General features: G+C 44.3%; 3 protein-coding genes and 2 non-coding genes across 5 annotated transcripts in view; 3 read left to right on the top strand and 2 right to left on the bottom strand.

Moving 5' to 3' along the window:
• Positions 1-4,764: 4,764 nt before the first annotated feature.
• ACBD3 (acyl-CoA binding domain containing 3) lies at positions 4,765-74,538 on the bottom strand. Its single transcript, XM_049777556.1, is given in 12 exon segments — positions 4,765-6,719; positions 11,023-11,307; positions 15,739-15,925; positions 21,992-22,166; positions 25,087-25,245; positions 41,434-41,574; positions 43,087-43,228; positions 66,969-67,086; positions 67,089-67,145; positions 67,148-67,237; positions 67,239-67,417; positions 74,511-74,538. Coding segments are annotated over 12 exon segments (1,773 nt in total). The 3' UTR covers positions 4,765-6,507.
• On the top strand, positions 33,347-33,454 carry LOC126015172 (U6 spliceosomal RNA). Its single transcript, XR_007498063.1, has one exon. It is a non-coding gene; the product is annotated as a U6 spliceosomal RNA (small nuclear RNA).
• Positions 44,346-44,452, top strand: LOC126015103 (U6 spliceosomal RNA). Its single transcript, XR_007497998.1, has one exon. It is a non-coding gene; the product is annotated as a U6 spliceosomal RNA (small nuclear RNA).
• A 30,785-nt stretch (positions 74,539-105,323) lies between the features above and the next one.
• Positions 105,324-108,875, top strand: MIXL1 (Mix paired-like homeobox). Its single transcript, XM_049777557.1, has 2 exons — positions 105,324-105,701; positions 108,567-108,875. The coding sequence occupies exons 1-2, from the start codon at positions 105,324-105,326 to the stop codon at positions 108,873-108,875; spliced, it is 687 nt and encodes a 228-aa protein (XP_049633514.1).
• Positions 108,876-118,640: 9,765 nt separating this feature from the next.
• Positions 118,641-144,179, bottom strand: part of LIN9 (lin-9 DREAM MuvB core complex component) — a 75,559-nt gene continuing 50,020 nt past the window's right edge. Inside the window, exons 6-13 of the mRNA XM_049776505.1 lie at positions 140,890-141,023; positions 135,537-135,656; positions 134,524-134,625; positions 130,007-130,087; positions 124,602-124,727; positions 120,306-120,485; positions 120,035-120,132; positions 118,641-119,381 (exon numbers count right to left, since the gene is read on the bottom strand). Coding sequence (XP_049632462.1) covers positions 119,276-119,381; positions 120,035-120,132; positions 120,306-120,485; positions 124,602-124,727; positions 130,007-130,087; positions 134,524-134,625; positions 135,537-135,656; positions 140,890-141,023 — 947 coding nt within the window. The 3' untranslated portion in view covers positions 118,641-119,275. The remainder of the gene's footprint in view (positions 119,382-120,034; positions 120,133-120,305; positions 120,486-124,601; positions 124,728-130,006; positions 130,088-134,523; positions 134,626-135,536; positions 135,657-140,889; positions 141,024-144,179) is intronic.

The following is a 144,179-nucleotide window of genomic DNA, read 5'->3' on the forward strand; positions in this document are numbered from 1 at the left end:
ATCAAAATAGATGTTGAAGCAACAGTAGGTTCAGACTAGGGTGGCACATGCATCACATACAGGAATCCTGGATTCATCTGGCCCACAGGGTCCTTGAGCACTCAAGGCCCTTCCTAAGTAAATCTCCCCAAACTAGTACATTAGCATATAAACAGGAAAAGATTCAGGAACAAGAATCCTATGTTTAGAAGTAAGATAAAGGAAAAACAGAGATAAAACAGGGGGGGGGGGGATTGGAGAAAAAAAAAAAAGAGTGGTAAGGTCATATCAGGCAGTGCTGAGGAATCACTCCAGTGATGCTCGGGGACCATATGGGGCACCATCGATCAAAGTGAGGGGAGTCACCTTAACCCCTGTACTATGTCTCTGGCTGCCTTAACAAAAATATTTTTTTTTGTCTTGTTTGGGGCCACATCAGGAATCACTCCTGAGACATAGGCACTCAAGGGACAAAGGCAGTGCCAGGAACTGATCTTGGTTGGCCCCATACAAAGCAAACACCCTATCTGATTACTACTGCTCCAGCCCCAATTTCTTTCTTTTTTTTTTCCAGTCCCAATTTAAAATGCCAATAAATCAATATAAAAATTACCTAGCTGAAAATGGGTAAATGGCATACTTTTATAGCAGAGGAAAACAACTGGCTGATAAAATGAGTGCTTAGGCCCAAAAAGATGACAAATAAGAAAAGCAGGCTTTGCAGAGAGGAGCCCTGGGTTCAATCCCAGACATTGCAAGGTCTCCTAAGCACCAGGGGGTGTAGTTCCTGCAACGAAAAGATGATATTCCTGGGGCTGGAGAGATAGCATGGAGGGAGGGTGTTTGCCTTGCATGCAGAAGGAAGGTGGTTCGAATCCCGGCATCCATATCGTCCCCCGAGCCTGCTAGGAGCAATTTCTGCGCTTAGAGCCAGGAGTCATCCTGAGCACTGCCAGATGTGACCCAAAAACAAAAAACAAACAAAAAAAGAGATATTCCTAGTTGTGAGGATTTTCTGCCATTCCATTAGACTGATAAAAAAACCTGAAATTTGGGGGCAGGAGCATAGCATAGTGGTAGGTCATTTGCCTTGCACACATGACCGACCTGGGACGACCCAGGTTTGATCCCACATGGTCTCCTGGGCCTGCCAGGAGTGATTTCTGAGTGCAGAGCTATGAGTTATCCCCAGCGCTGTTGGATGTGATCCTAAAACCAAAATCAAATTAAAAAAAAAAAAAGGGGGCCAGCGAGGTGGCGCTAGAGGTAAGGTGTCTGCCTTGCAAGCGCTAGCCAAGGAAAGGACCGCGGTTCGATCCCCGGCGTCCCATATGGTCCCCCCAAGCCAGGGGCAATTTCTGAGCTCATAGCCAGGAGTAACCCCTGAGCATCTAACGGGTGTGGCCCGAAAAACCAAAAAAAATAAAAATAAAAAAAAAAATAAAAAAAAAGGAGAAAATTAAAATTTGGTAATATTGCATTGTTAGGGGAAAAACAGTATTCTCCTTACCACTGGCACAAGAGGAAATTAGTTCAGGCACTCTGGAAACCAATTTGTTGCAGGGTCTCTTAAGATGTGCAGAGAAAAACCTGAAAATTCCATTTTTTGATATCTGCTCTTAAAATCATGAAACTTTGCAAAAAGATACACTGGACAACAATTATACGTATTAAGTATTCAAACATTTCAAAGACAGGAAAAAGGCCAATGATTCATTCTACATAAGAATACACAGCAGGGCCGGAGAGATAGCATGGAGTAAGGAGTTTGCCTTTCATGCAGAAGGTCATTGGTTCGAATCCCGACGACCCATATGGTCCCCTGAGCATGCCAGGAGCGATTTCTGAGCGTGGAGCTGGGAGTAACCCCTGAGCACTGCCAGGTGTGACCCAAAAACCAAAAACCAAAAAAAAAAACCAAAACAAAAAAAAAACCCCACAGCACAGGGGCCCTAATCAAACTACTCTGTGCAAATGCAAACTCAACAAATACAAATGAAACTAGTGCTTGCTTCTTTATCATGACACAATTCAAGGAGTCAGAAAGCTGAGCATGCATTATGCATGTGTGGGGCCTGAGTTTGTTCTCTAGCATACCACCCGGTCCCAAACACTGCAGGGAAAGAGACTGAACACAGGGTACTAGGTATGGCTCCCAACCACCCCTCCAATCAAGTCGAATGAGCACTTGAAATAATGATGGCAGGCCCAGAGAGATAGCACAGTGGCGTTTGCCTTGCAAGCAGCCGATCCAGGACCAAAGGTGGTTGGTTCGAATCCCGGTGTCCCATATGGTCCCCCGTGCCTGCCAGGAGCAATTTCTGAGCATGGAGCCAGGAGTAACCCCTGAGTACTGCCGGGTGTGACCCAAAAACCACACACACAAAAAAATATTCTAAAAAGAAAATAAATTGAAGTCACTTTGCCCATGAAGAACACGAGCACATTTCCGGGTGGCAGACAAGTGCTGAACTGAGAAAGGCCACAATGAGGTCTTTGGTTACAGACAATTGCACTCAATGATCCAAGGAATCAATCTCTTTCTCTTTCCTCCCCCTTTCCCTTCTATACCCAGCAATGCTCAGGGGTTACTCCAGGCTCTATGATCAGAAATTACTCTGGCAGGGGCCCGGAGAGATAGCACAGCGATGTTTGCCTTGCAAGCAGCTGATCTAGGACCTAAGGTGGTTGGTTCGAATCCCGGTGTCCCATATGGTCCCCCATGCCTGCCAGGAGCTATTTCTGAGCAGACAGCCAGGAGTAACCCCTGAGCACCGCCGGGTGTGGCCCAAAAACCAAGAAAAAAAAGGAGAAAGAAATTACTCTGGCAGGCTTGGAGGTCCATATAAGATGCCAGGGATGGATCCCAGGCCGGCCATGTGCAAGACAAACGCCCTAACCGTTGTGCCAGTCCCAGAATCACTATTATTTATTATTCTGAACTTCAGCACATTTATTTTTATTTATTCACTTTTTCGTTTTTGGGCCATACCTGTCGGTGCTCAGGGGTTACTCCTGGCTCTGCACTCAGAAATTGTTCTTGGCAGGCACAGGGGAACCATATGGGATGCTGAAATTTAAACCACTGTCAGTCCTGGATTGGCTGTGCGCAAAGCAAACGTCCTACCACTGTGCTACCTCTCCGGCCTACTTCAGCACATTTATAAGATATGCTTGGGTTAAATTGATAGTACAGCAGGTAAGGCTTGCCTTGAGGCAGCTGAACCAAGTTTGATCCCTGGCATCCTATGTGGCCCCCCTCCCCCAAGCACTGCCAGGTGATTGCTGAGTGCAGAGCCAGGAGTAATCTGAGCACGACCAGGTGTGGCCCCCCCAAAATGCACATGCACGCACGCGCACGCGCGCACACACACACACACACACACAAACATCTCAGTTCTTAACTCTCCATAGTACTCTAATGCAATAATAAACAAAAGAACAAAATTAATTCAAGATCACCTACTTCTAGCTCTCCAAATTTAAACGAGAGAATATAGCAGGTAAGGGCATTTGCCTTGCACATGGACACTGACCTTAGTTCAATCCCTGGCACCACATATGGTTTCCCTGAGCACAGCCAGGAGTAAGCCCTAAGAATAACTGGTGTAGCCCAAAACTCATAAAGAATTTAAACAAATAAACAAAGGGCCAAATCACTTCATGGTCATTTTTAGAAATTTTTGGAACTATGGAGTACCCAATGGGGACATGTTCATATTGAAACTCTGCATGTGATGTCTTAGGAACTATTTTACCTCATGTATTTCAAAGAACATGCCATTCACAGGGTTGAGTCAAGAAAATAAGTTTGTAGGGTGGAACAATATGCTGATAAGGCACTTTCCTTGCATGTGGCTAACCCAGGTTCAATTCCCAGCATCCCAGATGGTCCCCCAAGTCCACTAGCGGTAATTCCTGAGCACAACCCAGGAGTAATCCCCAAGTAATGTCAGATGTGGCCCCAAAATAAAACAAAAAGAAAACAATTTTATAATTCACTTTCTAGTAAGAAAAGTCAGCTTGGGAGATGGCTTAAGAGACTGCAGTGCATGTTCTTTGATCCCAGCAATGATAGCACTGTTGGGTGGCTCTTAAAGGCCCCGCAAGCACTCCTGGTTGGTTCCAAAGAAAGTCAGTCCTACAAAGCAAGAAGTCTGAAATTGGGCGAGAGCAACAGAACAATGGGTAGGTACTTGCCTTACATGTTCAATCCCTGACACCCCATATGATTCCCTGGGCACCACCAGATATGATTCCTGAGTAACTCCAGACCAGGAGTAACTGCTGAGCACAGATGAACACAAAAAAAAAAAAAAAAAGACTGAATCTTTTTTGGGGGGCTTAGTATACTTAAAGGTGCTCAGAGCTTACTCCTGATGGGCTTGAGGGACCATACGGGGTACTGAAGACCAAATCTGGGTTGGCTGCATGCAAGGCAAGTGCTTTTACCCACTGTATATTGCTCCAGTCCCCCAAAATAAGATTTTAACTCTTTTTTTTTTTTTTTTTTTGGTTTTTGGTTTTTGGTTTTTGGGCCACACCCGGTGACGCTCAGGAGTTACTCCTGGCTATGCGCTCAGAAGTTGCTCCTGGCTTCTTGGGGGACCATATGGGACGCCGGGGGATCGAACCTCGGTCTGTCCTAGGCTAGTGCAGGCAAGGCAGGCACCTTACCTCCAGCGCCACCGCCCGGCCCCAGATTTTAACTCTTTTGCCCTACTACCCAAATGATAAAATGCAGGCTACTTCAGAATATAATTATGTTAATAAAACATCAACGAGTTACAGATAAACATTTTAATTGATTAAATATATTATTTTCAAGATCTTTTTTGAAATCGCACTATTACTGTACTTACTTAATCAACAGCCAAAGGCAATAAAAAAGTTTAAAAACCAAAAATGTTCTGATATGACATGACAGGAATTGCTGCTGTGTAAAGTAACATACTCTGCTCCCAAGAGCAATAATTTTAGAAGATAATTCATCTTAATATATGCAAGGACAAGTCTGTAATCAAAGGCTAGAAGAAATATATATATATATATATATATTAGTGGCTGCTTTTAAAAGTTTATTTTACACTTTAAATACAGTATTTTCTCATTAAAAAAAAAAAAGCCAAGAAGTGCCTAACCCCGTGGTTTCTGTACCATATATATATACAGGAGTCGATGGATGACTTGACAAATATTTTGTATGTAACAATGTGGACACCCATGAGCTGGGACTACTAAAATCAAATAAAACAAACAAACAAACAAACAAAAACAAATAAAGCACAGTGTAAGAGAAAAACAATCCAGTTTCCGAGTAACCTAATGAGGGTTAGGTCTTAAAAAACAGAAATGTAGCACAAACACAAAATCCCTCATGTAGTGACCTTTATAAACTGCAGCTAATCAATGGAAGGCCTACTAGAAGTGACTTATGATTTGAACATTTAAAATATCTATGTATTTTAGTAATATAGATTAATCATGTATATTGCCACTTCTGTCATTTTCTACCTATATCACCCTCCCTCCTGAAAACAATTTCTTGTTAATCACTTAATTTGAGGCAATTAATCCATATGTTTTCAAGTAAGGAAAACAAAGATGTTCCTTGCCCATCAATAAAGATGTAATATAAATTAAAGCTATAGAAAATATAAGTATGGGCATATGCATCACATAAGATTTGTACCTTAGTAACAAACTAAAGGAAAACGAGCAACGAACTGCAGTATCTCTGGCAGTGCTTTTCCTATTAGTGCAATGTTATCCCCATATTTTTATTCAATAGGTGCCAATTTGGGATAACAAAATTGTAACTAGATGTGTGTGTCAAAACGTTTCCCACTTGATATGTTCTTTATAAACCCAAATTAAGATAACAGATTGCTTCTGCTTTGCTAACTAGAGATATGAACACACGAAGAGTCAATTTATGGAAACATACTAAGAATGGTCGAAGTGTTCTTTTATTGGGACTTAAAAAAAAAGTGTTCCCTGTAATATAGTTCTCAGCTAAACAGCTACATCCAAGGCAAAAAATGATCTGGGCCACTCAGAACAAGATCAATCTGAGACGATTTCCTGGCCCATTATAATTTGTGAGATCTTAGTTTTTAGTTTAAAAAGTGGTGACCTTTCAAGTGGGAGAGCACTCTGACTAGAGGTCTCGGCAAACACATACAGCAGGCAGCAATGGACTAACCATCAGCCAGGAGGGGTCAATGTTGGGATATTTTATTTTGGAGACTTTCAAGATTTAACACAGAGCTCACGCAACTTCAGTGTCCACTAATGATTCTGCAGGTCAGTACCCACAGGCTGGATGAGTCTGAGGACTCCTTTTCAGCCCGAAGTATGAATGCTCAAGAGTCTTAAGGAAATCTTGATTCCCAATGGGTTCACAAACCATGAGACCGAAATCAATAGGGTAAACACAGACTGCAATGTTCCACAAAAGTCAAAGAAACTTGCAAATTAAATGCTCTCTCCTGCCCACCCCTAGACTCCTAGCTCTGTAACACAATTTTATCTAGTATAATAGACTCTGTAGTAGACGGATTTTGATCTCCACAAAGAGTAGGAGTTGTCAAACTTGAGGAGATAGACTCCTCTCCCTGGATACTGGTGGCTGCCGGCATAGACTTCTTCGTGACAGTCCCGTCGGTACACGGGCACAATCTCATCCAGCAGAGGCTTGTTGGCATTCTTTTTGGCTTTATCTTCACAAGTGATGTTTTCTGTGAGAAAGCAGGGAGGAAAGAGTGAGCAAATCCCCAGTAAAAAAATCCCCAGTTTAAAAATTTAGGTTTGGGGCTGGAGTAATAAATAGTGCAGCAGGTGGAGTTTTTGCTTTTCAAGCAGCTGATCTGAGGTTGGTCCCTGGCATCTCACAAGGTCCCCTGAGCACCACCAGGAGTGATCCCTGAGTGCGAAGCAAGAAATAAACCTGTGAGCACTGCTCGGTGTGGCCCCAAAACAAAAACAACAAAATCAGGTTAAAACCCCAAGCATTGAAACTTTAATTCTTTGAGAATTTGTTTACTGTGAATTCTCTTGATCTTCTCTACAATTTACATGCACAGAGAATTTATCTGGTCATTTTTTTCACTCACTCATACATGGAAGCAACTGCTGCCATGTGAGCTCAAGGAGCTTGGTGTGAACCACGAGTGGTAGATTCATGCATGCTTTGAATGTATGAGACTTGGGGTTCAATGCATAGTACTTCAACAAAACTTCCCATGAAAACTATGAAGAATAAAAAATGTACTGAAGAGTACACTGCATAGGGTAGTGATGGCTAACCTTTTTGAGCCTGAGTGCCCAAACTGCTGCACAAAACCAAAGAATTACCTCAAAAGTGCCAGCACGTCAATTAGACCTTAATAACAAGATTTTAATATCTAAAAACTATGCGGCATGTGCTGCATATCTTTGTGTGTGTGTGTGTGTGTGTGTGTGTGTGTGTGTGTGTGTGTGTGTGTGTGTGTGTGTGTGTGTGGTTTTTGGGTCACACCTGGCAGTGCTCAGGGGTTACTCCTGACTCCGCTCAGAAATCGCCCCTGGCAGGCACAGGGGACCATATGGGATGCCAGGATTCGAACCATCGTCCTTCTGCATGAAAGGCAAACGCCTTACCTCCATGCTATCTCTCCGGCTCCGCACCGCATATCTTAATTGCGGACCTTCCTGAGTGCCAGCTGCAAAGCCTTCCCATGCCATAGGTTCGCCATCGCGCATAGGATATTTATCTTGCACAAGCCAACCTAGTATTCTCAGTATCCCATATGGTCCCCTGAATACTAAGAGGAATGATCCCTGAGCACAGAGCCAAGAGTAAGCCCTGAGCACCACTAGGTGTGCCTCCCTAATTTATTTATTTAATTTTCAAGTAAAATTAAATAAACAACAACAACAACCACCTCAAGGAAAACAGGCCAAGGTCAGCATAGAAGACAAAAGACTGTTCAGACTTATAACGTGGCAGAATGGATTTGGGGGACAGTTGTAACTGTGATGACTATAAGTGCCCACGCATAGGACTTTCCAAGCTAAGTTTGAGAAACTGTCTAGAAGAGTAAGAATATTGGAAAATGGTAAAATAGGAAGAAACAAAATTTGGGAAACTTGATTTTGGGTGGGGAGCGAGTTCGGCCATACCCAGTGTTCAGGGATCACTCTTGGCAGTGCTTGTGGGGAGACTATACTATCTTTTCAGTCCCTAAACTGTTAATAAATGAATCAATATTAGCTATTTATAATGTACCAGTACAATACTAACAGTCGGGCAAAAATTACTGGCCATGGAATATAGAAGAACTGCAACATTTTTCTAAATCTAAAACCAGTCTAATACAAAGTATCACTTATTTTAATTTTTAGGCAGTACTTAGGAGACCATATGGGATGCTGGGGATTGAACCTGGGTTAGCCACATGCAAAGCAAGCACCTTATTTTCTTTTGTACTATCTTTCCAGCCTCAGAACAGTTTGATTTTAATGAGCCTATGTTGCACTAGAAATGCTAATATTGGTTAGGGTGCTTGTTTTGCACCAGGACTGCCAGGTATAGCCCCAAACCAAAATAAACAAAAACTTTCAATGTAGGGTCCAGTCCCTGGTCTTGGTACTGCTGAGGGGCATGAAGTGCCCTCTGACCTACAATCTGCCTCCAAATAATGCTCTTGGATTTCACATTCCTGCATTTCATCTCTCTGGTTAAGTCAGCAGTACTTGTGGGCAATGTTTTTCCCTTGGTAGGGTGCTCAGAAATTAAGATCAGTGAGAATAAAATGCCATACAAGACAAGGCAGCTCCTAAGTGGTGCTGACCTTTAATGCGTGTGTCTGCAGACATTACACCAGAGGGCCCAAAGCAGGGACAGCCAGGAAGAATGGAACTGTACATACACCTCAAAAACTAACCGAACTTTCAGCCTCTTATCAATGTACCTGCTTTACACGAGATTGATGCCAACACAATTAAAAGCGTAAACACATGAACCCTCTTCAAGAATAAACAGTCTATCACACGACACTTGAAAGGTTGGTGCGGTTCAAGGACTGAGAAGGTCCTTCCAAACTGATCGGTCAACAAATATGAGGAGCTGGCTCCTGGTCGTGTTCTGGGTGTTATGACACAAAATACATTCCAGTCAAATAGTGATTTTCAGAGGGAATCATGATTGGAAAATGTTAAAGCTAGATTTTTTTTTTTTAATTTCTGGGTTATAACCGGCAGTGCTCAGGGGTTCCTTCTGGCTCTATGCTCAGAAATCGCTCCTGGCAGTCTCAGGGGACAATAAGGAATGCCGGGATTTGAACCACTGATCTTCTTTCTGCATGCAAGGCAAACGCTTTACCTCCATGCTATCTCTCTGGCCCCAAGCTAGATGTTCTGATAAATTTTTGTATCTGGACCCGGAGAGAGCACAGCGATCCAGGACCAAAGGTGGTTGGTTGGAATCCAGGTGTCCATATGGTCCCCCGTGCCTGCCAGGAGCTATTTCTGAGCAGACAGCCAGGAGTAACCCGAGCACTGCCGGGTGTGACCCAAAAACCAAAAAAAAAAGTTTTTGTATCTCTATCTCAAATTAAAAGTATCTTTCCCCTGGTTCGGAGTGATACCATAGCGGTAGGGTGTTTGCCTTGCACACAGCTGATCCAGGACAGACTTCAGTTGGAAACTCTGATCCCCTGGCATCTCATATGGTCCCTCAAGCCAGGAGCGATTTCTGAGCGCATAGCCAGAAGTAACCACTGAGCGTCACTGGATGTGGCCCAAAAGCCAAAAAAAAAAAAAAAAAAAAAAAAAGCATCTTTGCCATTAACACCCTAAAAAGCTAATCTCAGAAATACATGCCCTCTGCTGAAGAGGACTGAATATCAATGTCTACCAAAAAGTTCTTTGCCTAGAGTTTATCTGACTAAAAGTAAGGTGTACTGGCAAGTGAGGAGCCCCCTTACCATTAGAGTTGACACAGACAAATTTGCATAAACAGACTCCATTAAATAACCCCTACCTTCCACTAGTTCTCCCATAGAGTTCCTAGTCATTTCCCTATAATGTGTCATCCAAATTGCATCCAAATTCCCTTTCTTTTATTAAAATGGTATATAACCCTTGGAGTCTAGTCACTTTAAAATGTTACTTTCTGGGGCCCGAAGAGATAGCACAGCGCCCGATCCCAGGACCAAAGGTGGTTGGTTGGAATCCCAGTGTCCCATATGGTTCCCCGTGCCTGCCAGGAGCTATTTCTGAGCAGATAGCCAGGAGTAACCCCTGAGCACCGCCGGGTGTGGCCCAAAAACCAAAAAAAAAAAAAAAAAGTTACTTTCTGTGAACTCCTGTTAAAATAAAAATAAAATTTTAAGTGAAGAAGAAATACATGGTCTCCCTGCGTATTAAGATTTTCAACACCCGGGGCCGGAGAGATAGCATGGAGGTAAGGCGTTTGCCTTTCATGCAGGAGGTCATCGGTTCGAATCCCGGCGTCCCATATGGTCCCCCGTGCCTGCCGGGAGCAATTTCTGAGCATGGAGCCAGAAGTGGCCCCTGAGCACTGCCGGGTGTGACCCAAAAAAAACCACAAAAAAAAAAAAAAAAAAAAAAAAAAGATTTTCAACACCCAAGGAAGGCAGAGATCAGTAAAATCAACTGGTGGGCAGGTCATCCCTGCAATCAGGAAAATTCCCGATTTGGGCCCAACCCTGAGAGCAGCGGTTCTCAACCTTACCCCTTCCTGTGACTCCTTCCAAACTGGTTTCTTTCCTCTTAGCCCCCGTTCTACCAACTGGCCCCCCAAGTCTCATGCTGTGGCTCCCATTTATGTGGCTCCCTTCACGTGGTCCCCATGCACCATCCTGGGAGCCTACAGAGAACAATGCTCTGGAAGATGCTGGCCCCTCTCACAGTGGCTTAGTCTTGATTTTACCAATGGGATCCATTCTAATCTATAAAGCCTGACTGACTGATATTCGGACCTGTCATTTCTGCCAACACAAAACCCAGCATCTACTGCACACGATCCAAGCTCTCTACCTTCTTCCTCCTCGTCGTCATCACTGGACTCACTGACGTGCACGCTGACTGCAGTGTTTGGAGAGTCTGTCCATTCAAAATACACCCCAAACCCAATGTCATAATGGTCTGTAGCAAATTCCCAAAAGAGGTATGATCCTTCTTCATGGGTGGGTACTCGAACAGTGACCACTTCTCCTCGGCCCACGGTGATCACAGAATCTGCATCCTGCCGAATCTTTTCCTTAAAGTCCTTGATCTGCGGTCGTGTCCACATAGATGGAGCTGCTATTGCTGGAAGAGAGTCTGAAGACAAGAAGAATTATGAACGCTAGAGACTCTAAGTGTGCAAAAGGCCAAGGCTGCAGACAGCCACCTACCCAGGCACTACCCAGTGTAACATGGCCCTTATCTCACACTACACAGGAGCCTAAGTCTCCCCACAAACCCATCCCCCAAATCATACACTGACAATGTCATGGGTATTCAGAGGTCATCATACTTCTTCAAGTAACAAAGCAATCCACCATCTTAAAATTACTTTTACCAATACTCTTTTCTTTTTCTTTTTTTGAGTCACACCCAGCAGCGCTCAGGGGTTACTCCTAGCTCTATGCTCAGAAATCGCTCCTGGCAGGCTCAGGGACCATATGGGATGCCGGGATTCCAACCACCACCTTCTGCGTGCATGGCAAACGCCTTACCTCCATGCTATCTCTCTGGCCCCGATTTTTACAAATACTCTTTTTTTTTTGTGTGTGTTTTTTGGGTCACACCCGGCAGTGCTCAGGGATTATTCCTGGCTCCAGGCTCAGAAATTGTTCCTGGTAGGCACGGGGAACCATATGGGACGCCGGGATTCGAACCGATGACCTCCTGCATGAAAGGCAAATGCCGGGGCCGGGCGGTGGCACTAAAGGTAAGGTGTCTGCCTTGCCAGCGTTAGCCTAGGACGGACCGCGATTCGATCCCCCGGTGTCCCATATGGTCCCCCAAGCCAGGAGCGACTTCTGAGCGCATAGCCAGGAGTAACCCCTGAGCGTTACCGGGTGTGGCCCAAAAACCAAAAAAAAAAAAAAAAAAAAAAAGAAAGGCAAATGCCTTACCTCCATGCTATCTCTCCGGCCCCTTACCAATACTCTTAACTAAATCTAGGAGTTTAAAAACCACGTTAGAGATTTCCTTATTGGAGCTGGGGAAACTTTCTAAAAAGGAGAGGGATGGGGGCCGGAGAGATAGCATGGAGGTAAGGCGTTTGCCTTTCATGCAGGAGGTCATCGGTTCGAATCCCGGCGCCCCATATGGTCCCCTGTGCCTGCCAGGAGCAATTTCTGAGCCTGGAGCCAGCAATAACCCCTGAGCACTGCCAGGTGTGACCCAAAAACCAAAAAAAAAAAAAAAAAAAAAAAAAAAGGAGAGGGATGAACTTAACGATAAATTCATTTTTGATGTAGACAGAAAAAGCTAAGCTTTGATTTTAGTCTCTATGCTGAAACAAAACTCTTGGCCTCTGATTATCCCAAAGTTCTGGGAGTTTTCTAAAGGAGCACAAAGAAACAGAAACACTGGGGCTAAATTGAAACCATGTGGAGCTGAGTGAAAAGTCTTTGCTAATAAGCAGTCTAGCAACACTAAATTACTCAGTAAGTTTTCTAGAATTAATCACAGAGCTCTTGCCTTGCTCTGGGTTTGATCCCAACACTACCAAAACAAAATAAAACCACTAGTTTGAAACAATAGTGAACTTTTTTTTTTTTTTTTTTTGGTTTCTGGGTCACACCAGGCGGTCCTCAGGGTTTACTCCTGGCTATCTGCTCAGAAATCTCTCCTGGCAGGCTCGGGACCATATGGGACGCCATATTCGAACCCACCACCTTAGGTCCTGGATCGGCTGCTTGCAAGGCAAACACCGCTGTGCTATCTCACCGGCCCCGATAGTGAACTTTTAATTGTGGGACACAAGAGGTGAAGATGCAGTGAAATTTCAGGGGTCATCCCTGGTGGAGCTCAAAAAAACGTGTTGTTGGCAACCTAACCTGGGCCTCCTGTATCAAAACGTGCTCAATTCACTGAGCTTAGTTCTTCAAGTCTCTTTGGACCTGAAGTAATTTTCTATTACTTGCTTGAAAAAGACAAGGAAGATCTCTAAAGCCAATATTTTTCTTTTAAAAGAGAGGCCATGAATACCCAGCAGTGCTGTGGTGGTATGATGGGGCTATATTTGGTGGATGGGGAACCAAACTTAGGGATGCTTGGGGATAGCGGATGCAGTTCTGGTTATGGACTGCAAGGCCTCCTCTATTGAGATAATTCCCCTGCTTTGAAACCCCCCACTACCATTTCTGACCAGTCACTGACATGCTCTTCTCCTTATATCCTTCTCTTCATCTCTAGCATAGTAATAATCACAGCTACAATTCACACTGTATGTGCTATTTTGCCTCACCACTGTACGCCCTAGTACTGAAAAATATCTCAACCAACCACTGAATGGAAGATTTGGAGGCTAGAGCGATAGCACAGTGGGTAGGGCATTTGCCTTGCACGTTGCCGACCTGGGTTTGATCTCCAGCATTCCATATGGTCTCCCAAGTCTGCCAGGAGTGGATTCTGAGTGCAGAGCCAAGTAAATCGAGAGCTCCTGGGTGTGGCTCCAAAACAGGAAGGTAGGAAGGGAGGAAGGAAGGGAGGGAGGGAGGGAGGGAGAGAGGGAGGAAGGGAGATACTTATTTAAAAATACCAGTAGAGGGGCCGGAGAGATAGCATGGAGGTAAGGCATTTGCCTTTCATGCAGGAGGTCATCAGTTCGAATCCCGGTGCCCCATATGGTCCCCTGTGCCTGCCAGGAGCAATTTCTGAGCCTGGAGCCAGGAATAACCCCTGAGCACTGCTGGGTGTGACCCAAAAACCAAACAAACAACCAAACAAACAAACAAACAAATAAATAAATAAAAATACCAGTAGAGGGGCCGGCGAGGTGGCACTAGAGGTAAGGTGTCTGTCTGCCTTGCAAGCGCTAGCCAAGGAAGGACCATGGTTCGATCCCCCAGTGTCCCGTATGGTCCAGGGGCGATTTCTGAGCCCTTAGCCAGGAGTAACCCCTGAGCATCAAACGGGTGTGGCCCGAAAAACTAAAAAAATATAAAACAGGGTCCGGAGAGATAGCACAGTGGCGTTTGCCTTGCAAGCAGCTGATCCAGGACCTAAGGTGGTTGGTTCGAATCCCGGTGTCCCATATGGTCCCCCGTGCCTGCCAGGAACTATTTCTATTTCTGAGCAGACAGCCAGGAGTAAACCCCTGAGCACCGCTGGGTGTGGCCCAAAAACCAAAAAAAAAAAAAAAAAAAAAAAAAAAAAAATATATATATATATATATATATATATATATATATATAAAATAAAAAATAAAAATACCAGTAGAGGGGCCGAGCAGTGGCACAAGTGGTAAGGTGTCTGCCTTGCCTGCGCTAGCCTAGGACGGATCACGGTTTGATTCCCCGGTCCCCGAAGCCAAAAAGCGATTTCTGAGTGCTTAGCCAGGAGTTACCCCTAAGCATCACCAGGTGTGGCCCAAAAACCAAAAAAAAAAAAAGAATAAAAAACCAGTAGAGCCTGAAAGATAGCATGGAGGTAGGGCATTTGTCTTGCATTCAGAAAGACGGTGGCTCGAATCCCAACATCCCATATGGTTCCCGAGCCTGTCAGGAGCAATTTCTGAGCGTAGAGCCAGGAGTAACCTCAGCGCTGCAGGGTGTGACCAAAAAAACAAAACAAAAATACCAAAAAAACAAAAAGCAGTAGAGCTTTGAGGTTAAGGAACCCTCCTCCTTTCCTTTCCTTCCTTTTGCTCTTGGGCTGCATCCAGTGTACTTACACTTGGCTCTGCACTCAGGAATTACTTCTGATGGGCTCAGGATCCATATAGGGTGCCAGGATTGGCACATATAAGGCAAAACACTACCTGCTTCAGCCCCAACCTCTGGATATTTTTACATCACACACATTATATGAGTTGATATATGTGATCAATAAAATACAGCGGCTGGAGTGATGGCACTAGCTGTAAGGTGTCTGCCTTGCAAGCGCTAACCTAGGACAGACAGCAGTTCGATCCCCGGGGTCCCATATGGTCCCCAAGCCAGGAGCGATTTCTGAGCATAAATAATATATAAAATAAAATAAAAAATCCATGTGTCTGAGACATCTTCCTTAGGTGAATGGAAGCAACCATTTCAAACTAAAAAGGCTGACCAAGTATTCAACTCTCATAAATATGTAATTGCTCTCAAAAGATAGTGAACCTGGGACTGGAGTGACATACAACGGTGGGATGTTTGCCCTGCACGTGGCTGACTTTAACTGATTACCCAGCATCTCATTTGGTTCCCCAAGCACCACCAGGCCAGGAGAAAACTCTGAGCATCACTGGATGTGACCAAAAGAAAACAAATTAAAAAAAAAAGGATATGGGGCCAGAGAGATAGCATGGAGGTAGGACATTTGCCTTGCATGCAGGACAGTGGTTCAAATCCTGGCATCCCATATGGTCCCCCATGCCTGCCAGGAATGATTTCTGAACATAGAGCCAGAAGTAACCCCTGAGCGCTGCCGGGTGTGACCCCAAAACAAAACAAAACAAAAACAAAAAAGGGGGGGGGGGATATCGACCTCTGGAGTTCTGCTTTTAATAGTCTGAATTATATGACACCTGGTTATAAAACACCTGTCAAATCATACCTTTTGGTCCATTCTCCAGGACTTCTTCTGCAGTTTCTGGTTCAATTTCTTTTTCAGAATTGTCGGTGTTCGTCTTGGCCTGTCCATTAACCGACATTACATCATTTGCTACTGTTGCATTCACTTTTGATGATGCAGGCAAAGATGCCCCAGCAACTGCTACTTCCTGTTGTTTCTGTAAGGCTGCCTAAAAGAATGAAGAAAAACTGAAGACACTGAACAAGAATTACAACAAACGAACATTTGCCCTGGAAAGCACACTGGCCTATATTTTTGCCCAACCAACCAATGCACTCTGCTTCAAGAAATTACTAATGAACCTTATCAGATTTTATTCTATCTATAGTGTAGAACATCAAAGCTAAAAATCACTGCGAAAGTAACATGGACTGGGCCGGACAGAGCGATAGTGCAGTGGGCAGGGATTTGCCCTGAAGTGTGGCCCAAAACAAAAAAACAAAAACAACACTGACAACAAAACAAACTAACTGAAAATTATTATTTTTGTAACTTGAGGATGACTAGAAAAATTGAAGTGCGTAGAAAAACCTAAAACAAAGATTAAGGGCAAAATTGAACACAGTGACATTTGTTCTAAAAATTGATAGAAATTGCTGGAGTGCTAGTACACAGTAGGGTGTTTGCTTTGCATGTGCTGACTAAGGTTCAATTCACCACAGCCCATACATATATGGTCCGTTGAGTATCACCAGGAGTGAATCTTGAGTGCAGTTAGGAATAAACCCAGAGCAAAAATTAGACATTAAAACAAAAACGGGCCAGGGCCAGAGAGATAGCATGGAGGTGGGGCGTTTGCCTTGCATGCAGAAGGACAGTGGTTCGAATCCCCACATCCCATATGGTCCCCCGAGCCTGCCAGGAGCATTTCTGAACGTAGAGCCAGGAGTAACCCCTGAGCGCTGCCGGCTGTGACCCCCCCCAAAAAAAAACAACCCAAGAACAAAACAAAAAACAGGGACCAGAGAGATATAGCACAGTGGTAGGGCGTTTGCCTTGCAAGCAGCCGATCTAGGATGGATGGTGGTTCGAATCCCGACATCCCATATGGTCCCCTGTGCCTGCAGCAGCGATTTCTAAGCACAGAGCCAGGAGTAACCCCTGAGCGCAGCTGGGTGTAAAGCCACAAACAAAATACCTCAGGGGCTGAAAGAACAGAACAGCGGTAGGGCATTTGCCTTGCATGCTGCCGACCTGGGTTCGATCCCTGGAATCCCATAGGAACCCCTGAGCCTGCCAGGAACAATTTCTGAGCATAGAGCCAGGAGTAACCCTGAGCACTGCTGCGTATGACCTCCCAAACTAAACTAAACAAAAGAACCCTCAAAAAATCAAAAGAAACTGGGCCGGAGATATACCCGGGAGGTAGGGCATTTGCCTTGCATGCAGGACGGCAACCCATATGGTCCTCGAGTCTGCCAGGAGCGATTTCTGAGCGTAGAGCCAGGAGTAACCCCTGAGCCTGAGTGCTGCTGGGTGTGACCCCAAAACCAAAAAATATAAAAATGAAAGATAAAAATTGAAAAGAAACACCATGCACACACAAATACACAGAAAATTGGATATAATTCAAAATATATGAAACTGAAATCAGAAAATTTTAAACTTGGTGAAAATAAATGGGTCACAGAAAAATTTTATGAAAGAATGGATAGTGGTTCGAATCCTAGCATCCTATATAGTCCCCCAAGCTTGCCAGGAGCGATTTCTGAGCACAAAGCCAGAAGTAACCCCCTGAGTGCCACTGGGTGTGACCCCAAAACAAACAAACAAAAAACTAATAAAAGCAGAGGCAACAAACTGTAAAACCTGATATGGGTGGACATTTAGAATAACCAACTAGGGGCCGGGCGGTGGCGCTAAAGGTAAGGTGCCTGCCTTGCCTGCGCTAGCCTTGGACGGACCACGGTTCGATCCCCGGTGTCCCATATGGTCCCCTAAGCCAGGAGCAACTTCTGAGCACATAGCCAGGAGTAACCTGAGCGTTACCGGGTGTGGCCCAAAAACCAAAAAAAAAAAAAAAAAAAAAAAGAATAACCAACTAGTCACTTAGGAAAAATTCTAATACAAACCAAAAAAATAGTCACTATAAAATACTTAACTTCAAATAATAATTAAATCGAACAACCTCTAATATATTGTAAAAAACGTTGACCTATGTATTAAATATGCTTATGAAATAGTGTGTGGTCAAAATACTCTTTCAGAGATAGTCACTGCTTACATAATTATGATTAAAGTGTATATATTCATAAGGGCCGGAGTGATTGCACAGCGGCGTTTGCCTTTCACGCAGCCAACCCAGGATGGACCAGGGTATGACTCTCGGTATCCCAGATGGTCCCCGAGCCTGCCAAGAGCGATTTCTGAGCGCAAAGCCAGGAGTAACCCCTGAGCGCCACGGAGTATGACCCAAAAAACTAAATTGTGTATATTCATAAATGTGGAATCAAAATGTCCTCTGAAACAAAGAGAGTGAAAACATCTCAAATACAAGGAAAACTAATCTTAGAAAGTCTCTCATGTCACAGTTGGATATATTTCTTTACTACCTAAGTATTATTAATTCAGTAACTTTTGGGGGAATACTTTGAATTATAGTACCCATACATAGGAAAGTATACAGTCATAAATGAACATCTAGATCCATTTTCATAAATTAGATATACACATGTAACCAATATATTATATACATATACAATATACAACTGTATTTATATACAATAAATACAATATATGTATTATACAATACGTAACCAATATATTCAAATTAAACATTCCAGAATACTCTCAGTTGCCCCTTTTTATACAATTCCCACCCCCAAGTATAACAACTATATTGACAACACTGTAGATTTGCCTTGCTTGTCTATAATAAATATTTATTTCTTTTCGTGTATGGTTCTTTTAACATTTTTTTGATGTCCATCTATAGATCATAACAAACTATAATTTGTTAAAGTATAAAATTTGTTGATCACTTGGTATGTGTTTATAAAATAGATAGGAAAAAAGACTACATAATCTCATGGATTAGAATAACAATGTATTTTGGCATAAATACAGTATGTTTAACATGATTATGCATAACCAAATTACTCAAACAGCAGCCCCCTTCTTTGCTGCAAGCACAGATCTAGTAACACAGTTGAGATTTTATAATACCTTCTTTCAAGGCCTAGATTGTCAGTAATTTCCAGTTTTACAGAAAGAGTACCAGCTTCCAGAAGTTCAAACAACCAAAACAAGTCAGCACACTTAGAACATTCACTGCATGACAGGAAAGCAGAAAAAAAAAAAAGAGAAGAATTTCTGTTGATGATAAATAGGTCCAACCAAACTGTCCCTTTCCAGTTAGCTCTTTCTGCAAACTAGCCGAATAAACATTTTTGGATCCTACTATCCACAATATATAATAGACCACATTATTTACTGATTACTCTTTGAGAAGTCAAAAAAAGCACAGAAAGGTACAAGAGCAATGGAACAAATACTCAAATAACTATACCCCAAGTTAACAAATGCTCCTCTTTCCACATTTTTCTTAGTATCTATGTAAAAATTAATACTTGAATGGACTAAAGTTCCCTTTATTCATTCCCTAGTTTCTTTCCTCTTCCCAGAGACAACCTATTTTTGATACACCACGTTTGACCATTGTAATCTAGTTTGAACTAACTCTCTCTCTTTCTTTCTCTCCTTCCTTCCTCCCTTCCTCTTTCTCTCTCTCCTTTCTTTCCTTCCTTTTCTTTCTCTCTTTCCTTCCTTCCTTCCTCTTTTTCTCTCTTTCTTTCTCCTTCCTTCCTTCCTTCCTTCCTTCCTTCCTTCCTTCCTTCCTTCCTTCCTTCCTTCCTTCTTTCCTTCCTTCCTTCCTTCCTTCCTTCCTTCCTTCCTTCCTTCCTTCCTTCCTTCCTTCCTTCCTTCCTTCCTTCCTTCCTCCCTCCCTCCCTCCCTCCCTCCCTCCCTCCCTTCCTCCCTCTCTCTCTTTCTTTTTCTTTCTTTCTTCTCCTCTCTTCCCAATTCTGTTTTGGTTTTGTTCTAGTTAAGAGCAACCTAAAAGGAAGGACAGTGTTTAACCTATTAGTATCTAATAATCTCAATCTCAAAGAAACAGGAAAGGGAAAGTGGTGGACTAAATCAGAAACAAACTTTAGGGAAAAAAAACACTTCAAAAAGACTACTATTTATCTTGAGCAACAGTTGGGCTGACGTCCTTTTTCTCTACTTACTGCAAAATATGCAGTGTTTTTGAACATTTTACCAATGTTGAAGGTACAAATACTAATTTTCAAGGAATTTAAAGGGCTTGACAAAACAACAAAAATTATACTTGGGCCTGGAGAGATAGCACAGCAGTAGGGCATTTGCCTTGTGCATGGCCAACCCAGGAGATGGTAGTTCCCCAGTGCCTGCCAGGGGCAATTTCTGAGTGCAGAGCCAGGAATAATCCCTGAGCGCCACCAGGTGTGACCCAAAAACCAAAAGAACAAAAAAAAAATTATAGTTAAATAAGAAATGATGAGCAATAATATTTTAATATTTTCCTCATTTGGGTCTGATAAATTAAATACTTTATAAGTAAAAATTAGTAAGTAAAACTTAGGTAGGCTTGGGGCCGGAGAGATAGCACAGCAGTAGGGCGTTTGCCTTGCAAACAGCTAAACCAGGACTGACAGTGGTTCGAATCCCAGCATCCCATATGGTTTCCTAAGCATGCCAGGAGCGATTTCTGAGTGTAGAGCCAGGAGTAACCCCTGAGCACAGTCAGGTGTGACCCCCTCCCCCCAAAAAATAAACCAAAACCAAAACAAAACGAAAAACAAAAAAACTCAGGTAGGCTTGGCTTAAAGAGACAGTTTATGTCTTCCTAAGAGGTGAAAAAAATGAATGCAAAATTACAGAGTCCTCCCGTCCTCCCTCCCTCCCTCTCTTTGTTTTTTTGGACCATACCAGGCGGCACTCAGAGGAGTTACTCCTGGGTCTTCACCCAGAAATTGCTCCTAGCAGGCTCAGGGGGACCATATGGGATGTCAGGGGTTGAATCTGGGTCCTTCCTGTGTCGGCTGCATGCAAGACAATTGCCCTATCACTGTGCTTTCATTCTGACCCCTACAAAATAATTTCAAGGAAAAACTAGTTTTTTATTTCCCTAATAGTACCATGAGATTAATAGGACAGTGTCAGGATTTTATCTCCGATTCCTGACTTAAGAGATAAAACGGGCCCAGAGAGATAGCACAGCGGCATTTGCCTTGCAAGCAGCTGATCCAGGACCAAAGGTGGTTGGTTCGAATCCCGGTGTCCCATATGGTCCCCCGTGCCTGCCAGGAGCTATTTCTGAGCAGACAGCTAGGAGTAACCCCTGAGCACTACCGGGTATGGCCCAAAAACCAAAAAAAAAAAAAGAGAAAAAACAGGGGCCGAAGCAGTAGCACAGTGATAGGGTATTTGCTTTGCATGCGGCTGACCAGGACAGACCTGGGCTCGATCCCCGGTGTCCCATATGGTCCCACTAGCCAGGAGCGATTTCTGAGTGCATAGCCGGGAATAACCTCTGAGCATCACTGAGTGTGGCCTAAACCCTCCCCCCAAAATAAGAGAGAAAAATCAGAGCAGTATCTAAATAATATGAAACCAAACACGGTATACCCACACTAAGTAGAATTTCAATTATTAGTTGACACTTTCTGCCTCTAGTGCCATGTTATCTCCCATAACCTCCTATATGGAAGTGAAATATATGAGGGCAGAGTTGAGGAGTCCTACCAACGTGTTGTAGGTGAGCAATATCTAACTGTGGTACTTAACACAAAAGTCAAGGTGGTGTCACACATAGCCCAGCAAAACCAGCCAATAGTCTGACGGAGTGGGGCCTCCTCCTGGAAGCTGTCTGAGCCTATGACAGTCTGACAAATGTCCTTGGCTAATACTGGTCACCCAGTCCTCATGACTCCAAGACCACTATTAGAGTCTATGCCAGTGTACTAGTTCAAACAATTTTTAAATACCCTAAAGAGAATATAATAGTGGCTACATCATTTATTATTTTAATATCATATATTCTTTTTCATAACTGCCAATAAAATGCTAAGATCTCCATTTAGTATCACCTAGAAGTTACTTTATACTTTAGAGACTAATGCAAAATTCAGTAGTGACTCTTAAAAAGGAACCTGCTGCCACTGTAACTAAAAACCCTCGTCAGGCTGAATTCTATGGTTGTCCTCTAGCATACCTGTTGCTGTGCAAGCTGGACTTGATATAACTGCTGCATATATTGCTGATAGTGCTGCTCCTGCAACTGGCGGATGAGAATTTGCTGCTGCTCGTAGTTCCCTGGATACTGCTGGGCCGCATACTGCTGGAACTGCACGGCAGTCTGGGAGTTTAAAGCTGCCATTATCTGCTGCCTAAAAACATTAAAAATATATACTAGACTGACTTTAGGATACTGTTCATGACAAAATAAAATATCCTTGTTTATTTTTAGAATGTCTAACTTCTAAAAATGAATAGCTAATAATGCATACCAAACAGCTTGTGTTCCAGGCCCACAAGACAGATGTAAGGAAATTAACTTGGAATCTACTCTTTTATTAGGGTTTCTATGGATCATCTGGGCTACAGAGGAAGATCAAGGATGTCATTTATACCACCGCTATCATAATTGCCAGCTTTTATAGTGCTGTTCAGTGGCCCCAACACTCCCATGGGCTGGGGAGAACTCAATGGACTGATGTCCACGCTTCACATATGGAAGCCTGGTTCAATCTCCAGCTCTACCTGGTTCCCTTAGGCACTGCTATAACACCTTGGCACCAAACTAACAGTGGTTCCAAGCATCATAAGGTGTGGTTGAAAAGCTAAAATAAGAAAGGAACCAACTGACCAAAAAACACTAAAGCACTTATACGTACTAACCTCTCATTTCTTAGGATTACGTGCAGTAAACACTCAGCAGGGGCTTCACAAAGGAGAAAGAAATGGCACTCAGCAACTTGCCCAAAATCGTAATGCTAATACGCCAGGACTAGGCATCATGTCAAGCCTGGTGGCTCTAGCCCAGACGCTTTAAGCAGGGTGCTTTAAAAGGAAGAGATGGCAGCTAAGAGAAAAAGGAGATATTCAACTGGTGGCCACAGCTTCTCTACATGCATTAAAAAGTAGGAGTGTAGGCAGAGATAGGACAGTGGGTAGGGTCCTCACTCGATTGCCAATACCCCACACAGTCCCTGAACCCAGCCAGAAGTGAGCTCTGAGCTCAGATTCAGGAGAAAGTTCTAACTACAGATGAGTCTGGTTCAAAGAAAAAGAACAAAACAAAACAAAACAAAACAAAAATGCTGTGTTACCATGAATTATAAATAAAGTCAACAAAAAAGCCTATCATAATAGGCTGGAGTGATAGCATGGAGATAGAGCATTTGCCTTGCATGCAGAAGGATGGTGGTTCGAATTCTGGCATTCCATATGGTCCTCTGAGCCTGCCAGGAGCGATCTCTGAGCGTAGAGCCAGGAGGAACCCCTGAGCGCTGGCGGATGTGACCCCTCTCCCCGCAAAAAAGCCTATCATAAATAGCAACAGTATAAGGCAGGAGAGTCAGTACAGCCTTGCATGAGGCTGACCTGGGTGTGATCCCAAGTCCACCAGGAGTGATCCCTGAGCATAGAGTCAGAAGTAAATCTTGAGCACTGTCAGGTATGCCCACAAAACAAAACAAATCTGGGCACACTTGGTCTAAAACTTTACTTTTCATTATCTACTGTAATTCTTCTTTAATTTTCCTTCTTAAAGGAACCACAATATACTCAGTTATTTAACTTATTTAATTATTATTTTTTATTATTTTTGGGCCACACCCGGCAGCACTCATGGGTTACTCCTGGCTCTCTGCTCAAAAATCACTCCTGGCAGGCACGAGGGGTTGGGAGACCACATGGGATGCCGGGATTTGAACCACCATTGGTCGTGGGTCGGCTGCTTAAAAGGCAAATGCCCTATAGCTGTGCTATCTCTCCGGCACTATTTAACTTATTTTAAAGATCTCAAACCACCCCAAAACGAATATATTTCAAAGCAAAACCTTACAAACTCCTGAATAGCATATGGTGCTGGATCCATTTATGATACTCCCCTGCCCCCAAAGAGTAACAGTCAAAGATTTATTCCAAAGTACAATGAGTACAATGAGGCTCTGGGTTAGTTAGAGACTAGTACTAGTTTGAGCTTTATTGAAAAAAGGACTCAGGGGCAGGAGACATTGCATGGAGGTAGGGTGTTTGCCTTGCATGCAGAAGGGAGATGGTTCAAATCTCAACATCCCATATGGTCCCTGAGCTTGCTGGGGGCAATTTCTGAGCATAGAGCTAGGAGTAGCTCCTGAGCACTGCCGGTGTGAACCAAAAACAAAACAAAATAAAAAAAAAAAAGAAAAAGAAAATAGAAAAAAGGACTCAGAAATAAAGAGGGAAGGGGAATAGGCAGAATTTCATATCCTCATATATTATCTTCTAAGTTCCACCACCCTGACAATTGTAGACTTCCTCCCTACTGTGTACTGTGGGTTTTAATCTTGCTTTTCTTTGATTGTGTTTGTTTTGTTTTATCACTCCCAGCCATGCTCAGGACTTACTTCTGGCTCTGCATTCAGGAATCACTCCTGGCAGACTTGGGAGACCATATGGGATACTGAGGACTGAACTTAGACCTACTCTATCTCTCTGGTTCCCAATCCTGTTTCTTTTGTACTCCCAAATCTCTCAAGAACCAGTTCCTTCTGAGAGCTATTCTTATACTCCGTCCTGAATAAAAAAGGTTCTTAGCTCCCAAATCCTGCACTAGGAGTAGACACTGGGTTACAGGCAGACTGTACCAACTAGATTTTCTGTCCTGGGAATGTGTAACTAACTTTCAGATTTATCAATTTCTGTCAGATGCTTGAAAACAAAGACTATCAGAATCCAGGCTGGAATAGCCTATGTATGCTACAGGAAACCAACAATGTATAGAGACTATAGGAAGAATGAAACAGGTCTAAATTGAGAGAAGCAACGACAAGAGATCATGTGGTCCCAGAAAGAGAAGGCAAGACAGCTCACTCAGCTCCTGCCCCAATCCCAAATCCTTTCCAATACACTCCACTTTTTGCAACCAACCTATGCTTACTATACTGACACTCTACAGACCTTTGGAACAATTGGCAAACAACTAATACTGGTCTAAGTTTCCAGTTATACCAACAAAACATCATTCTAAGATTACAATGATTAAAAAAACTAACAAGACATGCCAGTATACTTCTTGCTCTTAAGCATCAGCCAACAGCTTACTTTTGCTGTTCCAGTCGAAGCCTCTCCTCTTCTATTCGTCGTCTCTCTTCCTCCTCCCGTCTCAGTCTTTCTTCCTCTTCTTTCTTCCGTTTCTCTTCCTCCTTCTGCAGTCTCTCTCTCTCTTCTTCTTCACGCTGCCTTCTCTCCTCCTCTTCCTTCCTACAAGGGAAAGGACAGAGAATGAACCCAATCCAGAGAAGTCTGTTTAAAATAACTTGACATATTGGGGCCAGAGAGATAACATGAAGGTAGGGCATTTGCCTTGCATGCAGAAGGATGGTGGTTCCAATCCCGACATCCCATGTGGTTCCCCAAGCCTGCCAGGAGCAATTTCTGAGCATAGATCTAGGAGTAACCCCTGAGCGATGCCGGGTATGACCCCCCCAAAACACAAACAAACAAACAAACAAAAAACCTTGACTTATCTCTCAGTAACAACAGTCACTTTGGGGAGAACAATGTGGCATCACCAAAATCCAAAATATAGGGGCCAGAGAAAGCATGGCGGTAAGGCATTTTGCCTTGCATGCAGAAGGATGGTGGTTTGAAACCTGGCATCCCATATGGTCCCCCGAGCCTGCCATGAGCAATTTCTGAGCGTAGAGCCAGGAGTAACCCAAGCTCTGCCAGGTGTGACCCAAAAACCAAAAACAAGCAAACAAAAATGGGCCACACCCAGCAGTACTCAGGGCTTACTTCTGGCTCTGTGCTCAGAAATTGCTCCTGTCAGGTCCCACCTGGGTTGGCCACGTGCAAGGCAAACAAATGCTCTACTGCTATGCTATTTCTCCAGCCTCTACATATAATCTTTTTTTTTTTTTTTTTTTTTTTTTTTGGTTTTTGGGTCACACCCTGCGGTGCTCAGGGGTTACTCCTGGCTGTCTGCTCAGAAATAGCTCCTGGCAGGCATGGGGGGTGGGGTGGGGTGGGACCATATGGGACACCGGGATTCGAACCAACCACCTTTGGTCCTGGATCGGCTGCTTGCAAGGCAAACACCGCTGTGCTATCTCTCCGGGCCCCTTACATATAATCTTTTTTTTTTTTTTTTTTTTTTTTGGTTTTTGGGCCACACCCGGTAACGCTCAGGGGTTACTCCTGGCTATGCGCTCAGAAGTCGCTCCTGGCTTGGGGGACCATATGGGACGCCGGGGGATCGAACCGCGGTCCGTCTCCTAGGCTAGCGCAGGTAAGGCAGGCACCTTACCTCCAGCGCCACCGCCCGGCCCCACATATAATCTTAATAGAAGTGTATTCTGGGGTCGGAGGGTGGCGCTAGAGGTTAGGTGCCTGCCTTGCCTGCGCTAGCCTAGGACGGACTGCGGTTCGATCCCCCGGCGTCCCATATGGTCCCCCAAGCCAGGAGCGACTTCTGAGCGCATAGCCAGGAGTAACCCCTGAGCGTTGCCGGGTGTGGCCCAAAAACCAAAAAAAGAAAAAAATAAAGTGTATTCTATGGAGACTATTTCACAGTATGCAAGTGTAAAGGAAAAGTTTCCCCTGGATTTGCTAACTGCCCTGGTCACCTACCCCCCTTCACAATTCTGGGAACTTAAGTTTCCCCTGAGTTTCCTGACCGCCTTAAATCATTCCCCTCCCTTCACAATTGTGGGAACGTGTAGACCCAGTTATAGTTTAACTTTCTTTCTGTTCCTACATGGTTTTAACCTGGTCATGTTAACCCTGTAAGCTTGCACCTGTACCTTGCAAAAATGTGATTGAGCAAATGCCAGATGTCATGTACTTCCTAAAGCCAATCAATCTACTGTACCTTTCTATTGTTTGAAATACTATATACAGCTTGTATGCTCATGGCTCAGGGCTGGCAGATTCTGGCTTATGCTGGATTCTAAACAGCCCCTGCATGCTTGTAAGAAAATAAACCCCCTGCTATTGCATGAGTCTGTGGTCTTGGTGTCTTTGAACGGCGCATCATTCTCCTGGACTTAACATTGGAGGTTCCACCGAGATATTCACGCCTGTTCAGGGACATCAACGCTTCACCTCGGGGTTTTGAGAACACCGGCGCCTAGGAGGTAAAATGTGCACTTGGTGTGGGCAGTGTGACTGCTGTACGAGCCCGTGAGGGTTCTCGGTGGCAGCTGACAGACGTGTCTAGAGGGCCGCAGGTCACAGATCTGAGGGACGCCTCAGTGAGGTTTGGGGATCCTGAGGACGCTCGGGAGCCCTTCTGTATGTATGACCCTTAGTGGGGTATACATTTGTAAACTGCCCAAGTATCGGGACCTAGGTCAGATTCTGTTTGTCTGTCTACTGTTTTGTGTGAGTTGTTTCTCCATGTCTTGTGTGACTTGTTTTATTAAGGAGCCCTAGGGAGAAGTGGCCAGAGGGGCCCTTCTCATCAGGGAGGAGGTCGGGCGAGGCCTCCTCGGCAGGAAACAGAAATCTTGGCTCCAAACGTAGGAGACTCCACGGAGCTCCAAGGATCAGTGCAAGTCCCGGCCGGGCTTTCCAAATTGGGCATGAGCCCTTCGCAGAGCCTTTCAGGTTGGTTTGATTTCATTTTGATCTCATTTTTTAGTTTTGGTTTAATTTTTTTGGCTTTCCACTTCTCTGGTTCATTTTCTCCTATCTCTCTCTTCAAAACTGGAAGTTACTCAGTGAGGGAAAAATCCCTCCCAGTCCTGGAGAGGTGTGGAGTTCATTGGGCATGGCCCGGAGAGCAAAAGAAATTTGTAAATTTTAAAGTGAGAGTGAAGACCGGTCAGTGTGAGTGGTGAAGTGCTTGGCAGAATGTGTGGGGAATTTGTGTGATAATTGATTTCTTGATTGTTATTATCTATTGCCTTTTCTCAGTCAACCATGGAGCAGGCTCAAACTGCTCAGTCCAAGGTCTCTTGCTGGCGAACTTCCCAGAGGTGCAAAAATTGGTGTTAAGTGGCAATTTCTATACTTCCTTGTTATTTTCTGTTTCGTTGTGTTTTTGTATTTCAAGACAGGCTCTGTTAGGGACAGGGCAAGGTGGTGGTCGCAAACTCTGACTCTTTGCTGGCCAGCAGGACTTAAATTTGTACTGAGGGGCTGGACTTTGTGACTAAACACCTCAGCCAAAAAGGTAAAAATCAGAAAAATCTTGAGAGCTGCCGTCTTGTTGCTTCTGACTGGGAAGCTAAGAAATTAGTCAGTTAAAAAAATTCTTTACTGGAGCTTATCCAAGAAAGGAAAACTTACCAAACTCCCTTCCCCCCCCCCCTGGTTTACATATCAAAGAAGAAATTGGAAGTGGCTGGGAGTCCAGAAGGAAAAATTGGGTCTTTAAATCTCTTTGAAAAATTCCTCTGACTTAAAGGTTTCTTAGAATAAATAATTTGGTGGAAAATGTTGCAAATTATTGTAATTAACTTTTCTGATGAAACTGAGTTCTAATACAGACTGGAAAATGCCACCTGCCATAAGGAATTTCACCAACTCTAAGAAATTATCAATCAGTTCAGAAACAGGTTCCAACAGCATTGTAATGTGGGAATAATACAAATTTTTGTATTTCTATGTCTGTTAAAAATAATATTAATTTTAAAAGGCCAAAACTGTGTGGAAAATGTTGTGGTTAGCATTTTGATAATATTGTTAATCTTGTGAACGCTTAATATTGTTGAAATGCCTAAATCTAGATAACAATATAAAATTTAATGTAGTTTTAAGGTCTTAATGTAAAAATGCCTAGACTGTCTTTACTAAGTGTAATAGAGAAAAACTTGGTCCTGTCAGATAAAAGTAATTCTAGCAATTTGTTTTCAAATTGGGAAAAATAAAAAAAAAAAGTAATAAAAGTTTTAGGTATTTGTATAAAGTGCAGACCTTTTAAAATTAAAGTAAAATTAGTCATATTTAATATCCTAAAGGTTTTTATAACTTAAGTTATACTGTAGTGCTTGAATGGTTTCAATACCTACCTCTCATTTGCTGAAGTTGCATCTTGTAAAGCTTAAGTAACTTGGTAACTGGAATTTAAAATATAATATGTTCTGGACACTGTCATAAATTTGGCATTTTAATCAATAAACAGGGTATATTTGTAGTAAACTCATTTGGACCTATGATAAGTTATAGAGTAGTAAGAAATTGTAAAATAAATTTTTAGAAACTGCAAAATGCTATGTTTGAAATAGTTAAAAGACAAAAAACCATTTTGGATAATGTACTAAGTTGTTCAGAAAAGTAAAGTAATTAAAATTGAGTAAAAAAAAAATCAAACTTTAAGAACTATAACTCCTCTAAATTGTAAATTTAAAATACTTTTAAGAAAATTTATGTTTTGCTTTGGTCTAAAGCATAGCTTTTAAAAATTTGTTTAATGTTTTAATTAAAAGTCTTATCAAATATTATTTATGTAGGAGAATATGTGGTTATGCAAAATAAAAAGATATAAATTTAATACTGAAAAAAAAATAATAAAACTCTGAAAAAGAGTAGCCAGTTGGTAAAACTAAAGGAAATTTGTAAAGTGAATTTAGAAAGAAAAAATTTAAGAATGTGTAAAAGGAACTAAGGAGGTGTACTAAAAAAAAGAAACTATCAGATTAAGTCGGATTATTATTGTTATTATTATGCCTCTAACTCAGGAATTAGCCAATTTTTTGTGCAAAAGAATTTTGAATGTTTTAAACCATGTTATAGTATTCATATGTTGTTGGGTAAAAATAAAATAATAATAAGGTATTATAAACATCTAAAAAATATATATAAAGGTTTTAAAAGGAAATAATCAAGAATTTAAAATATTGAGGTTCAGTTTAAAGGTTAAAGAAATATAGTAATTGTTAATTGTAAAATTTTTTAAAGGTCTAAAGTCTGCCAGAAAATTCTGTAAAATATAAATTGCTGGTGTCTAATATGTTTTCTGCTTTAAACTGGGTCCAGAAGAATAAGCAAACTTCTACTCTCTGTATGTAAATTTATTTGCTGCCAAGAATATTAATAAGTGTATCACAAGGAACTTTATGAATATAGTCATGGTTTAAAGAATTAATAATAATATAAAAAATCGTATTGTAAAAGCCTCCAGACAATAATCAGGTTTAAAATTTTCTGTGCAAAATTAAGTAACATTTGCTTTTTCTCTCTTCCTAGCACCTTTTAATATCATTTTTATGTCATGGCATCAGTTTGCTTTGCATGAAATACAAACAGGTAGATTTCCTCTCTGCATGAAGAGTAATCCCCGTGCAAACAGGAAATCTTAAAATTAGTAAGGGGACCCCAAAGCCCTCTTTTGGGAAAATAATCAGGCTTGAGGTGGTGTGATGAGCAGGCACTTTTAGGCATCTGGCTAACAAAATCAGGAAGACATCAAGATGAATGGCCTGAAAAAGGAAATGGGAAATTTCCTAGAAGTTTCTGGACCTGCACTAACTGGCCACGGCCACTCTCACCTTCCACCCTCAGTCTCAAGAAAAAAGAACTTGAGGTCAGAGTCTCTTCCAAGCCTGAAGAGGAGTGGAACAGGCTACCTCTAGGAAAATCCTGCAGTGGGTGAGAAGACAACAGCCATCCTCGAACCAACTCGTTCCTACATCAGCCTAGCCTAAGTGACTGTAACGTGACAAACCTGCTGTGTCCCCACCCTATCCTCAAAAATTCTCTGTGAGTATTGGGGGTGCCCCAAATGGAGATTTCTCCAGTAGTATTGTGTTTATGCAAAGAAAAGAGCCAAAATTTTTTCAAATATCTGGTAAGGTGCAGGGTGGAGGTGGAGAGAAAAATAATTTTTATAATTAAAGTAAAGTAACCTATGTGTAAAAGCATTCTCATTAATTGTACTGGAACAGATCATAAATTATACATGCAAGCATAAGTCTAACTAAAAATAATTTAGAGCTGTTTGTTAATAATGCTATGATGCCTTTGATTTCTGTTGTTTAACTTGTGTTACCATTAATTGTTACACACTAGGTGTAAAAGATCTTAGATACAGAACAAGTAAGAAACCCCCCGAGAACCTCTTCATAAGTATTTTTCAGATACTTCTCAGAAGCCCACAGCCCGGGTGGTCAGTGGCCTGGACGGACTATCTGAGACCTCAAAGGACCCCGCTGCATATCCATCTGACTCAACTTCCTGGACCGGGCAAAATGAAGATCACCTACTGTACCAGATGACAGCATGGGACTGTAAAACCACCGGTCAGGCATACTGGAAGCTCCCTTCCAGTTGGGACTGGATCGTGATAACCAGATTTGTAGTGAATCACACTTTTTGAAGAGCAGCTGGGGAAGGGGGCATAAAAAGAAATGCCTTGCATTGCCCTTGAAGTTTCTAATCTGGCTTCCCATTATTGTGTGCTAATTCAGAAACTGCCCAAAGTGCTATATTATAATTCTGATTTCTTTAAGGCAAGGTTTAGTAGCTGCTCTACCCTCGAGAACTGGTTTCCCTCACCCTGGCAGTCATCCTAGGGATGGAGTTAGCTGCTGAAATTAAAACAGTTACAACTGTGCTCTTAAGGGGGGCCGATCAAATTAGTCAGCTTGAAACAGCCGTCAGGCAGGACCTAAGAGAAATAGAAACCTCAGTTCGAGCTCTCAAGGACTCGCTAACTTCCCTGTCAGAAGTTGTGCTCCAGAATAGAAGGGGGTTAAATCTCCTCTTTGAACAAGAAAGTGGGCTATGCGTGGCCCTAAAAGAAGAATGTTGTTATTATACAGATTACACTGGGGTCGTACAGGCATCTATGGACAGACTTAAAAAGAGGCTAGACGAAAGGGAACAAAAATCCCGAGTTCAAGACAACTGGTTTCAGTCCTGGTTCAAGCAGTCCCCCTGGCTAACAACTCTAATATCTGCCATTACAGGCCCACTTGTGCTCCTACTGCTATTACTAACTATTGGGCCTTGCATTATTAATCGTCTAGTTACTTTCATTCAAGAACGAGTGGGGGCAGTAAAATTAATGATTATTAGGCAGCAGTATGAGGCACTTAATCAAACAACCCAAGATCTCTAGGATTAGAGATCAAACAAAAAGAAAAGGGGGGGATGTAAAGGAAAAGTTTCCCCTGGATTTGCTAACTGCCCTGGTCACCTACCCCCCTTCACAATTCTGGGAACTTAAGTTTCCCCTGAGTTTCCTGACCGCCTTAAATCATTCCCCTCCCTTCACAATTGTGGGAACGTGTAGACCCAGTTATAGTTTAACTTTCTTTCTGTTCCTACATGGTTTTAACCTGGTCATGTTAACCCTGTAAGCTTGCACCTGTACCTTGCAAAAATGTGATTGAGCAAATGCCAGATGTCATGTACTTCCTAAAGCCAATCAATCTACTGTACCTTTCTATTGTTTGAAATACTATATACAGCTTGTATGCTCATGGCTCAGGGCTGGCAGATTCTGGCTTATGCTGGATTCTAAACAGCCCCTGCATGCTTGTAAGAAAATAAACCCCCTGCTATTGCATGAGTCTGTGGTCTTGGTGTCTTTGAACGGCGCATCATTCTCCTGGACTTAACACAAGAACACAGCAAGGACAATTACTGCTACACAGCTATAGAAAAGCAAGGTCTACAAGCAAGGTACCATTGACATTATTCTGCCAAACCCACATGCTACGGCTCCCTTCTGGTAGGTATCACAGCATAACAAGCTTTTCCTTCATAATTCTTTTTTTTTTTGTTTTTTGCGATGCTCAGGGGTTACTCCTGGCTGTCTGCTCAGAAATAGCTCCTGGCAGGCACGAGGGACCATATGGGACACCGGGATTCGAACCAACCACCTTAGGTCCTGGGTCAGCTGCTTGCAAGGCAAACGCCGCTGTGCTAGCTCTCTGGGCCCCCTTCATAATTCTTGCTGCAGCTGCAATTAAATCTGTGCAATAAATTTAGCAGCATATCTGCCTGATCCATTATTAACCATGCTACTTAAGACAGAAGTGCTGAGTTCAAACCACTATATCTTCAGAATTTAGCATCATGCTGAGAAGAAGAAAAACTCAACAACTGGGGCCGGGGAGGTGGCGCTAGAGGTAAGGTATCTGCCTTGAACGCGCTAGTATAGGAAGGACTGGGTTCGATCCCCTGGCATCCCATATGGTCCCCCCAAGCCAGGAGCGGTTTCTGAGCCCATAGCCAGGAGTAACCCGAGTGTCAAACGGGTGTGGCCTCCCACCCCACCCCACGTGCCTGCCAGGGGCAATTTCTGAGTGTAGAGCCAGGAGTAACCCCTGAGCGCTGCCAGGCATAACCCAAAAACCAAAAAAAAAACACGAAAAAAACAACTCAACAACTGCATTAAAAAAATGATCACGTACTCGCTTCGGCAGCACATATACTAAAAATTGGAACAATACAGAGAAGATTAGCATGGCCCCTGCGCAAGGATGACACACAAATTCGTGAAGCGTCCCATATTTAAAAAAAAAAAAAGGGCTCGGAGAGATAGCACAGCGGTGTTTGCCTTGCAAGCAGCCGATCCAGGAACAAAGGTGGTTGGTTCAAATCCCGATGTCCTATATGGTCCCCCATGCCTGCCAGGAGCTATTTCTGAGCAGACAGCCAGGAGTAACCCCTGAGCACTGCCGGATGTGGCCCAAAAACCAAAAAAACAAAAACCAAAAAAAAAAAACATCACACTGAAAAGCCATGTAACCATTAAAAAAAAAAAAAAAAGAAAGAAAAACACCAAACAATCTACAATATAACCTGAAGGGGTCAACTATTATCTATGGGGAAGAACATGACTCAGAATGAGGTGGGGAGGTCAGGGACCTGGCTCAAAGGGCTGGAGCATAAACTTTATGTGTAGGAGCCCAGGCACTACTTGGTCCCCTGAGCACTGCCAGGAATGACCCCTGAGAACCAATGAAGAAGTAGCTCCCCAGCAACCTTAGGTGTGGCCTCCCAAAAACTGTAATCAACCTCAAAGAGTGAAGTAGTAGCTAAAACAATCAAGCAGTAGCTAAGAGTACTGCCTGGCAAATGAGGGGCTGAGGTCTGTTTGTTTGCTTAGTGGCAGAGTGCCACTCAGCGATTACTCCTGGCTCTGCATTCAGAAATTATTCCTGCAGGCTCAGAACCTTATAGGTCCCCAGACCTATAAGAATGTGGATTGGCGGGGCTGGAGAGATAGCATAGCAGTGTTTGCCTTGCAAGCAGCCGATCCAGGCCCTAAGGTAGTTAGTTAGTTTTTTTTTTTGTTTTTTTTTTGGGGGGGGGCCACACCCGGCATTGCTCAGGGGTTACTCCTGGCTGTCTGCTCAGAAATAGCTCCTGGCAGACACGGGGGACCATATGGGACACCCGGATTCGAACCAACCACCTTTGGTCCTGGATCGGCTGCTTGCAAGGCAAACAGCGCTGTGCTATCTCTTAAGGTAGTTAGTTTGAATCTCATCACCCCATATGGTCCCCTGTGCCTGCCAGGAGCTATTTCTGAGCAGATAGCCAGGAGTAACCCCTGAGCACTGGCTGGGTGTGGCCCCAAAACAAAACAAAAGAATGCAGATTGGCTATGTGCAAGGTAAATGCCCTACCCACTATGCTATCAACCCAGTCCTGGGGGGTAGGTAGGTGTCCATGAATTTGATGCCTGGTGCTGGCGGCCCTGCTTTCTGGGACCCCTGGTGAGCACTCTAACCAAAATGTGCACAAGCATCGCAACCAATGAGTGTGGGACCTGGCAGGAACATGTGAAAACATCACAACTAAAAGTGTAAGCCCTCGATGATCACTATGGCCAGATTTATCTGAGTTTGGTGGCAAAGTTCCCATGTAGTGCCCAGGGCCACCCTGGTGATACTCAGACCTGATGGTGCCAGAGGCCATTAGGGTTCCCTAAACTATTCAGGGGATGCAGAAACTGTACCAGAGGCCTCCCTACGCAGGACCTTTGTACTGTCCCCCAGGCCCACAATCAAGTTTTTTTGTTTTGTTTTTTTAATTTTTTAGGTCACACCGGAGGTGCTCAGGGATTACTCCTGGCCCTGCACTCAGAAGTTGCTCCTGGCAGGCATGGGGGGACTATATGGAATGCTGGGATTTGAACCACTGTCAGTCCTGGATGGGCCTTGTGCAAGAAAAACACTGTGGTATCTCTCTGGCCCCAAACAACCAAGTTGGGTTTTTTTTTTTTTGGGGGGGGGGCACACCCGGTGACACACAGCGGTTATTGCGGAGTGTCCTAGGCTAACCGCTTGCAAGGTAAATGCCCTAACAACCAAGTTTTTGACCTCCATAGCCATTTTGTAATGACAATAGCAATAAAGGGAAATAAAGGAGGAAAAATTAAATAAATTACCTTCAGTAAAAATCAAAGTTTTGATCCTGATTTAAAAAGGCAAAAAAAAAAAAAAAATGTTGGGAGTCTCTTACAGCTGTCAATGTACCCTCCCCTCCCCAGCTCACCCCAGAGAGGGATTCTGCTACACTAGGATGGACGCTATTCTGAACTAAGAGCTGCAGAGGATTGGACACACTTAAAGAGAAGGTGCCTGGGGATTCTCAGACCTGACTATTTCTTAGACATGAAACCATTAGATGAAATCATTTTCTCAGACATGAAACCATTAGATCTGTTTGAGTTATCTCACTTTTCTTCTCAATGTCCTAGAAATGATTAGCAACACAACTGAGCCATAGCTAGGGCAGAGAATAACTGACTATAATGTATCACAGTTGGCATAAAGCAAGGTGTTTCACAAGTCAGAGATCAATCTTTAGGATAGAGAAGGCCTAGTTTTTTTGTTTTTGTTTTTGTTTTTTTTTAGGCCACACCCATTTGATGCTCTGGGGTTACTTCTGGCTAAGCACTCAGAAATTGTCCCTGACATGGGGGGACCATATGGGATGCCTGGGGATCGAACCGCGGTCCTTCCTTGGTTAGCGCTTGCAAGGCAGACACCTTACCTCTAGCGCCACCTCGCCAGCCCCTAAATCAGTGCTTTCCACCCTTTCACACTTGTAGACCAGCTCAGCAGTTGAAAACCACTTATTTAAATGAACTGAAAGTATCGAAAAACTTCTATACAGATTTCAGCTCATGAAAAATAGGTTTCATTTTGGGGCTGAAGTGATGTAACAGTGGCTAGAGCATATGCCTTGCATGTAGCCAACACAGGTGCAATCCCTAGCATTCCATAAGAACCCCCAAGTGCGCCAGAAGTGATTCAGGATGCAGAGCCAGGTGTGGACCCCCCAAATAGCTTTCACTTTAATAAAGCTCTGCAATTTACAATGTTTTTCATACTTGAATTTTAGTCAATGTTCTGATCCCACCACTGATCCCACAACCAGTGTTGATTTCCCTCTACTAACGTTTTCAGGTTCCCTTCCACATTCTGAAAATTATTTTTGTTTCTGGGCCACACCCAGTGGCACTCAGGAGTTAGTATTCCTAGCTCTGCTCAAAAATTATTCCTGGCAGGCTTGGGGGGGGGGGCAGTGCTAGATGGGATGGTGGCGATTAAACCTGGGCTGGTCATGTGTAAGGCAAACACCTACTGTGCTTACATGTAAGGCAAATTACCTACTTCGGGTAATACTGTAACACCGACCAGTATGCTCTGGCTCCTGAAAATTATATTTTTAAAAGGAATAGTAAGGTTGGAGCAACAGTACAACAGGTTGGCTGTACTCTCTGGTGCTCAGAACCTACCCCTGGCTCATCACTCCGGAATCACTCCTGGAGGGGCTCAGGGGACTGACTGTATGTGATGCTGGGAGTTGAACCTGGGTCAGCCATGATCAAGGTAAGTACCCTACCCTGCTGTAATATTACTTCAATAACCATCTTAAAAGCATAATATGAAAAAAATGAGTTTATAGCATCATTTACTTTTTCATTATTTTGTTTTGGGGCTACACCCAGCAGTGTTCGGGGCTTATTTCTGGCTGAGTTCAGGGATCACCCCTGGTAAGGCTTTGAGACCATAAGGGATGTGGGGAATCGAACTTGAGCCAACTGCATGCAAGGCAAGCTCCCTACTCACTGTACTGTACTATCATACTATCATTAAAACATAATTTTCATTATCTAAAATTTTAAATAATAAAAATCTCTGAAAATATTACATTAGATAAAAAGATATTATCTATAATTCTGCTGAATTTACTTTATGTAAAGATTATTTCATAAGCATGAATACATTCAGCAGCTTCCTTCTGAACCCCTGGAAATGTTGATAACCATGATATGGAGCATTATTGATTTAAGTTCTGCTTATCTTAAGCCAGTGCTTCTCAAATAGTGTGGCGTACCTGCCGGGGCGGGGGGGGGGGGGGCCGTGAGGCTCCGTAAAGGGGGGCGCATTTGACCTTGGCAAACACTGTCATAACAAGCTAAGCCTCATGTTAATGTCTCTGTATGTCTCTGGAGCTGAGAGTTGCTGTGTCCTGCTTCAAAAAGCTATGTATTGCAAAACGTGCTCATTGTAGCCATTAATCCAGCCATCACTTCTGATTAAAAAATCAGCTCAAATTATTTTATATATTTTTGTGTTGTAGGTTAAAGTTTTTTTAAATAGGGGCCGGGCGGTGGCGCTAAAGGTAAGGTGCCTGCCTTGCCTGCGCTAGCCTTGGACGGACCACGGTTCGATCCCCCGGTGTCCCATATGGTCCCCCAAGCCAGGAGCAACTTCTGAGCACATAGCCAGGAGTAACCCCTGAGCGTTACCGGGTGTGGCCCAAAAACCAAAAAAAAAAAAAAAAAAAGTTTTTTTAAATAAAGATACTATTTACAGTCATGAGGGGGGGCGCAAAAAATGTTTTCTTCTTGCTAGGGGGGCATGACAGAAAATAATTGAGAAGCACTGTCTTGGGTCCATAATTGGATAAGTAAGTTTTTTCCACAATAGTTAGTCATAAAAACTCTAGACCAGGGCCGAAGATATAGCACAGCAGTAGGGCATTTGCCTTGCATGTGGCCAAACTGTGAGGGATCCGGTTCGGTTCCCAGCATACCATAGGTCCCCCAGCCTGCCAGGGAGATTTCTGAGTGCAGAGCCAGGAGTAATCCCTGAGAACAGCTGGGTGTGGCCCAACAATCAATCAATCAATCAATTAATCAATAACTAAATAAAGTTTTAAAAATAAACAACCTGGGGCCAGGGAGATAGCATGGATGTAGCGCAATTGCCTTGAATGCAGAAGGATGGTAGTTCGAATCCCGGCAACCCATAAGGTCCCCTGAGCCTGCTGGGAGCGATTTCTGAGCATAGAGCCAGGAGTAACCCCTGAGCATTGCCAGGTGTGATTCCCCCCCAAAAAACACCTCCAGACCAGAGAGTAAAGGGGAGGGAGTAGTTGAGATTATAGCAGAAATTACTCAAAAATTTGGGCCCAGAGAGATAGCACAGCGGCGTTTGCCTTGCAAGCAGCCGATCCAGGACCTAAGGTGGTTGGTTCGAATCCCAGTGTCCCATATGGTCCCCGTGCCTGCCAGGAGCTATTTCTGAGCAGATAGCCAGGAGTGACCCCTGAGCACTGCCAGGTGTGGCCCAAAAATAAAACAAACAAACAAACAAACAAACAAAAACAATCTGGAGGGGCCGGGCGGTGGCGCTGGAGGTAAGGTGCCTGCCTTACAAGCGCTAGCCAAGGAACGGACAGCGGTTCGATCCCCCGGCGTCCCATATGGTTCCCCCAAGCCAGGGGCGATTTCTGAGCACATAGCCAGGAGTAACCCCTGAGCGTCAAACGGGTGTGGCCCAAAAACCAAAAAAAAAAAAACAAAAAAAAACAAAAAAAAAACAATCTGGAGAACATAATTTCTGGAATGTAATATGATTCAATGTTCCAGTATTGAATATTTACATCTTTTTAAGTGTGGAATGACTTCACAAACACCCCTAATGTTTCCATTCTATATGGAAACAATTTTTTTTTAAATTTTTTAAATTTTTTTGGCCATACCCAGCGGTGCTCTGGGGTTACTCCTGGCTCTGCGTTCAGAAATTGGCCCTGGCAGGCTCAGGGGACCATATAAGATGCCGGGACTCAAACCCAGATTGGCTGTGTCCAAGGCAAACGCCCTACCGCTGTGCTATCACTCCGGCACCTATAAGGTAACAACTGTAAGAGTGAAAGTAACATGGGGCCAGAACAATAGTACAGCGCTAAGGTGTTTGCCTTGCAAGCAGCCAAAACAGAATGGATCCTGGTTTGAATCCCGGCAACCCACATGTCTCCAGAGCCTGCCAGGCGTGACTTCTAAGCACCACTGGGTGTGATCCCCTCTGCCACTCCCCCCAAAAAATAAAAAAGAGTAAAGGTAACATAGAGAAAAACATGCCACTAGCACATATTCCTAAATTTATCCTGAACCAGTACTGGCACCACACAGCAGACAGGCATGAGAGAGAAAACGGAACTTCCGGGGACTAAAGGGTGGTATGCTGAGTAGGCCTCACCCTCACTCATAAGAACCATCTTCTTAGAAAAGCCCTTTATTTTCTTTGAGAGCCCAGCACACATTTCGATGATGATAAAAGAACTGGGTTATTATGGACCCTCCTGCCAATTTTTGTGCCTCTATGACTATGCAGTTCAGAGGCTGGCTGTGTACAACTCACTTCACATGGTCCCATCCTCTATGAAAAGGAAGAAAGGGGGCATGGAAATCAATCAAATGGCTCTAGTGTCTACTTATTTGGGGGGGGGGGGGCTTGGGCCACACTCAGTGACACTCAGGGGTTACTTCTGGCTATGTGCTGAGAAATCGCTCCTGGCTTGGGGAACCATATGGGATACCAGAGGATTGAACCGCAGTCCGTCCTGGCTAGCGCACGCAAGGCTGATGCCTTACCCCTTGAGCCACCACTCTGACCCCTCAAGTGTATACTTTTAGCATTCTAGGTTCAATTCCCAGAATGACATGGTCCCTCAAACACCCTGAGAACTACCCTTAAGCATTATTGAGCTAACCAGGTATAGCAGTCACAAATGAAAAATGAAAAAAATGAACAAAAAATAAAGAAAAAGGAGACAGAGAGGAAAAGACATTTCAATGAGCAATACATGAAAATAACTAGTATATAAGTAAAACTCAATTTTAATTATAGCCCGAAACTGGGACTTAAGTAGTGTTATATTTCATCTATCAGAATTAAACACATTATAGGACTGCTGTGACCTAATACGAGAAAGACAGCAGATGCTCCATCTGAATATGAAAACCTAGAGGAATTACTCACTTTTTTTTTTTTTTTTTCGGGCCACACCCGTTTGGTGCTCAGGGGTTATTCCTGGCTAAGCCCTCAGAAATTGCCCCTGGCTTGGGGGACCATATGGGACACCGGGAGATCGAACCATGGTCCTGATCCTTGGCTAGCGCTTGCAAGGCAGAAACTTTACCTCTCGTGCCACCTCGCCGGCCCCTCACTTTCACCCATATAGGGACAACTGGCATGCAGATGGAAATTGGTACTGGGTTCTCATGTCATACCACACACAAAGGGCAATAACAACAGTTTGGCAGCGGAGCCTCCAAGGAAAAACAGTCTCTGGTGGAGGCTCCTCAGGCATAGGTGCATATGACTCACACTGCTGGGGAGCGATTCGGGGATCCAGCTCACGCTCTGCCCTCCGGTCGGGCATAGGCTGAAAGCAACAGGTACAAATGGCATGGCTTCCTTGCAAGGTGCACACATACTCCTGGGCTGCGGATCAGAAAGGGGGTTATCCCATATGGTCCCCCGTGTCTGCCAGAGTGATTTCTGAGCACTGAGCCAGGAGTAACCCCTGAGCACCGCCGGGTGTGGCCCAAAAACAAAAACAAACAAAAAAATTTTTTTATCATATTTGAACTATGGGGTGTTGCCATGAAGAACAAGAATTTTTTTTTGGGGGGTAGCCCACACCTGGCTGTGTTCTGGGGTTATTACTAGCTCTCAGAAATCATTGTTGGTGGCTCTCAGGGGACAATATGGTAAGTCAGGGATAGAACCCAGGTTGGCCCTGTGTAAGGCAAAGTACTATCCGCTGTACTATGGCTCCAGGCCTCAGGAGATTCTTTCTTTTTTTATTGGGTGGGGGAGTGGGTGGGATGGATGGGTTTGGGTCACATCCGGCAGTACTCAGGGGTTACTCCTGGCTCAGTGCTCAGAAATCACTCTGGCAGACACGGGGGACCATATGGGATACTAGGATTCAAACCACCACCTGTCCTGGATTGGCTGCATGCATGGCACATACCCCACGATTGTGCTATCTCTCCGGCCCCAGAGATTCTTTCTTAAATGTATAGGTGGCAGCAATCCCTTTCTCCCCAATCTTATAATGTAAGTCCCTTACTTCCCCTAAGGGAAGTAAGACAATCTAAAACTGACACTCCATTAAAGCTAAAAGCACACAAAACCTAGGCTACAAAAGTATTGCCAGGTCTTGTTCTTTAAACGTCACCTTTTTTTCTCCTGTTCTTCCTTCTCTATTTTGTGGGATGTAACGTATGTTGAGAAGAGATGGCAACACCTATTTAGAAGCTTGACGAACTCTACCATGGCATCCTCTTTAGACATGTTTCCCAGGGCAGCCCATTCTCTCCTGAAAGGAATAACAAAATTAAGTTACAGCCTATGAACCTGGAGTAAATTTTAAACCTAGATATGACCCATTTGCAATGATATGAAAAAATATTATAAACAAGACTCAATTTAAGTTTTAGCAAAAACATACATTCATAAAATTAAAGCCATATATATATATATATATAGTCCAAACTTACTGTCATAAAAATATAACTATATTGTTAACTACCATACTAGCAAAAGGGCATCAATGTCTGATTTTCCTTCCACAATAATTAATCTAAACTGAATAAAACATGATGTATTTTTTATGTGTCCCAAGATAAAGGCATCAATTATTATATATTATAAAGAACTCGTTTTACTTTAAAGTAAAAAAAAATTGTCTTGACTTGCCACGAAGAGTAGTAAATGCAGTTAGGGTAGTGAATGGTGCAATAATGAGAGGAGAGAGGGGAGAGGGAGCGAGGGAGGGAGAGAGAGAGAGAGGATGAAGGGAGGGAGGGAGAGGAAGAAAGAGAGGGAGAGAGAGGGAAAAAGAGGGAGAGAGGGAAGGATATAGAGGGGGAGAGAGGAGAGGGAGGGAGGGAGAGAGGCAGAGAAGGAAAGAGAGAGGGAGGGAATCACGGAGGGAGTCAGGGAGGGAGGAAGAGAGATAGAGTGGGAGAGAGGGAGGAGATAGAGGGGGAAGAAAGAGAAAGAGAGACAAAAAAGAGGGATATAGAGAGGTAGACGAGGGGAAGGAGGGAGGGAGGGAGAGAGGTAGAGATGGAGGGAGAGAGGGAGGGAGACCCCAGAGAAAGGAAGGGAAGAGGATATGGGGAGGGTCAATCATGAACAACTTTATTTGTAGGGGGAAAAAATCAACTATATTATGAACAACCTTGTAACAATGATGTTTAAACACAAAATATGTTGGTAGACAGGTAGAAACAACAAAAATATAAGCAAAACATGTGTTTTTGTTTTGAGATTGTATCTGGCAATGCTCAAGGATTACTCATGTATAAGACAAGCATTTTCTTTGATGTATTATCTCTCGGGTTCTAAACAAACTCCTCTTATTTATGAAGACCAAAATAAAATTGTGCAAATCAATTGTTCAAGAAAATTAACTTCTTTTTTTTTTTTTTTTTTTTGGTGTTTGGGCCACACCCGGCGGTGCTCAGGGGTTACTCCTGGCTGTCTGCTCAGAAATAGCTCCTGGCAGGCACGGGGGACCATATGGGACACCGGGATTCGAACCAACCACCTTTGGTCCTGGATCGGCTGCTTGCAAGGCAAACGCCGCTGTGCTATCTCTCCGGGCCTGAAAGTTAACTTCTTCCATAATAATTAGCCATAACACCCCCAAAGAACAAGAAAAACCTAAAAAAAAGCTCCAAACCAAAACCCTGAGTCATATCAAGATCACAGAAACTGCAAGCAAAAATTTTAAGTTCTTATTCTAAGCTAGTATCTTTTAACCAATATACCCTACCCTTCTCAACATTTTTTCTCATTGACTTTTTAATACAATAAAAGTTACCTCCTGTCATTCCCCAGCACATCAAAGAATCCAACCTCAGGACAAGTGTCTGGATTATATGGTCCCATAAGAACCTGCTTATGCAGGGCCACAAGTTTCAATTTTTCTTCATAAGTTGGATGAAAGGCTTTGCCATCCTTTTCTATGAGAAAAGAAACAAACAAAAAAAAATTAGCACCAGCAAAATACATACTTTTCAGCACTAAGTATGGAAGTTTTGCTATGTCACAACTATCTAGTATAGATATAATAAGGAGATTTCCCTCCCTATTACTAATTTCTAAGAGTCTAAGGCAGGAACCCTTTTTTATACTGAATTTCTGAGGGGCAATAGGGAGATTGGTTTTTGGGTCACACCTGCTGATTCTCACAACTTACTTCTGGCCCTACACTCCGGTATTAGGCACTCCAAATGGGACTTGAGGCTCACTGTACTTTCTCCCTGGTCCTGGATTTCTTTTCTTTTCTTTTCTTTTTTGTTTTTGGGCCACACCCGGCGGTGCTCAGGGGTTACTCCTGGCTGTCAGCTCAGAAATAGCTCCTGGCAGGCATGAGGGACCATATGGGACACCGGGATTTGAACCAACCCCCTTTGGTCCTGGATCAGCTGCTTGCAAGGCAAACGCAGCTGTGCTATCTCTCTCCGGGCCCTGGATTTCTTTTTTAAAATTTACTACGACTATGTCTAAACTACTGCACAGAAACCAACCTGACAAGCTCCAGTCAGGCACACAAAAATATACATCATTACCTTACATGTGGCAGACCCAGGTTTGATCCCTAGAAACTCATGGTTCCCCAAGTCTGCCCGGAGTAATCTCTAAACGCCAAGCCAGGAATAGCCCCCTGAGCACCAGTGATGTATCCCTTTCCCCCCAAAGCACATCATTTGACTTTCGTTTTGTTTTTGGGTCACACTCAGTGGTACCTTGGAAGTTACTGTGGCTCTGCACTCAGGAATTACTCTTGATAGGACTTGGCACTTGGGGGACCAGAGAGTGACCACTCCTGGTGGGATATGGAATACAGGGGATTGAATCTAGGTTGGCCAATGCAGAGCAAGTGTCCTACCTTCTGCACTATTATTCCAGCCCCCACCATTTGATATCTTTTATATATATTTACAAATAATGTGCAAGGTTGGGTTGATTGGTTCAGTAATAAAATTCACACCTCACATGTATAAGGACCGGGTTTTGATCTCTAGAACTGCAAAAGAACAATGTACAATATTTTTTAACGCTTATAAATGATTTTACGTGCTCACTTCGGCAGCACATATACTAAAATTGGAATGATAAAGAGAAGATTAGCATGGCCCCTGCACAAGGATGACACGCAAATTCGTGAAGCATTCCATATTTAAAAAAAAAATGATTTTATAGGAGCCAGAGAAATAGCACAGCAGTAGGGCATTTGCCTTGTATGAAGCCGAACAGTGGTTCGAATCCCAGCATCCCATATCCCAGGAGCGATTTCTGAGTGCAGAACCAGGATTAACTCCTGAGCGCCATAGGGTGTGACCCAAAAAAAAATTTTTTTTACAGTAACAATTTTTAATATCATCATTGATCATATATACTTAAAGTCTATATTCAAACACCCATCCTGCTGAGGCAGCCTGACATAGCAGGCTTTGGAATCACTCTGAGTTTAAATTTCATCTCAGATATTCTCTAGCTGTGAAACCATTTAAATCTTTGTTCATGCATAATAAGTTTTAGATGCAACCGAATATTAGAAAATAATTAGATTCTTTTCCTTCATACTTCGGTTGAACTGGCTGGTTTCCAATAGGAGATTTAAGTCAGTTTAACCTATCATCAGCATTCAAAAGTGGAGGTTGGAGAGAGAGCACAGCGGTAGGGCATTTTGCCTTGCACACAGCTGACCCAGGATAGACAGTGGTTTGAATCCCGGCTCCCCATATGGTCCCCCGAGGTAGCCAGGAGCAATTTCTTAGCACAGAGCCAGGAGTGACCCCTAAGCACCACCGAGTGTGAACCAAAAATAAAAACAAAACAACAAAAAAAACCCCACAAAGATATTCAAAACTGGTATGCAACTGGGTTCTGAAAAAAAAGAATCAAATCCTTCAGAGAACAGTTCTTTCCGAAGTGGTAGCATTACTGACTCATTACTATAATAGATACCCACATTTCAAAAAAACTGGGGTGAGGGGGTAGAAAGTAAAAAAATAGGGGCCTGAGAGATAGCACAAAAGTAGGGCATTTGCCTTGCATGCAGAAGGACGGTGGTTTGAATCCCAGCATCCCATATGGTCCCGAGCCTGCCAGGAGTGATTTCTGAGCGTAGAGCCAGGAGTGACCCAAGCCCCCCCCCCCCAAAAAAAAAGAAGAAGTTGTTATGGGACATTATATATAAAAATGGCACACAACATATTCCATTGGTTCTAAGCATAAACAGCTCTATCCGCAGTGCACGCATCATCCTCTTTTGGGAAAGGGAACCACACCCTGCTGTGTTCATAGGCTGATCCTGCTTTTATGCTCAGGGATCACTCCTGCTCGGGTGATCATGATATCAGGGACCAAACCAGGGTCAGTCATGTGCAAAGCAATCACCTTATCCCCTGTACTATCTCTGCTTCTTAATACTTCATCATATACTCATTATAAAAATAAAATAGGTTCTCTAGCCTATGGCAATTAGAAAATTGGCCGTTTTTATTTGTCATATTATCAACAAGGAGACTTAGGGAATACACCATGTTAAACACACCATCTATATATTCTACAGGTACATTTATACAAATGTAAATGCAAAGAGAAAATCTACAAGTCAAATAAAATAAAATAAATTTTTTCTCAAGAAAGTGGCAGAAGCAAGGATTAGAAGAAGTAGGCAAAGAGAATGTGGCTTTACTCAAAAGAAAATACATGGAAGAGGGGCTGGAGAGATAGCACAGTGGTAGGGCTTGCATGCAGCTGACCCAGGACGGACCTAGGTTCGATTCCTGGAATCTCATATGGTCCCCCAAGCTTGCCAGGATCGATTTCTGAGCCAAGAGGCAGGAGTAACCTCTGATCATCTTGGGGTGTGGCCCCAAAACCAATCAATTAATAAATAAATAAACTGTGGGGCCCAGAGAGATAGCACAGCGGCATTTGCCTTGCAAGCAGCTGATCCAGGACCAAAGGTGGCTGGTTCGAATCCCGGTGTCCCATATGGTCCCCCGTGCCTGCCAAAAGCTATTTCTGAGCAGACAGCCAGGAATAACCCCTGAGCACCACCGGGTGTGACCCAAAAACCAAAAATAAAATAAAATAAAATAAAAATAAATAAAAATAAATAAACTGCTAAAACTAAAAGCCAAAAAATGGTGTCAACCTCATTTAATAAAAATCAAAACAAGGGGCCGGAGAGATAGCCTGGAGGTAAGAAGTCTGCCTTCCATTCAGAAGGATGGTGGTTCGAATTCGGCATCCCATATGGTTCCCATGCCTGCCAGGGGCGATTTCTGAGCGTAGAGCCAGAAGTAACCCCTGAGCGCTGCCGGATGTGACATAAAAAAAATCAAAACGAGGCAATCTATGACCCTGCTATCTTTACCAATGAACAACTATCAATAGATAATGAATACCAAGAGGAATAGGAATTTCCTCTAAAGTTTCTTAGGACACAGTAATAGCTTACTAACTAAAAGGAAATTCACATTTCAAAACCTAATGCTTAGTATTCTATTTTAATCAATGATGTACTATGTAAGTTTTCTCAATTACTTAGGTTAATCAGTAATTGTGTTTTTTAAAAGTCCAACACAGGGGGGCCAGAGCGATGGCCTTGCATGCAGCTGACTCAGAATGGACTGCGGTTCGATACCCTGATGTCCCATCTGGTCCGAGAAGCTAGGAGCAATTTTTGAGCACGTAGCCAGGAGTAACCCCTGAGCGTCACCGGATGTGGCCCAAAATAAAATAATAAAAAAAAAGTCCAACATAGGGTCAAAATAATAGCACAACGGGTGGGGTGTATGCCTTGCACAAGGCCAACCCTGATTTAATCCCAGACAGCTAATATGGTCGCCCCCCCCACCCCCTCCAGCCTGCCAGGAGTGGTTTCTGAGTGAAGAGCCAAGAGTAACCCTGAATGCTACTGGGTGTGGTCCCAAAACAAACAAAAAAAGTTCAATACAGGGCCAGGGAGACAGTTCAGTTTGTGTGCACACCTGGCATGCACAGGCCCCACAATTGATTCCTAGGACAACATGGCCATTCAAAAACATCACTGCACTGAAGAACATGATGGTAAAAGTACTCACTGCTGCATTAAAGTTGTTTAAAAATTTAACTGTCCCTCAAGCATCACCACGAATGACCCCTGAGTAAATCCTAACTAGTCAGGTATGGCCCTCCCACCAAAACAAAACAAAAACCAAATAAAGGGAAGAAAAATGATAGAACATTTCCTAAAATTTTCCTTTTTGGCCCTACAAGCGTCACCACCTCTCCCCCATCATCTCTGCGGACTCCTAGTAAAAATAACCCCCAGGTATGCACGTCTGGTGGCTCACATCTTCAGGGATCAGTGGAGCCAGGCTCCGCTGCCTGCCTCCTTCCCTTTGTACTTCCAGAAGCCCCTGACAACCAGGCCCACAACCCTGAGCCTTCCACCATGTCTGCTCGAGTGGCCAAAACCATAGACTCATCTAAGTCCCAAAGAGGCCCAACTAGTGGGGAAAACTCTTCAACATACTGGCCTCAAAGCTGAGCTCACTGGGCCTGCTGAGGGCCCCTAACCACTCTGTTAGCATATGAGCTCATTAGCCCAACACTGCAGATCCTCAGACACCCCCATAATTTTAATACTGATTGCCCAATAGGAATACACGGAATCATGTGAAATTGTCCTAACTTCAATAAAATAACAACAGACATTCAAATGAGCTGAGGCTCAGCACAACAACCTTCAAACAATGACATAAGACCACTGAGATATAATTTTTATAAATTTTCTTTTCTTTTTTTTTTTTTTTTTGGTTTTTGGGCCACACCCGGCAGTGCTCAGGGCTTACTCCTGGCTGTCTGCTCAGAAATAGCTCCTGGCAGGCACGGGGGACCATATGGGACACCGGGATTCGAACCAACCACCTTTGGTCCTGGATCGGCTGCTTGCAAGGCAAACGCCGCTGTGCTATCTCTCCGGGCCCAATTTTTATAAATTTTCTAACTGTACCAAGCAATAAGTAAATTAAGGTACCTGCCAAGGGGCAGACTTCAGGGAGGTTGAAAAACTGACAGCCAGGGTAGAGGGAATGTTCCACTATTGTAGGATTGGTGTAGAATACTGAATGTCAGAAAAACTTGTATTGTGAACAATTCTGTAAACCATCTAAAGTAAAGAAATTTAATTACAAAAAAACTTCTTTAAACTTGCTCTGTGCTCAGAAGTTACTCCTGGCAGGCTCTGGGGACCATATGGGATGCCGGGATTTAAACCAGGGTCCGTCCTGTGTTGGCTGCATGCAAGGCAAATGCCTTACCACTGTGCTATCACTCCAGCCCCTTTATTAAGCTTTTGCTTTTTTATTTTTGTTTTCGGGCCACACCTGGTGGTGCCTACATGGCTCTGTGCTCAGGAATCACTCCTGGTGGACTTGGGGGACCAATGGGGTGCTGGGCATAACTCTATTCACTTGGTGTGCTGATGTTACCACCTCCACATAAAAAGAAGAGATCTATCCCAAATATGACACACAAAAAAAATATAATAATGTATACACAGCCAAAGTAGTTCAGAACAGGTTTTGTCTATAAAACAGCTTGCACAGGGTGAAGTGGTAGGGGGTTTCTTGGGACACTGGTGGAGGAAAGGGGTGCTCTGGTGGTGGATATAGTGTTGGAGGAATGATGTATCCATAAAAAGTATGATTAGGGGCCGGGCGGTGGCGCTAAAGGTAAGGTGCCTGCCTTGCCTGCGCTAGCCTTGGAAGGACCGCGGTACGATCCCCCGGTGTCCCATATGGTCCCCCAAGCCAGGAGCAACTTCTGAGCACATAGCCAGGAGTAACCCCTGAGCGTTACCGGGTGTGGCCCAAAAACCCAAAAAAAAAAAAAAGTATGATTAACAGGGGCCAGAGAGAGAACACAGCGGCGTTTGCCTTGCAAGCAGCCGACCCAGGACCTAAGGTGGTTGGTATGAATCCCAGTGTCCCATATGGTCCCCCGTGCCTACCAGGAGCTAGTATTTCTGAGCAGATAGCAAGGAGTAACCACTGAGTGCTGCAGGGTGTGACCCAAAAAACAAAAAAAAACAAAAAAAATATGATTAACAGTACTGTAAATTTCAGTACTTCAGTAAAAAATTAAATCAAAATTAAAACCAAGTAACCAACCTGTCATTTTATCATGAGCCCTAGAAAAGGTAAGCAAGACCCAGAATTAGCTCTTGTTGTGCTTGGGCATGAGACCTCATTGACCCTTGACACAGTCGTACAAGTTGAGAGCAATCCCAGTGGTAGGGAAATAAACCTCTAGTGATTTAAGGAAATAAAACACAGCAAGTCTGAGAAATAGTGGGGTAGGTTGCAGATAGAATAAACCTTCCTTACACAGTTCAGTCAAGATTCCTGGAATTTCCTTTTGCTTTTGGTCTTAAAGACAATGGAAGGGCTGGGAGATAGCTCAACATGTTCTGCATGTAAAACCCTGGGCCCTGGCACTTCATGGTTCCTCTGAGCACTGAACTTGGAATAGCCCTTGAGCAGATCTGGGTATGAATCAAAAAGGATGGAAGTTAATTTTATGAAACTGGATTATTTGATCTAAATCATTTCCCAAACTTATTTGGCTTTTCAGGAAGGAAAAAAAATTACTCAGCAATTCCTTGAACATCTACTATCAGAACAGAAAGAGACCCTCAATTGCACCTGCAACTACTGCTGCACTGTGGATGGTTCCTGCATGCCTGAGGGGTAATGGAGGAAATAACACCCACTCTCAGAAACACTGATCAAAATAAAAGTTGATAAACATAAAATCAGATGGAACTATTCACTGAAACACCAAACAATTTTCTGGTTAGTCATGTAATCCATTCTCCCATAATTTGTATTTGCTGCAGGAAGATTACTTGAAACTAAAATATAGGGCAGGCATAAAAAATAGCCCACTTGACTATGACTACTATTAATTTTAAGGAAGAGAGGGTTCATTCCTTTGCAGGTGAGAAATTTGCAGACACTTAATGGTGTCAGAGAGGTAAGATGAAAGAGATGGTGAGGAAACAAGCAAACTAGCATTAGTCAGCAAGGTGTGAATCTAACCCTGAGTGCTCAGAAGGGTCTGACTCATCAGACAGTGAGTTTCAGGATTTGGGAGTGTCATTTTTATTAACACTCTCCTGTATCTGACAAAACTGAGACTATAAGTCATTACATCAAGAATTTTCCCAAAGAAATTGGGGAGGGGTTCCTCTGCAGCTACTGAGAAGCCTAACAGCCATTCCTAATACTATGGAGCCCAGCAATGGTGAACAGTAAGCAATGCTCTGCCAAGTCTGGAACAGTGGTGCCAGGCCCACCAGTATTTGGGAAAGGGGGAGTACAAAAAATGTTAGTTTTTTGGGGCAACAAGTCAAGTGCAGGGCTAATCATGTGGCTCAACTGGTAATGCATGTGTGGGACCTTGGATTCATTCAGTCCCCAGGTATGTGGTCCACTGAACCTTGCCAGGTCTGGCCCTCCTGACCCAGTACTTTTGAGAGTCACTTGAGCTCCCAGTACCACTGATGCTGGTACTCCCCACACCACCAAAACAGCAGTCAAAATGGGGGAGGTCAAATAAATCTACTGACCAGCTACTGCATAGCTGCAAACCATGCTTTTGTTCACAGGCATTCGCCACCAAAAACAAAATAAATCTCATTAAAGAAGTAACTGGGGGCCAGAGAGATAACATGGAGGTAAGGCATTTGCCTTGCATGCAGAAGGACGGTGGTTCGAATCCCGACATCCCATAGGGTTGCCCGAGCCTGCCAGGAGAGATTTCTGAGCGTAGAGCAAGAGTAACCCCTGAGAGCTGGTGGGTGTGGCCCCCCCCAAAAAACAACAACAACAACAAAAGAAGTAACTGAGAGGGTATTCATTCTCATGTAGGATGTGAACATTTTCATAAAATCTTATGTGTATCTGGTAGTATTTTTGGGGGGGGGGGGCATACCCGACAATGCTCAGGGGCTACTCCTGGCTCTGCATTCAGAAATCACTCCTGGCAGGCTCGGGGGAACATATAGGATGCCAGAAATTGAACTGCCGTCTGTCCTGGGTTGGCCATGCAAGGCAAACGCCCTGTACTATCTCTCCGGCCCTGTATCTGCTAGTTTGATTTTGTTTTTAGTGAAGTGAAGTGAAGTGAAAAATTACGTCGTCGCATGAAATAATCCAGACCAGGCTAAGGGTGAAATACAGGTAATCTTCTACCTTGTATCAAGAGCCAGTTGCCTTCCAGAACTGTAGTTTTTATTGAGTACAACAGACCACTAGCAGGTAGGGGAGTAAGGACAGAGAAAGGACAGATAGCTCAGGCTATCCTGAGCCAGTCCCGCCCAAACTTACATCTAAGACAATCTCTGTTTTGGGGGTAAAAACAAATACAAAGGAACCAGGGATGATCTTTGTTTTTGGAAAAATTAGGTGTATCTAACAGTGAAGCAAGACAGATTTTATTGAAACGTGTTTAGAAAAATGTGAGAAAAGAGAAAATATAATGTGTTAAAGAGAGAACACAGGATTATCTAATGGAGATGAACAAGAAAGCAAGATAGGTGTTTAACAGAAAACAAGGGCTCAAAGAAAGCAATATCTGTTAGTTTTAAAGTTTACTCTGTAGACAACTTAATAGGCTAAGCACAAAGCAAGGAGGACTCAAATCCCATCACCATAATCATTTGATCACTGCAGGAAGCGATCCCTGCTAAGTACCCCTGGAATGGCCCAAAAATCAAAAGGAGGAAATATAAGTTATCCTGCCTCTAACTACTGAACAGGTAGGGCATTTGCCCCAAAAGTGGTTGCTCCAGGCTCAATAACCAGCATCCCTGGCCCAGAGCAATGCCAGAAGTAATTCCTGAGTGCAGTGCCAAGAGTAAACCCTAAGCATCACTGGCACTCTAATCCCCTCCCACCCAAAAAAGAACTAAAATACAATCAAAGTAAACTGTCTCAGTAATGAATAAACAATTGGCACTTATTTAATCACAAAATAATATAAAATATTAAAAACTGGGGGCCCGGAGAGATAGCACAGCGGTGTTTGCCTTGCAAGCAGCCGATCCAGGACCAAAGGTGGTTGGTTCAACTCCCGGTGTCCCATATGGTCCCCCATGCCTGCCAGGAGCTATTTCTGAGCAGATAGCCAGGAGTAACCCCTGAGCACCGCCGGGTGTGGCCCAAAAACAAAAAAACAAACAAACAAAAAATTAAAAACTGGAAATTTTGGGATTAGCACAGCGTAAGGTGCTTGCCTTGCATGCACAGGCCCCGTTTCAATTCCCAGCATCCCATATTGTCCCCTAAACAGACAGTAATGATTCCTGAGTGCTGAGCCAGAAGTAACTTCTGAGCATCACAAGGTGTGGTGATCCAAAAACCAAAAAATAGGGCCGGGTAGGTGGCGCTGGAGGTAAGGTGTCTGCCTTGCAAGCGCTAGCCAAGGAAGGACCACGGTTCGATCCCCCCAAGCCAGGGGCAATTTCTGAGCGCATAGCCAGGAGTAACCCCTGAGCGTCAAACGGGTGTGGCCCAAAAACCAAAAAAAAAAAAAAAAAAAAAAAACCAAAAAATAAAAGTTTGGAAAGAGACAAAAAACATAATCTTTATTATTGGGAGGGGTTGGCCTGGGGCCACATTTAGATATGTTGGGAGACCACATGTATACCAGGGACTGATTTGAGCCAGAGATGTGGAAGTGTCCTACCTGCTGTTCTATTGGGGGAGCCCTCACACCCAACAGAGCTCAAGGTCATAAGACCCAAGAGCACCACTAGGTGTGGCCAGGGATTGATTTGAGCCAGAGATGTGGAAGACAAGTGTCCTACCTGCTGTTCTATTGGGGCAGCCCTCACACCCAGCAGAGCTCAAGGTCATAAGGCCCAAGAGCACCAATGGATGTGGCTGCCCCCCTTTAAAACACACACACACACTTCAAAACGCACACACACACACACACACACACACACACACACACACACCTCTGTTCTCCACCTTCATAAAAAGATTAAAATAAATACATTCATAGAATCAAGTTTTGTAATCAGTTCATAAGGTATGATATATGCAGTAGGTGGGCTAATAGTCCGTAAAAGATGTTCTCCAGAAACTAATATATTACATAAAAAATGTGTTATATTATTGAAAAGGGGGGATTCAGCCCGTAATTGCTCTTACCCTGGAGTAGTCACAGGTCCAATAAAAATCACAAAGATCTTTATGAATGGATGTGGGGAAAGAAGAGTCAAAGGGACCTTTGGAGATGTTACACAATGTTACACACCGACTCTGAAGATAAAGAGGCCCCATGCCAAAATATTTAGGTCATTCCAGAAGATGAAAAAAGAAAGGCTAAATTCTCTGCTAGTGTCTTTGAAGGCTGTTAACCCGAGTTTAACCCAGTGAGTCCCATTTTAAACTTCTGCCCTCTAGAACATTAAGACTGTCTGAATTATTTTAAGCTAGCTACCAAGCAGCAACAGGAAATGACTTTAATACAGTTTCCCAAGCAATGTGCTTCAGAAGCAAATAGAATGGTTTATTCTAGATTATACTTTTATTAAATTAGTAACTATTTAACTTTGTAGTTCTAATAAAGACTGTTACAATCATTTGGCACAAGTATTATAACCAGGGCCCGGAGAGATAGCACAGCGGTGTTTGCCTTGCAAGCAGCCGATCCAGGACCAAAGGTGGTTGGTTCGAATCCCGGTGTCCCATATGGTCCCCTGTGCCTGCCAGGAGCTATTTCTGAGCAGACAGCCAGGAGTAAGCCCTGAGCACCGCCGGGTGTGGCCCAAAAACAAAAACAAAAAAAAACAAAAAAACAAGTATTATAACCAGATACCAATCCCCAGACCTCTGAAAAATTAAAATCAAATCCCTTCCATCTAAATTATAAAAGTTAGTTTTATCCCACACATCAATTGCTAACATAAGTTTTGAGATAAATAATATTTTCTTCTTAACCTCTGGAGGTAAAGATAGATTATTTCAATGTCCCTTCTAGTCTTTATTTTGATAAAGTAAAAGCCATAAAATGTATGATTTGGAATGGTATAAAAGATAGGTGAATTGCACAACCAAAGCTCAACTCCATTCCATATATCATTTGGTCTAAATAACACTATTGGGTTTTTTTTTGTTTGTTTTTTTTTTGATTTTTGGTTTTTGGGCCACACCCGGCGGTGCTCAGGGGTTACTCCTGGCTGTCTGCTCAGAAATAACTCCTGGCAGGCACGGGGGACCATATGGGACACCGGAATTTGAACCAACCACCTTTGGTCCTGGATAGGCTGCTTGCAAGGCAAACGCCACTGTGCTATCTCTCTGGGCCCTATTGGTTATTATTTTACCATGTAAAAACTGATACAAAAAATTGGGGAGGAAAAGTTGGGGAGGCCCCATACCTGGTGACGCTCAGGGGTTATTCCTGGCTCTGTGCACAGAAGTACTTCTGGCACTCTCGGGGAACAATATGGGATACTGGGTACTGAGCCCAGGTTGGCCATGTGCAAGGCAAACACCTTACTCATTGTATTCAGCTACAGATACTATTTTTAAAAGATTCAAATTTTAACACTAATAGCTTAAAACTTAAGTAATAAATAAAAATACATAAAAATTGTGCACTTATATATGTTAAGAAAATCATGGGGCCGGGCGGTGCCTGCCTTGCCTGCGCTAGCCTAGGACGGACCGCGGTTCGATCCCCCGGTGTCCCATATGGTCCCCCAAGTAGCCAGGAGCAACTTCTGAGCACATAGCCAGGAGAAACCCCTGAGCGTCACAGGGTGTGGCCCCAAAACCAAAAACAAACAAACAAACAAAAAAAAAAGAAAATCATCAACTCAAGCTATTTTATGTCTTAGTGAATATTCACAAAGCCTATAATAAAAACACAAAAAATTAAAGATAAAGGAGTCAAAGCTTATCTACCTAGCAATTGGTAACCTAAGCTTGAATATTCCCTGGTAATGGCAACTCATTATCCTAAGGAACCCTGTCTATTCCACCTTTGAGTAACTATGGCATTTATGCATTCACAGTTGATTGCTTTCATTTCTACTTTCCAGTGCTGCTGCTCCTTTACTTTGTTTTGTTTTTGTCACAACTAGTAGTACCCAGGGACTACCCCTGGTGGGTTTATGGGATCATATGAGGTACTAAAGATTGAACACAGTCAGTCACAGGCAAAGCACCCCTGCCTTCTGTACTATCTCTCTGGCCAAGGGCTACTTCTTGCCCTTTGCATTAAGTAAAATAGTTCTCAAAGATCAGAACTTTAAAAAGGTGATAAAATGGGGCCGGGAAGGTGGCGCTAGAGGTAAGGTGTCTGCCTTACAAGCGCTAGCGTAGGACGGACCTCGGTTCGATCCCCCGGCGTCCCATATGGTCTCCCCAAGCCAGGGGCGATTTCTGAGCTCATAGCCAGGAGTAACCCCTGAGCATCAAACAGGTGTGGCCCAAAAACCAAAAAAAAAAAAAAAAAAAAAAAAAAAAGGTGATAAAATATCTGGGATAGGGACCAGAGCGATACCATGGAGGTAGGGCTTTTGCCTTGCATGCAGAAGGAAGGTGGTTCAAATCCTGACATTCCATATGGTCCCCTGTGCCTGCCAGGGGCAATTTCTGAGCGCAGTCAGGAGTAACCCCTGAGCGCTGTAACCCCCCCCCCAAAAAAAAAAAAAAATCTGGGATAGCTCCAAGGGCTGGACAATGTGATTTGCACATATGGAGTTCCAGGCTTGATCCCTTACACCAACCAGTCCCAAATACACCCAGGAACAGAGCCAGTAGTAAAATCCCAAGCATTGATATGACCCCAAATCCAAAAAAGGTCTCAAAATACCCATGTTTACCATGAGTTTTCTATTCCCTAGGCTAGACATGTCCTAGCCATTCAGCCATATAAAATTTACAATTAAATCTCAGATCTGCAATTTGTGAAGTATAAGTCAAAGACAAGTTGTTTATCCAAGTTTGTTTGTTTATCAATAAAAAATTCTATTAGTGCTGGGTAGGTTAGAAAGAATGTGTCCAAAGTCTTTGCAGAGGGGCTGGCAAGGTGGCGCTAGAGGTAAGGTGTCTGCCTTGCAAGCGCTAGCCAAGGAAAGATTGGACTGCAGTTCGATCCCCGGGCGTCTCATATGGTCCCCCCCAAGCCTGGGGCAATTTCTGAGCACTTAGCCAGGAGTAACCCCTGAGCATCAAACAGGTTTGGCCCGAAAAACCAAAAAAAAGTCTTTGCAGAGAGTGCTGCATAGAGCAAACCCTGACTAAATAGTGGGTGGCTAGTAATGATAATGATGGAAGGGCTTCCATATTATAAGAACTGTACTCTTCTAAATGAGCTCTTTTGTCTTTAACCCTAAAGGATGATACTGCAAATCGAAAGCAGTATGATCTATACAGGAGAGAACAAGACCATCTCTCCTTTCCTCCTCGTAGACCATGTATTTCCACCAAAATAGTCCAAGATCAAATGGTTTTCTCTCATGGTGCTATCACACCACTGTCTCAGAGAAACTATACTTTATATATGTTAAAGTTAAAGCAGGCACCTGAGTGATAATACAGTGTCAATTCCTGTGCATCACCAGGAGTAATTCTTTTTTTTGGGAGGAAGGGGGTCACATCTGGCAGCGCTCAGGTGTTACTCCTGGCTCTATGCTCAGAAATCACTCCTGGCAGGCACGGGGGATCATATGGGATGCCTGGATTCAAACCACCGTCCTTCTGCATGCAAGGCAAATGCCTTATCTACCAGGAGTAATTCTTAGTGCACTGTCAGGAATAAACACCTGAGCACTATTGGGTATCTCTCAAAAAGAAAAATAATAAAATAAAATAAAACAAAATTTTTGGGCTACAGAAAAAACTATAAATTCTTACACTATTTCTTTTTTATTTGTTTTTGGGCCACACCCAGCATTGCTCAGGGGTTACTCCTGGCAGGCACCGGGGACCATATGGGACACCGGGATTCGAACCAACCACCTTTGGTCCTGGATCGGCTGCTTGCAAGGCAAACGCTGCTGTGCTATCTCTCCAGGCCCTCTTACACTATTTCTAAGACATTATAATATAATGCAGTTTTTCCAGGTCAATAAATAAAACACTCTGGAATACTGTCTAGAATATACTAAACGCTGAATAAAAAGTTGGCTTTTCCTTCACCAATTCAACACATCCCGTAATAAATTTTCAATACTTTCTCCCCTTCAGCAAAATAAGCTTATCAAAGAATACTCATTTCTAGGTCCTATACTAGGAGTTCATATATATTATATATTTCCTTTAATTTTTTTATTTTTGTGCTATACCTAGTGGGGTTCGAGGTTTACTCCTGTCTCTGGGATCATTTCTGGCATATGGAGTGCAGGGCTAGAACCAAGGTTCGCTGCACGCAAGGCAAAAGTCATACCTGATTTACTTCCTTCTTTGGCCCTGATTCTTTTTTGTTGTTGTTGTTGCTGTTTTTTTTGTTTGTTTGTTTTTTTGGCTCTGATTCTTTACACAACCACCCTTTGTGTAAAAAAAAAAAGGGGGGGTGGGAACAGATATTCAAAAGCTAAATCATAAAAAGTACTTCAAGTTTTGTTGACGGGCCCGGAGAGATAGCACAGTGGCGTTTGCCTTGCAAGCAGCCGATCCAGGACCAAAGGTGGTTGGTTCGAATCCCGGTGTCCCATATGGTCCCCCGAGCGTGCCTGCCAGGAGCTATTTCTGAGCAGACAGCCAGGAGTAACACCCTGAGCACCACCGGGTGTGGCCCAAAAACCAAAAAAAAAAAAAAAAAAAAAAAAAAGTTTTGTTGATTCCAGAGCCTAATTTCCTAAAAAGTGAGCCAAAACTCTGTTTAAGGATAAAAACCGGGGTCGGAGCTATAGCATAGTGGTAGGGCATTTGCCCTGCATGTGGCCAACCCCAGATGGACTCCAGTTAGATCCTGGCATCCCACATGGTCCCCTGAGCCTGCCAGGAGAAATTTCTGAGCGCAGATCCAGGAGTGACCCCTGAGCGCTGCCGGGTGTGACCCCAAAACAAAAAACAAAAGGATAAAAATCAACATTACCAGGCTAGGAAGACAGCTCCAAGGTCTGCAATATACAATGTGCACGCAGAAGCCCTATCAGGGGTCCTCAAACTTTTTAAACAAGGGGCCAGTTCACTGTCCCTCAGACCATTGGAGGGTCTGACTATAGTAAAAACAAAACTTATGAACGAATTCTTATGCACACTGCATAGATCTTATTTTGCAATGAAGAAACAAAACAGATACAAATACAATATGTGGCCCACGGGCCATAGTTTGAGGACCACTGCGCCTAGTTCAATCCCCAATATTGCATAGTTCCACAGCAGTGCTGGGAGGGACCTGTCCCCTCAGCATCTCCAGGTGTGATCCAGAAACCCCCAAAATAAAATCATTTAAAAAAAAAAAAGCAGGGGCCGAAGAGGTGGTGCAAGCAGTAGGGTGTTTGTCTTGCTAACCTGGGACAGACCATGGTTCAATCCCCTGGTGTCCCATATGGTTCCCAAAGCCAGGAGCGATTTCTGAGCGCATAGCCAGGAGTAACCCCTGAATGTCATGAGTGTGACCCAAAACACACACACACACACACACACACACACACACACACACACACCCACCACCACCACCACCACCACCACCACCACCAACAACAACAACAACAACAACAACAACAACAAAGCATTATTTCCTTTGGGCTCTGGTTACCAGTCTGTTTTCACTTTGTGAAAATTCATACTTTTGGGGCCAGAGATAGCACAGCAGCGTTTGCCTTGCAAGCAGCCGATCCAGGACCTAAGGTGGTTGGTTTGAATTCTGGCATCCCATATGGTCCCTAGTACCTACCTGCCAGGAGCTATTTCTGAACAAATAGCCAGGAATAACCCCTGATCACCACCGGGTGTGGCAATGTTGCCTCAGAGGGCCATATGTAGTGTCAGGGATTAAAATAGGCTCAGCTGCATGCAAGGTGTGCTATAACTTCTGTACTATTGCTCCTATGCTTTAAATTTATTTCCCGCAGCAGTCTTTACATCTGTAAATCCGGGGTGAAGTGATAGCACAGTGTTTGCCTTGCATGCAGTGGACTGTGGATGGACCCTGGTTTGATTCCCGGCATCCTGTATGGTCCCCCAAGCTTGCCAGGAGTCATTTCTGAGCACAGAGCTAGGAGAAACCCCTAAACACCGCTGGGTATGACCCTGAAACAAAACAAAAGTCTGTAAATTTCTTTTTTTTTTTTTGATTTTTCGGGCCATACCTGTTTGATGCTCAGGGGTTACGCCTGGCTAAGCGCTTAGAAATTGTCCCTGGCTTGGAGGGACCATATGGGATGCCAGGGGATTGAACCGCAGTCCTTCCTTGGCTAGCGCTTGCAAGGCAGACACCTTACCTCTAGTGCCACCTTGCCGGCCCCAAAAGTCTGTAAATTCTATACTACACATTTATGTCTAAAGTTAAGACAAGAAAAAAATCCTCAAAAGTTAAATGTTCAATAGTAATTAAACTTAAAATTATCGAACAGTTGGGGCCGGGAAGGTGGCGCTAGAGGTAAGGTGTCTGCCTTGTAAGCGCTAGTGTAGGACGGACTTCGGTTCGATCCCCGTGTCCCATATGGTCCCCCCAAGCCAGGAGCGACTTCTGAGCTCATAGCCAGGAGTAACCCCTGAGCATCAAACGGGTGTGGCCCAAAAAAAAAAAATATATCGAACATTTGGTTACTTATGTCCAGGAAAAACCCACCAAATACATATAAATCACCAAAATATAAATCACAGCAGAGCTGGGAACTAAATCCAGGATCTCACACAGAAGGAAAACAAGTAATCTATCTATCACTGAGTTATATCCCTAACCATACACAGTACTTTAAAACATGAACCATTTTGGGGAATGAAAAGATAATACAGTGGACAGGGCAATTGCCTTGCATACAACCCACCTGGGTTCAATTCCAGGAGTCTCCTGAGCACTACCAAGAGTGATCCCTAAGCACAGAACCACAACATCTGTGAGCAGATCCCTGAGCAGCACAAGGTATGGCCCCAAAGTAAAATAAATAAATAAATAAATAAATAAATAAATAAATAAATAAATAAATAAATAAATAAAACAGGAACCATTTTCTAAAAGTTCATATAGTTGTATGTTGAAAGGAAACACACAAAAGAGAAATATTTTAGCATGCTCATGTAATTGCTTTTCTGTTCAGCAACGTAAGTGTAGTCAACAGTAATGCTATCAGAAATATATCTGCGGGGCCGGAGAGAGAGCAAGGAGGTAAGGCGTTTGCCTTTCATGCAGAAGGTCATCGGTTCGAATCCCAGTGTCCCATATGGTCCCCCGTGCCTGCCAGGAGCAATTTCTGAGCATGAAGCCAGGAGTAACCCCTGAGCACTGCCGGGTGTGACCAAAAAACCACCAAAAAAAAAAAGGAGAGGAGAGGAGAGGAGAGGAGAGGAGAGGAGAGGAGAGGAGAGGAGAGGAGAGGAGAGGAGAGGAGAGGAGAGGAGAGGAGAGGAGAGGAGAGGAGAGGAGAGGAGAGGAGAGGAGAGGAGAGGAGAGAGAGAGAAAGAGAGAGAGAGAGAAAGAAAAGAAAGAAAGAAAGAAAGAAAGAAAGAAAGAAAGAAAGAAAGAAAGAAAGAAAGAAAGAAAGAAAGAAAGAAAGAAAGGAAGGAAGGAAGGAAGGAAGGAAGGAAGGAAGGAAGGAAGGAAGGAAGGAAGGAAGGAAGGAAGGAAGGAAGGAAGGAAGGAAGGAAGGAAGAAAGGAAGGAAGGAAGGAAGGAAGAAAGAAATATATCTGCATCAACAATTCCATGAAAATGGTCCAAGATAGGGCCAAAGAGATAGCATGGAGGTAAGTCATTTGCTTTGCATGCAGAGGATGGTGGTTCAAATCCTGACATCCCACATGGTCCCCCGTGCCTGCCAGGAGCAATTTCTGAACAAGAGCCAGGAGTCACCCCTGAGTGCTGCCAGGTGTGACCCCCCCGCCCAAAAAAAAAAAAAAAAGGTCCAAGACATTTTCCTCCAAATTCAAATCCAAATTTCCTTTTACATATCAAAAATGTATATGCCTGGGGCTGGAGCCATTAGCATAGCAGGGAGGATGCTTGCTCCGTACCCTACTGACCCGGAATTGATCCCTGGTACCACCAGGACAATCCCTAAGTGCAGAATTTGGAGCCCTGGGAATGTAGGATGTGTCCTAAACACAAAAATATATATGGCTGCTTACCAAAAAGGCCTACACATAATGCTTAATCATGAAGCAATCCGGCCCCTATATCAATAGTTTTTATGGGCACATTTAATTCAGCTATTTGGAGGGAATCTTCCAATCATAACCAAATTTTCCAAATATGAAAGCACTGTTAGTATTAAAAATAACTAAAAACTGGGGCCGGAGAGATAGCACAGCGGTAGGGCATTTGCCTTGCTCACAGCCAACCCAAGACAGATGGTGGTTTGAATCCCGGCATCCCATATGGTCCCCCGAGCCTGCCAGGAGCGATTTCTGAGCGCAGATCCAGGAGTAACCCCCTGAGCACTGCAGAGATGACCCCCCACCAAATAGAAAAGAAAAAAGAAAAATAAAAAAAAATTAGTCTTGAAAATTTTCCTGTGTAGATAAAACAAGTTTAGTCATCTAAGAAATATTTCAGGCTGGGGCCGGAGTGGTGGTGCAAGTGGTAGGGCATTTGCCTTACATGTGCCAACCTAGGTTAGACCATGGTTTGACCCCCCAGCGTCCCATATGGTCCCCCAAGCTAGGAGTGATTTCTTTTTTTTGGTTTTGGGTCACACCCGGTGGTGCTCAGGGGTTACTCCTGGCTGTCTGCTTAGAAATAGCTCCTGGCAGGCACGGGGGACCATATGGGACACCGGGATTCGAACCAACCACCTTTGGTCCTGGATCGGCTGCTTGCAAGGCAACTCTCCGGGCCCGGGAGTGATTTCTTTTTTTTTTTTTTTTTTTTTTGTGGTTTTTGGGTCACACCCGGCAGTGCTCAGGGTTACTCCTGGCTCCATGCTCAGAAATTGCTCCTGGCAGGCACGGGGGACCATATGGGACGCTGGGATTCGAACCGATGACCTCTTGCATGAAAGGCAAACGCCTTACCTCCATGCTATCTCTCCAGCCCCTCGGGAGTGATTTCTAAGCGCATAGCCAGGAGTAACCCCTAAGCGACAGGGGTGTGACCCAAAAAGAAAAAAAGAAATATTTTAGGCTAGACAAATGATAGCACAGCAAGGTAAGGTGCTTGCATTGCATGCTGACAAGCCAAGTGTGATCCTAGGCATCTCATATGATCCCCAAGTACCTCCATGAGTAATTCCTGAGTGCATAGCTAGAGTAACCCCTGAGCATCACTGTGGCCCAAAACACAAATAAAGAAGAAAGGGGTCGGAGAGATAGCATGGAGGTAGGATGTTTGCCCTGCATGCAGAATGACGGTGGTTCAAATTCTGGTATTGCATATAGTCCCCCAAGCCTGCCAGGAGCAATTTCTGAGCGTAGAGCCAGGAGTAACCCTGAGTGCTGCTGGTGTGACCCAAAAACAAAGAAAAAAAACCCAGAAAGGTTCTAGAGAAAGTGGATAAGATGTTTACCTTGTATGCAGCTGACCAGAGTTCCATCCATTTAATCATCCTATCTGGCCCTGCCAAGAGTGATCCCTGAGTACAGAGCCAGGAGTAAACCCTGACCACCACCAGGGGTGATCCAAACAAAAACAAAACCAAAAAGTCTTATTTAGTTAATTTTGGAAGACTACATTGATAGGGCCCTGACCTATCTTAGGATCCTGGAAATCTATAAATCCTTTATTTGGGGGGTCGGGGGAAAATATATATATACACACATATCTATCTATCTCCTATCTATCTATCTATCTATCTATCTATCTATCTATCTATCTATCTATCATCTATCTCCATTTCCTATCTATCAATCATCTCTCTCCTCTCTCCTCTCCTCTCTCTCTCTCTCTCTCTCTCTCTCCCTCCCTCCCTCCCTCCCTCTCTCTCTCCCTCTCTCTCTCTCTCTCTCTCTCTCTCTCTCTCTCTCCTCTCCCCCCATTTCCCTCCCAGTTTGGGTCAGCTGTATGCAAGACAAGCAAGCATCCTAACCCTTTATATTTTCAAGCATATACACTAGTAAAAAAAATGGGAGATGAGAATTGGAGGTAGTAGAGTGGCACTTGTCTTATATATGGCTGACCCTGGCATCTAATAGGTTTCTCCCTAAGCACAACTAAAAGTAAGCCCCAATCATATATCAGAGTTAGGAAGAAGTAGAATACTATTGGGGATGACCCAAAAACAAAATAGAGAAAGAATAGTAGTTTAGGAATTGGAGAGATTGTACAGAGACAGTAAAGATCTTGGACTGAATACAACAGGCCCTGGTTCAATCCCAGATACTACATATGGTCCTTAACCATTCAGGAGTTATCTTTGAGCACAGAGCCCAGAAATCAGCCCAGAGCACCACTGGATGGTCTAAATCCCCATTCCCAAGAAAACCAAACCAAACCAGAGTAGGGCCTAGGGATGTAGCTGTAGATCAGGGGCTGAATACCTCCCGAACATGTGAGACCCTGGTTACATCTCTGGCATTGATTGTCCCTACCACCATCCACACACCCTCCACACACAGCATCAATGGGTTGGTCCCAATAACAACAAGAAAACCAGTTTAATCTTGCTAGACACAATTGGACAACTGTTCCTCCCACTAGATACCTTCAATGGCAACCCACCATATATTAAGGAAAGCTGCTTCCAATGTCTTTCACATCTCCCTGCTGGATATGGCAACCTACTTCCCAGCCCTGAACTAGTATTTCCTATCTGCTGTTTCCCAGATACATGCATATTGCCACTCCATTCCCCCTATCTGGAATGACATCTGCTTCCTTGACCTTCCACTTTATACAGCATTTGATTCCTTTTTGGACTCTAAATTCCTTAATACCAATTAAGGAATTGATGATACCAATTCATTTACAGTATTACCGTAACATAAAATGCTATTATAGTAAGGCTCCATTATTTTCCAAAGATTAGATGAGTAAATCTATTTTCTTATAGTTTCTTATAGTTTCGTCTACTAGTTTACTTTTACCTCCATAAAACAGTACACAGTCGGCATAAAGAGCTCAGTTATCAGGCTGAAGATTGCTGTGACAGGGATGGATAGACTTACTTTCAATGGAAAATGTTATCAGTGCTCTTAAGACTCATACTTACTCCACAGGTCCAGATGGGAAAATGTAGTGTTTCTAATGCTTGTGAGATACTTACAAAACCACAAGACTTGATCTATTAGAAGTCTTTGCAAGACTGATAAAAATATCAAGCTGAAAAGATTCATATATCACAATGGGGAGCAACACTTGACTCACTCCACTTGTCCTAATTCTTCTGACTGGTTTTAAATCCTTCTTTCCCCTCAAGCAGGTATCTTGTGTACCAATAGCTTTTACACTGCTATGTAATTGCTATGTAATGACCCATGTAGAAAGGTAGCTTTAATCGCTTCACTGCTGCTTCCTTCTTTTTTAGAGTACTTGGATATAATATGTGGGAGTCTAACAGGAAATGAAGGAACCGTAACTATCAATGTAGTTTTTTCTCTAAAGTGACTGAGAGCCTTCAGTTCCCCTGTGCATTTCAGGTTCAGGAATCCAACCACTCAACAAACATGACCAAATGAGTTTAGATCACTAAATCTGAAATCAGAGCCATCAAATTTTATTTTTTTAATACATAGAAATAATGTCTGGAAGAGAAAAGTTAATTTCTCTAGATGTTTACATAATATATAGAATCTGGCTGCCTGTTCCCAAAACAATTGCTAGCTTACTTTAACATTATAGTTTTTCAACCCACCAAAGATGATGTTATGGGAACTGGAGCGATAGTACAGCAGATGAGGTTTGCATTGTACACAGCCAATCTGTGTTCAATTCCTGTCATCCCCACACGATCTTGAAACCGCCAAGAGTGATTTCTGAGCAGAGCCAGGAGTGACCCCTGAGCACTGTCAGGCTGACCAACTCTCCCCCAACAAAACAAGACAAAAGCAAGAAGATATTGCTATTAAAGATAGGCTCAGAAAATTAAATTACACACCCCTCTTTTTTTGGTTTTGGGGTCATACCTGGCAATGCTCATGGGCTTGCTCCTGAGGGGTAGGAGTGTCACTTCTGAAAGTGTTTGGGAAATGAAGCAGCACTGGAGTCTGAAATTGGGCCTCCTGCAGAAACTTACCATTTTTTAGTCACCTAGCAAATGCTTGGGCTTCTAGAAGTTAGTACGTTTCTATCCTTACCACGTTTCTGTTATGATATACCTTAATCTTAATGAACATTGGAAAAATACATTCCAAGAATTAAAATCTAAGACAAAATGTAGGTTTTAATGTAAGTACTACTAGGTCACCACTGCAAGAAACTAAATTCAAGCCAGTGACCCTGGTCTTGATCACTCAAGCGATCTAAGACCCATTAGCCATTATCAATTATTCCCCAAGCTAGCTGGAGCAGAGAGCACTGTCAAACAACAATGAGTATATTTCAAGGGCAAGCTTTTTAATTTAAAAACAACAGCAGCAATGAACTTAAAATGAGCAAAACGTTCCAGAACTATTTAAGCTTTTCACTCATCTGCAGGATTTCAAGTCAGCTGTGTTTTTGCTTGTATCACCACTCTAAACTCTTGGACTCGCTGCTGCAAGTCAAATATGTGCTCCAAAAGGCACTCCCTCAGGGAAGTGTCATAAATACGCGGTTCTGGAATGTACAGAGAACCTAGCAACTACTTTCTCACTTGCAAATACTCCACTCACCCATCTGTATGCCCCCATGAGACCTCACTGGCCCATGAGACCTAACGGGCTTTTTCCTATGATAAGATCATGTGGCTGATAATCACCACCACTTGATTAAGTGACTCACCCAATTTCAAACAGTATATGGCGCGCGCACACACACACACACACACACACACACACACACACACACAGAGTTGCTTTACAACATTTTGCAAGAAATTCCTCTAGAAACACAAAGGACACTTTTGCGCCTGGTCGCCCAAAGTGACTCTTAAGGATTGCATTTCACCACCCTGGGCCCCAGCCCGCTGTTTCCCGGTAAAATGTTAACCCGGGTACTCTTTAGAGACATTGCACTAGTAGTTACAAGGGAACGAACGTCCTTGTTGAATATACATCCTCTCCAACGCTGAAACGCTGCCTGGTGATTGATTCGACTTCAGGGTGTCCCCGAAAGGAAATGAATGGGAAAGAGGGGGATCGTGGAACCTTGGCTTGTGCAAAGAGATGATGGCTTCCAGTGGGTCGGCCACAGACAAATTCCGCAAGCCTATATATTGGGGGCCGGGGTGGGGGGCCGGCTAGAGAGCTCCTGCCTTAGCTAAACAAACCGGGCTTGGGGAAGGAAACACGAGCAGCTCTTGAAGGCAACAAACAAGCAGCATGCCTGGGGCAACCCGGGGGTCCGGGTTCGAGCTCCAGGCCCCGCAGGGTAGGACACATTCCAGCGCCCCCAACACCTCTCTCCAGGGTGGCGGCTGTCCGGCCCGGCGGCTCACCCTTGAAGAAGCGCAGCGCCAGCCCGTACAGCTCCTCCAGGCCGAAGCCCCAGCGCTGCTCCAGCCGCCGCGCCTCCTCCGCCGCGCCCCCCGCCGCCGCCCTCCCAGGGCTCCCCGCGGCTCCCCGGCGGCGCCCGGGCCGCCCAGGCCAGCCCCAGCCCCGGCAGGCGACGGCGGGCGGCGGTGGCAGCGGGCGTCGGCGGCGGCAGCAGCGGGGCGCCCTCCACGCCGGGCCGCTCCTCCGGGTCCGGGCTCAGCGTGAGGCCGTCGAACCGACACCTCCAGCCGCTCTGCGCTCAGCACCGCCCGCCATCTCCGGCTGCTGCGCCTCCTCGGCGGGGACGGGAAGGCGGCCACGTATCGACTTCCGGATGACCACCTGACCTCGGCGCGCGGCGCCGGAACTTCCGGCGCGGAGGCGGGGCTAGCGGAGCGCGCCCGGAAATGAGCTGAGAATGCGGGCGTCGGCCTTTGCGCATGCGCGCTGCCCACCGTCACTCTCTCTTTCCCTCCCCTCCCCACCCAGCTGGTTTTCTCCGCTCCGCGGGAGGGCCCGGCCCTACTTTGACGCCTGGGTCCCGTTTGGCTTTGCAGGGCCGATGAGTGCGGGGCGGCGGGATCGAACCCTGCCCACTGAGCTATGGCTTCGGCCCACCCCTAATTATTAAATATTTTATATTTTTTCACCAGCTGTCCCAATGTTTGAGAATGATTTTTTGTTTAATTTGGGGCCACACCCAGCGGTACACCTTGCTCTGTGGACCTTACATGCTGCTAAGAAGCTAACCTGCCCTCCTGCATGCAGCTCATTAAACACTCGCTGGGGTTTCCCCCCCCCACACACACACACCTTTATTTATATATTTTTGCCACACCTGGCTGTACTTAGATCTTATTCCTGGCTCCGTGCTTTTTTTTTTTTTTTTTTGGTTTTGTTTTGTTTTGTTTTGTTTTGTTTGGCCACACCCGGCGGTACTCAGGGGTTACTCCTGGCTGTCTGCTCAGAAATAGCTCCTGGCAGGCACGGGGACCATATGGGACACCGGGATTCGAACCAACCACCTTTGGTCCTGGATCGGCTGCTTGCAAGGCAAACGCTGCTGTCCTATCTATCCGGGCCCAAACTTTTTTCTTATTTATTTTTGATTCTGGGGTCACTCTTAGCTTTGTGCTCATGAGTCACTCCAAGCAATGCTTGGTGGGCTATGTCCTATAGTGGTTGAAACTGGGTCTCTTATAGTTATCTCTTCAGCCCAGAACTTTTTATTTTAAAATACCAACCCATGGGCCCGGACAGAGTCGCAGCATCCCAGATGGTCCCCAGAGCCTGCCAGGAGCAAATTCTGAGTGCAGAGCCAGGAGTAAACCCTGAGTGCTGCTGTGTGGCCCAAAAACAAAATAAATAGATAATAAAATACCCATCCACATCTTATATAAACAGTAACCAACTCTAGCTATGGTGAAATATTTTATTTACTTGATAAATATTAATATTCACGCGGGAGTCTAGCAGGACGAGGTTTGGCAGGCCCCCGCCATGCTGGAGGCCTGCTTGACTAGGCCTAGTGGGGGTGCGGGGACTTGGGGTAACCCCCAGCGCCCCTCTACCGCCTTGCTCCAGATCTCCAGGGCTTCCCCGGGCCACATGCCTGGGCAAGCAAGTGAGTTGGGGTCCCTTGGTGGAGCTTTGAAGGTACCCTAGGCCTTCCCCCCATTACTCATTGCAGCTCCTTAGGGAGGGTCTGGGGTGGGGCCTCTGAACTTCTGGTCTCCAGCTTCTTGAAGGATCTCTCCTTTCTGGGAGCCAGGAGTCTAGCAGGACGAGGTTTGGCTTGGCACCGGTAATCTCTGTCCAGTCTGTATTTTCAAAATCGCGCGGGGGCACAAGAAACAATTACTAGTACTCTCACAAGAAGAACATTAATAGTACTCTCACAAGAAACATTAATAGTAACTCAACAAGAAACATTTAATAGTACTGTCTATCATTGAAATTATGTTTTTATGTATGCAGAATGTCCATTTTTGTACTCTGCCCTTTTGCATACCCCCTTCATAAGTTCATATTTCTCTTTAAACTTCTTTAACTCCTATCATCATTACTCCTTTTTTACCCTTTCTAACTTAAGTACTCGTTGAGTCCTAAGTCACAGACCAAAGTGGTGCCCTGGAGTTAACACCCACCCAACTATTTTAAAAGGCATAAAAAGGACACATATCTTTTCAACATTTTATGGGTGTTTTCTTTGTCGGCTATAACTTTTGCTGAATACTTTCTTATACAGTGATGATTCCCCCCCCCCATGTTTTTTATCTTCTCTTTGTGAACTGCTCAATATGGAATTTGGTGTGAAAGAATCCCTCAGTTCAATACTTATGTTTGAACCAAGTCATGGGTCTTGCTGGAAATGTTCTTATGCCCCCATATATCTGGTAGCACCACGTGGCTTTATATCTTGTTTGCGTAGGCACACTAACATGGGAAAATACTATACATACCAATAAGTTCTTATCTAATAGAAATGGGAACACACAAATCTTGTAGTGCAATGAGACCTTACACCCTGAACATTGACATAAAGACCTGGCACAGGCCTCAGAAGAATGGACATTCTCCATTTACTCCTTGATCTACAGAAGACATTTACAAAACATCCAAGGTTGTATATAACATTACCCAGAGGCATTCCTGTACCAGGGAAGACCCTACAGCTGCTCTGACATCGATCTACTCAAAAGAGACACCCCTTAACACTGAGAAGACAACAAGAACAATGACCTGCTTACTGGACAGGGCTTGCTGTATTGCCCCTTAATGGTGAGGTTTGTCTATAACATCACCTGAAAGCAATCCTCTACCATGGAAGACGCTACCACTGCTCAGACATCGTCCTGCTCAAAAGAGACTTCCCTTAACACTGAGAAGACTTAACAACAACAACCTGCTTACAGGACAGGGCTTCCTGCATTGCCCTTTCATGGTGAGGTGAAACGAGAAGGCACTCCACATCATGACTTCAATGTAGGACATGCAGATTCCAGAATCTTTAATACAGAAACATGATACCAACAACAGAGACTGTGTGATAAGTGTGTTGGCGCTACGGACAATGTCTTGGATCGAACGATAACTTGCCTGAGGCCTAGAGCTGGTCTTATGCCAGGAAACTTCAGGGGTAGGATCTCTCTGTATTTAGGCCAAGGTTATTCCTTTCCATGACTCTCATATTTTGGTGGGCCTATGCAAACAACAATTGCCACTCTAACACCGTTTTTACTGTGCTCCTTTGACTCTAATCCTTAAAACGCACCCACTTAAAATTTGAGGTTAACTTAAGCTAATATGCATGTACATGGAAATGTAAAAAATACTATGCCTCTAATGTTTAAGGAGTTATGTAAGTTTTATGGCTTTAGATTGCCTTGTGTGCTGTTAAGAAATATTATAATGTGCTACAATCTGGGAACTTGAGGGACAAAGTAATTGCACATGGATTCTGTTTTATTTATCTTAACTTTCTTTGGCTGAAAGTTCAAAGTTAAGATATCAGCAAGGGGACTTCTGATAATTATGTTATGGAGATGTCCTTCCACTGTAACTTTACCTTATCCTCTTTCTTTGCATCTTTTGTTCTCATAATTCAAAATAAAAAAATTATAAAAAAAATATTCACATAATAAAAACTTCTTTTGTGGGGGAACACACCTGGTAGTGCTCAAAGGCTACTCCTGGCTCTGTGCTCAGAAATTGCTCCTGGCAGGCTCGGGACCATATGGGATGCCAGGGATCGAACACTGGTCTGTCCTAGGTCAACAGCATGCAAGGCAAACATCCTACAGCTGTGCTGTCACTCAGCCCCATATAAAATTTTTCTGGGCCCGGAGAGATAGCACAGCGGTGTTTGCCTTGCAAGTAGCCGATCCAGGACCTAAGGTGGTTGGTTCGAATTCCGGTGTCCCATATGGTCCCCCATGCCTGCCAGGAGCTATTTCTGAACATATAGCCAGGAGTAACCCCTGAGCGCCACTGGGTGTGGCCCAAAAACCAAATAAATAAATAAATAAAATTTTTCTTATCTATGGATGGATATTGAGAGTATTATGCTGAGCAAAATGATCAGAGAAGAGAAATAGACATAGAATAATCACACTCATTTGTGGGATATAAAGAAAAGATAGCATGCTAACAATATCCAGAGACCATAGAGACGTGGCCACGAGGATTAGTCTATGGTAGAAGCTTCCCATAAATAGTGGAGGAATGCGGGCCCGGAGAGATAGCACAGCGGCGTTTGCCTTGCAAGCAGCCGATCCAGGACCAAAGGTGGTTGGTTCGAATCCCGGTGTCCCATATGGTCCCCCGTGCCTGCCAGGAGCTATTTCTGAGCAGACAGCCAGGAGTAACCCCTGAGCACCGCCGGGTGTGACCCAAAAAACCAAAAAATTAAAAAAAAATAGTGGAGGAATGCAGTTAGGAGAGAGAAGGAACCACAGTGTTAGACAAAAACTGGACAAGTGGGGGCCGGAGTGGTAGTGCTAACGGTAGGGCGTTTGCCTTGCACACGCTAACCTAGGATGGACCGTGGTTCAATTCCCCCACGTCCCATATGGTCCCCCAAGCCAGGAGCGATTTCTGAGCACATAGCCAGGAGTAACCCCTGAGCCTCAATGGGTGTGGCCCCAAAATAAAAACAAAAAACAAACAAACAAAGAAACTGGACAAGTCAGACAAACCTCTGGACAAGAATTGGGTGCTAAAAGAAAAAGTGATGTATAAATACCCTGCTAGTAACACTGTTGCAAAACACATGCCTAAAAGTGGAAAAAAAGGAAGAGAAGCAAAATGTCTCCCACAGACGCAGGCAGGGGAAAGGGCAGTAAGGAGGGCAGAGTGAGGAAACTGGGGACATTCCTGGTGGGAATGTGCACTGGTGAAGGGTGTTGTACACTCTATGACTGAAATTCAATCAGGGACAGCCTTGTAACTGAAAAAAAATCCAACTATTATGAGCAACCTTGTAATCGCTGCATTTAAATAAAATAATTAAAGAAATACAGTGTGTGTGTGTGTTTGTGTGTGTGTGTGTCTGTGTGTGTGTGTGTGTGTGTGTGTGTGTGTGTTGGGGGGCCTGCTCAGGATTGGTTTGGTTGTCCCTCAGTCCCCCCTGCCGGCCAGAAGAAGTACTACTTTCCATAGAAGCTCATTCTCCCCAAGAATCTTTGGGGGCTGCTAGATTTTTCTGTCCCTATCTGAGGTTCTGTTGGTTATCCTGGAGAGAAAAAGTCACTCGAGAGATGTGCAGGAGGCAAACCCCTTGCTTGGATGCTTCAAATCCATGATAAAGTTGGGGGTCTGAACAAGATACTGTGGATGATGAAACTGTTTTTGGATGTGGCCCCCCAAACAAAACAACAAATAAAGAATGTTGGATCGACCTAGGTCAACTATGGACATAGCGAGCAGCCTAACTGTTGTACTATCAGTCCAGCTTCTAAGACATTCATTCATTTTTATATCTGTGTTCTAGTCTTTTTTTTTTTTTTTTTTTTTTGGTTTTTTGATTTTTGGGCCACACCCGGTGATGCTCAGGGGTTACTCCTGGCTGTCTGCTCAGAAATAACTCCTGGCAGGCACGGGGGACCATATGGGACACCGGATTCGAACCAACCACCTTTGGTCCTGGATCGGCTGCTTGCAAGGCAAACGCCGCTGTGCTATCTCTCCGGGCCCTGTGTTCTAGTCTTTTGAAAGACACCCCCACCCCAGCCACTTCTGCCAAGAATTTAATAAACTCTAGATGTTTCCTGTCTTGGTCTACTTGAGAGTTGTTGTCAAAGGAACTCAGAATGGGAGCCAGAGACCTGGCCAGCATGCTCACTAGGCCACTGTTGTGGAAGTTGGCACGCCCTTCCTTCTCTTACTCTGACATTTTACCCTTCCTATGCCAACAAGGAGCTTCAACTCCTAGTGTCTTAGCTGAAAAGAGAAGGTTTTCTGAAGGTTCCACAGTGACTTGGCAGTGCTGTCTCCCATCTTCTGGCACAGGAGCCTTGAGTTGTTCTCCAGAAAGTGAGAAAACACCAGAGAATTAACAAGTGCAAACAAATGGAAAGAGTGGCAATTGGAAACCCCACCCCCACCCCAGTTCCCAACTGACAGGATGACCAGACAGGGGTGAGATGGTTGTTTGGTGCAGTTTGGAAAGACTTCCTGGAAGAGGAGGAGGTGCAATCATGGTTGTTGAGAGAGCAGGAAAAGTTCACAGCAATAAAAAGTTACAGAGGACTGATCAACTCATAAAAGGGAAAACTTTCTAATAGAACTTTGAAGACTATCTCTTGTAAACCAATGTCAGTGACATTGTACAGACACTTTGCCTGTACTAGAGATTGCCTAAATTCTCTTCACATGTCTCATTTAAGTCTCATAATAACTGTTTTAAACACTATGTCCTATTTAATAAAACTTTGTTTAATCAGGCTTTGGGCCATACCCAGTGATCCTTGGGGATTGTTTCCACTTCTGTTCTCAAAGGTTACTCCTAGGGATATTCAAGGAACCATGGGATGTGCTAGGCTCAAACCCCCTCCTTGAAGAGGGGAGTGTCACACCCAGTAGAACTCAGAGGTTAGTCCTGGCTCTTTGCTCTGAAATCACTCTTGGTAGGCTCCAGGGACTTTATGAGATGCTGGTGATGGAACCAGGGTCAGTGGCATACAAGGCAAAATCTCCAGCCCCAAACCTGGCTTTTTTGTTTGGTTTGGTTTTTGTTTGTTTGGAGGCCACACCTGGCAACGCTCAGAGGTTACTACTGGCTTTGCATTCAGAAATCGCTCCTGGCAGGCTCAAGGGACCTTATGGGATGACAGGAAATGAACCCAGTTTGTCTCGGGTCAGCCATTTATTTGCAAGGCAAACACCCTGCTTCTGTGCTATTGCCCTGGCCCCTCAAACCTGGAATTTTTATATAAGAAGCACACATTCACTACAGCTCCATCATGTCCCACTGTAATTTTTAACTTTCTGGGTGTTTTTGTTTTTGTTTTTTGGTCACAGCAGTGCTCAGAGTTTACTTCAATCTCTGAATGTATAGATCACTTCTGCTAGGGTTCAGGGATGCCAGGGATCAAACCTGGGTAGGCAAGTACTCTCCCCCACTGTACTATCTCTCTGGCCTTTCCTGTCTCATTTTTTAATTTATTGGGCCACACCCAGTTATACTCAAGTGTTACTCCTGGCTTTATGCTCAGAAATTACTTCTGGGAGCCGGTGAGATGGCGCTAGAGGTAAGGTGTCTGCCTTGCAAGTGCTAGCCAAGGAAGGACTGCAGTTTGATTCCCCCCACCCCCTGGCGTCCCATATGGTCCCCCCAAGCCAGGGGCAATTTCTGAGCACTTAGCCAGGAGTAACCCCCCAGCATCAAACGGGTGTGGCCGAAAAAAAAACAAACAGAAAAATAAATTACTTCTGGCAGAATTGGGTGACCAAGTCAAACCTGGGATCTGAATTCAGGTTGACTGCATGCAAGGCAAATGTCTTACCCGTTATGTTATTGCTCCGGACCCTCATGTCCCTTTTTGTTTTATTTTGGGACCACACCAAGAGTTCCTCTGGGATTACTCTTGGCTCTTCACTCAGGAATTACCCAGGGCGGTCTTGGGGGAGCCATATGGGATGCTAGGGATTGGATCCTGGTCAGCATTGTGCAAGGCAAATACCTTATCCACTGTATTTTCACTTTGGTCCTTCATATCTTTTATTTATTTATTTATTTATTTATTTATTTATTTATTTATTTATTTATTTATTTTTGGTTTACACCCAGCAGCACTCAGGGGTTACTCCTGGCTTTTACGTTCAGAAGTCGCTCCTGGCAGGCTCGGGGGATCATATGGGATGCCGGGATTCGAACCACCATGCTTTTGCATGCAAGGCAAACACTCTACCTCCCTGTTATCTCTCCGGCACACATATCTTATTTTTTAAGGAAGAATACTGAAGCACAGAAATTAAGCAATGTTTCTCCCTGGGCTAGAGATAAGGTAGATACCTTATAAACAATGTGGTTTGTCCAATCCAGAGTCACCTAGACCTCTCTCTAAAGAGCTGGCAGAGCCCAGGTATGCCTGTAGTTCTGTAGTTCCTAAGTCTTGTTTTTGTTTGTTTGTATGTTTTAACTAAGGCACCTTTGGTCAGCAAGAGTGTAGATATTTGGGGCAGGAAAGGTAGTATACTCAGGGTTTAAGTTCTTTGCCTTGTATGCAGTTGACTACAGGAACCATTTGAGAGGCTGGGGATCAGACTTGGGTCAGTAGTAGCAAGGTGGGCATCTTTCCTATTATACCCTCTCCAACACCTATTTTTACACATTTAAGCAATTTTTATTGGTCATTTACCACTTGCACAGCAAAGGACATGTGTCACCATCTCCAAAGTCTTTTTATGGTTTGGTTACTAATTCAACTATTATTTGTTGAGTTCCTACTACAGGTGAAGATTCATTGGGGTGCATAAAAGATGAGGTCTCTGCTTTAATGGACCAGGAGACCTGTATGTACTGTATCTCAATCACCTGATGCAAAGCTGCCCAGAAAACCTATCCCTTCCAGTATCCTTTCTACTATCTGGAAAGCTTGTCAATAAAACACCATCTTCACACAATAATTTTTGTTTGTTTTGGGGCCACACCCAGAGATGCTCAGAGGTTACTCCTGGCTTTGCACAGGTATTACATCAGGCGATGCTCAGGGAACCATATAGGGTGCCAGGGATCAAACTGAGGCTGGCTGAGTGTCCTGCTTTCTCTATTATCACTCCAGCCTCTTTCTCTGGAAGTTTTAATTTATGTAATATATGTAAAATGTATGTAATGTACGTAAAAATTGAGTAGAACTCCAGGCTTTACTAGTATAACGCAGGTTCACAGACCAACTTTTTCTTTTCATGACCACACAGTAGAACATCCGAGGTAGTAGGTGAACCTAGTGTACTGCCTAATGTGGTGTCCCCAACCACCCACAGGCTCAGTGGCCTCCACATTGGAGAAAATTGGAAATGTCTTGATAGAACAGCCCATCAGCTGGGGGAGAATACTGAGTGCAGGAGCAGCCACTGAGCACAGAGCCCCAGTTCTGAGTCAGAACTAGCTACTCTGCTTATCTTCCAACAGCAGGAAGCCCTGACACACCCCAGAAAACTGTTCTGGGAAGCCCCAGAGCAGAGCAGGAGAAGCTTGCCAGGTGGCAGCAGCAGATTCTGATTGAGGCAGATACGAGGAAGGTGATAATCAAATAACCCTTCCACACACACCCCTGCCCTGTACACATACCACCTCGTAAAGGACCTTCAAGTCAGAACCAAGAGGCTGCCAACTCCGCCTCCACCTCTTTGGGCAGGGCTGTGCACCAGGCCACAGCTATTATATAGAATTGTTTCTAAAGCTGCCTGTGACACAGGGCAAAGGCAGTTTCTGTCAGGGTGTGGAACAGGCCGAAACCTTAGAGAAAACACCCACAGTCCAGAGGCAGACTGCAACTTTGTTCTAACTTCATTCCTTATCATCTGACTCTGTGTGTGTGTGTGTGTGTGTGTGTGTGTGTGTGTGTGTGTGTGTGTGTGTGTGTGTGTGTGTGTGCGGCCACACGTAGCAGTCAGGGCTTAATTGTGGCTCTTTGCTGAGGGTCACTCTGGTGGGGGCTTTGGGAATATATGGGGTGCTGGGGATAGAACTTAAGTCAGGTACCTGCAAGGTAAGCATCCTACCTGCTGTACTATCTCTCCAGCCTCTGAATTTGATTTATTTCTGAGCAGCATTAGTTGTAATGAACATCTTTAAGTATGCAATATTTTTGGGGGGCTCACATCCGGCAGCACTCAGGAGTTATCCTTGGCTTCGTGCTCAGAAGTTGATCCTGGCATGCTCGGGGGACCATATGGGATGCCGGTATTCAAACCAGGGTCCATTCTGTGTTGGCTGAATGCGAGGTAAACGCCTTACCACTGTGCTATGGCTCTGGACCCAAGTATGTAATTTTTTTTTGAGAACTATAAAGCATCACTATAGCCATTTACACAAATCATTGAGAAAGTAAATCTTAATTACTCAGTTAACTTCTAATCTATCTACTCTTTCTTTTCTTTAAATTTTAATTTGTTTTGGGGGCCATATCAGGCAGTGTTCAGGGCTTAAGTAGCTCTTAGGGATCATTCCTGGCAAGTTGAGGGGTGGCAGATATTGAATTCAAATCAGCTATATGTAGACAATCAAGCTCTTTACCCATTCTAATATCTCTTCAGTCCCATTATTTACATTTTTATTTATCATAGAACAAGCCAGATGTGTGGTAAAAAGTGTTTATGGAACACTGAAAACTGTAATCTCCTCTTTTTCTATACAAATATCCGGCCCCATCCTGAAGTAATTTTACTATGCCCCCTGTTATTTTTCTCTAGATAGATTTACATAGATAGATACATACATATGCATAGATATACATATTGCATAGATAGATATACAGTATTGAGTGTTAAAAAAACAAATGGAGGGGCCAAAGAGATAGCATGGAGGTAAGGCGTTTGCCTTTCATGCAGGAGGTCATCGGTTCGAATCCCGGCGCCCCATATGGTCCCCTGTGCCTGCCAGGAGCAATTTCTGAGCCTAGAGCCAGAAATAACCCCTGAGCACATCCAGGTGTGACCCAAAAACAAAACAAACAAACAAACAAACAAAAAAAACAAATGGAGGGCCATAGAGATAGTATAATGGGTATGGCACTTATCTTGGGCATGGCTGACCCATTTTCAATTGCTGACATCCCATATAGCTCCTCGAGCACTGCCAGAAATGACTCCTGAGCACAGAACTAAAAATAAGTCCTGAGCATTGCTGATGAGGCTATAAAACAAAAACAAACAAAAAATAACAAATTAATCTGGAGAGATAGTAGAAGGGTTAAGTTGCATATATAAAGTCATTTATTTTTGTTTTGGGGCCACACCTGGCAGTGTTCAGGGGTTACTCCTGGCTCTGCACCAGGAATCACTCCTGGCGGGTTCAGGGAATCATATGGGATGCTGAGGACCAAATCTGAGTTGGCCATGTGCAAGGCAAGTTTCCTATTTACTGTGCTATCACTCCAGCCCAACTCCTTTTTTATTTTTTTAATGATTTGATCTCCAGCATTACTTGTTTCATCGAGTCCTTCTAGGAGGGACTAAGCAGAGTCAGGAGTAGACCTTGAGCATTGGTGGGTGAGGCCCAAATATCTCCTCAAATATGTATGTCCTCTTTTTGGGGGGTTAAGGGCCCTGGGCCACGTCCAGCAGTGCACGACTGAGCACCACCAGTAATGACTCCTTAGTGCAGAGTCAGGAGTGACCCAAGTACCCCTGGATATGGACCTAAAACATAAAGCAAACAAAACAATGTATGAGCAACCAAAGAGATAGTAGAGAGGTTAAGGTGTTTTTGCCTGCACCCTGTAGTTCCCCACTGTAATCCCTGGCACTGCATGTTGGTGTTTTGTAGTAGGGGCCACACCCAACAGAGCGTGACGGTATATGGACCAAGCAACGCTGGAGGTTTTGGGGACCCCAGGGACTACTCCAAGTAAGGCTGGGAGGAACATGTGGTTTGGGGGCTCAAAGTTGGGCTTTCTATAAGGTAGGCAGATGCTTTGCCTCTGGAGCTCTCTCGTTGGTCCCTCAGACTAGACTCAGTTACTAAGCTGCTTGAGCAAGTAAAACAGGTCTTGAATAATTTGGTCCCATCCAAAAGCTTGTTTCTTCATCTATAAAATAATGGTGCTATTCATAATATAGAATATTATCCAGCTATTAAAAATGAATGACTGGGCCCGGAGAGATAGCACAGTGGCGTTTGCATTGCAAGCAGCCGATCCAGGACCTAAGGTGGTTGGTTCGAATTCTGGTGTCCCATATGGTCCCCCGTGCCTGCCAGGAGCTATTTCTGAGCAGACAGCCAGGAGTCACCCCTGAGCATCGCCGGGTGTGGCCCAAAAACCAAAAAAAAAAAAAAAAAAAAAGAAAAGAAAAAGTGGGGGAGGCAGAGTGGTGGCACAGGGCGTAAGGTGCCTGCGCAAGTACCTTGCGCGCACTAGCCTAGGACGGACCTCGGTTCAATCCCCCGGCGTCCCAAATGGTCCCCCAAGCCAGGAGCAGTTTCTGAGCGCATAGCCAGGAGTAACCCCTGAGCGTCGCTGGGTGTGGCCCAAAAACCAAAAAAAAAAAAATGTAAAGCCCCAATATTTGTTCCAGGGCTGAGAGATAGTTCAAAGAATTGAGCAAATGTTCTGCATGTAGAAGGTCTATGTTCAATCACTTGGGCTCATGGGCCCAAGTACTGCCAGGACTGACCCCTGAGTAGAGTAAGGAGTAGGCCCTGAGAGCTGCCGTGTGGCCTGAAAATAGAAAACCAAACACACACACACACACACACACATTTATTCCTTTATTCCAATATCACTTCTCAAACAAAAACAAAAGCATTTAGTACCAATCTCATCTTTTCCTGGCGGCCGCCCTGACCATTCTATTACAAGTGTCACTTTCATCCCATTCCTTTCTGCCCTGTTGATCTTCATCCTACTTCTATGAGACTGTGACAGTTCCTGCAGTTGTAATGGATCATTTTCTCGCCATTAGCACGTGCGCCCTCTGGCGCCCAGATTTGGCCATGCGCTTCACCCCGGAATCCAGATGGCCAACCTCAGGCCAGGCCCGCATGAGCTGACCTCTCAATACCTTTTTTGTTTGTTTGTTTGGGTCACACCCGGCAGCGCTCAGGGGTTCCTCCCGACTCTATGCTCAGAACTCGCTCCTTGCAGGCTTGGGGGACCATATGGGGATGCTGGGATTCGAACCACCGTCCTTCTGCATGCCAGGCAAAAGTCCTACCTCCATGCTATCTCTCCAGCTCCTTTTTTTTTTTTTTTTTTTTGGTTTTGGGCCACACCCGGTGACGCTCAGGGGTTACTCCTGGCTATGCGCTCAGAAACTGCTCCTGGCTTGGGGGACCATATGGGACGCCGGGGGATTGAACCGAGGTCCGTCCTAGGCTAGTGCGCGCAAGGTAGACACCTTACGCCCTGTGCCACCACTCTGCCTCCCCCACTTTTTCTTTTTCTTTTTTTTTTTTTTTTTTGGTTTTTGGGCCACACCCGGCGATGCTCAGGGGTGACTCCTGGCTGTCTGCTCAGAAATAGCTCCTGGCAGGCACGGGGGACCATATGGGACACTGGGATTCGAACCAACCACCTTAGGTTCTGGATTAGCTGCTTGCAAGGCAAACGCGCTGTGCTATCTCTCCGGGCCCCCCACTTTTTCTTTTTGTTTTTGGGCCACACTCGGTGATGCTCAGGGGATATTCTTGACTAAGTGCTCAGAAATCGCTCCTGGCTTGGGGAACCATATGGGATGCCGGGGATTGAATCCAGGTCCATCCTGGGTCAGCTGTGTGCAAGGCAAATGCCCTACCGCTGTGCTAATACTTTTCCCTTGAATGGGTCCAGAGTCCACGGCATCCACTAGAAAGCTATGTATGTAGGAGGCGAGGAATCTAGAGAATGTCTGAGGCTCATGAAGGGCCCTTGGAGGTTCCAAAATCTTAACTGTTTTCCTTTTGTGGTTTATGAGCCGTATACCAAAAATGTTTAGAGCTCAGGTGACCTTATGAGATGCTGTGGATCAAACCCAGGTGGGTCGCTTGTAAGGCAAGTGCCCTACTCACTGCACTATCTCTCTGACCCCTAAAAGCCTAAGATTTCTGTTTGTTTGTTTGTTTGTTTGTTTTTGGGGGGGCCACACCCAGCGGTGCTCAGGGGTTACTCTTAGCTATCTACTCAGAAATAGCTCCCGGCAGGCACGGGGGACCATATGGGACGTCAGGATTCGAATCAACCACCTTAGGTTCTGAATCAGCTGCTTGCAAGGTAAACGCCGCTGTGCTATCTCTCCAGCTCCAAGCCTAAGATTTTAAGCGCTAAATTTCTTTGTCAAGGAAAGAGAGAGGGCATGGGTAAGTACAATGATCTGCAGGCTCCTGCAGAACCAGGGAATGAATTCTTTTTCTGCTCCCAAATGTGATGTTGGAGGATGTCATCTCAAGGCTCAGTTCATTGGTTTCTCAGGTAGGAAATGGGTTGGTTGATTTCTGGACAGAGAGCTGGGCAGGCACTGAGGAAGGTGACTCAGCTTTTCCATCATCTAATCCTAGAGTACGGGAGTCCAGGGGAGGGCAGTAGAACTCTGAAATTGGGCAGGATGGACAGACACACCCCACCCCATACCTGTGGATTCCTAGTCAGATACCACATTCTCAGTCTTTAGTTCCAACAGAAAATGGACTTAAGGGTGAATGATGGGGATGACATGTGCAGAACATGCAGAAAAGTGCGAATTTGCAGCCTGGATGAGCCTTCTGTGTCCTGTCCATGGCCCTCAGCCTATTTGGGTGGACCTGAGAGCTGGACCCTTTCCAGTAAGCGTGTAGAAGTCGCAACTTCTGAGCAGATTAGTGATTCGGGTCCACACACAGTGCCATGGGAGGGTTTGTAAAAGACATAAAAGGCACTTGCCTTTGCTTGCCTTTTCTCTGTTTCACCAATGCAGGTTCAAATCCCTGGCACTACATATGGTCTCCTGTCCCCTACCAGGACTAATCTTTAAACACAGAGCTAGGAGTAAGCCTTGAGCACTACAAGGTGCTCAGACCTTATCCCTCCCCTAAAACAAGCAAACAAAAAAGGCCAATGAGCTGCATATTCATATTCAGGCTTTTTAGTCAGAGAAGTCACTTGCTGCTTCTCCCCACACTGGAGGATGGGGGTGCTGTCGGGCCACCTGCTATCTGCTGTGGCCTGTGGCACAGGTGATGGAGAGGTACTTCCTGGGCCAAAGACAAGATGGTGGAGAACATTATGGAGCTGGGAGGGGGACAAGCAGCGAAACTGGCTGCAGAAGGGCCAGGTGAGTGCGAAGGGGCATTGAGCTACTTTTGTTTGTCCCCCCCCCCTGCCATTCCAAACACAGCACTTTACCCTTGCTTGGCTTTTGGGGGCAGATGTTGGAAGGTTGCTTCGAGCTGTACAACCCTGTGTACTGTGGGAGGAGCTGCATATCCCTGAGGTCACCTCCTTTCTGGTGTTTTTTTTATTTCTTTTCGGTAGTTTTTGGGTCATACCTGACAGCGCTCAGGGGTCTCAGGGGTTCCTCCTGGCTCTACACTCAGAAATCGATCCTGGCAGGCTCGGGTGACCATATGGGATGCCGGGATTAGAACCACCGTCCTTCTGCATAAAAGGCAAATGCACTACCTTCATGCTATCTCTCTGGCCCACATTCTGGTTTTTTGTTTGTTTGTTTGTTTGTTTTGTGGGCCACACTTGGTGGCACTCAGGCATTACTTCTAGCTCTGCACTTAGAAATCACTCCTGGAGGGGCCGGAGAGATAGCACAGTCGTAGGGTGTTTGCCTTGCACACAGCCAACCCAGGACAGACCCGGATTTGATTCCCGGCATCCCATATGGTCCCCTGAACCTGCCAGGAGTGACTTCTGAGCGAAGAGCAGGAATAACCCCTGAGTGCCACTGGGTGTGGCCCAAAAATCAAATATAAATAAATAAATCACACCTGGAAGGCTAGAGGACCATATGAGATGCCAGGGATCAAACTGGGGATTGAACTGGGGTCTGTCTTGGGTCGGCCACATGCAAGGCAAGCATCCTACCACTGTGGTCCCCACTTCCTTTTTGAAGTGGCCTCTACTTCAAAGAAAATATTATTCATGAGGGGGGAGAGAGAGAGACAGAGAGAATAGGGGTCAAGGTTAACTTTCATGCTACTGACCAGGGTTTCATACTCAGAACTTTATATGGTCCCTTGAGCACTGTCAGGTGTGAACACCTGGCAGAAAGTCTCCCCAGAGCACAACTGGGTGTGGCCCCAACCTCCCACAATAAATAAAAAAAAATTTGAAAAGGGGGCGAAGCAATAGCACAGCAGGGAGTGCATTTGCCTTGCATGCAGCTGACCCAGGTTCGATCCCTGGCATCCCATGTGGTCCTTGAGCACTGCCAGGAGTGATTACTGAGCACAGAGCCAGTAGTAACCCCTAAGTACCACTGGGTGTGGTCCTCAAATCTCATACCAAAAAAATAAGTTTAAATAAATTTAAGAGGGCCTGGAGACATAGCACAGCGGCGTTTGCCTTGCAAGCAGCCGATCCAGGACCTAAGGTGGTTGGTTCGAATCCCGGTGTCCCATATGGTCCCCCGTGCCTGCCAGGAGCTATTTCTGAGCAGACAGCCAGGAGTAACCCCTGAGCACCGCCGGGTGTGGCCCAAAAAAAAAATAAATAAAATAAATAAAATAAAAATAAATTTAAGAAATAGATTGAGGGGCCGAAGAAATAGCATGGAGGTAAGGCGTTTTTGCCTTTCATGCAGGAGGTCATCGGTTTGAATCCCTGCGCCCCATATGGTCCCCTGTGCCTGCCAGGAGCAATTTCTGAGCCTGGAGCCAGAAATAACCCCTGAGCACTGCCGGGTGTGACCCAAAAACCACACACACACAAAAAAAAAATAGACTAAAAATGAGAAAAAAGAAGCTGGTTTTTTTTGTTTTGTTTTGGTTTTGTTTTTGTTTTTTTTTTTGGTTTTTGGGTCACACCTGGCAGCGCTCAGGGGACTCCTGGCTCAATGCTCAGAAATCGCTCCTGGCAGGCTCAGGGGACCATATGGGATGCCGAGATTCGAACAACCGTCCTTCTGCATGAAAGGCAAATGCCTTACCTCCATACTCTCTCTCCAGCCCCAGAAGAAGCTGTTAATACATGTAAGGGTGGTATGACAGCATTCACAACTGGCTTGAAAGATCTAGGGACTGAAGACATATATATTTATATATGTATATATATAAATTATATATTTTTACATATATATCTATTATATATAATTTTATATATATATATATATTTTTTTTTTTTTTTTTTTTGCTACACCCAATGGCTTTAAGCTCAGGGGTCATTCCTGGTGATCCACAAATAGTGCCCCACTTTTACAGTCCAGGAGGCCTACGGATGAGCCTGCTGAAGTCTGACCTTTCTGGCCTTCATTCCTTGAACAGGGGTCCATGGCCCATCACTTCAGCCCTGTTCCGGGAAAAGAAAAGGTTTCCCTGCCTGAGGTGGGCCTCCCCCACCGCCCTCACGCCAAGGTGCAGCTTCACAAGTACCTGCCAGTTGATCACTTCCACCCCCTCCTTCCTCTGAGGCTTCTGCCTCTGTAAAAAAAAAAAACAAAAAACCCGAGAGTCTTTTATCTGCCTTTTCAAGTGTGAGGGAAATTTTAACTCAAACCACCCCCAGGAAGGATAGATGAGGCAGGCCTAGCTCATCTCCTTTCACTGCTGACATATATATCTGAGGACCCCGGAACCCCTGGCAGGACACTCGAGTGCTGAGCCCTTCTCCTCTGGAGAGAATCCGTGAATAGGAATATGCAGAGCATGACGAGAGCCCCACTAAGGCTTGTAGAAAGGAAAGGGGAAGTAGTCCATGCTCTGTGTGAATGCCAACATCTGCCCACCCTACCCGCCCCACTCCCTACACACTGCAGCCCCACACCTCAGCACCTCCAGCACCCACCTGGGCCCGCCTACCAGGAGTTCACAGACCAGACAGAGCCCAGATCAGCACACCTGGAAAAACACCATCTGCCAAGCAGCAAGTGAGAGATGTGCCAGACAGACGGTGTGAGTGAGGGCCAGAGCCTGGGTGCATGCCACAGAGGGTGGAGAGAGTGCAGACAGGGCCAGCCAGAGCATACAAGACCCTTTCCCCATCTGCAGCATCCCAATGATACAGAAAGGAGCAACGAAAGGCCCCCTCGATAGTACTTTGTCGTGTGTTCATTACCAGGCTTATTACCAGCCAGCCATGACTGCACTCGAACCGGACTGTCCAGCTCCAAAAGCTGAGTCCTGGAGATGAGAGAGTTCAGAGGCTCAAGTACAAGCTTGGCCTTGAGCACCCAGCACCACAGGGAGCCACCACAGTACAAGGAAGAAAACTCACAGGGAGGTGAGAACATTTTGCATGAGAAAGACCAGTTTCAGAGACAGGGTCTTCTATGCTCTGGGTCCAACAACACAGAAGGGACTCAAGTGAGATAGATTCCAGATTCTTCCCCTGCCTGGTGCTGGAGGTATTTGATTTTTTGTTTTAGCCACACCCAGTGGTACTTAGGGGTTACTCCTGGCTCTGAGCTCAGGAATTATTCCTGAAGATGCTCGAGGGACTATATGAGATTCCAGAAATTGAACCTGGGTTGACCATGTACAAGGCAATTGCCTTAGCTGCTATACTAGCTCTCCACTGCTCAAAAAAGAGATACTTTTATTTTATATATATGCATTTTTTTTTATTTTGGCCATACACAGCGGCACTTAGGGGTTACTTCTGGCTCTGCACTCAAAATTTGCTCCTGGCAGGCTCATGGTTGGTGTCATAAAAGGCAAATAACTTACCAGCTCCAGCCCTAAGAGGTACTTTTAAAGCATATAATGTCAGGTCTGTCCCTCTTTCCCTTTCAGCCCTCTAACCTTACAGATGACAGTACAGATTTTGGAGTATGAACTTTTGAGATTTCTTTCAATGAATCAAATATGTATTGAAAGACTATTATTGCATCCTGAGCATATGGGGAACACAGTAACATTAAACAGCCATATCTACAAAGAGTTATATTCTTGTTAGAGAAACAAAATTAGTCAATAACTATTAGTGACTTTTATAGAAATATATATATATATTATATATGTTTATCTATGTGAACACACATCTACATTGTTAAAAGATAAACTGTGGTATAGTAAACATTTTAGGAGTTTTTTGAGGTCTAGAGAGATAGTCCAATGGGTTAAGGCATTTACCTTGCACACAGCTGTCCATGTTTCTATCTCCAGCACTGAATACTGCCAGGAGTAACCCCTGAGCACAGAGCTAGGAGTAAGCCTGAACACAGCTGGGTGTAACCCAAACAAGCAAAAATCCTGCACTCCAATCCTCAAAGCCATCTCTGACTCAGGAAAGGGCTCTTTCTATGGATGGATCTTTTTTTTTTTTTTTTGGACCACACATGGCAGTGCTCAGGGGTTACTTCTAGCTCTGCACTGAGGGTTCATTTTTGGCAGGCTCAGGGAACCATATGAGATGCCTAGGATGGAACCCAGTTTGCCACATGCAAGGCAAATGTCCCACACACTGTGTTAACATGTGGGCCCTAGGTCTTTTCTTTATTTTCTTTTTTTTTCTTTTTTCTTTTGGTTTTTTGGGCCACACCCATTTGATGCTCAGGGGTTATTTCTGGCTAAGCACTCAGAAATTGCCGCTGGCTTGGGGGGACCATATGGAACGCTGGCGGATCGAACCGAGGTTCTTCCTTGGCTAGCGCTTGCAAGACAAATACCTTACCTCTAGCGCCACCTCTCCGGCCCCAGGTCTTTTCTTTATCCATGGTTTATATCTAACTTTTGCAGAATCCTGTACTCCTGCGATCCAGCAGCCAGAAATCCCAGAGCAAATCAAAGAATTGTGAGGTGGGGGTGACAGAAGGCCTGGAGAGAAAAACATGGGGATATGGGAGGAAAGAGGCCTTGAACCTGAACCTGGTTCTGCAGTGTGGGTGGGATCTGAAAGAAGACTAATAGATTCAAGGGATGAAGAGGAGAGACAAGTGAGGACGATCTGTTCAGTTTGGCTGATGCCGCCTCTGCTCCTCTAAGGAGTTTCTACCTATCACCTCCCCTCAAAGGTCTGGGTCCCCGGTGAGAAGATCCCCAAAATCCTGGCCAAGGCCTGTGAGTGGTGCTGCCACAAAGCTTAGCCACCTCTGAAAGTGCCTCCACTGGGCAGGAAGAACATTTTAGGGACCTCAAAGCCATCTTCCCTGTTCTGGAAAGTTCCTATGTGGACTTTTCTGCTCAGCACTTCCAGAGAATTTTCTCTAGCCAGGTCCTTGCTCCACCCCTGGCATGCAGCTGGGTTTGCTTTCCCAGACAGTTAAGCACCCAAAGCACACCCCACCTCTGCAGGGCTGCCCAGGGGGTGCTCCTGTGCCCAGACAGGAGTGGGTAGCTTACTGAAGCCCCCGAGGTATCTTTTGGACTATGATTGTGACTGGTTTGTCTTTTCTCATAGGCTGCTTCTTTTTAGTTTTGAGGTCATACCTGGTGGTGTCCAGGGGCTGCCCCCTACAGTACTTGGGGTTTAAGTCAGGGGATCCTGAAGGCCACACATTTGCTTCATCCCTTTTAACCACTTCCTGTGGTCTGGTCCTCCAGATTCTACAGGAACTGACCTCTGACTGTACTCACAAAAGGCCTCACACCTCTGCAGCTGGAGCAGATTTAACACATAAAACAAAAAGTTTCCCAGACCTCAAAATAGAGTTCCAAAGTCTTGCACCAGACCGGGTGGGGTGGGATGGGGGAAATGGGTGGGAGGGTTGGGGGGAGGACTCACGGGAAAGGAGGGTTAAAGAAGAAGAGAAGAAATTTCTGGCCCGAGAAGGAAGAGAGGAACGAACGAGAGCACAGCTCTTCTTTTCTGGGGTGACCCTGACTTCCTCACAGTTGGGGCCCATAAAACACTCCCAGGCCCAACCCAGGTAGGGGGCTCCCACTCCCCTCTGCCTCCTGCCCTACCTAAGGTCTTGGCTAGGCTTGAAAGTGACAGTGGTGACAGACAGGCCTGACCCAGACCCTTGAGAACTGCTGCCTCTATGCTCACACAGCTACTCAGGTGGGGACTTTCCCAAAAAGGGACTCACACAATGTGGTAAACTCCCTATTATGAAACTACCTGACATCCCTCTTTTTCTTTCTTTAAAACCTTCTTATTCTGGAGCCCAGAGAGATAGCAAAGCGGGCTTGCTTTGCATGCGGCCGACCCGGGACAGATTGGGTTAGATTGTTGGCGTCCCATAGGGTTCCCTGAGTCTGCCAGGAGTGATAACTGATAGCAAAGCCAGGAGTACCCCCTGAGCACTGCTGGATGTGGCCCAAAAACCAAACAGAGAAAAAGAAAAAAGTTCTTACTCGGGAAAAATGTTCAGACACAAAAACCATCTTGGACCCTTAGAACTTGCTTCAATAGGCATCAATCTCGATTCCTTCTTGATTCCTCCCTTTGTGCCCACTCCCTATCCCTACTCAGTCACCAAACTAAATTATTTGGAAACAAATTTTAAACATCCTTCCCCCGAGCCTGCCAGCGATTTCTGAGCGTAGAGCCAGGAGTAACCCCTGAGCACTGCCGGGTATGACCCAAAAACCAATAAATAAAAAATACACAAAATTTAAACATCTTATTTTATCTGCCAATAGTTCCATGTTTCTCTAAAAGATGCGTCTTTTCGAAACTGTACTAAATCACAATAATAAGAAATAGCTTAGCTGCAATGTCCTAATAGCACATCACATCTCATGTTGAAAGGTCCTGGCTGGACTTAGAGATGAGAGTTTTCAGTTTGCAGCTGGCCTGGTCCCATCAGTATCCCCAGGTAGCACCGGGTTGCTAAGTCTCTTTGAGTCTAGCTTGTCTCTCTAATGGGTTTGATGAGGCAGCAGCTGGCTCTTTGTCCCAAAGAAGGTCCCAGTCTGGGCTTTGTGGATTGTGGCTATGTGGTGTCATCAGCTGTTATTCCTGTGCTCCTGTAGAAAAGTAGCAGGCTCTAATGCCTGACTTAGGTTCTGTTTTTGGCAAGAATGATTAGAAGATGGAGAGGCGGATTTCTACAAAGAAAAGGACTTAACAACCAGGCTGATTAATGTTTAGATCCATGATTTCATTACAGATTGCAAATGGGGACATGCTGACTCTATTCTTCCTTCCTCACTTATTAGCTGAATATTTCTATAATGTGAAATTTCTTGGCCCTGAGATAGCATAGCAAGTAAACATTTAAGCCTGGTTTCAATCCCTGCCCTCCAACACTGTCCCTTGAACCCTCTTAGACGTGATCCCTGAACACAGAATTAAGCCCTGAGCAACTAGGTATGGTCAACCCCTTCATCTCCTCACCTCAACACCCCCAACCCTCCCATCCAAAAATGTAAAGAAATGTCTTTATCAGTCATGTGTTATCTTGAACTATAATCCTATATAAAATGCAGGATAAATATTTGCTCCTTTATTTCTTTATCAGTTTTCAGAGTAAATCTCCCCATCCCCCTTCTTTCTTTCATTATTGTGGTGCCCAAATCCAAGTACTCCATGGATGCTAGGCCATTCCTGATAATGCTTTGGATGATCAAGCAATACTGGGGGTCAAACCTAGAGTCTCACATGAAACACAACCCTAGCCCCAGAATAAAAGGTTTATTCCCTAGAGCCCTCCAAAAATATGTTTTTTGTGTTGTTGTTGTTGTTGTTGTTGTTGGGGGCCACATCCAGTGATGTTCAAGAATTACTTCTTGGGCCCGGAGAGATAGCACAGCGGCTTGCAAACAGCCAATCCTGGACCAAAGGTGGTTGGTTCGAATCCCGGTGTCCCATATGGTCCCCCGTGCCTGCCAGGAGCTATTTCTGAGCAGACAGCCAGGAGTAACCCCTGAGCACCGCCGGGTGTGGCCCAAAAACCAAAAAAAAAAAAAAAAAAAATTACTTCTTTTTCTTCTTCTTTTTTTTTTTTGGGGTCACACCCGGCAGCACTCAGGGGTTTCTCATGGCTCCATGCTCAGAAATTGCTCCTGGCAGGCTCAGAGACCATATGGGATGCCGGAATTTGAACCAATGACCTTCTGCATGAAAGGCAAACGCCTTGCCTCCATGCTAACTTTCCGGCCCCAGGAATTACTTCTGATTCTGCTCAGGAATTAGTCCTGGCAGTGCTCAGGGAACTATATGGAATACTGTGGATGAAACCCAGGCCAGCTGCCTACAAGACAAGTATCCTACCCATTGTACTATCACTCCAGTCCTAAGATTTTAGGCTTTTATGATCATTATGAAATCTGAATTTATACCTATTTGATGTCTTTCAATCTACTGCCTTTATTATTCTTTGTTTTTTTTTGGGGGGGGAGGGGGTTGGGCCACACTGAGGTTACTCCTGGCTCTGCACTCTGAAATCACCCCTGACAGGCTCAGGGATGCTGGGCATCAAACCCGGGTCCATCCTGGGTTGGTCATGTGCAAGACAAATGCCCTACCACTGTGCTATCATTCCAACCCAGCCTTTATTGTTCTTATTGATACCTCAATTGTCCTATATTTGGTCAGTAGGAACCTCTTTGATTTTATATGGTTTATTTTTTTATTTTTTTATGGCCAGTGCTCAGGGGTTACTCCTGGCTCTATGCTCAGAAATCACTCCTGGCAGGTTTGGAGGACCATATGGGATACCGGGATTTGAACCATTGTCCTTCTGCATGCAAGGCAAATGCCTTACCTCCATGCTATCTCTCTGGCCCCTTATCTGTTTTTTTTTTTTTTTTTTTTTTTTTTTTTTTTGGTTTTTGGGCCACACCCGGTGACGCTCAGGGGTTACTCCTGGCTATGCGCTCAGAAGTCGCTCCTGGCTTGGGGGACCATATGGGACGCCGGGGGATCGAACCGCGGTCCGTCTCCTAGGCTAGCGCAGGTAAGGCAGGCACCTTACCTCGAGCGCCACCGCCCGGCCCCCCCTTATCTGTTTTTTTTAATTATTTATATATATATATATATATTTATTTAGGAAGCTTACGCTTCCTCCTGGCTCTATGTTAGAAATAGTTTCTGGCAGGTTTTAGGAGGTAATATGTAGTGCTGGGATCAAATCCAGATCAGCTGTGCACAAGGCAAGCCCAAGCCCCTCTTTATTTTGGATATCCCAGTGTTCATGAACCCAGGGATGCTCCAGGTGAGATTCACTCTAGCTTCCTGGACCAAGAATTCAGGGGTCTGGTCAGTCAAATAATCCCTGAGCACAGAGCCATGAGTAAGCCTTGATCACCACCAGGTATGGCCCCAAATCAAAAAATATTCTTTAAAAGTCAGGGGCTTGAGACACATCTACAAACTCAGTCACCATGTTTTGCACCAGACCAGCTCTATACATTCCTTCAATTCTTGAAAGAGATGTAAACCAAGTTGTAAGAAATCATGGATAGGGGCCGGGTAGGTGGCGCTGGAGGTAAGGTGTCTGCCTTGCAAGCGCTAGCCAAGGAAGGACCACGGTTCGATCCCCTGGCGTCCCATATGGTCCCCCCAAGCCAGGGGTGATTTCTGAGCACATAGCCAGGAGTAACCCCTGAGCATCAAACGGGTGTGGCCCAAAAAACCAAAAAAAAAAAAAAAAAAAAAGAAATCATGGATACACTAGTCACGCAACTGAAAACTGAAAATCTAGGAAAGAAAGGGCAAACCAAGCCCTCACCTGCTGAACCCATGCCGGCTGCCTCCGTTACTCAGAATCACCGTTTTGCCTCAGCATCCCTCTACAATTCTCTTCAGGGAAACCAATCTGATCAAACATCAGGTATGCTGGTATTTGGGCTGATATCACCAGAGCTTTTTGGAATGAGTGTGAACACCCTCCCTTCCACATCCTCCTTCTTCCAGGAGACCTGGTAGCTGAGAACATGCCCCTAAATGCTGTAGCATCAGTAATTGTGCTTTGAATTTCTGTACAGTTTCATTTGTTTGATGCTGTCTTCCCTATAGGAACACACCAATTTTTGTTTCTTTTGGTTTTTGGGTCACACCCGGTGATGCTCAGGAGTTACTCCTGACTATGCCTCAGAAATTGCTCCTGGCTTGGGGGACCATATGGGACGCTGGGGATCCAACCAAGGTCTGTCCTGGGTCAGCCACACAAGGCAAATGCCCTACCGCCCTACCGCTTCGCTACTGCTACTGCTCTGGCCCAGGAACGCACCAATTTAAGCAGAATTTAAACAAGAGCTTACTGAACCTTCTGCCATTGTGTTAATGGCTCGTTATCTCTAATTCATTAGAGATAACAATTTTCACAAATGTGCTTGCTACTGTACTTCTTTTGTTTATTTTTTAAAATTTTTCTTTCCTTTTACTTTTTGTTTGTTTGTTGTTTTTTTTTTTTTTTTTTTTTTTTTGGTTTTTGTGTCACACCTGGCCACGCTCAGGTTACTCCTGGCTCTATGCTCAGAAATCGCCCCTGGCAGGCACAGGGGACCATATGGAATGCCGAGATTTGAACCACCGTCTTTCTGCATGAAAGGCAAAAGCCTTACCTCCATCCTATCTCTTCGGCCCTATTTTATTATTTTTTAATAACTTTGCTTACTTATCTTGAAGCAAATTTATTATGGTCAAGTTTGTTGACTACGTGATGCATTTTTAAAAATAAAATTAAAAAAATAATCAGGGGGGCCCGGAGAGATAGCACAGAGGTGTTTGCCTTGCAAACAGCAGACCCAGGACCAAAGGTGGTTGGTTCGAATCCCGGTGTCCCATATGGTACCCCGTGCCTGCCAGGAGCTATTTCTGAGCAGACAGCCAGGAGTCACCCCTGAGCAACACTGGGTGTGACCCCCAAAAAAAAATCAGGGGTCCCGTCTATGATCTAGTTTCAATCCCTGGCATTCCCATGTAGTCCTCTAAGCCCATCAGGAGTGATTTCTAAGTGCATAGCCAGGAGTAATCCCTGCACATCACTGGCCCCTAAACCAAGAATAAAAAAATAAAAATAAAATTTAAAAATCAGGTTCCTGGGGCCGGAGAGATAGCATGGAGGTAAAGCATTTGCCTTGCATGAAGAAGGACGGTGGTTCAAATCCCGGCATTTCATATGGTTCCCTGAGCCTGCCGGAAGCGATTTCTGAGCGTAGAGCCAGAAGTAACCCCTGAGTGCTGCCGGTTCCTTATTAGCTCTTTGGACAAGCACTGAACTTGAAGAGAAGGCTTGTTGGGGCACCATCTGGAACAGGCTTTGTCTGGTCTATTTGTTCCCCAGGGGAGCTTTAGTGGTGCTGACCAGCTGCCTGGTACTGAATGGCCACTAGTGAAGCAGCTGGGAATTGCAACTGGAAGGAGGAAGGAAACTCCTCTCCCCCAACCCTCAAGCCAGCAGCAGGGTGCCTGGAAGAGGCCTGCAGGGCCTCCAGGGCTATCCCAATAAAGACCTGAACTTCAGCCTCTTCTAGAGCAAGTTTTCTAGAGACTGGACAGGTTCACTTCAAACTATCCTCTCATGCTCAGAAAAAAAGGGGGGGGGCTAGAATTTTCTGGAACATACCCAAGATCCTTTGAAGCTAAGTTTGGGGACCAGAGACAGTACAGAGATTATGGCATTTGCCTTGTATGAGACTCTGCTGGCTCTATTCAGGATTACATGTTGAGAGTGACCTCTGAGCACAGAGTTGTGGGTAGTGCCGGAACACTACTGGGTGTAGCCTCAAAGTCCAGAAAGGGAAAAAAAAATCTGAATTTTATTTATTTATTTATTTATTTATTTATTTATTTATTTATTTTTGGCTTTTTTGTTTTGTTTTGTTTTGTTTTGTTTTTGTTTTTGGGCCACACCCGGCGTTGCTCAGGGGTTACTCCTGGCTGTCTGCTCAGAAATAGCTCCTGGCAGGCATGGGGGACCATATGGGACACCGGGATTCGAACCAACCACCTTTGGTCCTGGATCGGCTGCTTGCAAGGCAAACGCCGCTGTGCTATCTCTCCGGGCCCTATTTTTGGCTTTTGTGTCACACCTGGCAGCTCTCAGGGGTTCCTCCTGGCTCTACTCTCAGAAATCATCCTTGGCAGGCTCGGGGGGCCATATGGGATGCCCCTGCATGCAAGGCAAATGCGCTACCTCCATGCTATCTCTCTGGCCCCTGAATTTTATTATCTTTATTGTTAGAGGGTTATCATATCCAGCAAAAAATAATATTTTAGAAATATATACATCCAATGCATGCCAGTTGTAACAAAGTCCTGAACTGATCTTTGTTTACTGCGGTACTTGGTAAAGTTCAATATATTTAATTACTGGGAGGTAGAGATACGTTGTGGGCAGTCACTTGAACACCAGGCTCTTCTGCTTTACTTGTCCTTCTAGTATGACCTCAGGCAAGATGCTGATCATTACTAAGTCACTACGAAGTCACAGTGCATGGAGATAGAGACTCATTTTAGTAGTGAACAAAACAATCAGAAAGATGGGGCTGGAGCAATAGTACAGCGGGTAGGGTGTTTGCCTTGCAATTGCTGACCGGGGTTTGTTCTCCGGCATCCCATCTGGTCCCCTGAGCCTAACCAGGAGGGAGTGAGTGATTCCTGAGCTCAGTGCTGCTGAACACTGTTGGGTATGAAAACAAACAAACAACTCACACACAATCAGAAAGAAACAGTAATTTAAGCAAGTGTTAAAGAAATGGCATTACTCCCAGACTTTAGCCAGTAAGTGCATGAACACCATCACTCTGCAGAAAGGACACTTGTGAATTTATTTCTGCCCCCTATGGATACTTTTATAAAATTAGTTACTGTGAAATTACAAAGTTATTCATGATTGGGTTTCAGGCATACAATGTTTGCCATCTGTACAATACTACTTCAACACCATTCCGCTAGAGGACCAGAGAGCTAGCTAGCACAGTGGGTAGGGCAGTTGCCTTGTGTGTGATTGACCTGGGTTCAATCCCTGGCACTCCAGTCCTCTCAAGCTCACCAGGAGTGATCTCTGAACACAGAACCAGGAATAAACCCTGATCACAGCCAAGTGTGGCCCCAAACCAAAAAATAAGTAGATAAAAAAATAAAAACAATAGTCTAGGAGCTGGAGAGACAGTACAGAGGTTACAGTGCTGAGCAATACCAGATATGGCCCAAATGAAAAACCAAAACTCAACAGGGTCTGGAAAGATAGCACAGCAGGTAAGGATACCTTGCATACAGCTGACCTGGGTTTGATCCCTGGCACTGGTCCTCTGAGCACTGCCAGGAGTGATTGCTGAGCATAGCTGGGGAAAATCAAACAAACAAAAAAACAATCCAGATCATACATGGGTTCTAGATCTATTTTGTGGCTGTGCGATCTCTCGGGCCCCTATTTTGTGGCTTTTCTTTCTAGCTGAATTTCTATGGCCTCTGCAACAAAAAGACTTCAAGATTTATCCCTCTCCTGGCACGTTAATCCGTGGAAATGAGGTGCTTGCACTCTGTTCTGGGGAACCACATATTCTGAAATTCACTTGTTCTAAACTGAAGTGTCCTGAGCAGCTGGTGGGAGGAAATCAAAGCCAGGTGGGATCAAAGGGCTGCCAGGTGGATGTGGCCATCAGCTCCCTTGGCCCTTTTCCTGGGTTTCTTTTTAAGAAACACCCAGGCTCCCGGCCTGTCTGTGTTGCAGGGGCAGCCCAAAGGGTCTGCCTTGAACAACAAAGAGAGCGGGGGGAAGAAAGTATTTAGCACTTGGGGAGGAAAGGCGGGTCTTTGTGATATTTTGGGGGAGTCAGTGACAGGAACCGAGGTGGGAAACAGTGAGAATGTGGAACAGGAGGGTGACTCAGTGGCTCCCCTTTCCAAGGGTGGGCTTCAGAGAATGTTGTCTTTAAATAAACTTGTTGCTCTGCTACCGAATGAATCTTCACTTGAATGTACCCAACTTTCGCCCCTTTGTCTGGGAGGCCTGGCTAAGACTGTTGTCTTCTTCTTAGCCTGTTGGAAGAAAGGAGAAAATAAAAGGTGGGCTAACAGCTCCCTGTGGTGAGGTAGCTCTGATGCTTGATGATCCCAATTCAGCTAACCCTCTGTGCTCTTCTGAAACAGAAATAAACTCACCCCCAAAGGGGAAAAGTGCTTCATGGAACCTATTTAAAGCTCACAGATATTGAATTCCACAGATGATCTGCTTTGGGAGAACAACTTGCAATGACTAGGTTTATTTGTTTGTTTGTTTTGTTAATTAATTAATTAATTAATTTTGGTTTTTGGGCCACACCCAGTGATGCTCAGAAATTGCTCCTAGCTTGGGAGACCATGTACTCTTCTTTTTTTTTTTTTTGGTTTTTGGCTTTTGGGTCGCACCCGGCAGCGTGCAGTTTACTCCTGGCTCTACGCTCCTGGCAGGTTCGGAGGACCATATAGGATGCTGGGATTCAAACCACCATCCTTCTGTATACAAGGCAAACACCCTACCTTCATGCTATTCTCTGGCCCTCAATGACTCTTTTTAAAGCTATTCCATGTTCCTTTATTGGTGGAAGAGTTAGGCACACTGAGTGGTGCTCAGGGCTTACACTCGTCACTAAGCAATCGTTCCTAGCAGGGTTTGAGTGGCCATATGGGATGCTAGAAATTCAAGCTGATATTAAGGAAAATTAGTAGGCCTAATGATAATGCTTCTACATTATAATGTGTAATAAACAATGTGCTATAAATAATTAAACTACTTAGCAGTGGAACAGACATAATATGATGTCTGTTCACTGATCACTATGGGTGATCTTCTCTTTGCAATGTGATTTCTTTTTCTATTTATTTCATCAACAGAGTGTGGTGTATTTTAATACTCAGAAATTTGAAAATTAGCCAGAGAAATAGCACAGCAGTAGGGCATTTGCCTTGCATGCAGAAGGACTGTGGTTCGAATCTTGGCATCCCATAGGGCCCCCCGAGCCTTCCAGGAGCCATTTCTGAACACAGAGCGAGGAGTAACACCCCCAAGCACTGCCAGGTGTGACCCAAAAACCAAAAAAAAAAAAAAAAAAAGAAAGAAAGAAAGAAATTTTAAAATTTGTAATAATTAAAAATAAAGAATACATGTCTATAAGGTTGAGTGTATGAATTAAAACAAGTGTTTGGGGAAAATATTATCTGATGGCAACATATAAAATAGTAAAGATAAGTCATGATTTTTTTTTTTTTTTTTGGTTTTTGGGCCACACTCATTTGTTGCTCAGGGGTTACTCCTGACTAAGCCTTCAGAAATTGTCCCTGACTTGGGAGGGACCATATAGGAAGCCGGGGGATTGAACCGCGGTCCTTCCTTGGCTAGCGCTTGCAAGGCAGACACCTTACATCTAGCGCCACCTTGCCGGCCCCTAAGTCATGATTTTAATATGAAAAATTTTATTCTAATATTCAGTTTTATTTTATTTTATTTTATTTTGGTTTTTGAGCCACACCTAGTGGTGCTCAGGGGTTACTCCTGGCTATCTGCTCAGAAATAGCTCCTGGCAGGCACAGGGGACCCTATGGGATGCCGGGATTCAAACCAATCACCTTAGGTCCTGGATCAGCTGCTTGCAAGGCAAACGCCGCTGTGCTATCTCTCCGGCCTCCTAATATTCAATTTTAATTTTTACATATTTGAATCAGAAAAATTGGGAATTAGGCAGAAGACAACAATTGATTGCTCAGTTGACACACAATTAGGAATATATAGTAAATCTTATTATATTATATCACACTATCTGTATATATCATGTGTTATGTAAAAACATATTATAAACTGTAATTTAATTGTTGTTTATTAATAAAAAAATTCAAGCCGGGGAGCAATGTACAAGGCTAGAGTCCTACCCACTGTACCATTGCTCCTGCTCCATTTTCTGACTGGGGTTACAACCACAGATCATTTGTTTGTTTGTTTGTTTTGGTTTTTGGGTCACAGCCAGGAGTGCTCAGGGATTATTCCTGGCTCTGCATTCAGAAATAGCTCTTGGCAGACACGGGGGATCTATGGGATGCCGAGATTCAAACCACCATCCTTCCTGGATCAACTGCATGCAAGGCAAAGGCCCTACCACTGTGCTATCTCTCCGGCCCCACAACCACAGAAGAATGACTAAATACTAAGTTTATATATGCAACTAGGTAACTGAGAATGGAATCTAGAACTTGGATATAATTCAATCTACTTATGAATGGGTAAATTTCTTTCCATCAAGAGGCAGCCAGAAATGATTTCCTCTTGAGTGAATGCACATCTTGGAGTTTGGTAAAAACCTTGTAAAAACTTATATTTTCCTACCCTAGTCAAGGACAATCCCCAGAGAATTGAGAAACACATTCAAGAGGTAATCTCTCTCCAAATGTATTATAGTGAAACCTCTATTTCAGTTCTTTTTAATTATTAAAATAAAATTCAGTTATCAGTTTCTCACAAGTATTTTTTTTTACTTGCCAGATTCAATCCACATTGCATTTTAGTTTTCAGAAAACTAGGGTTGGGGTGGAGAGATAGTACAACAGGTAGTTTTCTTGCCTTGCACATGACAGACCCAAGTTCAATTCCTGGTATCATGAACCTTGCAAGGAATGATCCCTGAGTATAGATCCGAGAGAAAGCCCTGAGCATCCCTAAATAAACACACTTTGGTTTTTAAATGTACTTAAAATATACATATATGATTAAGAAATACTATAAAGCAGCACCAAAAGACAGAAAATAAAGTCTTCTGGTGTCACAGAGATGCTGAAAGGGTCGGAACACAGGCTTCTCATACTAGAGCTCTGGGTTTGATCCCTGGTACCATGTGGTCCACTGAATTGTCAGATATGACCCCAAAATCAACTAAATAAATAAAGCCAAGCATTCTTTACCAACTATTCACTCCCAGTTCTAACTCATAAAATGGAAAAGAGGAAAATATTCATTTTACATTTGGAGATATAGTACAGTGGTTAGGATACTTGCTTTGCACTTGGCCAACCCAAATTCAATCCCCAGCATCCCATATAGTCATCTGAGCCCATCAAAAGTGATTCCTGGGGCCGGTGATAGCACAGCAGTAGGTGTTTGCCTTGTACACAGCTGACTTGGGATCCCTGGCATCCCAAATGGTCCTTCAAGCCTATCAGGAGTTGTTTCTGAGTGCAGAACAAGGAGTAGTCCCTGAGCTCTGCCGGATGTGGCCCCCAAACAAAACAAAAACAAGTGATTCCTGATTGATGTGCTAGGGTTAAGCCTTGATCACTGCCAGGTGGCCCCACAAAAACAACACCCAAAAAAAGTTATAGGTTTAGATGCATTATCAAACATCAAACAGTGCGGTCCAGTGTCCACTTGTGATGCTTCCTCTCCAGAGTCTACCCTCTTGCATAACAGGTGTGCACAAGATCCCAGTGAGGACCACAGTGCCTCTGAGGAGACTAGACTAGGGCCTTCAGAGGAATTGTCCACACTGAACAGCGGATTTCTGAGTTCTCATACCAGGGCAGTTCCTAAATTGCCAGGTGATGCCTGACTGTCAAACCATAGTGGGCAGACCAACTGGAGCCCACAGGTCTCTGGGCTGTGCCTTAATGGGTCTCCAGGTATCTATATCAACAGCAACTGACCAAGTGTGCAGAGCTGGACACTGCCTGTCTGATGCTGAGGGATAAAGGATGAAAGACAACATTCCCAGGACTGGGCAAGGGTGGCCCAACCTGAGTGATGGGGAACCACCACCACCTGGGTCATGCCTGGAAGCCAGTTTGGCATAGTGGCTCCTGGGTTCCAAGAATCTCTTTCTAGATCATGGAGTGTTATCTAATCTGTGATTTTGTGATAGGAACATTTTCCCTTAAAATAATATGTTAGTCACCTCTGACAGTGGCACTGAATTTTGAAGTTAAAGAATGAGGGGATGAGTTCTAGTACAGTGGGGAGGGCATTTGCCTTGCACCGGTCAACCCAGGTTTGATCCCTGGCATCCCATAAGGTCCTCGAACCTGCCAGAAGTAATTCCTGAGTTGTTGAGTCAGGAGTAATTCCTGAGCACCACTGGGTACCCCTCAAAAAAAAAAAAAAAAAAGAATGAAGGTCCAAAACTATTTCACCAAGTCATTTGCTCTCCTATGTTCATTACAACACTATTTACAACAACCAAACTCTGTAAATAACTTAAATCTTCAAGAAGATGATTGGCTAGTGAAACTGCACATCAACACAGTGGAATACGACCTAGCCAGAAGAAAAGATGAAGTCATGTAATTTGTTCTGATGTGGAAGGATCTGGGGACTATTATGCTGAGTGAAGTTAGCAAGGAGAGGAAGACATAGTGATTTCTCTCATATGTGGGAAATAAAGAAGCACAATAAGGGACTAGCAAATGCCCAAAAGCAACGGAATCTGTAAACTAGTCTACAGAATTGAGCTTATAGTGAAGCCATAGAAGGTAGGTGTGATTTGAGGGGGCACACTGAGACAATAATGAAAGAATAAGGGAAGCAGACACTCTACTGGGGACTGTGGTGTTGGAACACTATATGCATGAAACCCTATAATTGATAGTACTATAAATCATGGTGACAAAAATAATATTAGAAAAGGAGACACTGGGGGCCGGAGAGATAGCATGGAGGTAAGGCGTTTGCCTTTCATGCAGGAGGTCATCGGTTCGAATCCCGGCGTCCCATATGGTCCCCCGTGCCTGCCAGGAGCAATTTCTGAGCCTGGAGCCAGGAATAACCCCTGAGCACTGCCGGGTGTGACCCAAAAAACACAAAAAAAAAAAAAAAAAAAAAAAAGAAAAGAAAAGAAAAGGAGACACTGGAGAGATAGTATAGCAGATAAGGCATTTGCTTGCACATAACTAATCTGGATTCGATCAGAATGCAGTCGGGGTGATACCTGACCACAGAGCTAGGCGTAAGCTCTAAGCATAACTGTGTGTGGCCCCAAACATCTTCTCCAGCCTTCTCATATGGGGCCAGAGCAGTAGTATAGAGGGTAGGCACTTGCCTTTGGTGTGGCTGACTCGAGTTCAATCCCAGCATCACAGCATCTTAAGCCTGCTAGGAGTGATTCCTGAATGCAGAGTCATGAGAAAGCCCGAGCACTGCCAAGTGTGGCCCCAAAACAAAACACCCAAAACAACAACAACAACAACAAAATGAGGGAGAGATAGCATGAAGGTAAGGTGTTTACCTTGCATGCAGAAGGACGGTGGTTCGAATCCCGCATCCCATATGGTCCCCTGAGCCTGCCAGGAGTGATTTCTGAGCATAGAGAGTCAGGAATAACCCCTGAGTGCTGCTGGGTGTGACCCCCCCCCCATCAAATGAATGAATGGATGAGCACAGGAAAACAGAGGGTCTGATCCTCTACACCCACTTCTTGGCAACCCCAATGACGCAGGGAAAAGGAATAAGAGAGGGAGAGAGATTGAGAAAAGAGAGAGGAGAGGTTGATGGAAGGTCAGGGATATGCCAGGACCTTCTATGAGCTTCAGTGGATCCCTGTCCACAACCTGAAACTGATACCCCAACCAGGTCTTAATCAGGTTCAGAATGAACTCTTAGAGCCACTCCCAAAATCCTTTCTGCTTTGATACCTGACATTCATCAGGCTGAAAACAGAATTTTCCTGCGTGTTAGATTACACCCTATTTTACCCCAAAGATCATCCCTGGTTTCTTTGTATCTGTTCATTTACAACTTGGTTTTATCCCCAAAACAGAGATTGTCCTACATGTAATCCAGGCAGGACTGGCTCAGAATAGCTTGAGCTATCTGTCCTTACTCCCCATCTGGGTGTAGTCTCAAAAACTACAGTTCTGGCAGGCAGCTGGCTCTCAATATGAGGTAGATTGCCAAACTATATGTGTTTCACCCTCAGCCTTGTTTGGATTATTTCAGGTGAATTCTGATTCAGACTCATTCACCTGGATTGGAGATATGGTGCATGGGGTGATTTTATACTGAAGGCCTTTCCATCTCAGGAGACCTCAGCAGCACTTCGGCACCTCAGCAGAAGGTGAAGCCCAGCCTAAGCCTGGCTTTCAGAATCTGCGTCACCTCCCAAAAAATTAACTTTCCTATAGGTTACTCTCTTGATCCTATTTGCATCAGTCACTATATTGCTGATTAAACAGTGTGTTTGGCCTGTATGGATCTTAATAGCTATTCTTTTGTTCTATGTCCCACTGCAAACAGTTATGCATCCAACTCTAGTGATTTTATATTAGTTTGTACAGTTTCCGGGGAAATGCATAATATTGTTATATTTTTAATGGTTCTTGGCTATCCTAGTGAATGTTTTCCAATTACTGTGATGCTTAATTACATATATAATTTAGTAACTTATTCTCAAATTAACTATGTCTGCAAAAATGTTCTAATGTTTTGTCTCCAAAAGTCTATGGAAAAGAAACTTGGATATGAAAGACTCTTATTACAGTGTTCATTTGACAATATTTTTAGCAAACTTATTTTCAAACTATGGATATCTGCAGAAATGTGCTAGTTATTTTGTTTAGAGAAGACTATGGAAAAGGCACTTGGATGCTCTAAACTTGTTTTACAGTACTCAGTGTGATGTTTAGGAACTTCTTTCAAATTAAGTACATCTGCAGAAAGGTTCAATGTTTATGTTCAGAGAAATTTATAAAAAATATATATATATTTGGTTTTTGGGTCACACCCCGCAGAGCTCAGGGGTTACTCCTGGCTCTATGCTCAGAAATCGCTCCTGGCAGGCTCGGGGCACCATATGGGATGCTGGGATTTGAACCACTGTCCTTCTGCATGAAAGGCAAACGCCTTTCCTCCATGCTATCTTTCTGGCCCCTGAAAAAGTTTTTGATATGCGGAGCCCGAGTGATAGCACAGCGGTAAGACATTTACCTTTCAAGCGGCCAACACAGGAAGGACTCCAGTTTGAATCCTGGCATCCCATATGGTCCTCTGTGCCTGCCAGGAGTGACTTCTGTGGGCAAAGCCAAGAATAACTCCTGAGTGCCGCCGGGTGAGGCCCAAAAACAAAACAAAACAAAAAAAATTTTTTTGATATGTATAAGACAGGATATAGAAAAAGCTGATTGTTTTGAGAATGATGCTTCTACAGCCAAGTCCACCCTCATTAGCAGATATTCCTAGGAATTAGCCACAACAGTAACTGGCTTAAAATTTCCTCACTAATACTTGCCACTAAAGCCACTAAAGGTTTTTTTTTTTCACTTTTATTATTCCAGCTTTTACTATGCCTATGCAAAATAACAAACACTTTTATAAGTTCTGATCTGGGGCTCCTCCTGCCTCTTGCAGAGAACAATAGAATGTGACTTACATACCTTTTCAATTATTTGAACAGAAAGGGGGACTTGGCAGGAGCGGTGGCGCAGGGCGTAAGACACCGTAGTAAGGTGTCTGCATGCTAGCCTAGGACGGGCCTCGGTTCCATCCCCCAGAGTCCCATATGGTCCCCCAAGCCAGGAGCGATTTCTGGATTTCTGAGCACATAGCTAGGAGTAATCCCTGAGCATCACAGGGTATGGCCAGTAAAAAAAAAAGGTGGGGGGAGCTTGTTAGATTGTACTTTGCTTTACCCAAAACAAAGACCATCCCTGGTTCTTTGTATGTTTATTTACAACTTGGTTTTACACCCTCCCCCCCAAAAAAATAAAACAGAAATTGTCTAACATGTAAACCTGGGCGGGACTGGTTCAGGATAGCCTGAGCTATCTATCCTTACTCCCCACCTGGGGGTGGTCTCTGTACTCAATAAAAACTACAGTTCTGGGCCCGGAGAGATAGCACAGCGGCGTTTGCCTTGCAAGCAGCCGATCCAGGACCAAAGGTGGTTGGTTCAAATCCCGGTGTCCCATATGGTCCCCCGTGCCTGCCAGGAGCTATTTCTGAGCAGCCAGCCAGGAGTAACCCCTGAGCAACGCCGGGTGTGGCCCCCCCAAAAAAAAAAAAAAAAAAAAAACTACAGTTCTGGGGGGCCGGGCGGTGGCGCTAGAGGTAAGGTGCCTGCCTTGCCTGCGCTAGCCTTGGACGGACCGCGGTTCGATCCCCCGGTGTCCCATATGGTCCCCCAAGCCAGGGGCAACTTCTGAGCACATAGCCAGGAGTAACCCCTGAGCGTTACCGGGTGTGGCCCAAAAACCAAAAAAAAAAAAAAAACTACAGTTCTGGCCGGCAGCTGGTTCTCACTATGAGGCAGAGGATTGCCAAACTACATGTGTTTCGACCTCAGCCTGGTTTAGATTATTTCATGTGGTGACCCTGTTTCAGATCCACTCACCTGGGGTTGGAAATACGGTGGGCATTTTTACACCTGAGGTTGTCTTTAGCTTCCAGCGACAGTTTCCTGGAAGCTCCTTGGATTGGACCCTTTGCATCCAGGACAGAGAAGGGGCCTGAGCCAACACCCCCTCCCCCGCCGACTTTCAACTGTGGTCAAGCAGTTTCCTACCACTGTGAGATAGAAGGGGTGACATCCATGTAAAATTTTTGGTTTAAAACAAATTCATGTTTTTTATTTTTTTATTTTTATTTTTATTTATTATTTTTTTTTGGTGAGGGCACACTGGGAAGTGCTTAGGGCTTCCTCAACTTCCTGGTTCTGCAGTCAGGGATCCTTCCTCACTGAGGACCATGTGGGGTGTTAGGGATCAAATTCAGCCATGTACTAGAGAAGTCCCTCCCCCGCTCCAAATATCGACTGTTATGGCAGATCTCTCGTATAGACACTTGGGATCATGTAAACTTTTCTCCCACTGAAATGAGTTGAGAAACAAACTGTCCGTAGCTCTGTCTTAGAAGCCCACGGATTTTTCTATCTATAAAGTGAATCTAGAGGCAACATCTACTGAGATTTTAGCTTTTCTTTTGCGACACAGGAGATGCTCAAAGAAGCCCAGGACTTGAAAGAGAGCAAGGAGTTCCAGCTAAGACTAAATCTAAATCCTCCCCAGAGCTGGGTATCAGAGGAGCCTTCAGGGGGGTGGAAAGCAGAGGAAGGGAAACTCTTTCCTCTTGGCTAGAAAGCACATTCTAGGCAGAACGGACCATCCCGGTCCTATTCTGCCACCCACACCCACCCTCGTTCCTCCATTCGCATTCGCCCAGGGTGAGTTTAAGGTCCCCTTTGAGCTCCCTTTATCAGCACCCCCTCCTCTGCTTCATTCAGCAAGTGTTGGGGAGGCGTGCAGGGCTGTTTGATCCACCTGGTCCGGGGTCTAGCACATAGCAGGGGTGGGGGTGAGTCGATTGCTTTGATGCCAACGTTGAGGCGGGATGGTCGGGCGGGCATCTCAATGAGCCCGGCTGGAGAGCGCGGTGCCAGGCGGGGGTCGCTTGGGGGGCACGCACCCCGCCCACGCACCCGGGGTCCCGGGTAGAGCGCAAAAGCCCTCCGGGGATGTTGATTGCGGTGGCGGGGCCGGAGGGGGCCCAAGTTCACGCCTCCCTCCCGGTATCCCAGGGTCTGCGGAAGCGATTATCCCGACCCCGGCGGCGTCTGGCGGGGCCCGGGGGCGGGCTCGCACCCCGGACGGACCGACCCGGGCCTCCCCGCGCCTCCCCGCTTTTGATCGCGCCGCCCCGCGGGACCCTAAAAGCGGCGTCCGCGTCCCCCCCCGCACGGCATGGCAGGGCAGCTCGCGATGGCCGCAGCCCCGTCCAGCCAGTGCCACTTCGGGGAGGGCGCCCCGGGCGCCGCTGTCCGGACCCCGCACGCCGGCGGGGCCTTCCTCCCGCCGCCGGGCCCCGGTGTCGACGACCGCACGCTGCAGGCGACCTACGCCGGCTTCCTCGGAAGGAGCCCCGGGCCCGCCGCCCCCAGCCCCGCCGGCGTCGGCCCGCCCAACGCGCCCTGCAAAGGGGCCGCCGCTCCGTCCGTCTCGCAGCGTCGCAAGCGCACGTCCTTCAGCCCCGAGCAGCTGCGAGTGTTGGAGCTGGTGTTCCGCCGGACCATGTACCCCGACATCCACCTGCGCGAGCGCCTGGCCGCGCTGACTTTGCTCCCCGAGTCCAGGATCCAGGTGAGCGCGCGCTGCGGAGCCCCCAGCCCAGCGCATCCCTGGTGCGCTCCGAGGTCTAGCTGGGAAAGGGGGAGGCCGCAGCAGCGCCCCGTGTCCTGCAGGGAACCCAGTGTTCCGAGCTGACTGACTGACCCCCTGCACCCGCAGGACCCGGCCTGCTCCCCACAGGACTTGGCACTAACTCACTCTGTTCAACGTGGTCCCTACAGGCTCGCCAGCTGGCCCGCGAGTCAAAATGCGCGGCAGAAGGTGCTTGGAAAGTACCCTTGACAGGGCTCGAGGGCCCCTGGGTACCAAGTACCGAGGTGGGGCGAAGAAGTACCATCTGGTCCTAGGAGGGTAGCTGAGAAAGGAATTTTGGGTTAGGTTGCCACTCTGGGCCTCGGGGGGCCAGACCACGCGCGGGCTGGTGCGTGTGTGGGGTACGCTCCAAGGCTTCAGTTGGGATGTTAGTGAGAAGGGATGTAGAGTGGTAGTGTGTGTGTGTGTGCGCGCGTGCGTGTGTGCGTGCGTGTGTGTGTGTGTGTGTGTGTGTGTGTGTGTGTTTCTGTGCTCACGGATCAGTCCTGGCAGTGCTGGGGGGACCCTGGCTGGTGCATTTCTTTTTTTCTTTTTCTTTTTTTTTTTTTGGTTTCTGGTTTTTGGGCCACACCCGGCGACGCTCAGGGGTTACTCCTGGCAATGCGCTCAGAAGTCGCTTTTGGCTTGGGGGGGGCCATATGGGACGCCGGGGGATCGAACCGCGGTCCGTCCTAGGCTAGCGCTGGCAAGGCAGACACCTTACACCTAGCGCCACCACGCCGGCCCCGCTGGTGCATTTCTTAGCCATTGTACTACCTCTCCATGCCTCCACTGTAGCATCTAGAAGGATAAGCCAAAGAACATAGAATTGCTTTTTTTTTTTTTTTTTTGTGGTTTTTGGGTCACACCCGGCAGTGCTCAGGGGTTACTCCTGGCTCCATGCTCAGAAATTGCTCCTGGCAGGCACGGGGGACCATATGGGACGCCGGGATTCGAACCGATGACCTTACCTCCATGCTATCTCTCCGGCCCCATAGTATTGCTTTTCACAGCTTAAAAAGTCTGGTGTGAAGTGAGTCTGGTAATTTAGATGAGCATCGCGGAGTATGTTGGTAGGTAATGAGAGATGTTGTGCTTTATTGCGTGTTAGCCCCCCACCTCCACCTTGTGCGTGGCCGACTCAGAGCCGCTATTTATTTGGAAGGGGTAGCTCCAGCAGTGCTGTTTGGTTTTGGGGCAATACCCAGTGGTACTTCTAGTCTGTGCTTAGGAATCACTCCTGGTGAGCTCGGGAGACCAGAGGAACGGATAGGATGCTGGGGGTAGGGGGTGCACCTGGGTTGGCAGTGTGCCTGGCAAGAATCTTTCCAGCTATTCTGTCACTCTGCCTTCCCCCAAGTTGCAACACGGTTGGAGTTGGCCTTGTGCAAGGCTACTGCTTACTCTCTGTCCTATTTCTCATTTCCCTGCCTCCCTGGGAAGGGAGTTTCAACAGTTGGCATAGATCCTCTGTAAGCAAGATCTCTTTCAGTATTTATGAACATAAACAAGACACCCATCAACATTTATGAAGGAATAGTGAGCAGAAACATTTATTCACAGAGGTCCATGGAGCAAAATACCCCCTAGATTAACTGGACAAGGAAGTTCATGTTCAAATTGGATTTTCTTTTTTTTTTTTTGGTTTTTGGGCCACACCCGTTTGACGCTCAGGGGTTACTCCTGGCTATGTGCTCAGAAATCGCCCCTGGCTTGGGGGGACCATATGGGACGCCGGGGGATCGAACCGCGGTTCGTTCCTTGGCTAGCGCTTGTAAGGCAGACACCTTAGCTCTAGCGCCACCTTCCCAGCCCCTGGATTTTCTTGTTATTTCCTTGCTTGTCATCTTCATATAATAGCATTTCTCCCTAAGGCCTAAGTGCTTCTATGAACCTTTTTATTTTTCACTGAAAATAACTCTGTAAAGTTAAGTATTATTCTAGTTTGGGGAATTGACACGGCAGAGAAAACTAGGTGCTCCGATAAACACATTAGTCCAAGTGCTTTCTGATTTTATTTTGGAAGAGGGCACACTTGGTGGTGCTCTGCTCAGGGATCACTCTTGGTGGGACTCAAGGGATATGTGGTACCAGGGATCAAACCCCGGTTGGCTCAGTGCAAGGCAAGAGCCCTACTTTCTGTATTGTCACTCTGCCTTCCTCTAAGTGCTCTCTGAAAAGCTTAAAGTTCCGGGCCAAGGGCTGGAGCAATAGCACAGTGGCAGGGTGTTTGTCTTGCACGAGGCAACCCAGGACAGACCTGGATTCGATTCCTGGCATCCCATATGGTCCTCCGAACCTGCCAGGAGTGATTTCTGAGCACGAAGCCAGGAGTAACCCCTTAGGTGTGGCCCAAAAACAAAACAAAGAAAAAGTTTCTTTCTTTTTTCTCTCTCTCTTTTTTTGAGGAAGCAGGGGGAGAGAGAAGATGAACAGGGACTGAAGGCAAAGGAGAAGGGTAGGGTAGGGGAGAAGGATGGGGAGTCAGGAGAGAGGGTTGGGATTGTAGGGGAGAGGGGTAGGAGGCAGGGCTAAGGACCAAGGTTGGGGTGGAGGGAGGCAGGGGAGAGGAAGTGGTGGAGAGGGAGGCAAGGGAGAGAGAAGATGAACAAGGAGGAAAAGGAGAGGGGTAGGGCTGAGGGACAGAGAGGCAGGGGAGAGGGGTGGAGAGGCAAGGGGAAGGAGTGGGGGAGGCTTAGAGAAAAAGTTTCAGGCCAGAGCCAGGGCACTCTAACCTGGAATTTATGCAGAACTCTGAAGGCTATAGTTGCATAAGCATAAAACAGTTTTCCTCTCCTCTTCCAGGTGTGGTTCCAGAACAGACGTGCCAAGTCAAGGCGCCAAAGTGGGAAATCCTTTCAGCCTTCAGTGAGGCCAGAGCTGCTCCTCTCCCAGTCTGCCCATGAATTGGATGTGAAACATTTGAAGCCCCAGCTGCCTCTGCATGCAGAGGTAGATGTGAACTGCCTGCCTGATGCCAACAGGGTCGGAGGGGATATTTCTGACCCTGGCTCCCAAAATCAGAACTTTCAAACCTATTCTCTCTCTGAAGACATTGGTTCAAAGCTGGACTCATGGGAGGAACACATCTTTTCTGCCTTTGGGAACTCTTGAGGATTCTGGGAGAATTCTGAAGCCAGAGGCAGCCAGAGAGACACAGAAGAGTACTGTCCTTCCTGCTCCCATGTTAGGGACAAGCCATGCTAAACTATAACCTGGATGATGGTTTAGTCAACTCTCCCCTTTCCCCTGTGAACCTTTACCCATAACCTGTCTTTATAGTTTGCATTTCTTAAGAGTTCTAGTATTATGGTTTACTTGTGTACCTCCAAATCTGCACATTCAATTCAGGCCACTTCCCAGAACCAGTAGTTTATACTTCTGGGGACTGGGTTTTGTTTGTTTTTGGGCTATACCCTGCTGTGCTCAGAGGTTACTCTTGGCTCTGCAGTCAGAAATTATTCCTGGAAGGTTCTGGGAACCATATAAGATGCCAGGGATCGAACCCAAGTTGGCTGTGTGCAAGGCAGACACCCTACCTTCTGTGCTATTGCTCTAGCCGGGGTCTGGGTTTTTAGAACTCATTGTCTTATTAAGAACTCAGCCTGACTCAGTTTCTCCTTGTGCTTGACAGCTGCTGTCTCAAGGATCCTCCAAGGTTTATAACCTTAAACTCACTCGGGCTCTTCTTCAGTCCTCACCTTATCACCAAGATGCTTTTTTTCAAAACATGTTTTCTTTTTGTCTTTTTTTTGGGGGGGAGGGCTATAATTGGCTATACCGAGGGCTTACTTTTGGCTCTGTGCATAACTCTAGGAACCTTATTTGGTGCCGGGGATAAAACCTGGGTTGGCTATGTGTGACCAAATACCTATCTCTGATCCACATGCTGCTTTTTAAATTTAGCCTGTCAGCTTTACATTTATTTGTAGATCCAGATACTGCATTCAGATTTCAAGCCACCTACCTCTAGTTCCTCTTACTTGAAAGGAACTCTTGTTAAAAACCTGTAGTGGGGGGCCGGAGAGATAGCATGGAGGTAGGGCGTTTGCCTTGCATGCAGTCAGTGGTTCAAATCCTGGAATCCCATAGGTCTCCCGAGCCTGCCAGAAGCGATTTCTGAGTAGAACCCAGGAGTAACCCCTGAGCGCTGCCAGGTGTGACCCAAAAAATCAACCTGTAGTGGCCTCCAATTGCAAGAATTTATAAAAATCTTTCAGTTATCCTTGGGAGCCAGAGCTATGTGCAAGCGGTAGGGCATTTACCTTGCACGCACTGATCCCACAGCGTTCCATATGGTCCCCCTAGCCAGGAGCGATTTCTGAGCACCTAGCCAGGAGTAACCCCTGAGCGTCACTGGGTGTGGCCCAAAAAACAAAACAAAAAATCTTTCAGTTATCCACCCTGATAGATGACCTCAGTGAATGTGTGGGTAGTTATGCAGATTCTGTTGAGGCTACTTGCTCATCCAAAGTCAGTCCTTTAGGGTTTTTTTGGTGTGTGTGTGTGGTGCAGGAGATAGATTCCAGGCCCATTGTGTGCAAATCATGCGCTGAACCACTAAACCTAACTCTTGGCTTGCCTCTTAGTTTTGTAATCAAACAAATACCTCTTTCAAAACATTTAACATATCTACCCCTCTTCTCTAATCCTTTTAGTACCTGTTACTTCAATCACTCCAACATTACCCTTAGCACTTTTATTATACTTCTGTGCAACTCAGTGGATTATTAAATATTTTCCACAAATGTTTCATTGTAGTTCTGTTTAAATATATATATCTTTTGAGGGGAGCTGGTACAAGAACTAAGACTCTTGCACATGGCTTTCCTTGATTGATTCCTGACACCCTGGCATGTTCCCCTGAGAGCCAGGCATGATTCTTTTTTTTTTTTTTTTTTTTTTTTTGGGTCACACCTGGCAGTGCTCAGGGGTTATTTCTGGCTCCAGGCTCAGAAATTGCTCCTGGCAGGCACAGGGGACTATATGGGGCGCTGGGATTTGAACCGATGACCTCCTGCATGAAAGGCAAACGCCTTACCTCCATGCTATCTCTCTGGCCCCAAGGCATGATTCTTGAGCATAGAGATGAAGCCAGGAATACCCCCGGAGCACTTTAAAAAGCAGTGTATATTCTTTTTTTGGTTTTTTGGGCCACACTCAGTGGTGCTCAGGGGTTCCTTCTGGCTGTCTGCTCAGAAATAGCTCCTGGCAGGCATGGGGGACCATATGGGACACCGGGATTCGAACCAACTACTTTTGGTCCTGGATCGGCTGCTTGCAAGGCAAACACCGCTGTGCTATCTCTGCGGGCCCAACAGTGTATATTCTTTTAACGTCACTTAGCATAGTGGTATTCCTTGATGGCTCAATATTGTATGACCTTGAAAAACATTTCTATGTTTCTGAAAATAAGAATTTGTAGCCTGCAGTCTGCAGGACAGCGCAGAGATTATTTTTCTGTAGTTGTTTTTTTTTTTTTTTTTTTTTTTTTGGTTTTTGGGTCACACCCGGCGGTGCTCAGGGGTTACTCCTGGCTGTCTGCTCAGAAATAGCTCCTGGCAGGCACGGGGGACCATATGGGACACTGGGATTCGAACCAACCACCTTTGGTCCTGGATTGGCTGCTTGCAAGGCAAACACCGCTGTGCTATCTCTCCGGGCCCTTTTTTTTTTTTTTTTTTTTGGCCACACCCAGCAATGCTCAGGGGTTACTCCTTGCTTTATACTCACAATTACTCTTGGCAGGCTTGGGGTACCATGAGATGCTGGGGTTTGAACCTTGGTTGGCTATGTGCAAGGCAAATGCACTACCTGTTGTACTATTGTTCTAGTCCCACTGCAGATTTTTAACTTGGTTAAGAGCATGCCTTTATTTCATGCAATTTCATAATTCTCTTTCTCAATTTACATATTACTGTGCCAGAAAGATAGCACAGTAGTTTAGGTGCTTGCCTTGCACATGATCAAATCAGGTTCAATCCCTGGCATCTCATATAGTTATCTGAATCCTGCCAGACATTATCTATGAGTACACAGCTAGAAAGAAGTCCTGAGCACTGCCAAGTATGGGACCCCCCCAACAACAACAACAAAACACAAAATGTAAACTACTGTTTAAAAATTACCCGGAGGGGCCAGAGAGATAGCATGGAGGTAAGACGTTTGCCTTATATGCAGAAGGATGGTGGTTCAAATCCCGGCATCCCATATGGTCCCCCGAGCCTGACAGGAGCGATTTCTGAACATAGAGCCACTCCCTGAGCATAGCTGGGAGTACCCCCCCCCCCACAAAAACAAAAACAAAAATAAAATAAAAATTAGTGGGAGATAAGTTTTGTTGCTCTTGTTGTTTTTGGGCCACACCCAGTGATGCTCAGGGATTACTTTTGGCTATGCGCTCAGAAATCCCTTCTGGCTCAGGGGATCATATGGGACACAGGTATCGAAACCAGGTCTGTCCTGAGTCAGCCACATGCAAGGCAAATGCCCTACCGCTGTGCTATCATAGCTCCTGTCCCAGAGGGAGAAAAAAAAAATTTTTTTCTTGCCTCATCTGGCAGCACTCAGGGGTTACTCCTGGCTCTGTGCTCAGAAATCGCTCCTGGCAGGCTCGGGGAACCATGAGATGACATGGATTGAGCCCAGGTTCACTGCATGCTAGACAAGCAACCTACCAGATGAGACTGGACATGAGGTAATAAGAAGTAAGATTTCTTTGTAAACTACGCTTTGGAGAAGGCTCAGGAGAGGTTATGGCAGGGGCCAGCACTCACATTTTGCTTGTTACTAGAAGAGCCTGAACTAGGCTACACATGCCAGTCACCCTCATTTTCATATTGGTGACTTCCAAGTGGACTTCACTTTTTTCCCTCCCTCCCTCCCTCCTTCCCTCCCTCCCTCCCTCCCTTCCTTCCTTCTTCCTCCCCTCCCTCCCTCCTTCCCTCCCTCTGTCTTTTTTGATTTTTGGATCATACCCGGCAGCACTCAGAGGTTACTCCTGCTCAGGGGTAACTCCTGCTCTACGCTCAGAAATCGCTCCTGGCAGGCTCGAGGGACCATAAGGATGCCGGGATTTGAACCACCATCCTTCTGCATCCAAGGCAAACGTCCTACCTCCATGCTATCTCTCCAGCCCCGGCCGTTACTTTCAAGGGTAGTGGCAAACTACTACACAATTCACTAGGGACACAGTTTAGGCTTCAGGTAGACTTGACTTAAAAACCTACCTGAAACAAAAAAAAAAACGATGTGATAAATATTACCTAGTATTAAGCACTAAACACAAAAATGAGCTAAATCTTGACTCAGGGCCACTTTAGAGCCACATCATGTAGGGCTTTCTTGACATTTAGACCTGACATGTCAAATAAGCTGCTATATATACACTCATTTATAAGACCATTAACAAATCTTGGGGGCTGGAGTAATCTCTGGAACTGCAACATGGTCCCTTGAGTCCTGGTGAATTTGCCCCAAACCTCTTCTCCCAGCCCACCACCCCCCAAAGTAAGTCTTTGTGAGAGATGGCTCAATAGACTAGAACACACGTTCTGTATGTAGTAGGTCTGGACTTGATTTCAATCACTACCAGCAGTTCAAGCCAGGAAGTGACCCCTAAGCTCCTGGGTGTAACCCAAAAAACAAAAGGAAAAAAAACGTCTTATTAGCTTATTAATTTTATATTATACTTGTTTGCTGGAGAGTAAGTCTCAACACATATACTTAAATCTTGTCACATTAAAAAATTATAGGCTCTCTAAGAACAGTAGTTTTTTCTTGTTTTTGGGGTTACAATTGGCAGCACTTAGGGGTTACTCCTGGCTCTATGCTCAGAAGTAGTCCTGGCAGGCTCAGGGGACTATATAAGATGCCAGGATTCAAACCGGGGTCTATCCTGTGTTGGCCGCGTGCAAGGCACCCTTTACCGCTATGCTATTGCTCTGGCTCCAGAAGCGTCTAACTCTTGAAAGACCCAAAATTGCTAAACACCTTAGAGACATCTTTTATTTGTTTGCTTTTGTGCTACATCCAGTGGTACTCTAGGTTTATGCCTTGTTCTGTGCTCAATGATCACTCCTAGGGGGTTTGGAGGACCATATGGGATGATGATTGAACCCATGTTAGCAGGTGCCCTACCCACTGTACTATCTCACAATTTCTACATATGGTAGAAACTAGTGCCATTTTGCAGAGAAACTTAAACAGTAGTTCATAATGATACAGATAATTAATGGGAAGACTCAAAATTAGAACTAAACCAACACATCTCATTTATCCATTACCATTCACTTCTATATTGGGCTGCTCTGTTGAATTAGGATAATGGCTAATGTGATGGTTCAAAGGCAACTTCTAAAGTAATTTCTTCATTTATGGGAGAATACTGTCTCATTTTAAAGAATTCAAGAAAGATCATATTCTTTTTTTTTTTTTTTTGGTTTTTGGGCCACACCCGGCGATGCTCAGAGGTTACTCCTGGCTGTCTGCTCAGAAATAGCTCCTGGCAGGCACGGGGGACCATATGGGACACCGGGATTCGAACCAACCACCTTTGGTCCAGGATTGGCTGCTTGCAAGGCAAACGCCGCTGTGCTATCTCTCCAGGCCGAAAGATCATATTCTTATGCAAAGTGGCACTGTTACTTATACTTGGTACTTATGAACACTTTTTTTGTTTTGTTTTTGGGCCACACCCAGTGATGCTCAGGGATTATGCCTAGCTATGCGCTCAGAAATAGCTCCTGGCTTGGGGGACCATACGGAACGCAGGGGACTGAACCCAGGTCTGTCCTGGGTGGCCTTGTGCAAGGCAAACGCCCTACTGCTGTATATCACTCCAGCCCCATGAACAGACTTTATATAAGGTCTGGAATAGAAAGGTTTCCTAAACCAATTTCTTCCCTCATAGAATTAAAAGATCAATGTGTAGAGAAAAGAAATTTGTATAATTTTATTATTGCTAATGTGGTAAGTGCTGGAAGGAGAGTTTTATCAGGACGTGTACATATCTAGGGACAGTGTGATGTGGTTAAGGAAAGCTGTTTGAGAACATGATGCTGAAAATCAGATGTGTTGATCAAGAATTACCAGGTGAAGAGAAAAGAAAACACGGGAGGACTTCGAGTGGAAAGGCCCTGGGTAATGAGGAGTAGCATGGAGAGACCGGCCATGCATTCATGGCTTTGCAGATCTTAGAAAAGTTCTGGGGGCCGGGCGGTGGCGCTAGAGGTAAGGTGTCTGCCTTACCTGCGCTAGCCTTGGACGGACCGCGGTTCGATCCCCCGGCATCCCATATGGTTCCCCAAGCCAGGAAGGACTTCTGAGCACATAGCCAGGAGTAACCCCTGAGCGTCACCGGGTGTGGCCCAAAAACCAAAAAAAAAAAAAAAAAAAAAAAAGAAAAGAAAAGTTCTGAATTTGTCTCAAGGCCACAAGACTTTAAATAGGGATAACATGACTGATTTTTTTTTCCCCATTTTGGAATTATGGCTACATTTGAGGAGACCGACTGGAGACCAGGAATTGATTACAGTGTTTCAGGAGAGTTTGATGAGAGTGGGACTGAGGGGTGGTGATGATGAAGACAAAGGAAGGTGCATGACTTTTTTTTTTTGGGGGGGGGGCACACCCGACAGTGCTCAGGGGTTACTCCTGGCTGTCTGCTCAGAAATAGCTCCTGGCAGGCACGGGGGACCATATGGGACACCGGGATTCGAACCAACCACCTTTGGTCCTGGATTGGCTGCTTGCAAGGCAAACGCCACTGTGCTATCTCTCCGGGCCCAGGTGCATGACTTTTAAGCAAGAAAAACTGAAAGGAAAACCTTTTTGGTTGAGACAGTAGTAATAATGAAACCTGATTTTTTCTTTGTCTTTTGGGTCACACTCAGCAGCGCTCAGGGGTTACTCCTGGCTCTATGCTCACAAATTGCCCCTGGCAGGCACAGGGGACCATATGGGATGCCAGGATTTGAACCATCGTCCTTCTGCATGCAAGGCAAACACCTTACCTCCATGCTATCTCTCTGACCCACCTGATTTTTTCTTTTGTTTTTTTGGGCCACACCCGGTGGTGCTCAAGGGTTGCTCCTGGCTGTCTGCTCAGAAATAGCTCCTGGCAGGCACGGGGGTGGGGGGGTGGGGGGGGGAACCATATGGGACACCAGGATTCGAACCAACCACCTTTGGTCCTGGATCGGCTGCTTGCAAGGCAAACACTGCTGTGCTATCTCTCCGGGCCCCACCTGGTTTTTTTCTAACTAAATGTAGAACTTAGTCTACTAAACACCCAAAAGTATTTGTTCAATTTAGCTTTGATAGTTTTCATAGAGCTCCAAAAATGTGTTAAGCAAAAGTAGCATTATAAAAATTAAAGTACAATTGACTTCAAATAGCTATATAACAAACATTTCTTCAAATAAAAATTTGAAGGGGCTGGAGTGGTGGTGCAAGCAGTAAGGCATCTTAAAAATTTTTAGAGGCCAGAGTAACACACTGTGGATATAGCTTTTGCTCTACAGGTGGCCAACCTGGGTTCAATCCCCAGTATCCCATATGGTCCTCTGACCTACCAGGAGTAATTTCTGAGCACAGAGCCAGGATTAACCCCTGAGTGTCACCAGGTGTGGCCTAAAAACCAAAACCAAACTAATGTATTGGGCTGCAGTGATAGTACAGTAAATATGGCCCTTGCCCTTGTATGTGGCTAAACTGGGTTTCATCTATGATATGCCATATGCTCCCTCAGCACCACCAAGAGTGATCCCTGAGTGCTCATTCTTCAAAAGTAAGGCCTGTTGGAATGATACATAGATTAGCATTGCCCTGTGCAAGGAATGACATGCAAACTTGTGAAGCATTCCATATTCAAAAAAACAAAAAACAAAACTACTGAACACCACTAGTGTGGGCCACACCAAAATTCTAATGTAATTCAGGTATAGTCCCTGCTAACAGACATTTCAGTGCTTAAATAAGAATAAAACAAGGGGCCCAGAGAGATAGCACAGTGGTGTTTGCCTTGCAAACAGCTGATCCAGGACCTAAGGTGGTTGGTTCGAATTCCGGTGTCCCATATGGTCCCCCGTGCCTGCCAGGAGTTATTTCTGAGCAGACAGCCCCTGAGCACCGCCGGGTGTGACCCCCCCCCCAAAAAAAAAGAATAAAACAAGGCTTTAAGTGACAGAGCTTAAGGAAAATTAACAGAATAAAAATTAAGGCTTTTTAGTCAAATAACTTATCTATCATTCCTGTGGGTCAAAGCTCTAGTACAGTTGGTAGAGTGTTTGCCTTGCATGCAGTCAACTTAGGTTCAATCCCTTATGGTCCTCTGAATATTCCAGGAGTACTCCTGAGAGCAGAGCTGGATGTAACCTTAAAACAGGAGCACATGTGCACCTCCAAATATACCAAATAAAACAAAATGATAATTTCTTTGAAAAAAATATAATTTAGGAAGCCAGACAAATAGTATTAAGGTGTTTGCCTGCACACAGCTGACCCCCAACGGATCTATGGCACTGCCAGGAGATTCCTAAGCATGTGTGCTATGTTAAAAATATGTAGTTATAGGGGCTGGAGCAATGGTGCAAGTTGTAGGGCATCTTCCTTGCATGCACAAACCTAGGATGTACCACGGTTTGATCCCCCAGCATCGCATATGGTCCCCCAAGCCAGGAGGAATTTCTGAGCACATAGCCAGGAGTAACTCCTAAGCATCACCAGATGTGGCCCAAAAACAAACAAACAAAAAAAGAAAAAAAAAGTATGTATAGGGGCTGGAGTGATAGCACAGGAGTAAGGTATTTGTCTTTCACGAGGCCAACACAGGACAGACCCTAGTTTGATTCCTGGCATCCCATATAGTCCTCTGAGCCTGCCAGGAGTGATTTCTGAGTGCAGAGCCAGCAGTGACCCAAAAACAAAAACAAGATATTTATAATTTAGTAGCAATAGTTCTTTAGAACTGTTTTAGAAAAATATTTATTATTATTATTATTATTATTATTTTGGGTTGGTTACTCCTGGCTCTGTGCTCAGAAATCACTTCTGGCAGAGTTGGGAGACCAAATGGGACGCCGGGGATCAAACCCACGTTCGTCCCGAGTTGGCAGTGCACAAGGCAAACGCCCTACTACTGTGCTGTCACTACAGTCCCTAGAAGGATATTAAAGTTGTAACTGAATTAAAAAAAAAAAGACAATATAAATTTCATAGATCAATTTATTTAGAATTACAAATATTAAGAATAAAAGATTTATGCATTTCTTAATTAACGTAAAGTTTAGCTAAATATAAACTCTGCACTAAAGTGTTGCAGTAGCACATTACCAACAAAGAATATGGAAGCATTTTTAAGCTATACAAAAATTTCAAATGGAAAATAAGCTTGTTTGTTTTATTATACATTAACGTATAAAAAGTCTCATTTTATGAGACATCTGAAAGAATCAAAGCCACTTCTACAGCTCTATCTTAAACTCCAAATCTGAAAACAATTTATTATATTTTGACTTTATAATACCCTATTTTAAAACAAAATTCAAAATACATACTTTTACAAGATTAACATTTTTAGGCAGGATTTTTCCTTACAAAAAAAAATCAAAACAAATGAAAAAAACCCCACAATCAAATACAAACCTTTTCTGCATTTCATAGCACTCATTATATGTTTCCTTATAAAATGTTTTTACTTTATAAATTGTTGGATTTGAACCAATAATCTGGCTCAAATGTTGTGCAAATAAACAAAAAATATGAAAATAGTGTGTTATCAAGTACCATCACCCTGAATTGATGGGAAGACATGCCAAATTCATCTGCTGGAATTAAGCATTTGGCAGTAATGTTCTTTTTTCCTGCTCCTTCATTTTCTTTCAACAGACAAACAACAAAGGTTTCTTTATAAATTATGATAAATTAAAATATTATAAAATGATCTATAAAACCATGTCACACTGCAAGTATATATCACATATACTTGTTAAGTCCATATTTCCTATCTATATTCCAGAGGCTTCCTTACAACTAGGACTTCTTGTATCTTAGAATGTTATCTTTTGAAGACTGAGATTGTGAACAACTAAAGAATCTGGAATTGTGATTTTCTAGATATTTTCACATTGTTGCACATATGAACACAAAGGCCATGTTTCTTCATAGTCTCAATTTCAGTAGTTATCTGCAAGTGTTCGATTCATGCACAAAGAAAAAGTCAACAGTCTTCTGTGAAATCCTATTACATTTAGACATTTTCTGTTTTAAAATACTTGCTAATAAACATGTGACGTAAGCAATGCTAATACAGCTGAATAATAAAAGAAAATAAATATAATGCTGGTCAGCAATGCTGGTTTAAGAAGCAGTACAGTATGTTAAAATGCCTTATTTGAAGATTTATATTTCTCTTGTTTTCCAGAAGGTAGGTTATTTGGTGTTGGAAGCCTATATAAAGGAAAGGAACTTTTCAAAAACAATGTCCTCTGCAGTTGAGTAATGGAATCTTCGACTCAGTCTCTGTTGGTATTATTTGCTGCAAAGGCATGTAAGTTTCCCATCTGGCTCAGGCCGCTCTGAATGTGTGCAACATGGATTTCTACATTATTCTGAAAACAACTAAAGGAAGAATAAAAATAATTAACACTTAAATGTTTTAAAAGGAAGAACTGAATTTTGGTTAGGAAATTGCTAAGAAAAAGACCTCAGGCATGGACTAACTCTCCCCATTACATTATAGATAGCCGCATTTAGTATTAATAGACAATTTCTGTTCTATAGAAATAAAGGAGCCATAGAATAAGACTAAGAGGATGAATCTCTAGGCAAACTTCTAAGTTAAACTCCCATGTTAGATTAAAATCTGAATATTAAATGTCTTCTGAGTCCTTTATTTCAAAAAAGCCACATGAAATCCCTATTCTGAATAACTATAAAGCTCTCTTATAAGTTTTATAATTTTTTTTTTTTTTTTTTTTTGGTTTTTGGGCCACACCAGGTGGTGCTCAGGGGTCACTCCTGGCTGTCTGCTCAGAAATAGCTCCTGGCAAGCATGGGGGACCATATGGGACACCGGGATTCGAACCAACCACCTTAGGTCCTGAATCGGCTGCTTGTAAGACAAACACCGCTGTGCTATCTCTCCGGGCCCAAGTTTTATAATTTTTAAAGAATTACATTATATGCCTACATCATATAGTAACTCTTAAAACCTAAAATGGAAACTACGATAACTCAGTATAAAATTGATTAAGGTATATCTAATAAATTACCTGATATTAGAAGCATCTATTGTATTCTTGATATCATTTAATGAATCTGTAAGTGATTTGAATTCAAAGGAATTCAGGTCTCCTCCTTCTGCTAGACACTAAAGGAAAATATTACAAAATTTAAATGAATCATAGTTCAAATAAGACAAAAATACTTGCTATAGTCTGTGGATTATAATTTTCTTTTTTTTTTTTGATTATAATTTTCTAACACATAGTTATTTAGTTTATTTAGGTGTCAACTTAAGAAAAAGTTTTTTGTGAAATGTACCTTAATTTGTAATAAAATAGCTGTGAGCCTGGATATTAAGTCTGTAAGATTTTCATTTTCAACACAGGGCTGTCCTGTTGAGGAATTTGCATGCCGAACAATTTCCTGTGCTTCTTCCTCACATCTTCGTCTCATGTCTGTTGGCTGATCTGCAGGCTGAAGGCCCTGGTCTGGAGCAAGCTGAATAAGGATGATTGAAACATAAGATGTACTTTCAAAAACCATAATAATCTGTGTGCCTCAGATTTTGATTTTCACTAAACTAGCATTTATAAAGAAAAAAGTTTCATTCTTTTTTTTGTTTTTGTTTTTTGGGTCACATCCAGCAGCGCTCAGGGGTTACTCCTGGCTCTACACTCAGAAATCGTTCCTGGCAGGGTCGGGGGGTGTTGTATTAAATAATTAACGATGGGGCTGGATGGTGGATGATGCCATCCAGCCCACATGGCTCTGCAACCTCCATGCAGCCGGCGAGTTCCAGGCCCAGGTGAAAGGCGAAATCACTCACACGCAGGCTTCAGGAAGAATCATCTTTATTTATGCCCTAGCCACCACAGGTGTGTGGCCTATGTCAACCTTTTAAGCATTCAGCTATATTTTGCTAGCCCTGCATCTTATCTCCTGTTAGCCATCTTCCCTTTGGGCTCCATGCGGCCCAAAGATCCAAAAGCCAGGAAGCCAAGCCGGGCCAAGAGAGAAACGGCAAAAGGGCCGAATCCCCTGGCTCAGAGGTTTATCTATCCTTTTCCAGACCCCTCCCAGAAATGGGAGGTCTTGCAGGTAGTTACACCTATTATCCGGTTCCCAAAACTCCTCCCAGATATGGGTGGGTCTTGGGGTACACCACATTTCCCCCTTTTTTAAATATTTTCATGCGCCAAGGGAGAAACGGCAAAAGGGCCGAATCCCCTGGCTCAGAGGTTTATCTATCCTTTTCCAGACCCCTCCCAGAAATGGGAGGTCTTGCAGGTAGTTACACCTATTATCCGGTTCCCAAAACTCCTCCCAGATATGGGTGGGTCTTGGTACACCACAGGGGGGACCATGAGATTCCGGGATTCGAACCAATGTTCTTCTGCATGCAAGACAAATGCCCTACCTCCATGCTATCTCTCCGACCCAAGGTTTTCATTCTTATCCTAGAAGCCTTTTCTCATTTAACAGAATTTTTCTTTCCAATTTGTATTGTATTTATGTTCTTTTAACTTTAACCTAATTTCATATTTCTAGAGAAGAATACAGCAAAAGAATCTTGATAACCTTTTACCAAAGTCATTGTGGTTGACTTTGACTTAACATTCGATCTGTTTATGTATATAACTTTTCCCCCCTAACTTCTCAAGAATAAGTGGCAGGGACCAGAGCAGTAGGGCATTTGCCCTGCACATGGCTGACCCAGGATGGACCTTGGTTCGATTCCTGGGCATCCCATATGGTCCCTCAAGCCAGGAGCAATTTCTGAGCGCATAGCCAGGAGTATCCCAGAGCATCACTGGGTGTGGCCCCAAAACAAAACAAAACAAAACAAAAAAGTATAAGCAGCAAACAACTGTGCCTCTTTACTCCTAAATAATCCTATTTGTTTCCCAAATAAGAATATTTGGGCATATGAAGGGGTTTGTTTGCTTTTTTTTTTTTTGAACTCTACCTGGTGATTACCAGGGGTTATGCCTGGCTCTGGGTTCAGGAATCACTCCTGGTGGAAGTGGAACCATATAGGATGCTAGAAATCTGGGTCAAATGTATTAAGGCAAGTGCCCTACCTGCTGCTGCTGTACTATCTCTTGGCTTGAGTAATAAAAATAAAATTTTTTTGTAAAAAAATATTTTTTTAAATATAACTACACTATATTTGTCACAATTAGGACATTTAAACATATATATATATATATATATATAATATCATTTTCTAATGGCTCATATTCAAATATCACTAATTATTCCAGTAATGTCCTACACAAAAGCTAATTTCCCCCCGAATATATTTGGGTGTAACATTAGATTCCTTTATTCTGGAACAGTTCCTCTGTCATTCATGCAAATTTGACCTTTTTTTTTTTTCTGGGGGGGGGGGTCACACCAGCAGCGCTCAGGGGTTACTTCTGGCTCTATGCTCAGAAATCTCTCCTGGCAGGCTTGGGGGACCATATGGGATGCCGGGATTCAAACCACCGTCCTTCTACATGCAAGGCAAATGCCTTACCTCTATGCTATCTCTCTGGCCCCCAAATTTGACATTTGTTATATACTTCCTTTGGTTTTGGAACTATACTCAGAAGTACTCAAGGCTTACTCCTATCTCTGCACTCAAGGATCACTTTTGGCAGTGTTTAGGGGGACTATATAGGGTGCCAGAGATTGAATCCAGGTCAACCATGTGCAAAGCAAGGCCCTTACTCACTGTATTCTCTCTCCAGTCCCTCATGAACCTGACATTTTTAGAATACTTACCAATTTTTAGTATTTCTTTTTTTGTTTGTTTTTGTTTATGTTTTTGGGCACATCCGGTAGCGCTCAGGGGCTACTCCTGGCTCTATGTTCAGAAATCGCCCCCAGCAGGCTCAGGGGACCATATGGGACGCCAGGATTCGAACCACCATCCTTCTGTATGCAAGGCAAACACCTTACCGCTGTGCTATCTCTCTGGCCCCAATTTTTTTTTTTTTTTGGTTTTTGGGTCACACCCGGCAGTGCTCAGGGGTTATTCCTGGCTCCAGGCTCAGAAATTGCTCCTGGCTGGCACGGGGGACCATATGGGACGCCGGGATTCGAACCGATGACCTCCTGCATGAAAGGCAAACGCCTTACCTCCATGCTATCTCTCCGGCCCTGGCCCCAATTTTTAATATTAACATACAAATGGGTTTGTATATTTCTCCCTCTTCTACAGCTTGGGGAACTTAGGGGCTACTCCCAGCTCTATGCTCAGGAGTCACTTCAGGTGATGCTCAGGGAACTTGTAGTACCAGGGATCAAATCTGAATCTCCTGCATGTAAAACATGCTCAACCCACTGGTATATCTCTAGTTCACCCCCAAAATAAATACAAATTTTTTGTTTTGTTTTGTTTTTGGGTCACACCCGGCAGTGCTCAGAAATTGCTCCTGGCAGGCTTGGGGGACCATATGGGATGCCGAGCTTTGAACCAATGACCTTCTGCATGGAAGGCAAACGCCTTACCTCCATGCTATCTCTCAGGCCACATAATACAAAAATTTTGATGGAACTACATATAAAAAAGGAAAAGAATATAAATCATAAAATATGTGAATTATGAGTGCTTATAATTCATAATTCAAATACATTCAAGAAAATAACTGGCAATAACTGACACATCCAGCTGAGAGAAGAGAGACAAGAAGGGAGGGAGGGAGGGAGGGAGGGAGGGAGGGGGAGGGAGAGAGAGAGAAAGAGAGAGAGATGGTCACTGAGCACTGTCAGGGTAATTCCTGAATGCAATTAGGAGTAACCTCTGAACATTGCTGGATATGGCCCCAAGACAAAACAAAGACAAAAAATAGAACTGAGCAGAATTAATATACACTTTATATAAAGCATTCTTCAATGCTGATTCTGTAAGATATAAAACTATATATAAAATATGATTCTAAAAAACACTTTTTTTGGGGCTGGAGAGATAGCATGGAGGTAAGGCGTTTGCCTTTCATGCAAGAGGTCATCGGTTCGAATCCCAGCGTCCCATATGGTCCCCCGTGCCTGCCAGGAGCAAATTCTGAGCATGGAGCGAGGAGTAACCCCTGAGCACTGCCGGGTGTGACCCAAAAACCACACACACACACACAAAAAAAAACAACACTTTTTTTTTGAGTTTTTGGGCCACACCCGGGGGTGTTCAGGGGTTACTCCTGGCTATCTGCTCAGAAATAGCTCCTGGCAGGCACAGGGGACCATATGGGACACCGGGATTCGAACCAACCACCTTTGGTCCTGGATCTGCTGCTTGCAAGGCAAACAATGATGTGCTATCTCTCCGGGCCCTAAAAAACACTTTCAAGAGGCCGGGAGGTGGCACTAGAGGTAAGGTGCCTGCCTTGCCTGTGCTAGCCTTGGACAGACCGTGGTTCGATCCCCCGGCGTCCCATATGGTCCCCCAAGCCAGGAGCGACTTCTGAGCGCATAGCCAGGAGTAACCCCTGAGTGTTACCGGGTGTGGCCCCCAAACAAAACAAAACAAAACAAAACATTTTCAAGACACTGGCTAATTAGGGATTTTCCAAAAATGTAAAAACAGAAAGTGGAGGGAACACTCCAAGGGAAATTCACACCATTACTTACCTCATAACAGTACTGTTGAACTTTATGTAAGACTTTGTTAAGGTCTTTGTTCAGCTGTTCAAGTTCTAAAACAATTGTTGCATATCTTCGCTGAAATTCAATGCCAATGGGCATAGAATACGATTTCTGAGGAGAAAACAGATTTTGATAAGGGTTATTTAGCCTGTTATTTTCATTCCTTTTCTTCTCTCTTTTGAATTGTGGTTAAGATGATCCATGCCATAGAAATGCATGGCTATGGTGCTCACACACACTCTGATTATAGTGGTCATTCATCAAGGGTTGCACTCCTGGCTACAGTGCTTGTACATTTCCTCTTAGTTGTGAAGCTAGCCCAGGGCCACCCCTGCTAGTTACAGCATTCATACATCTGGCTTTGTTCTGGTGGTCTCAGAAAGCTGCCAGGATTGTGCCTGGCACAGGTGTCAACACCAATGATCAAAATCATGGTCTCACATTCGCAGAGCAGATACCTCAATCATGAAGTCATCTTCCTGGCCTCAGAGTTTAAAGTACCTTTTCTTGCCAACCTTTTGTTGATGTTGCAATGATCAAGAATCATGTACACACTTGGATATGGTGCACTTATTTCTTTCTTTTTTTTTTTTGGTTTTTGGGCCACACCCGGTGACGCTCAGGGGTTACTCCTGGCTATGCACTCAGAAGTCGCTCCTGGCTTGGGTGACCATATGGGAAACCGGGGGATTGAACCACGGTCCATCCAAGGCTAGCGCAGGCAAGGCAGGCACCTTACCTCTAGCGCCACCGCCCGGCCCCCGCACTTATTTCTTACTTAATAGCTTTCACAGTCTTAGTAATGTATTAATAAGTTAATGATGAGGATAAAAATGAAAACAGTTCACATATACTGATGAGCTGAACAAGGTGCCAGGCACTACTACAAGTGCTTAACGGGATCTTATTAAATCCTTACAACAATCTCAAGGCAAAGGTATTATATTTATTTTTATTTTAGATTTGGGGAATGGAGACCCCTAGAACAGAGCTAGTAGTCAGAAAGTGGGATTTGAAGCCAGATTGCATAGGCCAGAAATCCTCCGCACAGTGGTCCTGATGCAGGGAAAGAGGAAAGAAGAGAATGTCACAGATAAATTAGGGAAGGGAAACTTTGAATTAAGAGTGGAATCATATCCAGGATAATCTACATTTAAATTTATCATTAATACTTTCCATATTTTTCCCTTCCTAATGAAGCCTTACTTTTTGTGGAGTAAGCACAAATCCAAAATATTAACACTTCATCTTATTTTTTTAAGTCTCCCAAGCAGTGCTCAGGGGATCTAGAGGCTACCCCTGGCAATTCTCAGACAGGTGGATAATCAAGCCGACTGTTCAATGTAAGGACCCAAGGATGTGGTGCTGCTTGGCCCTGCAAAGCTGGCTGGGGCTTAATCAAACTATTCCAGTGATGTCAGGTGGCATTCGGCTTAGAGTGACCATGTGATGCCCACAAGTAAAGTGCAGTTGTCAGTATTTAAGTTTGTACTTTAACTCCTATGTTAGCTTCCCAGCTCATAAAATCAGTGTGTGTGTGTGTATGTGTGTGTAAATCAGTTGTGTGTGTGTGTGTGTGTGTGTGTGTGTGTTTCATCCAGCAGTATTCAGTGGCTACTCCTAGCTCTGTGTATAGGGGTGATCCCTGATGGTGCTTTGGGGGAACCATATACAGTGTCAGGTATGAAAATGAAGTTAGTAGCATACAAGGCAAGTGCCTTACTTCCTATACTATCTCTGGCTTCAAAATCAGTATTTTTGTAAATATGTGATGATACATAGGACATAATAATTTAACTTACTTCTCTTTTGGATTAAACTGAGGATCACTAAGGACAACATTAAGTCTGTTTTTGAGGATAAATCTATTTTGGCAGAATCAGAACTGGTTGATTAAAACCAGAATTATTGAAAAACTCTATATTATTTTACCCAGAACTGGGTAAGAAGCTTTTATGTTCAACACTGTTATGAGTAAAAAAAAAAAAAACATTTAAGAGGGCCGGAGTAATAGTATGGTCGGTAGGGTGCTTGCCTTGCATAAGCTGACCATGGTTTGGTCCCCAGCACCAGATATGGTCTGAATTCATCAAAATTGATCCCTGACTGCAGCAGAACCAGGAGTAAGTCCTGGGCACCACTGTATGTGGCCCAAAACCAAATGTATATGTATCAAAATGGTAAAGTTAGGGGATGACTAGCATGTAATGGTTAAGTACTACTGAGCCCTTAAAAAGCAAAAATACATGGGGTCTGAGAGATAGCATGGAGGTAAGGCATTTGCCTTTCATGCAGAAGGACGGTGGTTCGAATCCCAGCATCCCATATGTCCCCTGTGCCTGCCAGGGGCGATTTCTGAGCACAGAGCCAGGAGTAACCCCTGAGCACTGCTGGGTGTGACCCAAAAACCAAAACCAAGAAACAAACAAAACAACAAAAAAAATCACACACAAACAACACCTGGGATCAGAATTATAGTTTAGCACATAGGGTATTTGCTTTGCAAGTGACTGACCTGGATTTGATCCCCAATACCCTGACCCCGCCATGAGTAATTCCTAGTCGCTCAAGTGCCACTGGGTATGACCCCCCAAAACATTAAAAAAAAAAAAACAACTTCAAAACCAAAAAACCACTGAAGGGACAGAATAGCTCAAAGGGTTAAGATGCATATTTTGTAAGTGAGAGGCCTGGATTTGATCCCTGGCACTATATAGTTCCCTGAATATCACATAGAGCAAACCCCAAGCAATGAACCAGGAATAGTCTGTGAACACTGCTGAATGTGGTCCAAAAATTAAATAAAAATAAATTAAAAAAAAAATCTACTAAAAGTGAAACAACACCATCTCCTTCAAAATTACCATATGGTTCTATCTCCAACTTCTTAAAATATGTTGAAGGTCTCTTTCTTGAGGCTGATCTCAACGTCTTTAGCACATTATTCTGAAATTCTCAATGGCGGTAAATGTTTTTCCTTTCCTTTTTTGGTGCTGAGGATGGAACATGGAGATTCATCCACGAAGAGCAAACATTCTACCACTGAGCTATCTACATCCCTGACCTCCCCTTTTGGTCTCAGATATTCAAGCAGAGTGGGGCTGGGGGTGAGGTAGAATGCTGACAACATCTGACAGCGCTAGAGTTAACTCTTGGCTCTGTGCTAAGGGAGGTCCCTCTTGGAGATGTGTTGGGGATCATATGCAGTGTTGGGTTTCATACTAGAGTTGGTCTCGTGCAAGGCAAGCACCTTAAATTCCTATACTATGTCTCCAGCCCAAGCTATACTATTTTAATATAGAAAAATTACAAGAATAGCCAAATCAGGGCCCGGAGAGATGGCACAGCGGTGTTTGCCTTGCAAGCAGCCGATCCAGGACCTAAGGTGGTTGGTTTGAATCCCGGTGTCCCATATGGTCCCCCGTGCCTGCCAGGAGCTATTTCTTTTTTTTTTTGTTTTGTTTTTTGGGCCACACCCGGTAACGCTCAGGGGTTACTCCTGGCTATGTGCTCAGAAGTTGCTCCTGGCTTGGGGGACCATATGGGACACCGGGGGATCGAACCGCGGTCCGTCCAAGGCTAGCGCAGGCAAGGCAGGCACCTTACCTTTAGCGCCACCGCCCGGCCCCTTCCAGGAGCTATTTCTGAGCAGACAGCCAAGAGTAACCCCTGAGCACCACCGGGTGTGGCCCAAAAACCAAAAAAAAAAAAAAAAAAAAAAAAAAAAAGAATAGCCAAATCAATTTTGAAAAAAGTCTAAACAATGTGGAATGGGAATAGGAGACAAATATCAGAGGAACAAAACAGCAGGCAGTCCTCAATATAAATTAAAGTACCATGTATATCCCATTATACACACCAGATACACATGTGTATATAAACATTATGGCAATTTACTATACAATAAAGATGTCTTTTCGTTTTGGGCACACTTGGCAATGTTTAAGGCTTACTCTTGGCTCTGAATTCAGGGATCATTCCTGGCAGGGTTTGGAGATCATATGGGGTACAGGGAATCAAATCTGGGTCCATTGCATGCAAGACAAGTGCCCCTGCTATAGTATTCTCTCTTCAGACCTTCCCCTTCCCCCATTTTTTGCTACACCTGTAGTGTCTGATGGCTACTGCGCTAGGGAAACTGAGTAGTACTCAGTTTTGAACTTGAGGCTCCCACATGCAAAGCATATACTTTCTCAAGCCATCTAAGCCACCTTGTCTTAAGTTGTCTTTTAAATTTCCCCTCTCTCTCTCTCCTCGCCCCCTCCTCTCATACCACACACACACATATAGTGAGAAAAGATGAACTACTAGTATATTGGAACCATTAGTTATTTGGGGAAAAATTTAAATTGATTTCCTTAAAGTAAATTTAAGATCCAGAGAGATACCTCATCTGGTTGGAGCATGCTTTGCATGTAGAAGGCCTGGGTTTGAACCTCAGCATTGAGTGATCTCCAAGCACAGCCAGGAGTGCTGGCATAGCACTGAGCTTGGAGTAACTCCCGAGTACTGCTGTATGTACAAAAACAATCAAAAACAACTGTAACAACAACAAAAAATAATTTTAGAATGCACTGATGATCTAAATATAAAAAGCTATTACAGAAATATTATAACATGAGAGAATATATTTATAAGCAAGAGGTAATTTTTTGTTTGTTTGTCTTGGGTCTCATACTAAAAGGACTCAGGTATTCCTAACTCTGAGCTCAGGATTGAACTTGGGCCTCCTGCATGCAAAGTATGTACTTGGTCTTTGAGTTACCTCTCTGACTCCCTGTTGCTCCTGGCTCTGCTTCTCAGGGGTTATTCCTGCTGGTGCTTTACTGACCATATGTGGTGCCAGGAACCAAACCAGGGTTGGTCACATATATGGCAATTTCCTTAACCTCTATTATTCTCCTGACTCCAAACCTTGTTTTTTTTTCCCTGGCTTTGCTTTTAGATCACACTCAGTGATGCTCAGAAATTATGCCTGCCTCTGTATTCAGAAATCACTCCTATGTAGGAGACCATATGGTATGCCAGGAATTGAACCCAGGTTGGCAATGTGCAAAGCAAGCCTCCAACCATTGCTGATTTAAAGTAGCTTTTTTATTTTTTTGTTTTTTGGGTTACATCCGGCAGCGCTCAGGGTTCTTCCTAGCTCTGTACTCAGAAATCACTCCTGGCAGGCATGGGGGACCATATGAGATGCCGGGATTTGAACTGCTATCCGTCCTAAATCGGCTTTGTGCAAGGTGAATGCCTTACCGCTGTGCTATCTCTCTGGCCCCTAAAATAGCTTTTATATCAAGGTTTCCTTCCATAAAATATCTTAAAATATTTTAATATGAGTCCCACCACTTAAAAATTATATAAGCAAAGAGAAATGAGAAACAAATCCTTACCAATTTTTCTGCTTCTGTATTCATTTCTCTTAATTTCTTAATATGCTCCTTTTTAATCATTAAAATCTTTGATAATCTGGTCTACAAAGAAGAGATATTACAGACAGGCATTTTATTATCAGAAATCAAATAAGCAACTTTTCAAAAGACAGTTTAGCAGGTATTACTTTCAATCTAATTATAGCATATGCATATTTTATAATCTATTATTTAAAACCCATTTCATTAGGATATACCAAAAAGACTAAGGAAAGACCCAAACTGACAAGTTTCTGCTAGTCTCAATAAAAGACAATTGGTGCTCAAACAAAAATAACTACAATGTGGGCCAGAGAGGTGGCGATAGAGGTAAGGCATCTGCCTTGCAAGCGCTAGCCTAGGACAGACTTCAGTTTTGATCCCCCGGCGTCCCATATGGTTCCCTCCAAGCCAGGAGCGATTTCTAAGAGCATAGCCAGGAGTAACCACTAAGCATCAAACAGGTGTGGCCCAATAATAATAAAAAAATAACTACAATGAATACACAAATTAAAATCCAAGTTCAGATTGGTATTTAAAAAATAAAAATCAATCTTTATTAAACTTGTGCTTACAGACTGAGTGCATGCTTTTTATGAGGTCTGAGTTGATTCCTAAGCCCTGCTGGAGCAAATTCTCTCCCTTGCCAAGCAGAGCAAGTTGCTCCTGAACACCTCCAGCTGTGGTCCCAAAATTAAAAACAAAAAGTACTACTTCTTAAATTAGAAAATAAACATTTATCCTGTTAACAGTCTCATTAAATGATCAAATAATAATAAATATGCAGAAATTTTCTTTCTTTTTTATTGTTGGTGCCAGGGCCACACCTGGCAGTGCTCAGTGCTTACTTCTGGCTCTACAATCAGGGTTTGAATTTGGGTCAGGTGGGCTGCATGATAGGCAAATGCTCTACCTTGCTGTACTATTACTTTGCATAAGTTTTTTATTTTTATAATTTATCTATTACTTTGCAGAAGTTTTTTATTTTTCTAATTTTTTTTTTTTTGTGGTTTTTGGGCCACACCCGGCAGTGCTCAGGGGTTATTCCTGGCTCCAGGCTCAGAAATTGCTCCTGGCAGGCACGGGGGACCATATGGGGTGCTGGGATTCGAACTGATGACCTCCTGCATGAAAGGCAAATGCCTTACCTCCATGCTATCTCTCCAGCCCCATATTTTTATAATTTATATAAATATATTTGATATTTGAACTGTTATCTGTTTCAGTTAACAAAGGAGCATAATGATTGAGAATAGCACAGTTTTGAGATCCTAGTGAATGAATAAGACACTGATAATGAGCTACAGTAGCAATATTATTAGAAAAAGTGATGGGTAAATACGGGCTTTTTTACAGAACACAAAATCACCTTTAGCTTTAGTATTTTGTTTGTTGTAGGGCCACACCTGAGTGTGCTCAGATAATACTTTGGCTCTGCACTCAGGGATCACTCCTGGTGGGCTTAGGAGACCAAATGGGATGCCAGGGATTGAACCCAGGTCAGCCGCATGCTGACCATATGGGACGCCGAGGGATCGAACTGCAGTCCATCCATCGCTAACTCGCACAAGGCAGACACCTTAAGCCCTGCGCCACCGCTCCGGCTCCAAACATGTTAAAAATCAATTTACTGGGCCCGGAGAGATAGCACAGCGGTGCTTGCCTTGTAAGCAGCCCATCCAGAACTTAAAGTGGTTGGTTCGAATCCCGGTGTCCCATATGGTCCCCTGTGCCTGCCAGGAGCTATTTCTGAGCATAGAGCCAGGAGTAACCCCTGAGCATTGCCGGGTGTGATGCAAAAACCAAAAATAAATTAAGTTTGTTGAGCTTGTCTGTGTTTTGAGCCACACTTGACATGGCTCAGGCTTTGTGCTTAGGGAATATTCATGGAGGTGCTCCTGAGACCACATGGGGTGTTGAGGATTAAACTCAGGATTGGCCATGTACAAGGCAAATGCCTTAACTTCTGTACTACCTTTCCAGCCTTAGTGTTGAGTTTTTATGTATATTTATTTTGAAGTTGAAAGCAGTGTAAGATGGGATAAAGGTAATATAGTCTTTTTAGTTTTTATTTTTTAGTTTCTATTTTTGTATGGTCTAGTTTCAATCGAAAATGATTTATGTAAGATAGTCTTTTTGAATCACCAAAATAATTCCTTACTCGCAAAATGAAAGTTTTTTTTGTTTGTTTGTTTTTTTGGGTCATATCCTGCAATGTTCAGGGCTTATTTCTTTTTCTTTGTTTCTTTGTTTTGGGTTTTGTTTTTTGGGTCATACCTGGTGGTGCTCAGGGGTTACTCCTGGCAAGCATGGGGAACCATTTGGGATGCTAGGATTCCAAGCACCATCTGTCCTGGATTGCCCGCGTGCAAGGCAAACGCCCTACCACTGTGCAGTCTCTCCAGCCCCTTCAGGGCTTATTCCTGGCTCTGTATTCACGGATCACTGCAGGTTGAGTTTCGGCGCCTATATAGGTTGCCAGGGAATGAACCTGAGTTGGTTGTATGCAAGGCAAGCACCCTACCTGCTGTACTATAGTTCTACCCCCACCAAATAATTTCAGAGATGTGGTTAAGTGATAAATCACAGCCTTGTGTATGTAAAGCCCTACGTTTGGCCTATGCAGTTCCTAACATGTATAAGCTCTGAACAGCAACAACTCAAACTAAAATACAACTCATTATTAATGATAAAATGTTTCCCCATAGGTAATATTTGTTCCTAAAATATTTGAAACAGAAATACATAAAAAACATATTTACCAACTTTGAAGCTTAATATAAAGAAAAAATGTTTCTTTTTGGGCCCGGAGAGATAGCACAGCGGCGTTTGCCTTGCAAGCAGCCGATCCAGGACCAAAGGTGGTTGGTTCGAATCCCGGTGTCCCATATGGTCCCCCATGCCTGCCAGGAGCTATTTCTGAGCAGACAGCCAGGAGTAACCCCTGAGCATCGCCGGGTGTGGCCCAAAAACCAAAAAAAAAAAAAAAAAAAAAAAAAAAAGTTTCTTTTTATTTTGTTTTTTGTTTTTTTTTTGTTTTTGTTTTGTTTTTGGACCAGGAATCAAACACCCTACCACTGTGCTATCAAACCAGTCCTCTAGTCCATTAACTTTTATTTTTATCTCAAATAATGAAAGTAATGTTTTCATCACTAGGCATTTAATAGATTCTGAAATTAAAAGCAAGCAATAGGGCCGGAGAGATAGCATGGAGATAAGGCGTTTGCCTTTCATGCAGGAGGTCATCGGTTCGAATCCCGGCGTCCCATATGGTCCCCCGTGCCTGCCAGGAGCAATTTCTGAGCATGGAGCCAAGAATAACCCCTGAGCACTGCCGGGTGTGACCCCAAAAACCACAAAAAAAAAAAAAAAAAAAAAAAAAAAAGCAAGCAATAAAATCAAACTAGTATTTGGTAGTAGTGCTTGGCTTCCTCTACTGGTGATTTTTCTCTTGTAGTGTTTGTTTTTGGGGTCACACCCAGCAGCGCTCAGGGGACCATATGGGATGCCGAGATTCAAACCACCATCTATCTACATGCAAGGCAAATGCCCTACCGTTGTGCTATCTCTCCGGTCCCATCTTGTAGTCTTTTATATTCTCTTGTCTCTCCTCTTTTATAAATATATTTTGTCCAAATGACCTATTAGCTTTGACTTTTACTTCCACTATTTAAAAGAATAAATATTATTAAGAAGTACCTAAGAAAAACTGTATTAATAATTTTAACATTAATATAATATCTCATGTATCTTTGTTTTGGGGCCACACCCGGCAACACTCAGGGATTACTTCTGGCTCTATGCTCAGAAATCGCTCCTGGCAGGCTCAGGGGGACCATATGGGATGCCAAGATTTGGACCACTGCCCTTCTGCATGCAAGGCAAATGCCCTACCTCCATGCTATCTCTCCAGTCCCGACTGTCATAGCTTTTACAAGCTTTGCTGGTAATAAGTATTCTTTTTTTTTTTTGGGGGGGGGGGGGGAGTTCAGGGGTTACTCCTGGCTCTGTATTCAAATATTGCTCCTGGCAGGCTCAAGGGACCTATGGGATATTGGAGATCGAAGCAGGGTCCGTCCTGGGTTTGCTGTGTGCAAGGCGAACCCCCTCTTGCTGAGATAGCTCCAGCCTACTGGTAATGTGTATTCTTTTTTTTTTTTTTTTTTGGTTTTTGGGTCTCATCCGACAGTGCTCAGGGGTTACTCCTGGCTCCATGCTCAGAAATCGCTCCTTGCAAGCACGGGGACCATATGGGACGCCGGGATTCGAACCGATGACCTTCTGCATGAAAGGCAAATGCCTTACCTCCATGCTATCTCTCCGGCCCCGGAAATGTGTATTCTTTTTTTTTTTTTTTTTTTTTAAATGTGTATTCTTAAGACCAAAAAAATGATAAAATGAATATAGTTAGGTGGATATTTGGTCTAGAAAATATGTCAACGTAGAAACATAAGACATTTGAGGTTTTAAGCAGTCAAAGTATTCAAAGCAAGTCTTACCACTTGGATAAGGAATTCTACTGGAAAACCACCTAGAGTTTCAGTGTCAGAGCCAGATACTTTACTTCTCCACGGTGACTGTCCTAATAAAGGGTCATTATCCTATGGAGATAAAAGGGAATTATTTAACCACTGACTGAGAAGGAAATGTCTTATTCTTAGACAAAGAGAAAGTTCTACTATAATTTACATTAAAACTCAACTGGAAAAGATACATCCAAAGTTGATATACCGTGCATACACTCGAGTATAAGCCGACCCCCCCCCCCCAAATTTTACCCTAAAAACTGGGAAAACTTAGTGACTCGAGTATAAGCCGAGGTGGAAAATGCAGCAGCCACTGGTAAATTTCAAAAATAAAATATATACTCAAAGCAATTACAATAATTGAGGGATCAGTAGGTTAAGTGTTTTTTCAGTATTTATTGCTAAAGAGAAACTGTAAACTAGCAGCAATAATTTTAACACTTTAAATAAAGTGCAGAAAACCTTAGCTTAATAGGTAATCAAGCTAAATCACAAGGGTTAAATTCCTTCCAAACTGGATTCCTCCTCCTCCTCTGGATGTCCAAACTGAGCTTCAGCTGTATGATGTGAGGGTATCAGCACAGACATTGTCATCATCATCGAGTTTGCAGATATCATCATCACTACTGTCGGTCTTACACAAGTGCAGAATGTTGTGGATTAAATAGTTCGGTGGCACCCAGTTCAGTTTAGCTGGCTACCTCTTCAGCTCAGCTGCAACTTGTCAACTGAGGCGAAGCAACGCCCCCTCCAGCAGACGGCAAAAGACGACTGGAACTGGAACCAATGTTCCCGCATTTGATTCATGCTCATTTATCATTCGAAATCAAATGACCCAAGTAGAAGCCGAGTTCGGGCTTATACTCAAGTATATAGGTAATCATTATTTAAATATTAACTCAAAGTAATGTACTTATCTCCTAAAGCTGTTACAAAAGATGTGGATCAATAATAACAAGTACATGAGATTAAAATATATTACTTACTGTGATTGGTGACTGGAGAGGAGGAGTATAATGTAACCGTGGTGGAGTCATAAAATATCTAGAAGGCCGTTGTTTTTGTCCAAAGGCAGTAATTGGCATTGTTTCATGGGGCTCATTACTCTTACAGAAAAGAAAGTAATTCACAAAACTTGAATTTTTTCATTCATTTTATCACTTTAAATGTTATAGCTTTAAATACACATTAAATCAGATGCTATGGCTAAGCACAGACTGTATTATTTTACATATATCAAAGGATTAGAACCTCAGTCAGAGTATTGAAAAATACTACTTTGTAGGACTAGAGATAATAATAGAGAGCAGTTAGGCTGTGTGCCTGCCTAGCACTGACCTGGGTTCTCACAACCTCCTAAGTAGTGCTGCTGTACTTGAGAGGCTCTCAAGAACCTAGGTGACCCTGATGGTCCCTGGCACCACAGGGTGTTTGTAGCACTGGATCTTGGGCCATCACATTAAATTACTGCTTGGCTGTCTTAAGTATTGCTGGGAGAGACTCAGTACTCCTAACAGCACAGTACTATTTAGGAGGATCCCACTAAAAGAGCATGCTCTGCTATCAAAGCATAAACTCACAAAATGGAATTAAGAAAAAGACTAGAGGAGCAGAGATTAAAATGTTCCATGGCCACCTTTGGTTGTCTGTATAGTAAAGACAACCTAAACATTATCTGCTATGATTATATCTTACCTGGCCAGGGAGAAATATTTGGAGTTCTCATAAAGAAAACTACTAAAAAAGCAGAAAAGAAATCTTCCCCCTTTTTCCTTGTGTATGTTTGGGGTTATACCTAGTTGTGTGTGTTTGGGTTATACCTAGCCATGCTCAGGCCTTATCCCCCTGGCTCTGCACTAAGGGATTATTCCTAGTGGTGCTCAGGACCATATGTGATACTAGGAATTGAACCTGCATTGGCTGCAGGCAAGGCAAGCCCCCTACCCATTTTAGTATCTCTTTGGCCTCAAATCTTGCCTTTTTTTTGGAAAGAGGATATTAGGGCTCATAATATAGCTTACTGATGAAGGGAGGGATGGAGTGTGTGTGTGTCTGTTTGTGTATAAGATACAGGGTTGGGTCACCTTGCACATGGCTGACCTGAATCAGACCCAGGTTTGATTCCCGGTATCCCATCCCCTGAGTCTTCCAGGCCTAATTTCTGAGTGCAGAGCCAGGAGGAACCTCTGAACAAAGGCAGGTGTGGCCCAAAAACCAAAAGGAAAAAAAAAAAGATTCAGGGTTATATCATCAGTGCCACATATATAAAAGAAAAGAAAAACAATGGTGAAGGTGGGAGAGGGAAAGTTTAAAGACTTCCTGCCTCCCTCCCTCCCTCCCTCCCTCCCTCCCTCCTTCCTGCCTCCCTCCCTTCCTCCCTCCCTCCCCTCCCTCCCTCCCTCCCTCCCTCCCTCCTTCCTTCCTTCCTTCCTTCCTTCCTTCCTTCCTTCCTTCCTTCCTTCCTTCCTTCCTTCCTTCCTTCCTTCCTTCCCTCCCTCCCTCCCTCCCTCCCTCCCTCCCTCCCTCCCTTCCTTCCTTCCGTTTTGTTTTATTGGGTCCCACCCAGCAGTGCTCAGGGGTTACTCTTGGCTCTACACTCAGAAATCTCTCCTGGCAGGCTCAGGGGACCATATGGGATGCTGGGATTTGAACCCCCGTCTTTCTGTATGCAAGGCAAATGCCCTACCCCCATGCTATCTCTCTGGCCCCTATGTTGTAATTTTTTTTTTTTTTTGGTTTTTCGGGCCACACCTGTTTGATGCTCAGGGATTACTGACTAAGCGCTCAGAAATTGCCCCTGGTTTGGGGGGACCATATGGGACACCGGGGGATCAAACCGCGGTCGCGATCTTTCCTTGGCTAGCGCTTGCAAGGCAGACACCTTACCCTTAGCACCACCTCGCCGGCCCCCTTACGTTGTAATTTTTATAATCATGCTTGGTTAAGCTATTTCATGGAAACTGTCTTTCAAATAAAATGTTTTAATTATGTAAGAAATAGTCTAATAGTTTTTCAATATGTTATATCTTTTTTATTTTTTTATTTTTATTTTTTTTTTTTTTTTTTTTTTTGGTTTTTGGGCCACACCCGTTTGACGCTCAGGGGTTACTCCTGGCTATGCGCTCAGAAATCGCCCCTGGCTTGGGGGGACCATATGGGACGCCGGGGGATCGAACCGCGGTCCTTCCTTGGCTAGCGCTTGCAAGGCAGACACCTTACCTCCAGCGCCACCTACCCGGCCCCATCTTTTTTATTTTTGATTTTTTTTAAGTATGGGCTGGAGAGACAGCTCAACAAGCCAACATGCCTTTCATATGAGAAGCTCAATTCAGTCCCCAATTCATCTTGGTCTCCTGAGTTTCAGAGCCCAGAGTGATGCAAAAAATATATATATAACAATGATCTACTTAGAATTGCTTGCCTCTAAGCTTAATGAAAAAAAGTTGTTTTTGGTTTTGGGTCACACCCGGTAGCGTTCAGGGGTTACTCCTGGCTCTACGCTCAGAAATCGCTCCTGGCAGACTCGGGGGACCAGATGGGATGCTGGGATTCAAACTGTCGTCCTTCTGAATGCAAGGCAAATTCCTTGCCTCCATGCGATCTCTCCGGCCCCAAGCTTAATGAAAATTAAGTTACCTTTATAGTATCCCTTTTTAAAATTTTTTGCTATAAAATAGATTTTAAAAAATATAATCAGGGGCCTGGAGAGATAGCACAGCGGTGTTTGCCTTGCAAGCAGCCGATCCAGGACCTAAGGTGGTTGGTTCGAATCCCGGTGTCCCATATGGTCCCCCGTGCCTGCCAGGAGCTATTTCTGAGCAGACAGCCAGGAGTAACCCCTGAGCACCACCCGGTGTGGCCCAAAAACAAACAAACAAAAATATATATAATCAAAAGGATTATAACCTTATAATTAGGGCCCGGAGAGATAGCACAGCGGTGTTTGCCTTGCAAGCAGCCGATCCAGGACCAAAGGTGGTTGGTTCGAATCCTGGTGTCCCATATGGTACCCCGTGCCTGCCAGGAGCTATTTCTGAGCAGCCAGCCAGGAGTAATCCCTGAGCACCGCCGGGTGTGGCCCAAAAACCAAAAACCAAAAAAAAAACAAAAACCAAAAAAAACAAAAACCAAAAAAACCCTTATAATTAAGTATAAAATGTATTTTAATCTCAGGTAAAATACAAACACCTGGTCTAGAGAAAGAGTACAGTTGGAAGGGTACTTGCCTTGTTTTTAGCCTCCCAGTTCAATTCCTAACACCCCAATTATGGCACATCTAGGCATGTGAGAATTCAGCATTGGTTTTCAGTACCACATGGGTCTCTAAATATTGCTGGATGCAGCCTTAGACCCCGCAGCGTTGTGGAGTGGCCCCGATATTTTCCCAGTACTGCAGGACCGGACCTACGGAGGATCAATCCACAGGCCCCTTTATTGACCTAACGGGCTAGTTAGCCAAGAGATGGTGGGCCCACCTCCATAATAAAACTTAAAATAAGAAATTGCTACAATTCATTGCCAGTTTCCTTATCAAATTTTTTAGAGGTGAGTAAGGAACTTTGGCTTACCAAGTGTACCTGCTTTAAGTTTTTCCATTTAAGAAAGAGATCTTTATGAATAACATAAAAAATTTCAAAAGATCAGCATTCTAGCCTCAGTTAAGCATGAAACCAGGGGCCAGAGAGGTGGCGCTAGAGGTAAGGTGTCTGCCTTGCAAGCACTAGCCCAGGATGGACCACTGCTTGATTCCCCCCAATACCCCCGAGTCCCATATGGTCCCCTCAAGCCAGGGGCGACTTCTGAGCGAATAGTCAGGAGTAACCCGAGTGTCAAACGGGTGTGGGGCCCCCCCCCCCCAAAAAAAAGGGCATGAAACTAGCTTTAGAATCTTTAATGAATTACTCAAAGCAGGGCCAGGGATGGTGCTCAGTGGTAGGTGTGATGAGCTTTGATCCCAATTGGTAAATAAAATTATATAATATACTTATGTTTCTGTATAATAAATATTTTTTCATGAAAAAAAGCAGAGTGGGGAATAATTAGACTTACTCTGCATAATTCTTAGGATAAAAAAGGATGAAAGGGGACAGAGAGATAGTACATTAGATAGGGTGCTTGCCTTGCATACACAGGTTTGATCCTGACACCCCATATAGTCAGTCCCTAAGCCTGCCAGGAGTGAACCCTGAGTTAGAGCCAGGAATAACTCCTGAGCACCACCAAGTGTGGCCCTAACACAAACAAACAAAAAAGATAGACTTAACTTGGGGCAGAGAGATAGCATGGAGGTAGGGCATTTGCCTTGCATGCAGAATGGTGGTTTGAATCCCGGCATCCCATATGGTCCCGCAAGCCTTCCAGGAGCGATTTCTGAGCGTAGAGCCAGCATAACCCCTGAGCATTGCTGGGTGTGACCCAAAAGCCAAAACAAAAATAAATAGACTAACAAATTTTAAAATACAAGACTTAGAACTTTTAGTTAGTTGTGGGAGTTGCACTTGCAGTGCTCAGAGTACACCAAGGACACAATTACCAGTGCTGGGGCTTAAGGATGTAGCTGGGGGATCAAACCCTGCCCACAAATATGCAAGGAATCTGCTCCATTACTTGAGCTATATCACTGACCCCTTAGGTCATCATTTTAAAAACATTTAATAATATTTACTTATAAAATCATTCTATTATACTTCGATAAAAAATTTAGAATGAGAGAGCCCGGAGAGATAGCACAGCGGTGTTTGCCTTGCAAGCAGCCGATCCAGGACCAAAGGTGGTTGGTTCGAATCCCGGTGTCCCATATGGTCCCCCGTGCCTGTTAGGAGCTATTTCTGAGCAGACAGCCAGGAGTAACCCCTGAGCACCGCTGGGTGTGGCCCAAAAACCAAAAAAAAAAAAAAAAAAAAATTTAGAATGAGAATGTTATGCAGCTTATTCCCTGTGATTAAACAGCAACAATGAGTTCCCTCTACTCAAGTTCTGTGTGGGGAAGGTAAACAGAGTGATGTGGTTTTTGGAACATGTATGTTTCGTGATTATAGTTCTGCTTCAAATTATTAGTTAGGGCTTGGAACTCCTAAGAGTTTCTTTCTATGTCACCTAAAATCACCTAAGATCAAATACAGCATTTGGGACTGGTGAGAGAGCTCAATAGGCTGAATACATGCTTTGAACGGTAGGAACCTGGGTTCATTGTCCCCAAGCACTGCTGGGAATGGTTGTTAAACAGAGAAAAAGTAGCACCATAAAGTGCAGTCCCAAAACAAACCAAAAATTTAGTTAAACTCTATATAACATATTTAATAGGCATAAAGCAATAATGTATTATAAAATGTTACTTACCAGAACTTCATAGTCAGGGATGGTATGGGTTCCAAGCCCTGTCCTATCAAAAGTTACTCTATAGGTAGCATTAAGAGTATCCACAGCATCTATTTGTCCAGTGAACAGACCATCATGAGCACCACGTAATCGTGCTAAGAAACAAAAAGACATGTTTGGGAAATACAAAGAATTATCAAATATGAAACTGCTTTAAGCATGTAATTAAAAAACTTAGAAAGCAGAGTATAATAGCCTTGTCTACTACAGTTTCAAAAAATAGCACATACTTTATTTTAGGCTTAGAGAAAACAACAAAAATAAACTTGAAACGAAAAGCCCAACTATAAATAATCTCTAATTTGATATAAGAATAAAATCAGGGGCTGGAGAGATAGCATGGAGGTAAGGCGTTTGCCTTTCATGCAAGAGGTCATCGGTTCGAATCCCAGCGTCCCATATGGTCCCCCGTGCCTGCCAGGAGCAATTTCTGAGCATGGAGCCAGGAGTAACCCCTGAGCACTGCCGGGTGTGACCCAAAAACCACAAAAAAAAAAAAAAATCAGATTAGCTACTAAATGGAATCAAAATATTTAAAAACATTGTTATAACAGCAGTAGGGCATTTGCCTTGCATGCAGCCAATTCGAACAGACGGTGGTTCAAATCATGGCATCCTATATGGTCCCCCGTGCCTGCTAGGAGCAACCTGAGTGCAGAGCCAGGAGTAATCCCTGAGCACTGCTAGGTATAACCCCAAAAACAAAAATTAAATACGTAAATAAATAAAACTTTTAATTCTAGGGGCCGGAGAGATGGCGCTAGAGGTAAGGCGTCTGCCTCGCAAGCACTAAGCCTAAAATGGACCGCTGTTCAATATCCTGGCGTCCCGTATGGTCCCCTGAAATCTGAGCGCATAGCCAGGAGTAAGCCCTGAATGTCAAACAGGTGTATTCCAAAAAACAAACAAACAAACAAAACCCCAAAAAACCTTTAATTCTAAAACAAACAAACCGCAAAACATTTTTATAAATCCCAAATTGCAAAAAAAAAAGATAGCAAAAATCACTTTGGTCATTCATTATACTAATGTCTGAAGTATAAGGAACAGTTCAAAGCAGCACAGGTGTGCTGTGCAGACAGGAACTGATATACTAGGATCAAGACTTTTTTTTTTTGGTTTTTGGGCCACAACCAGCATTGCTCAGGGGTTACTCCTGGCTGTCTGCTCAGAAATAGCTTCTGGCAGGCACGAGGGACCATATGGGACACCGAGATTCGAACCAACCACCTTTGGTCCTGAATTGGCTGCTTGCAAGGCAAACGCCGCTGTGCTATCTCTCTGGGCCCAGGATCAAGACTTTCATCCTCAGAAAGGTTAGTCTGCATGGTGATAACTGGGAATTTGAAATTTGAATGTGCTCACTGATCTTACCTAGACTAGTTTGTGAAAATATTGTAGCTTCTATTGGGCACCTGTTTTCTTTCTGGAATTCCAAATAGACAAGATGGAGACAATCCCCACCCAATAAAAGCTTTGGATATTATTGTATGAGCTTCTCTGGTGGATACATGTTGCTGGAGACATTAATCAAGTCTCGAGTGGCACTACAAGGAGGAAGTTTTGGAAAGCTTCCACATAGTTCTGTTGTAGTTCTGGTCCATGTATATTTTTCACTAATTTAGCTTTACATCATTCTCTATAATGAGTGATAAGTCTTTCTATCACCAAATCTTGGGGGAAGAGGGTCTTGACTACTACTCAATAGAGGAATTCTTGTGTTACTATTATTTAAATTCAGTCTGAAGAAACAGTAGGAAAATCCAACGACACATCCAACTTGAGTAAAAAATATAAGAAATATAAAAACAAGTAGCATTTAAAGCATTAATATGGGTATAGTGACCTTTTCATGGATAAAAAATAAAATAGTACAACAGTAAGGTTCAATCCCCAGCATCCCATATGGTCCTCTAAGCACACCAAGAGTGATTCCTGAGTGCAGAGACAACAGTAACCACTGAGCACTGCCAGGTGTGGTCCAAAATTTAAAAAGTGTGAGGCCAGGGCTGGAGAGATAGCATGGAGGTAAGGCATTTGCCAGTATGAGGAAGGATGGTGGTTCAAATCCTGGCATCCTATATAATCCCCTGAGCCTGCCAGGAGCGATTTCTGAGCATAGAGCCAGGAAAAAACCCTGAACGCTGCCAGGTGTGACCCAAACAAAACAAAATGAAAGTATGAGGCCAGAGCAACAGAACAGCCATAGAGCATTTGCCTTACATGCGGTCGACCCAGGACGAACCCGGGTTGATCCCTGGCATCCCATATGGTCCCCTGAGCCTACCAGGAGTGATTTCTGAGCGGAGAGTCAGGAGTAATCCCTGAGTGCTGCCAGGTATGGCCCAACGCCCCCCAAAGTGTAATTTTTTTTTGTTTTGGTTTTTGGGTCACACCCAGCAGTACTCAGGGGTTACTCCTGGCTCTACGCTTAGAAATCGCCTCTGGCAGGCACGGGGGACCATATGGGATGCTGGGATTCGAACCACAATCCTGCATGAAAGGCAAACGCCTTACCTCCATGCTATCTCTCCGGCCCCAAAGTGTAATATTTTAATATAACAAAAAAAAATCTTTATAAACTATTTAATAACAACCCAACTGACGAGCCGAGAGATAGCACAGTGGTAGGGCATTTGCCTTGCACGCAGCCAATCCAGGATGGACAGTGCTTTGAATCCCAGCATCCCATTTGGTCCCCCATGCCTCTAGGAGCAACTTCTGAGTGCAGAGCCAGAAATAACCCCTGAGCGCCGCTGGGTGTGACCCCAAAACAAAACAAAACAAAAGAAAAACACCCCAACTGATTAAAATAAAACCACTGGAGACTAAAATATCACTCTCAGTTTTTTTGAGAGGCTACATAGTGCAGTGCTCAGGACTGACTCTTACTGGAACTGGGAGGGCTGGAAAATGAACTAGGGTCTGCTATGTATAAGGCAAGTGCTTAAACCCCTGTATACTATCTCTCAGGCTCCCATTCTGTCTTTGATAAATTAATTAAAAGAAAGCAAACAGGAATATAAAGATAAATAGTAAGTTGAAGAAATTTTAATATAGAAAAGACCTATTTTTGGTAGTGAAGAGATTTTTTTTTTTGTTTTTTTGGGTCATACCCAGCAGTGCTCAGGGGTTACTCCTGGCAGGCTTGGGGGGACGATATGGGATGCCGGGATTTGAACCATCTCACACCACAGAGACTGGCACACATCACAAAGAACAAGAAGAATCAGTGCTGGCAGGGATGTGGG

This window comes from Suncus etruscus, chromosome 7 (genome assembly GCF_024139225.1).
Source record: "Suncus etruscus isolate mSunEtr1 chromosome 7, mSunEtr1.pri.cur, whole genome shotgun sequence".
Taxonomy (NCBI): Eukaryota; Metazoa; Chordata; class Mammalia; order Eulipotyphla; family Soricidae; genus Suncus; species Suncus etruscus.

What these genes read in the sequence shown, in the direction of transcription:
- MIXL1 (XM_049777557.1), top strand. Translation starts at nt 105,324, where the DNA reads ATGGCCGCAGCCCCGTCCAGCCAGTGCCACTTCGGGGAGGGCGCCCCG. An exon ending in TCCCCGAGTCCAGGATCCAG is followed by an intron (nt 105,702 to 108,566) that starts GTGAGCGCGCGC and finishes CTCCTCTTCCAG; the next exon opens with GTGTGGTTCCAGAACAGACG.